The following is a 144,179-nucleotide window of genomic DNA, read 5'->3' as shown; positions in this document are numbered from 1 at the left end:
TTTATAATGTTTACCCCGACTGGCCAAAACGGTTCAGTTTAGGGCTGAGGGTAAGGTGTAGGTATAGAAAGCTTCCGTTTTGCCAATGAACGCTCATAACCGTGAGCACTGGTCACAAAATTCCGACGGTGACAGAAAACGGTGTAACACCGCAGCGCCGACGGCGCTAGCTAAAATAACTTAAGGCAGCTAGCTTAGCTAAACACCTGAACTTATGAATAATGCTACTGTTTCTGGAAACTGTGAAATGCCATGCACAAATATAAACCAAAAATTTATAATTTCTGCCTGTGGCAGGTTTAAAACCTTTGGTAGACAGCCTTAAGTCTTTTTAAAGACACCCGCGGAGACCCTGATGTAAACGGTAACTTACTGTGTGACCCTGTTGACATAGTGCTCCTGGATGTTTGCGCTTCAAGTGCTCCTTTTGCACATATGGCAGAGGACCACATTGTTGCCCTTTTGCGTGAAATGCTCCCAAACTTTAGATGCCCGCTGGCGTTTTTTTGTAGCTGTTTTCACTACCGCAGTTCTACAGCGGGGGTGTTGTGCCGATTCTGTCCGCGAAGCGGGAGTCAGATTCAGCAGAGAGTCGGATTCGGCACAAGCGCGGCAGCACCTCGCGGTCCGCGGTGTTAGTTGTAAGCGCTCGCGCTAGCCGCAAAATACGACAGAAAACACTGAGGGAGCTGCAGAATTATGTATGGGACTAGAATATGAGCTCTCACCAGAACAAGCGAATCAATCAATCTCTCTCTCTCTCTCTCTCTCTCTCTCTCTCTCTCTCTCTCTCTCTCTCTCTCTCTCTCTCTCTCTCTCTCTCTCTCTCTCTGTGTGTGTGTCTCTCTCTCTCTCTCTCTCGCACGTGAACTCCTCCGCGTTTGACTTGCAGAACTGTGTTTAGCTGTTCTTAAAAATCATTTTAATTAAATAATAGTTCTATGGTTCTATGTTACCGTGTTAATTAACATATTTACGACGCGCCGACGCACGTTATGCAAATCGATGTATTTTCGTAATCGATGACGTCGATTATGTCGACGCGTCGCCCCAGCCCTAGTGGTATGATTAGCTGCTGTTGTTTGATTATCTGCTGCTGTATGATTAGCTACTGCTGTATAATTAGCTGCTGTATGATTAGCTACTGCTGTATGATTAGCTGATGCTGTATGACAGCTGCTGTGGTATGATTAGCTGCTGCTGTATGATTAGCTGCTGCTGCATGATTAGCTGATGCTGTATGATTAGCTGATGCTGTATGATTAGCTGCTGCTGTATGATTATCTGCTGCTGTATGATTAGCTACTGCTGTATAATTAGCTGCTGTATGATTAGCTACTGCTGTATGATTAGCTGATGCTGTATGACAGCTGCTGTGGTATGATTATCTGCTGCTGTATGATTATCTGCTGCTGTATGATTATCTGCTGCTGTATGATTAGCTACTGCTGTATAATTAGCTGCTGTATGATTAGCTACTGCTGTATGATTAGCTGATGCTGTATGACAGCTGCTGTGGTATGATTAGCTGCTGCTGTATGATTAGCTGCTGCTGTATGATTAGCTGCGGTGGTATGATTAGCTGCTGCTGTATGATTAGCTGCTGCTGTATGATTAGGTGATGCTGTATGACAGCTGCTGTGGTATGATTAGCTGCTGCTGTATGATTAGCTGCTGCTGTATGATTAGCTACTGCTGTATCATTAGCTGCTGTATGATTAGCTACTGCTGTATGATTAGCTGATGCTGTATGACAGCTTCTGTGGTATGATTAGCTGCTGCTGTATGATTAGCTGATGCTGTATGATTAGCTGCGGTGGTATGATTAGCTGCTGCTGTATGATTAGCTGATGCTGTATGATTAGCTGCGGTGGTATGATTAGCTGCTGCTGTATGATTAGCTGCTGCTGTATGATTAGCTGCTGCTGCTGTATGATTAGCTGATGCTGTATGATTAGCTGCGGTGGTATGATTAGCTGCTGCTGTATGATTAGCTGCTGCTGTATGATTAGCTGCTGCTGTATGATTAGCTGATGCTGTATGATTAGCTGCGGTGGTATGATTAGCTGCTGCTGTATGATTAGCTGCTGCTGTATGATTAGCTGCTGCTGCTGTATGATTAGCTGATGCTGTATGATTAGCTGCTGCTGTATGATTAGCTGCTGCTGTATGATTAGCTGATGCTGTATGATTTGATGCTGCTATATTAGGTGCTGTATAATTAGCTGCTGTGAACAGTGACTAAATTAAGTTTAAAGCAGCCTTAGGTTATTAGAAAATATCCCAAGCTTTGAGCATACATTGGAGCACTGTTCAATCCATCATCCAAAAATGGAAAAAGTATTCTATAACTGCAAACCTCCCAAGACATGGCCGTCCATCCAAACTGACAGATCAAGCAAGGAGAGCACTGATCATAGAAGCAGCCATCTGTCCACAGGACAAATATAAGTCATGGGTGCTACAAATCTTTATGGCCTTGTGGAAGAAGTGTGGAAGAAGAAAACCATTGCTGAAAGAAAGTGCTGTTTGCAGTTTACCTCAAGCCATGTAGGAACACAGCAAACATGTGTATGATGGTTTTGTTGTCAGATAAGACCAAAGTTGAACTTTTTGGCTTAAATGCTGAGTGCTATGTGTGGCAGAGAGTGATGGGAATAACGGCATTAAAATAAACAAGTAATCAAACGAATTACTCCCCCTTACTGCACGTTACTTTAGCCGCTCAATTAAGTTGTTTTTTTTTTACTTTGCGTATACAGACAAAGGTGCAAGTGTGTGTGTGTGTGTGTGCATTGTGTGTGTGAGTCACAAGGGAGGGGAGGATGAGATATCTGCACACACTCTATTAATCTGGCTTTTGAAACACGCTCTGAGAAGGTGGTGGTGGGGGTTACGGGGGCGAGTGACACAAAAGTAACGCAATAGTTATTTTTACTGGTAACTAGTTACTTTTATAATGGAGTAACTAAGTAACTTTTGAAGAAGTAACTAGTAACTATAACTAATTAGTTAGTTACATGCCCAACACTGGTGGCAGAAAAGTAGCACTGCTCAGAACCCTGACTGCACCATCCCCACTGTGAAACATGGTGGTGGCAGCATCATGCTGTGAGAATGATTTTCTTCAGCAGGGACAGAGAAGCTGTTTAGAGTTAATGTGAGGATGGGTGAAGCTAAATACAGGACACTTCTGGAAGAAAACCTGTTAAAGACTTGAGACTGGGAAGGAGATTCACCTTCCAGCAAGACACTGACCCTAAACATAAAGCCATAGCTACAGTGGAATGGTTACCAGCTGCTCTTCATCCAACCTGATCTTAAGCTGTTTTGCACAGGAGAATGGGCCAAAATTGCACTTGATGCACAAAGATGGTAGAGACAAACCCCAAATGACTTGCTTTATGCTAACCATACACTTCTAAAAGACTCTGAAAAGACTTTTAATTGACTAAAGTCTGACACCCTCTCACATCTTTTTCATCCATGTCCAGTTATGCAAACTTGCAGCTTCCCGTAGCTCTCCTGCTGGTTGTTGACATTGTCCACATCACTATTTGCGTGAGCCCAGTCTGAAGACTTAACATTAAACACGGTTGATTTTATCTGAACTCCAGGACGAGAAAAAGACTGACCTTCAATCCTAACCACCTTACATTGAACCACTGAACTGTCATGATTTTATCCTAAAACTGGAAATTTGTCTGCGACAGTGAAATCACTTAAAAATGGCCTGGTCAGCATTATTTTATTGGTGTCTAGTAAATCTGACATTTTGAAAAGAAAATTCTCTTTGTATACTGAAAGCATTAAAAATGTTTAATACAACCAATGTTTTCACTTGACTTGGCTGTAAATAGCCTGTGGACATATTTTCATGTACGTGATCTCATGCTTGTGTTTATGAAATTCTAACTCTTTTCCAGCTGCTTTGTGTGATTATTTGAAAGTTGGATGATGGCGAGGCTGACCACAAGCTTTCCCCTGAGAGGTGCTGCATGTGTCCTGCAGGAGAGCATGAAGCAGGGTCTTGTTCTGGACTCTAATGATGAAAGTAAGTTTATGTGGGAAAGATAAGAGTGATGTGAACTGGCAATATTTTAATGGAGGATATAAAAGCATGAAAGTGATCAAGGAGGACGGCGGGCCTGTGATCACGCCGGCACGGCTTTGAAGTGACTGAGCTCAGAGCAGAGAGAAGGACAATGCACTCTTTCATTCAGCAACAGAATGACAGATGCTCCCTCTCTCTCTCTCTCTCTCTCTGTTGCTCTCCCTCCCTCCCTGAATCAAAACTCTTTCTTGTTGTGGCAAGTTGCTCTCGATTCGCTGTCACTGTCTTAATGAATTCAGCTGTTTGTGTATTGGCTACGACAGACCCCCCGGCCCCCTGCCCCCGCAGAGACTGTATATATCTCCTACCCCAATTCATACTTCCCCCCCATTGTTCCTCCACACACTCACACTCGCAGACAGATGTCCAGAGAGAGCGGCAGTGTGGGAGAGTGCTGAAACTGACAGAAAACAGGCACCCCCTGCCCTCCCACCCCACCCTTAAGACAAAAACAGCTCTGTGTGGGTGTGTGTGTGTCTGTGAGAACAAGGTGTTCCTTAAAGAGGCTTTTTCCAGTTTTTTTTGTATTTTGCTCTTTTCTTGGGTCAGTCAGAAGGACTCACCTGTGGTCAGGTGAAGCGGAGTCATGCTGCCGGTGTTGCTGTTTGCTCTGATGCTGATTGAGTGGTGTGCCGGGGCACCTGCAGTAAGAGAGGTGTACAGGATGCCGCAGAGCGCGCTGAAAGGTAAGCCTCAGTGGACTGGGTTTAAATGCCACTGTTATTGTTTTTATAGTGTTACGATGATTCAACATTACTTCCAGCACAAGAGCAACAAAGCAACACAATTTAACAAAACAACTGAATAAACACAATAGTACCAAAGTATTGAGTGACTTGTTTTCTTAGAACATACTGTTACCCAAATACTCAGGGATTTATAAGGTGAAGAACTGTAGGAATTGTAGTGTTAGTGTTTCTTTGTCATGATTAAAGTATGGGTTAAAATAAATGGGATGCTCAGTCAATACTGCAAAACTTAATTGTTACAATTAATCAAGATGAATTCATGTCCATATAACATTCAGCGTTTGGCAAAACAAATACAGTTGGATTAAATATCAAATAAATAAAAAATACAAAACAAAAATACAAATAAACCAATTGATATTTAAGCCAGGAACAGTTTTTATTATTTTCAAGCAATTATAAAACTGTAAGAAAATATTTTAAACAATATTAATTGTTGTAAAAATATAGTTTGAACTGATGTTTATTCCATTCAAATAAACTCAAATAAATCAATCATAACATCATAACTTAATTAATTTCATGAATATTATTTTTTTATTAATTTCTCTAATGCTCATATTTAACACACATTTAAAGCAGAATTCTTTTAATTACCACCTGTTTTAGAGCAGCACTCCTGTCTTCAGTGTATGGGTTCAGCTGACCCTGACTGGCCTTTTACACAGTAAAAAGAAACTGTTCAATAAACACTGCTCACTGAAGATCTCATTCATCACTTCTAATCAGCTCAGTACTGTTCTGAGCTGCACTTACAGCAGGTTAGATCATACAGGCTGTGTAATAAAGCGAGTCTGTAGTGCTGGAGGGTTCGTGTTGTGGGCCCGACTGTGCTGGAGCTGCCAGTGTGTTCCACAAGCTCATCACAGAAACAGAGACAGTGGCTCAGTTCACTAATTAAAACCTCGACAGGCTTTGAAGTCCTCTCCCTCGTGCAGTAGAAAGCTAGTGAATGGGGGGTTAGGAGTGGGCATGGGGGCACAGTGTAACAGTGTATGAAGTGTGTGTTTGGAGTTCTCAGAATCAGTGTGTCACAAAAACTCTCAAAACACTCTCAAAGCGGCATAGTAAATATAAATATTAGAGAATGTGAAAATACGCCAAGACAAAGCCACTCAGTGATCCTGCAGTGAAGCAGGTTTAGACAGTTGGGTTTTTACAGTTTTCTCAGTTAAGTTGCAGGTTGTTGAGTTTGGTGTTGGTGTCTTTAGATCTAACATTGTTGTTCCTTTCTTAAAAAACTAAACCTGTTCATTAACTAATTAGTTAAATGACCAAGGTAGTCACTAAGCTGTGCTAGATAAGGCGTTTCACGGTTGGATCAAGGACTAAAATGTGGTATTTAGAGGACGCTATAAATAATTTATGTATACTCCTACAGCAACTGACTAAATAATGTGTGTATACACTCAAAAACAGGGCTGGTTCCCTGGACATGAACCTTGATCTACTTGGCAGTGTTTTTTAACTATTAAAGCCTGCAATCATTTCTATCCAGTCTACAGTTATACTATATAGTTATACCAATAGTATAGTAATGATCAGATATATGTTTGGTAAAGTCTTGTGGAAACATAAGTTGGGAGCTTGGTGGGAGGTGAATCTGGGACACCAGATTTCACGGCTGAAAATTGCTCATACACAATTTTGTAGACTAGGGTGGTTTTCTCAAAATACATAACACAATTCACAAAACCACAAAGCCAAACAGCAAAATACCAAATTTAGACTGCAAAATGAAGCACTGCAACCAAAACTACATATAGCATTATCACAATTAACATTTTATTGTTCACCAAGCAACACAGCTGCAGAAAAAATAGATAAAAGAGACAAGAAAATAATGAATTAATAAAGAAAAAAGGTACTTTTATAAAGTTGTTTTATTCTGATGTGGTTTTGTTTGAGAATGCGAGCTAATATGGAAAGACTGACTTGTTGAATGTTGATGAATATAATGTTTTCTTGGATCTTGTGGCTTTGAATTTCTCGTAATCTTCTTTCATACTTTCATTTTCTCAATGGCAGCTTCCTGTGCCGTAGAGAACATTTGGCCCCTTCCTTCAACATGGCTGCATCTCTCAGTCCTAGAAAAACTAAAATATAAGGCTTGAACAACGCTGCCTATAGTTATTTCCCACACAATACAGGACAATAAACAGAAAGTAAACATGTGTCACCCAACTGATACACTATGACATGTGGTATACTGCATGTAAAAGAAATTTTGGTTCTTCAGTCTAAATGTTCGGATGACAGAGGCGACAGTAAAGCAGCTCAAGGGTGCTGACCAGCCTCTATCTGTCCAGTGCTATCAATTAACCAATTAGGTATTTGAGCAGGTGGTTCATATATTGACCAATAAGCTCATGTTGTATCATTCAGTGTTTTGATATGGAAATGTGTTTTTATATCAGATTGGTGTGTGTTATGCAGAGAATCAGTGCAGTTAAGAATTGCTGTTTTGAATTGCTATTTTTTTTTAAAGCAAAAACTGAGGTAGAGTTTTAGAGACTTGAGAAGAGGTTATATCATCTGTGTGTCAGTTTAAATAATTGTGCTCCACATGTCATTTTAGTGTGTTAGCAACTGGAAAAAATGTAATATTGGGGTTAAATGCTGTTAATCAGATGATAAATCCTAGGTGTTAGCTGTTGGATTTTGATGTGATGTAGTTAAAGGTGAGTGAGTGGGAGTGTAAATTAGGTATAACCCCAGTTCTCAGGTGTTTCCTATGTTAAACATTACATCCACATGTGCTCAATAGGTATATATTTCCAAACTATTAGCAACCACATGGAGCCACAAATCATCTCCAGGCAGTGGCAGTGTAGGGAGTTATCTTTGTAGGTTTGCTCTGAACCATCTCTCTTCCCCTGTGTCTCTTCAGCTCTGTCTGACAGGGGTACGGTGGTGATGGAGGCGGCGCTGACGCGTGCTCTCTCTGCGGTGGATGGGGCGATAGCACACAGGAGTAAAGCTGAGGCGGGCTGCAGGGGCTGCATGCCTTGCCTGTTTCAGAACTGTGGACAGCGTTCAGGAGCATGTGGTGAGAATACGCCCACTCCATATTAAATTACACTCATTTATACAGAGCTTTTTACAACTAGTGTTATTACAAAATAGCTTTATAGAATATAAAAAATCATTTGAGGACAAAAGGTGAAACATAAAATATAGTAACATAAAATGGAAGAGTACAGAGTGGAGATGAGTTGCACAGAGTGGAGATGAGGTTTACAGAGTGAAGTTGAGTTGCACAGAGTGGAGATGAGTTGTACAGAGTGGAGATGAGTTGCACAGAGTGGAGATGAGTTGCACAGAGTGGAGATGAGTTGCACAGAGTGGAGATGAGTTGCACAGAGTGGAGATGAGTTGCACAGAGTGGAGATGAGTTGCACAGAGTGGAGATGAGTTGCACAGAGTGGAGTTGAGTTGTACAGAGTGGAGATGAGTTGCACAGAGTGGAGTTGAGTTGCACAGAGTGGAGATGAGTTGTACAGAGTGGAGATGAGTTGTACAGAGTGGAGATGAGTTGTACAGAGTGGAGATGAGTTGCACAGAGTGGAGATGAGTTGCACAGAGTGGAGATGAGTTGCACAGAGTGGAGATGAGTTGCACAGAGTGGAGATGAGTTGCACAGAGTGGAGATGAGTTGCACAGAGTGGAGATGAGTTGCACAGAGTGGAGTTGAGTTGTACAGAGTGGAGATGGGTTGCACAGAGTGGAGATGAGTTGTACAGAGTGATGAGTTGTACAGAGTGGAGATAAGTTGCACAGAGTGGAGATGAGGTTTACAGAGTGGAAATGAGTTGTACAGAGTGGAGATGAGTTGTACAGAGTGGAGATGAGGTTTAAAAAGTGGAGATGGGTTGTACCGAGTGGAGATGAGTTGTACAGAGTGGAGATGAGTTGCACAGAGTGGAGATGAGTTGCACAGAGTGATGAGTTGCAAAGAGTGGAGATGAGGTTTACAGAGTGGAGATGAGTTGTACAGAGTGGAGATGAGGTTTACAGAGTGGAGTTGAGTTGCACAGAGTGGAGATGAGGTTTACAGAGTGGAGATGAGTTGCACAGAGTGGAGATGAGTTGCACAGAGTGGAGATGAGGTTTACAGAGTGGAGATGAGTTGCACAAAGTGGAGATGAGTTCTACAGTGTGGAGATGTGGTTTACAGAGTGGAGATGAGTTGCACAGGGTGGAGATGAGTTGTACAGAGTGGAGATGAGTTGTACAGAGTGGAGTTGAGTTGCACAGAGTGGAGATGAGTTGTACAGGGTGGGGATAAGTTGCACAGAGTGGAGATGAGTTGTACAGAGTGGAGATGGGTTGCACAGAGTGGAGATGAGTTGTACAGGGTGGGGATAAGTTGCACAGAGTGGAGATGAGTTGTACAGAGTGGAGATGAGTTGTACAGAGTGGAGATAAGTTGCACAGAGTGGAGATGAGATTTACAGAGTGGAGATGAGTTGCACAGAGTGGAGATGAGGTTTACAGAGTGGAGATGAGTTACACAGAGTTGAGATGAGGTTTACAGAGTGGAGATGGGTTGTACAGAGTGAAGATGAGTTGTACAGAGTGGAGATAAGTTGCACAGAGTGGAGATGAGATTTACAGAGTGGAGATGAGTTGCACAGAGTGGAGATCAGTTGTACAGGGTGGAGATGAGTTTCACAGAGTGGAGATGAGGTTTACAGAGTGGAGATGAGTTGCACAGGGTGGAGATGAGTTGTACAGATGGAGATCAGTTGTACAGAGTGGAGATGAGTTGTACAGAGTGGAGATGAGTTGTACAGATGGAGATGAGTTGTACAGAGTGGAGATGAGTTGTACAGATGGAGATGAGTTGTACAGATGGAGATGAGTTGTACAGAGTGGAGATGAGTTGTACAGAGTGGAGATCAGTTGTACAGAGTGGAGATGAGTTGTACAGAGTGGAGATGAGCTGTACAGATGGAGATCAGTTGTACAGAGTGGAGATGAGTTGTACAGATGGAGATGAGTTGTACAGATGGAGATCAGTTGTACAGAGTGGAGATGAGTTGTACAGATGGAGATGAGTTGTACAGATGGAGATGAGTTGTACAGAGTGGAGATCAGTTGTACAGAGTGGAGATGAGTTGTACAGAGTGGAGATCAGTTGTACAGAGTGGAGATCAGTTGTACAGAGTGGAGATGAGTTGTACAGAGTGGAGATGAGTTGCACAGAGTGATGAGTTGCAAAGAGTGGAGATGAGGTTTACAGAGTGGAGATGAGTTGTACAGAGTGGAGATCAGTTGTACAGAGTGGAGATCAGTTGTACAGAGTGGAGATGAGTTGCACAGAGTGGAGATGCGTTGCACAGAGTGGAGATGAGTTGCACAGAGTAGAGATGAGTTGTACAGAGTGGAGATGAGTTGTACAGAGTGATGAGTTGTACAGAGTGGAGATAAGTTGCACAGAGTGGAGATGAGGTTTACAGAGTGGAAATGAGTTGTACAGAGTGGAGATGAGTTGTACAGAGTGGAGATGAGGTTTAAAAAGTGGAGATGGGTTGTACCGAGTGGAGATGAGTTGTACAGAGTGGAGATGAGTTGCACAGAGTGGAGATGAGTTGCACAGAGTGATGAGTTGCAAAGAGTGGAGATGAGGTTTACAGAGTGGAGATGAGTTGTACAGAGTGGAGATGAGGTTTACAGAGTGGAGTTGAGTTGCACAGAGTGGAGATGAGGTTTACAGAGTGGAGATGAGTTGCACAGAGTGGAGATGAGTTGCACAGAGTGGAGATGAGGTTTACAGAGTGGAGATGAGTTGCACAGAGTGGAGTTGAGTTGTACAAAGTGGAGATGAGTTCTACAGTGTGGAGATGTGGTTTACAGAGTGGAGATGAGTTGCACAGGGTGGAGATGAGTTGTACAGAGTGGAGATGAGTTGTACAGAGTGGAGTTGAGTTGCACAGAGTGGAGATGAGTTGTACAGGGTGGGGATAAGTTGCACAGAGTGGAGATGAGTTGTACAGAGTGGAGATGGGTTGCACAGAGTGGAGATGAGTTGTACAGGGTGGGGATAAGTTGCACAGAGTGGAGATGAGTTGTACAGAGTGGAGATGAGTTGTACAGAGTGGAGATAAGTTGCACAGAGTGGAGATGAGATTTACAGAGTGGAGATGAGTTGCACAGAGTGGAGATGAGGTTTACAGAGTGGAGATGAGTTGCACAGAGTGGAGATGAGATTTACAGAGTGGAGATGAGTTGCACAGAGTGGAGATGAGGTTTACAGAGTGGAGATGAGTTACACAGAGTTGAGATGAGGTTTACAGAGTGGAGATGGGTTGTACAGAGTGAAGATGAGTTGTACAGAGTGGAGATAAGTTGCACAGAGTGGAGATGAGATTTACAGAGTGGAGATGAGTTGCACAGAGTGGAGATGAGTTGCACAGAGTGGAGATGAGTTGTACAGGGTGGAGATGAGTTTCACAGAGTGGAGATGAGGTTTACAGAGTGGAGATGAGTTGCACAGGGTGGAGATGAGTTGTACAGATGGAGATCAGTTGTACAGAGTGGAGATGAGTTGTACAGAGTGGAGATGAGTTGTACAGATGGAGATGAGTTGTACAGAGTGGAGATGAGTTGTACAGATGGAGATGAGTTGTACAGAGTGGAGATCAGTTGTACAGAGTGGAGATGAGTTGTACAGAGTGGAGATGAGCTGTACAGATGGAGATCAGTTGTACAGAGTGGAGATGAGTTGTACAGATGGAGATGAGTTGTACAGATGGAGATGAGTTGTACAGAGTGGAGATGAGTTGTACAGATGGAGATGAGTTGTACAGATGGAGATGAGTTGTACAGAGTGGAGATCAGTTGTACAGAGTGGAGATCAGTTGTACAGAGTGGAGATCAGTTGTACAGAGTGGAGATGAGTTGTACAGAGTGGAGATGAGTTGTACAGAGTGGAGATGAGTTGCACAGGGTGGAGATGAGTTGTACAGAGTGGGGAGGAGTTGTACAGAGTGGAGATGAGTTGCACAGGGTGGAGATGAGTTGTACAGAGTGGGGAGGAGTTGTACAGAGTGAAGATGAGTTGTACAGAGTGGAGATGAGTTCTACAGTGTGGAGATGTGGTTTACAGAGTGGAGATGAGTTGCACAGGGTGGAGATGAGTTGTACAGATGGAGATCAGTTGTACAGAGTGAAGATGAGTTGTACAGAGTGGAGATAAGTTGCACAGAGTGGAGATGAGATTTACAGAGTGGAGATGAGTTGCACAGAGTGGAGATGAGTTGTACAGGGTGGAGATGAGTTTCACAGAGTGGAGATGAGGTTTACAGAGTGGAGATGAGTTGCACAGGGTGGAGATGAGTTGTACAGATGGAGATCAGTTGTACAGAGTGGAGATGAGTTGTACAGAGTGGAGATGAGTTGTACAGAGTGGAGATGAGTTGTACAGAGTGGAGATGAGTTGTACAGAGTGGAGATGAGTTGTACAGATGGAGATGAGTTGTACAGAGTGGAGATGAGTTGTACAGATGGAGATGAGTTGTACAGAGTGGAGATCAGTTGTACAGAGTGGAGATGAGTTGTACAGAGTGGAGATGAGCTGTACAGATGGAGATCAGTTGTACAGAGTGGAGATGAGTTGTACAGATGGAGATGAGTTGTACAGATGGAGATCAGTTGTACAGAGTGGAGATGAGTTGTACAGATGGAGATGAGTTGTACAGATGGAGATGAGTTGTACAGAGTGGAGATCAGTTGTACAGAGTGGAGATCAGTTGTACAGAGTGGAGATGAGTTGTACAGAGTGGAGATGAGTTGTACAGAGTGGAGATGAGTTGCACAGGGTGGAGATGAGTTGTACAGAGTGGGGAGGAGTTGTACAGAGTGAAGATGAGTTGTACAGATGGAGATGAGTTGTACAGAGTGGAGATCAGTTGTACAGAGTGAAGATGAGTTGTACAAAGTGGAGATGAGTTCTACAGTGTGGAGATGTGGTTTACAGAGTGGAGATGAGTTGCACAGGGTGGAGATGAGTTGTACAGATGGAGATCAGTTGTACAGAGTGGAGATGAGTTGTACAGAGTGGAGATGAGTTGTACAGATGGAGATGAGTTGTACAGAGTGGAGATGAGTTGTACAGATGGAGATGAGTTGTACAGAGTGGAGATGAGTTGTACAGATGGAGATGAGTTGTACAGAGTGGAGATGAGTTGTACAGAGTGGAGATGAGCTGTACAGATGGAGATCAGTTGTACAGAGTGGAGATGAGTTGTACAGATGGAGATGAGTTGTACAGATGGAGATCAGTTGTACAGAGTGGAGATGAGTTGTACAGATGGAGATGAGTTGTACAGAGTGGAGATCAGTTGTACAGAGTGGAGATCAGTTGTACAGAGTGGAGATGAGTTGTACAGAGTGGAGATGAGTTGCACAGGGTGGAGATGAGTTGTACAGAGTGGGGAGGAGTTGTACAGAGTGGAGATGAGTTGTACAGATGGAGATCAGTTGTACAGAGTGGAGATGAGTTGTACAGATGGAGATGAGTTGTACAGAGTGGAGATGAGTTGTACAGATGGAGATGAGTTGTACAGATGGAGATGAGTTGTACAGAGTGGAGATGAGTTGTACAGATGGAGATGAGTTGTACAGAGTGGAGATCAGTTGTACAGAGTGGAGATGAGTTGTACAGAGTGGAGATGAGCTGTACAGATGGAGATCAGTTGTACAGATGGAGATGAGTTGTACAGATGGAGATGAGTTGTACAGAGTGGAGATGAGTTGTACAGATGGAGATGAGTTGTACAGAGTGGAGATGAGTTGTACAGATGGAGATGAGTTGTACAGAGTGGAGATCAGTTGTACAGAGTGGAGATGAGTTGTACAGAGTGGAGATGAGCTGTACAGATGGAGATCAGTTGTACAGATGGAGATGAGTTGTACAGATGGAGATGAGTTGTACAGAGTGGAGATGAGTTGTACAGATGGAGATGAGTTGTACAGATGGAGATCAGTTGTACAGAGTGGAGATGAGTTGTACAGATGGAGATGAGTTGTACAGATGGAGATGAGTTGCACAGAGTGGAGATGAGTTGTACAGAGTGGAGATCAGTTGTACAGAGTGGAGATCAGTTGTACAGAGTGGAGATGAGTTGTACAGAGTGGAGATGAGTTGTACAGAGTGGAGATGAGTTGTACAGAGTGGAGATGAGTTGTACAGAGTGGAGATGAGCTGTACAGAGTGTTTTCCTCCCAGTTTGCTGTGTCAGAGTAGTACCTAATTCTCCGCCACATTTTCCCAAAAGACATTTACTATAGTGAATATATATGTATGAGATGTATGTATATTTAAGATCATCCCCAGTTTTTTCAGTTTTTCAGAACTGATACAAAATCCAGTGAACCCAAACGTACAGCCGCGAGCTTTTAAGAGTAAAATGTATATATAGTGTATATTGTAAATACAACCGAAAGTATATTATGAAAAAGGGTATGGGTGTTTTGTTTGGAAACAAAAGGTTTTGGAAATGGATACAAAAAAAGGAATTGGCAAAGCCTTGGTTTATAGTGAAGCAGAGCACATTCACACTTTCATCATAATAACTAAAAACGACAGATAAATCTGTAACTATTAAAAGTAGAAGTCTTTTCTTTAGAGAAATTACAAATGAAGCCAGAGAGCGGTGAGTACTGTTTCCTACACCTTCAAAAGTCTGCTACAGGAAGAGTCACGTCTGGCTGACCCACATGGAAACAGCTTTACTTTGGACTAAGTCTCAGTTTCATCAGTAAAGAGAAGAATAGTCTGAAAGTCATTGATAAGATAAAGAGAAAATTAAAAAGCAGCTTGTCATACAGCACTGCCACTGTAACTGTGATCGATTTGTCCCCTGTAGCTCCTCCAGAGTCGTTGCTGATGGAGCCAAGCTGTGATGTGATTGGACGTGCTCAGAGTGTGTCTGATGAAGGTGAGAGGAGCTGGGCACTGAGTCAGGCGTGCGGTTTCTACAGAACTCGCTGTGCCACCGCAGAGCTGCACTCCGACTCCTGCATCAGAACAATGGGAGAAAGCTGCAGTTCCAGGGTGCTACAGTGTAGTCTACTCAACACAATGCAGAATCTAGAGCCAGTCACACAGACCAGAACGCAAGGTAAACATTCCAACAGCCTATTAACCTTATTTACAGCATAGCTTACAACACAAAAATATATATATATATATATAACTTATTAAATCCACCACCTTCCGAAGAAAAGCAGACGCATCTGTAGTTGAAGAAGCTCATTTAAAACACCCACCTGAACTCCTGCTATTACCATTATGTGAAGGTAAACTCAGTTGCAAGACTTTTGTGAAACAGATGCATCAAGTGGTGTAAAGCTGTTGGAAAAAAACTCTAGCACAGACACTAAACGCGCACAAGAGGACAGAAGTGTTTAAAGGGTAAACTTTACAACCACATCTGACACACCCTCTTCACTGAATCTTCAGAACTGAGCCGTTTATGGTTTCTCCTCTACAGAATGGTAAGAGCGGATGTATGGACATTTGGGTGGATGTTTTAACATTTCTTCAACCTCAGACGCAGCTTTTCTTTGAAGGGTAGTGGATGTAACATAAATGGAGATCCACAACAATGAGATCTTTTGGGTTCAAATTCAAAACTCTAAACTGTCACATTATATGACTCATTCTGTACGTTTATTATCACTGTGGGTGTAATCCATTGGACCGCTGTCGCCTTAGCTCACACAAAGTGAACAAATGTGGCCCCCTCTTGCTGTGATGAAGAATAAGGTGGATAGGGTCCTCTGTGTGTTTCATGTATATAACCTACTTACTTGTCTATACTTGTTCTATACTTGTTCTATATATTTATTAAAAAATAAATCATGAGTATCTTTCTTGCAAACAACATTTTGTTTGTTACAAGAATGTTTGAAAACAAACACATATACATTATATAAAAAGATGCTGGAAGACCCATTCCTGTTTATAATGGTGTTGAACTTCTCTGTTCTGTGTGTTGTAGCTGTGTGTGGTCAGCGAGTGTCAGTGGGAAGGAACCTGACCCAGCCACGCTCAAGGATTGTGGGTGGTTCTCCGGCTCCCCCTGGCAGCTGGCCGTGGCTGGTAAACCTACAGCTGGATGGGGCTCTGATGTGTGGAGGAGTGCTAGTGGACAGCTCCTGGGTCCTTACTGCTGCACACTGCTTCGCTGGGTAAGAGTCTACAACACCTCCACCCTCGATTACACACTACACACAACAACTATACAGCCCCAGCTCCACATCCCTGAACATCACCTGCATAGTTTCCATAATTCCATTCAAAATTGAACTCTATCAAAATTTCAATTTAAGTGTACATAAAGAATAAACTTCATTTGAGTAGCTAATGTGTTGTTCTAAGCATTCCAAATATTCCAGTTACTGCTGTTAATACCAGATTATTCACCTCTTCTCTTTATCTCTGTGTTTAGAAGCCGCAGTGACAGTTACTGGACGGCTGTAGTTGGGGAGTTCGACATCACTAAGACTGATCCTGAAGAACAGGTCTTGAAAGTCAACCGTGTCATCACACACCCCAAGGTAAACACTTCAGTGCCTTGGCTGGTGACCTGTTTACATTAAATTAGAGGTGCAGCGACTTATTGATTTTGTCATGGTTGAACAGTTTTCAGACATATATACTTTATTGTTAACGCTTTATAATACAGCCCATGTTTCAGAGCATAAGTTCCCTTTACTTACTGTGTCACTTCTCTGGATGAACCAGTACATTCAAAACACTTACCAAGTCCTACAGGTACTTTAACTGTACATATAAATAAAAAGTACAACCAAGAACAAGAGTATAACAACTAGGTAACTTTCTGAAACTTACCATGTACTTTCCCAACACGGTGTAACTGTTCTCTATGAATCAGTAAATACAAAATACGTATGGGTCCTACTCGGACTTAAATATAGGTACAATAAAGAACAGCAATTTCCCTAAATTTGTGGTGCAATTTTCATATAAAATAATATATAATCATTTTGCCCTTTGTTCATGGCAGTTATGAAGACTTCATCCCAGTCACACTCCAGGGAATTATTATTCTAATAATTTTATGAGTTTGAAAAAGAAAATGAGAATTTAACTTATGCTTGTAAAACTGTCAAGAGTGAAGCAGCTAAAACAGTCAGGGTGGAGCAGGAAGAAAATGTGTCAAGACTAAAATACAATAATATTGATATATCTTCAATAACCAGAAATGCTGAGATTTAAAGAAAATTATAAAACCACAAGGTTTTATATTAATGATTAATAAACTCACACCTCACCTGATTTTTACTGCTCTTACTCTGTAAGTAAGAGCACTTACTCAGTAAGTACTCAGTGTTTTACCGTTCACACAGTACTTACCCTCTAAAATGCGGGCTGTATTATAAAGTATTACCACTTTATTAAATGAGGTATTGGGCACAGAGTAGTCAAAACAGGCAAGGTCAAAACCAGGTAATACAACAGCTAGAGAGAGAACGTACCACACACAAACAGTCTAGGGGTCATACATGGGCAACGCAATATCAAAAATCAAGGTCAGTAAATACAAAAAATGGGTCAGCAACAAGAGAGTAAACACAGGCAAGGAGAAACGTGTTGTACGTGCATAATTCATCAGTGTTCAGCAAGAAGTGAGGTGTGCCTTAGGTAGGCCTCAAGTCACGTGCAGTCAATATTCAGGTGACTGGCTTCTGGGTAGTGCAGAGTGCAGTTTCATGTGTTTAGGAACGGAAGTGGTGCATTTTGGGCATTGTAGTCTGGAAACTGGAGAGCGCAGGCAGAGCATCCTTGCTTATAAATTTTGAATTTTTACATATTTTCTATTAGCAGCAGCATTTATGAATTCGTCCTGATGGTCTTCATTGTTATCAATTACATATATTTGAGTTTTTGATTATTAAGTAATTCATAACCCCAGTAATAGTTTATAGTAGTATGTTAAACACATTTAAATTACATTACAAATAAATTCTTATTCTTCTTGATTTATTACCCCACACCTCTCTGTTGCAGTTCAACCCAAAGACATTTAATAATGACATTGCCCTGGTGGAGCTGACCTCTCCTGTGGTTCTGTCAGACCAAGTAACTCCAGTCTGTTTGCCCTCTGGGATTGAGCCTCCCACTGGTACGCCCTGTCTGGTGGCTGGTTGGGGGTCACTGTATGAAGGTAAGAGCAAAACAGAAACCCTGTTTAGACTATAAATGCTCTGACTGTGGTCGGATGGGTCCTAGAATATCTGATTCTGTTTAATGATGCTTTACTTCCTACAATCTGTAAGCATTTTGTGTGTGTGTGTGTGTGTGTGTATAGATGGTCCAGCAGCTGATGTGGTAATGGAGGCTAAGGTTCCTCTGCTCTCTCAGGGCACGTGTAAAAGTGCTCTTGGTAAAGAACTGCTTACCAACACCATGTTCTGTGCTGGCTACTTGTCTGGGGGCATTGACTCCTGCCAGGTATAAAACATACACACACACACACACTCACCACACTCACACACAGAGCAGACACTAACTAGCTCATGTAATTGACTCCCAATAGCTAAATAAAGAAGCTATGTGTTCTCTCTCCATCTGCAGGGGGATTCTGGTGGGCCACTAATCTTCCAGGATCGTATTACTGGCCGGTTCCAGTTATACGGGATCACCTCGTGGGGTGATGGGTGTGGTGAGAAGGGAAAGCCAGGTGTATACACTCGAGTCACAGCCTTCACTGACTGGATCCTCAGTGAAATCCAGAGTAAGTAGCATGTGCTAAAAACACGCACAGACACTGATACACAAATACAGTGTTGGGAAAAGTAAAACATCTGTACTGTGCTTTTTGTCATGATGTTTTTGCCGAATACAATCAATCACAGAGTCCGTGGGGAGCAGGGAGCCCACATGTCCGGAGCTTCTGAAGACATCCGAGCTGTCGGAGGAGCAGCGGGAGTCAGAGTTTACCTCACTCTGCCGCTTCTACACCCTCAGCTGCCCTTCAAACCTCGACGCCACTGCGTGCCAGCATCTAGCCCAGGACAAGTGCCGGAGCCGCTTCAAGAAGTGTCGTGAGTTCCTTTACACTACTTTACAGTTATTATATACGTTAGTCTTAAAGGGTTTAGTCATTTTCCTGCGTATCAAACCTTCTGAACCTGGTGATTAAATTACTGTATTAAAGGTCTATATTAATCTCAACACGTGATGTTAAAACAAGAACATGAACATGAGACCAGATCATTATTTTCAAGACAATGGAAAACAATTAAAATGACAAAGTTGCAATAAATTTACATAATTCCATTTCATCGTAGGTACATTATGTTCTATATCCACCATGTTATGGTACTTGATGCTGAAGTGTATTGTGCAGTGCATGTGAGAACTCCATTAGGGAGAATAGCCGTTGTTCATTAATGATAAAAATAACATTTAATTTCTAATAAATGTTAACTTGAACAGACTCTTTGGGCTGGATTTGACAACTGTTTTCAAGGTCACTTTACCTCAAAAACAAATGATTAATTAGTGAAAAACATATATGGGTAAAAAAATAAAAGAAAACCTTTCCTCAAACATTAATATTCAAATTTCACATTTCCTCTCTTTTCTCTCTCTTTCTCTCTCTCTCTTATTTTATTTCTTTCTTTCCAGAGTTGCACTCATTCTTGCAGAGTCTATTGGATCTGTTGCAAAGGGCAGATGACTACATCAGAGACAAAGTGGACCTGACCTTCTTCACGCAGAGTCTTCCTCAGCTGCTGGAACAGGTCTACAGTTCTGCAGTCACCACACGGACACGCAGACACACCCATGAAGCAGGTACAGCCAATCACCTGCCTCCTGTTATTTCTCAGAAAAGTATGGCACAACCCTACAGTCTAGCCTGTGTTTAGTATATAATGTGATTTTTAGATCTTTTTAGAGATACATTTTTAGCGTTTAGTAAATTAAGCAAGTATAAGTAAGATAAGTGTCTGTATTTGTGAGAAGTTTTTTTCTGTTTTTTGCAATATGTGGTTTAACTCTCATAGTATATATAACAGAGGTATTGTTTTAAAAGAACAGGTAGGCCCCTCCTCCACACCTGCTGCTTCAGCCTGGACACCACCCTCTGTATTTGAGCAGGTGGGCCCTCTAGTGGACGACTGGAAGATGTACCTCAACAGCATTGCTGAGAATATGGACCATGATGACCTGGAGAAAACACAGCATCACTCTACAGAGGAGCAGATCTTCCAGCAGGTAAACAGCACCTGTCATTTCTGAGGATCTTAATGCAAAATACACAAATACTGCCTATTTAACTACAGTGACACAAAAACACACCTTTACATATACCACCCATTTAGTACAGAACACCCTGTAGATGTGCCTTGTCTTGTTAAGTAGTTAGAGACTGACCAGGTGATGTGATTTTTAGGGAGGGGAGTCGACTCTTCATCAGCTGGAGGGGGATCTGCACTCCGCGATCACCTTCCTTCACTCCAGTCTGGGGTCTCATGCGTATACAGAACCAGACATACACTTCTACTGGACAAACACTCTGGATTATAATACAGAGACTAAAATTCCTCCCAGTGGATCAGCCCAGCCCGTGTCAGATCCACACTCTGAGGACAGCACACTCACACTGCATAACTGGAGAATTCTACTGCAGACGCTTAGTGGAGAAGATACCAGAAATGAAGAGGTTAAAGTGAGTAAGGCAGGAAGTGTATCAAGCACTGTCACTCCTGGACATGGTCTATCTTCTGAGACCCCAGAACCCAAAGCTGAGGAGCTTTCTGCACTATCCCAGGAGAACATGCAGACACCTGTGGAGGAAGAAACTCAGAAAATAACATCATCTAATTCTGTGACAGAAGAAACAGTGGCAAGCTCAACCCCTTCCCTGTTTCCTCAGACGTCCTCCCAAAGAAGGAAGAATGGTGATTTTTTTACCCTTCATTTTACTTAATGACTTGTTTCTGACTTGCTAAAGTTACTGCTTCATTACTCCTTGTGGTGGATTGGGTAAACCTGCGGTAAGGAATTTTGGTTGTCAAATTTTGTGAATGTGACGCCAATAAATCCATAATTCATACACAGTACCCCCAACTGAGGAAGTACCTGTTTATTAACTGATTAGTTAATTATTTAGGATCAGACTACAAGGCTTGGCTGGGGGTTCCTTTTGGAGAAGGGATGGCTGGGCATCTGTCCCGGCACCCTTTTGTCCAATTTAAGGGTATACCAAAAAGCCTGTATTACATTTACTATTAACACTACAATAAGAATACATTAATTAACTGTACGTACAACAGAATGTCTCTAAATGTCTCTTAGAATAAAACTAGTTATTTATTGACTAGATAAGAATGTCTTAATTCCTTATTAGCTGACAGGATTTACTAAATTCTTAAGCATCACTTTAAAATTTAGAGTTAAATAATTAAAACGAGTTTCAGTTAAATATTTAGTTAAGACATTATTTTCCTGTTTTTACTGTCCTAGGTATTTAATTTTATTTGTGACCCTTATTTTAAAGTGTTACCCATTTATTTGGTTAAAATGTAAGCATAACTTGCACATAAATAAGTATAGTATATATGTCCAAAGGTTTGTGAACACCCCTTTAATTTGTATTTTTCCTCCAGAACATCTGCAAAAGAGGCGGAGGAGAGATCTGCGTGAGAGACAGACACGTGGAATTGGCAATAAAGGTATTTTACCATTCAGAGAATTCCCAGATAGCATTTCAGAAAGAGCTGAACTCTCTGAACTATGTAAAGCTACGTAAGGGCCAATCCCATTCCTCTTCTGTACCCCTACCACATGACTGTAACCCTTCTTGTTGGATTAGAGTTAGAGGTGAAATCTTCCCCCTAAGAATTGGACAACCCTTCAAGCACCCGATACAGATATAGCATTATAGCAGTGGAGCGCTAAAGTTTAGTGAACTAGCTGCTGCTGCTGGTTAACTAGTTAACTTTAGGGAGTGGGCAGATTTAATGTTTCTCATTTAAAAAGGAGACATTATTTATTAAAACGTTCTGTTTACTGAAACTCCAGTCTTAACTGATAGGGCTAACTACACACTTCTTCTAGGTTGGGTTTAGGCTTTTCCTTGGTTGAACCTCTGTAACACACTACTGCCATCTAGTGTATTACCAAAGACAATTACTGCATATCACTACAGCCGGTGGTTCAGCAAGTAATTATTATTGTCCATTTCCTAATTCCTTTGTGAGGAACTGAAATTAGCTTTTCTTTTTTTTATTTTTCTGTCTCACCTTAAATCCTGCAGCATCTGCTGTCACCGTTTAAGGTGGAATGGGAAAGTTAGTAAACTAACTAGCTACTGAGATGTAGTACTAGCAATTTCTGTAATGCTTGTTATGAAGAAATTGACCATAAATCATTAAAACTACATATTAGCCCAAACCTGGATATTGTACGGCCTGCGGGCCACAACCAGTCCTCTGACTATCTGAGGATATCTGAGGAGCAGAGACTCACGCTTCTCATGCAGAGACTGAAAATAGAACAGAAACGAGTTTTACAGCAAAGTAAACATAATTTACCAGGTTTAATCAACTAATGACAGAAAGACAAATTCCTGAAAAATCTGTAAAACAGTAACATTTTAGAAATGTGCAAATTGTAATCAAATGATACCACAAAAACTTGAAGAGTATTGCTAACTGTGTTCATTACGTATGTTTCCAGTAATAGTACTGAAAAATAAAACAAGAGTTTGAAGCCCTATAAATCATGAAAATCAAAGGCTTATCATACATATCACACATTAATTCACTTGTTTAAGCCAAAAACATGCTAGATTTCTCCCACTGAATACAAAAAAAGAACTGAGGTAGAACAAATGCATTTATCACATTTTTCCTATAAAGTAAATGATGCTGCTATTTTTTTTGTGTTAGGTTGTGTAGCTGAAAGTGCTGCTAGTAATCTCTGTTAATGTTGCACATATTCCAAACTTTTTTTTATAAATGTTCTTCTGTTTATATAATTATGTGCTCAACATTAATTGCATCACTGTAATGTTTCATTTACTGGTAAAGTAATGCTTGCATTCCTCTGACAAATCTCAGTCATGTAGCTCCAACACTTCCTCTAACCTACCCCCCCCCCCCACCCTAACATGAATAGGACCCCCTAACCCTAGGTGTGCATGTGCCAAACATGGGCTAAGTAGTGAAATGGGATTAAGGAACTGGGTTGGGTTTAAGGAATTGGGTTTAAGGAACACCTCTTGCTAACCCAGCTACCGGATGAACGACTGCCATATTGTGTCATAGATTTTATATAAATTTTAGGCCTAAGAAGAAAATTGTAATTAGTCCAAAGTTCCCAACAACAATCTTATACTTTCTTTTCTATGCGTAAATGGAGTGTATATAAATACTGAAGTATTGATTTATTTAACTGAATTTGTATAGAGATTAAGGCTCTGAATGTGGACTGAAAGGGTGTGTATTGTGTTGCAGTGTGTCCTGGGGTCACTGACTCAGCACAACAGGTCATCTTTACCAAGCAGACTTACAGCTGGATCCTGGATATCACCCCCAGCAACCTCAACATGAACTTCCAAGAGGTGAGTGAGTGAGACAGAGCGTTGAGGCTTGAGTGAGTAAGTTGAGTGACTTAGTGGGTGAGTTGAGTGACTTAGTGAGTGAGTGAGTGAGTGTGTGAGTTAAATAAGTGAGTTTAGAGTTGAGTGAGTTGTGAATGAGATGAATGAAGTAAATGAGTGAGTTGTAAGTTGTATGAGTTGTGAGTCGAGTGAGTGAGTGTGTGAGTTGAATGAGTAAGTTTTAAGTTGAGTGAGTTTTGAGTGATGTTGGATGATGATGTTGGAGGAGGTGTTGGTGTGACAGTTAGGCGTATGTTGTAAAGGAGTGGGTGAGTGAGAGGAATAAATGAGTTTTGAGTTGAGTGAGTGAGTTGTGATGATGATGAAGTGGGAGGAGGTGTTGGTGTGATAGTAAATGTTGTAAGGGAGTGAGAGAGAGTTAGTGAGAATGACATTTTGGATGATGATGGATGGAGATGTTGGAGGAGGTGTTGGATGAGGTGTTTGTGTAACAGTAAAGACATGCATGTTGTGAGGGATTGAGTGAGTTAGTGAGAGAGTCATGTTGGATGGAGATGTTGGATGGAGATGTTGGATGGAGATGTTGGATGGAGATGTTGGATGAGGTGTTGGATGGAGATGTTGGATGAGGTGTTGGATGAGGTGTTTGTGTAACAGTAAAGACATGCATGTTGATTCTCTCTACATAATGCTCACTCTGCATTTATATGCTTGTGTTGTTTCAGGTGCTGGTTGATCTCACCACAAAAAATGAAAGAGGCCTATACGAGGCCCGGGTCAAGGCCAGCGTAGGAGGACGACCCTTGACCTTTTACAGTTTCGTGGGCTTGGAGAACGAGTCATTCTACCGCAGCATGCCTCGCATCATTGCTCTCGCGCTTGATGCTCTTAAAACTTAAAGCTCTCCTCAAACTATAACTTGTCACTGCGTGATGACTACGCTACAGTCATTCCCTCACTGTGGGAAGAGGTTGATGGCAGCAGACGTCAGGAACTCCTCTTCAGTGAGGATTCTGAGGTTGTGTGATTTTCTGATGAGCAGGAGGAGTAATGCAGCGTGTTCTCATGAGGCCTGAAAGCCGTTCTGCAGTTCTGCATATCGTGGCGTCATGTGCTAAGAAGCATGGGTTGTTTATTGTTGTTTAAAATGTTTATTTAAAGAACCATTGAAAGGTTCTTCAAGGAACCAGTTGGATTAAAAGGATTCTTTAAAATGAGGGACAAAGTGGAATATCAGACTTGAAGAAGGACAAATGGACTATGCTTAAACCTGGACTGATGTCACAATCGGCATGTGGTCATTGTAAGGACTTCCTCCTCCTGTGTTTTTACTTTACTTGAACAGTAACACCAGCCACAATGGAATTCTGGGAACCAAACTAGTTCCAATAACTGAGAACAGCTGTTCCAGGATCCTGTGGTTGCAGATACAGACCCTATGGAAGCATGTTTTTTCTGAATGTACTGAAAGACCTCACTAAGCAGTTTGGGTCATGTGACCCTCGCTAATTTATTCTTTGAAAACTTCTGTCGAGCAGGAGCAAAATGTAGTGTTTTATTTGTTATTATATATTTATTTGTATAGAGAAGATTTGTATTTTTGTAAAAATAAAAAAGTTTAAGCAGTATGCAAATTAAATATATGTGAATAAAGGCAATCATTTTGTTTACACAGGGTTGCATTTCAACACAGATTCAGGTTCTTGAAATTGATTTTTATTATTTGTATGACCCTGTATTGCAACATGAATTAGGAGTGGGCTCTTTTTTTTCAGAACTTCTGCCAGACCAAACACCATTTACTTGTGTATGTGAACGAGAGTGGATTTAGTGTTCATCAGTGAAGGAAATTAAATTAATAGGAGAGTATAGAACAAAATAACAATGTTACTAAAAATAAAACTAAAAGACACAAAATGTCCTTCCAACACTTTACAATAGGGACACATTAACAGTACTTACAACAGTAATAAACATTGTTAAATAGTTAATGTCTCAACTACTGATTAATTTACTAGTGAAGACATTATTAAACATCATTAATAACCTTTTGTAATAAAGAATGTTGTAAATAATAAGGAATTGGGACAAGAGTTACAAAATGTGTAATGATTATTAATGTAAAGTACTGTGTTTAATGTACCATTTTAAAAACTAAATACTCTACCTTTATAATAAATTATTTATGAAAAAATATTTCAAAGCTAAAATGCTAACAGAACTGAAGTGTAGTGTGATGGATGGCTGTTCTTTCAGGTTCTCCAAGGTGAGAAGTAAATCTAAAGAGAGACAAATTAGACAGACACAGCATTGGTAGTTTCAGCATTATATATATATATATATATATTTATATATTTATACAGTGTTCTGCTTTCTGGTCTAGTCTCAACGCGATTTCCAAGTGATTTTCATTTTAAATGGTTTTTGTACACAGAGTACAAAAGTTTAGATTCCAGTTATTGTGAATATCAAATGGTGTGTTAGGCTTAAGCTTACATGAGGAAAAACTGAATTATTTGTTACAGTATACCATTTTTGTACACCATGAGCCTCTGTAAGTTCTGATTATTTAGCATCATAGTAGAAATGATGTACTATATGAATGTGGAATGGAAGTGTAACAGTGAAAAGTAAAATGTAGTAGTAATAATAAAACTATATAGCTCTTAGCATAATGTTAGAATTTGGGACCCATCTTTACTGGAAGGGCAGAAGGGAATCCATAGATGGGCAAAATTGCTTCCTCTTGAGGTGCATTATTTATTGCAAGAAAGGAATGTGCCCTGGAAGGAAGGAAAAAATACTAAAATAGAGGAAAACAGTCTTTGGAGCAGAGTTCATTAAAATGTTTTTTTGTAATTATATTATTCCTGTGACCAAAAAAAAGAAAGAATTCCAAGAAAATTTGACCACAAAAATGAACATTGTAATTTCAAATGGTGTGGCCTTTCTGGTCATGTCACCATGAACAGTATAAATATCCACAGGTAGAAGATGTAAAATACTGTGTGTGAAACTGGTTTAATGAGACAGTAATAGATAGAAGTGATAATAAACTGTACAGTATTACAGCTGTTGAGTAGAGGAGCAGGGATATTGAGGCTTTTCCAACTTTCCAAGTAGAAAATCTAATCTGTAGGAACTAGAAAATCCAGACATCATAGTTCAAATAAAACACAGTATATGTATGTGACTTGGAAGCTTACTGTTTCTTATGTGAGACCAATAAGGTAGGAAGAAAGAGTCAAATAATAAAAAAAAATTATATAGCCATTTTTACAACTGATGTCGCAAAGCAGCTTTACAGCTTTACAGGCCGCAAAAACTCCCTCAGAGCTGTGGAAGGAAGAAACACTGGGAGGAATCAGGGCTCACAAGTACCTTCTACTATCACACCAGTGGCGATTGCTCTAAGACTGCAAGGGAAGCTCAGCTTCCCCTAAAATGTAAAAAAATAAGTGATTAAATATATACTGTTGTGTGTACATATCACTGATTAAATATGCGCTACAACGCGCTGAACTTAGTTCAGAATCAGCTTCTTATCACTGGTAACGCCGCGGCTTTCCTCTCACTCATTCCCGCAGCTTCACAGCGCTGCTTTAAACAGTGCACAGACTTCAATAGCGGAGCAAAGCGCGCAGCAAAACAAGACGAGTCATTGGATAAATGTCCCGCCCATCGGACGCTCAGCGTCTCTGGGGGTGTATGGAGCAGTGGGCTTAAACAGCAGGACAAGAGTTAAACAGCAGGACAGATCAACTGCTCAGATTAATTTGGTGGGGAAAAGTAACAGGTATTTTCAGCTGTCCTGGTATGATAAAGTGAGCTCGTTGACTGGAAGTGCTGTATCTCAGGACATAAATGAACAGGGGCAAGTAGTACGTATTGTGTTATCATTAAAAATAATTTAAATGATTTACACTCATAATTTACGCACGCTCAGCTTCTGCATGATGATTGGATGATCTGTCTGAGGCGGAGTCCCTTTTTGATTGACAGCGAAATGAGCGAATCAGCGATCTTTTAGTGTAAAAATCTGTGATGGGAGCATTTTCATTCTGTTCTGAGTTGAACCGGAGACTTTCCTAATCCTTATAGCGGCATTTTCTTTATTAAAAACAACGAGCGACAAATCCAGCTTCTATTTCTGGTGCTTTTCTGTAGCTGCTTGTGTTTGGAGACTGACATCTATCACTCTTTCTGACTTCTATCACTCTTTTCTATCGCAGTTTCTGTCCAGCGGGTGCTGCTGAACCCGTCACACAGCACTCACAGAAGGACACACTAGCCTCGCACCAGTGCAAGCTGCACATAATGTCAGACAGTTTTAATGTTGTGGACGGATTTTGGAGAAGCCATTTGATAGTCTTCCTTACGAAGAAAAACGTAAGAGTTAAACAGCAGGGCAGATCAACTGCTCAGATTAATTTGGTGGGGAAAAGTAACAGGTCTTTTCAGCTGTTCTGGTATGATAAAGTGAGCTGGCTGACTGGAAGTGCTGTAACAAATAAAATGTACTGATGGCCATTCCTCTTGATGAAACCATCTCAGGACATAAATGAACAGGGGCAAGTAGTACGTATTGTGTTATCATTAAAAATAATTAAAATAATTTAAATTAATAAAGGGATTTTTCAAGGAAATAAAAACTGTCCAAAAAGGAAATAAATTTACCTGCATTTTTTCCTTTACCAACTTTAAAGATTTTGCGTAATGTTTTTTTAAATGATCATTTTATGTTTATTCATGTCATAGCGTATTTTTTATGTAATTGTTCACTGTAAAGAATGGGTACCTTTTTGTGGTGTAGTGAAAACTTGAAAATAATGCCTTTTGTTTACAATAAAAAAAAATCTCAGGGAGAGTAGAATTTACGTATAAATAAAACTACATATGTTAAGATGTAGGCCGAAATTGAGCTTCCCCTCCTTGAAAGACCAGCATCCGCCACTGTATCACACGAACTGAGCAGTTGATCTTATATATATATTAAGCATGGGGTATGTGTGTGAGGAGCAGAAGAGTGGATGATCGCTGTGTGTCTGTGTGAGTGTGCGTGTTTGTGTTTGTGAGGTGGCAAACAGCACAGACAAAAGGTTCGGGACACCTACACATGACACCTACAGGAGCTTTTGTGATGTCTCATTTTAAACCAATAGGCATTAATAAGCAGCTTTATCAGCTTCCACTCTTCAGGGAAGACTTTTTTTACAGAATGTATCTGTGGAATGTTTTGAATATTCCTCCAGAGGAGCAATTGTCTGAAACTGATGTTGGAATAAACTGGCCTGGCTCACAAGTTCTACTCTATTTCATACCAAGAGTTTGGGTCTGATGGGGTTGAGGTGAGGGCTCTGTGAATCCACCCATTCAGCCATGTCTTTACGGAGCTTGCTTTGAGCACTGGGGCATGCTGGGTCATCCTGGAACTTGGAACTGGTTCTTCCCTAAACTACCCCCAAATTTCCCAAACACTTCTTCAAAGTGTCAGTTTCACCTCTTACTGTTTAACAAAAATGTCAAATAAGCTGGTGTAAGTGTGATATATAGTGACAGCATTTAAAGTGGAACTGAGAAAGAATTCCAGTAACTTTCTCTTTCTCTAGTCTGTGATTATAGAACTACAAAACAACACCACATCAAGAAAAACTCATTTTACAGCAAATTATCAATAAAGTATGGTTAGTGTGTCATGTCAAAGAATTAGAACAATTTAAATTCAGTTCAGATTCAAACTAGTAATCAGAGTTGTCAGATAATAAGGAATAAAATGATTTGATGCACAAACATACATTTTCAAATATTTTTTTTCCAGAAAGTAAAAGCAGAAAGCTACTCAAAATTCTGTTCTGGATTTTTAGGGTGTCAGGCTGCCCTACTCTGGGCATTGAAGGCTTATCATTATCACTTTTTCTCTCACGTGAACCTGGATTTGTTCTCTAGTAATACAATACAATATTCATAACTGACTGACTGGCTAAGCACACAGCAGGGGCGGAGCCAGCAGAGAATTAACCAAAATGTGATAATATTTATTGTCCCATTTACAGCTATAGTAGCTATTTTAGTATCTTATTATGAATAGCCTAATCATTCTGTGCAGCTCACTTCTTATTGTATATCTAACTCTTCTCCAGCTGTCATTCCAAAACCCTCACACAGCAAACATTACGGACCTTCATGTTGATTTTTCTGGCTCCTAAAAGAAAACTGTCTGAGGATCAATTTAAATAGAATTGACTGACTAAGCAGCACTGACTCCACATTCAGACTCTGTCTGTCTTTAATGATGTTAGAACATCCTCTACAGTGTTCAGTGAGTTTTATATTCTCACAATGCTACACGGAGAACATTAGATCTTCAGTGATACATAAAGCATTACTGAGAGATGTTCAGTAAACCTGAAGCTGTATTAATGTTTTATTATTAGCTCGTTTACCGGATTAATGAGCCCCAGCTGTTCTCTCGCTTCACTCACCAGCTGTTTAGGAGTCCCACCCTTTGAGAAGGCCTGTTGCTTTCTCACAAACTGAACAGCTCACACAGTATTTAACATAGCATAGAAGGCCTGCAAGACTCTTCATAATGGCACTATTTTGTATTTAAAGTCAACTCAACTGAACTCTACCACGACTATTGTCCCCCTCCCCAAGAAAAAAACCCTAACCTGCCTGAATGATTACAGACCAGTAGCACTCACTCCGATCATAATGAAGTGCTTTGAGAGTGGTCCAGTGCAGCATACCAGACCCCCTGGAGTACGCCTATGAACAGATCCACCTCGGACGCTATCGCTTCTGCCCTCCACTACTCCCTCTCCCACCTGGAAAACAAAGGCTCCTACATCAGGATGCTCTTTGTGGTCTACAGTTCTGCCTTTAACACGGTCATTTCCCACAAACTCACAAACAAACTGTATGTACTCGGCCTGCACCCGACCCTTTGCAGCTGGCTGTTGGATTTCCTGACTGGCAGGCCTCAGTCTGTCAGGATTGAAGACAGTCAGCCAGTGTCACTCAGGGATGTGTCCTCTACACACAGGCACCCCACAGGGATTGTGTCCTCAGCCCTGTCCTCTACACCCTGCTCACCCACAACTGTGTCAACATCCTCTGTGACAACATCGTCCTGAAGTTTGCAGAAGACACCGCATTGATAGGACGTATCAGTGGTGGAGAAGCGACAGGGGGGAGGTGACACGACTGGTGTCATGGTGTGAAGACCACAACCTCGCCCTCAACACAGACAAGACAAAGGAGCTGATAGTGGACATAAGGAGGGAGAGGAGACCTCATCAGCCACTGTTCATCCGGGAGCTTAAAGTGGAGAGGGAGAACAGTTTTAAATACCTCGGCATCCACATCAGTGAGGACTTCACGTGGACACTGAACACCACACAGCTGGTTAAAAAGGCTCAACAGCGGCTGTACTTCCTGAGGAGGCTGAAGAAGTTCGGGTTGTCTCCAAAGATACTCTGCAACTTCTACAGCTGTGTGACTGAGAGCCTCTTGACCAACTGTATCACCGTGTGGTACGGCAACACTGCTGTGACGGACCGTACACGCCTGCAGAGAGTGGTAAAGACTGCGGAGAAGATCATCAGGACTCCACTGCCCTCTCTGCAGAACATCTACCACCAGAGAGTCCTCAGGAGAGCTGCCTCCATCCTCAAAGACTCTACCCACCCCCAGCATGGACTGTTCACACTTCTGCCTTCAGACTGGAGGTATAGAAGTGTGAAATGCAAAAGCACCAGGCTAAACAACTCCTGATCTACCTCAGAAATGAAAGCGCAGCGAAAGTTCTACTAAAGACTCCAATGCTACGTCACCTAATTACCTATCCAATCAGCTGTTCCTTCTGCATTTAAATAAGATCACTCATTCAGTACCTTTGCTGCCTTTCAGACGCTGATGGCCGTTCTTACCCTCCTCCTTCCCCACCGCCTCCAGGTTGGTCCCGTTTGGTTGCCCGGGGGTTGGCTCCGCCCCTGTCTCCAATGTACGACAGGATCTGCAGAGCCCAGATGTATCAAGTCCTGGGCCGATGACGGGGCCTACGCTAAAGACTCTACTAGAAGACTGTTTCATTATAACCTCTTCATATATGTATCTTTGTTTTTGCTAAATATGTTAAAACATTAAATCGTGCAACTGACAACATTTCTTCCGGAGTCGTAATAGTAGAAATAACCTTCCATCTTACTCTCTAAATTTTTACATGTCAAGGACCTTGCTCAGAGGCACATTATCACTTTACTGTAAAAACGTTTTTGCACTTTTTTATATTTCACTGCTGCAGATAATCATGTACTTGTAAATAATATCCATAACACATTACTGTTATCATGTACATATTTCCTTCCTGGATGTAAATTTAACACAGATTTAATGTTTATTACTAAATACTTATCCTTACCCATCTATTCCCCTCCCTTATCTTTACCCAACTATTCCTCTCCTTTATCTTTACCCAACTACTCCTCTTCCTCATCTTTACCCATATATTCCTCTCCCTTATCTTTACCCATCTATTCCTCTCCCTTATCTTTACCCAACTACTCCTCTCCCTTATCTTTACCCATCTATTCCTCTCCCTTATATTTACCCATCTATTCCTCTCTCTTATCTTTACCCAACTACTCCTTTCCCTTATCTTTACCCATCTATTCCTCTCCCATATCTTTACCCAACTACTCCTCTCCCTTATCCTTACCCATCTACTCCTCTTCCTTATCTTTACCCAACTACTCCTCTCCCTTATCTTTACCCATATATTCCTCTCCCTTATCTTTACCCAACTATTCCTCTCCATTATCTTTACCCAACTATTCCTCTCCCTTATCTTTACCCAACTACTCCTCTCCCTTATCTTTACCCATCTATTCCCCTCCCTTATCTTTACCCATCTACTCCTCTTCCTTATCTTTACCCATCTACTCCTCTTCCTTATCTTTACCCAACTACTCCTCTCCCTTATCTTTACCCATCTATTCCTCTCTCCTTATATTTACCCATCTATTCCTCTCTCTTATCTTTACCCAACTACTCCTTTCCCTTATCTTTACCCATCTATTCCTCTCCCATATCTTTACCCAACTACTCCTCTCCCTTATCTTTACCCATCTACTCCTCTTCCTTATCTTTACCCAACTACTCCTCTCCCTTATCTTTACCCATCTATTCCCCTCCCTTAACTTTACCCAACTATTCCCCTCCATTATCTTTACCCGTCTATTCCTCTCCCTTATCTTTACCCATCTATTCCTCTCCCTTAACTTTACCCAACTATTCCTCTCCCTTATCTTTACCCATCTATTCCTCTCCCTTATCTCCACCCATCTATTCCTTTCCCTTATCTTTACCCAACTATTCCTCTCCCTTATCTTTACCCATCTATTCCTCTCCCTTATCGTTACCCAACTATTCCTCTCCCTTATCTTTACCCAACTATTCCTCTCCCTTATCTTTACCCATCTATCCCTCTCCCTTATCTTTACCCATCTATTCCTCTAATTTATCTTTACCCATCTATTCCTCTCCCTTATCTTTACCCATCTATTCCTCTCCCTTATCTTTACCCAACTATTCCTCTCCCTTATCTTTACCCAACTACTCCTCTCCCTTATCTTTACCCAACTATTCCTCTCCCTTATCTTTACCCATCTATTCCTCTCCCTTATCTTTACCCATCTATTCCTCTATCTTATCTTTACCCATCTATTCCTCTCCCTTATCTTTACCCAACTATTCCTCTCCCTTATCTTTACCCAACTATTCCTCTCCCTTATCTTTACCCATCTATTCCTCTCCCTTATCTTTACCCATCTATTCCTCTCCCTTATCTTTACCCATCTATTCCTCTCCCTTATCTTTACCCAACTATTCCTCTCCCTTATCTTTACCCATCTATTCCTCTCCCTTATCTTTACCCAACTATTCCTCTCCCTTATCTTTACCCATCTATTCCTCTACCTTATCTTTACCCATCTATTCCTCTCCCTTATCTTTACCCATCTATTCCTCTCCCTTATCTTTACCCATCTATTCCTCTCCCTTATATTTACCCAATTATTCCTCTCCCTTATTTTTACCCGACTATTCCTCTCCCTTATCTTTACCCATCTATTCCTCTCCCTTATCTTTACCCATCTATTCCTCTCCCTTATCTTTACCCATCTATTCCTCTCCCTTATCTTTACCCATCTATTCCTCTCCCTTATCTCTACCCAACTATTCCTCTCCCTTATCTTTACCCATCTATTCCTCTCCCTTATCTTTACCCATCTATTCCTCTCCCTTGTCTCTACCCAACTATTCCTCTCCCTTATCTTTACCCATCTATTCCTCTCCCTTATGTTTACCCATCTATTCCTCTCCCTTAACTTTACCCATCTATTCCTCTCCCTTATCTTTACCCATCTATTCCTCTCCCTTATCCTTACCCATCTATTCCTCTCCCTTATGTTTACCCATCTATTGCTCTCCCTTATGTTTACCCATCTATTCCTCTCCCTTAAATTTACCCATCTATTCCTCTCCCTTATCTTTACCCATCTATTCCTCTCCCTTATCCTTACCCATCTATTCCTCTCCCTTATCTCTACCCAACTATTCCTCTCCCTTATCTTTACCCGACTATTCCTCTCCCTTATCCTTACCCATCTATTGCTCTCCCTTATCTTTACCCGACTATTCCTCTCCCTTATCTCTACCCAACTATTCCTCTCCCTTATCTTTACCCATCTATTCCTCTCCCTTATCTTTAACCATCTATTCCTCTCGCTTATCCTTACCCATCTATTCCTCTCCCTTATCTTTACCCGACTATTCCTCTCCCTTATCTTTACCCATCTATTCCTCTCCCTTATCTTTAACCATCTATTCCTCTCCCTTATCCTTACCCATCTATTCCTCTCCCTTATCTTTACACATCTATTCCTCTCCCTTATCCTTACCCATCTATTCCTCTCCCTTATCTTTACCCGAATATTCCTCTCCCTTATCTCTACCCAACTATTCCTCTCTCTTATCTTTACCCATCTATTCCTCTCCCTTATCTTTACCCAACTATGCCTCTCCCTTATCTTTACCCAACTGTTCCCCTCCCTTATTTTACCCAACTATTCCTCTACCTTATCTTTACCCATCTATTCCTCTCCCTTATCTTTACCCATCTATTACTCTCCCTTAGCTTTACCCATCTATTCCTCTCCCTTATCTTTACCCAATTATTCCTCTCCCTTATCTTTACCCGTCTATTCCTCTCCCTTATCTCTACCCAACTATTCCTCTCCCTTATCTTTACCCATCTATTCCTCTCCCTTATCTTTACCCAACTATTCCCCTCCCTTATTTTACCCAACTATTCCTCTACCTTATCTTTACCCATCTATTCCTCTCCCTTATCTTTACCCATCTATTCCTCTCCCTTATCTTTACCCAATTATTCCTCTCCCTTATCTTTACCCATCTATTCCTCTCCCTTATCTTTACCCAACTATTCCTCCCCCTTATCTTTACCCATCTATTCCTCTCCCTTATCTTTACCCATCTATTCCTCTCCCTTATCTTTATCCATCTATTCCTCTCCCTTATCTTTACCCATCTATTCCTCTCCCTTATCTTTACCCATCTATTGTCATGCCTGACTTTAGGTGGGTCCTTTTTAGTGTTACATGATGCAACCCTTTACCAGCAAGTGAAGATTTCTTTAGTAGATCTTTAGTGCTCACCCGCGGCATAAAGAATGAATGGAGGACAGCTGCCTACACTCATCCCTCCACACTCCTGCTTTCAGCACACCATTTGCAGCCAGACCTGCAGCAATCACTGTAATCCAATCTGACAGAGCGAGGAATGAGGAGAATGAAGAGAGCGAGAGAGAGAAAGAGGTTGAGAGATAAACAAAAGTGGAAGAAATAAAAGTATTCAAAGAGAAATATAAAATGTGCTACAAACTGACAAAGTTGTGATTTTTGGAATAATGGAAGTAATAAAGTGTGAAACCGATTGACATACATATCATTCAGAACATTCTGAATAAAGACAAGAAATCATATAAAGGGAATTAACCTTTTGACCTGGATGACAGCTCTAGTTGATCTGTTATTCCAGGTGGTTGCTGGGGTGTTGCCATATGTTGTTGGATGGATGGAGATTGCTATGGTATCTCTGAAGATAACTAGGGTTACTTAACTCAGAGGAATATAGTGTATTGTTCAGCTCTTCTTATGTTAAACCACAGCAAGGTGTCTGACCTTAAGAGCACCTCAGGAGGCTTCAGCTTTCAGTGACTAAGGAACAACTCATAACAAGAAGGAATCTAACAGGGTGTGCTTTATCACCACAGTTAAAAATAAATGTTCCACACTTCATCTGCACCAAAATATGACACTTTATTCATCAGAACACTAAGTATAAAAAGATTGCAACCTTGTGTGCTTGCAATGATTCCAGATTCACCTCAGATATGTAAGTTGTATAAGAGATCAGTGGTATTAAATACAGAAAGTTACACCAATGTACAAAAAAGCATTTAATTATTCATTTAGATATATTCGTAAAAATATTAAACTATTTGACACCATTGACTACACAACATTTATACTGTTTTATTTTTAAGGGACTGAAGAGACTTACTGCATGTTCAACAATTAATTATATTATTTTCATTTAATTATTCTCATATTGTCTTTATACTTAGCTGTCCAGCCTATTATGGTAAAATATCAGATTTTAGATTTTTTAAAACATTAACATAGACAACCATGTCACTATCCACCCTGTCACTGTCCACCCTGTCACTGTCCACCCTGTCACTGTTCATCCTGTTTCTGTCCACCCTGCCACTGTCCACCCTGTCACTGTCCACCCTGTCACTGTTCATCCTGTCTCTGTCCACCCTGCCACTGTCCACCCTGTCACTGTCCACCCTGTCACTGTCCACCCTGTCACTGTCCACCCTGTCTCTGTCCACCCTGCCACTGTCCACCCTGTCACTTTTCACCCTGCCACTGTCCACCCTGTCACTGTTCACCCTGTCACTGTTCACCCTGTCACTGTTCATCCTGTCACTGTCCACCCTGTCTCTGTCCACCCTGCCACATTCCACCCTGCCACTGTCCACCCTGTCACTTTTCACCCTGCCACTGTCCACCCTGTCACTGTTCACCCTGTCACTGTTCACCCTGTCACTGTTCATCCTGTCACTGTCCACCCTGTCTCTGTCCACCCTGCCACATTCCACCCTGTCACTGTTCACCCTGCCACTGTCCACCCTGTCACTGTCCACCCTGTCACTGTTCACCCTGCCACTGTTCATCCTGTCTCTGTCCACCCTGCCACTGTCCACCCTGTCACTGTCCACCCTGTCACTGTTCACCCTGCCACTGTCCACCATGTCACTATCTACCCTATCACTGTCCACCCTGTCACTGTCCACCATGCAAATATCCACCCTGTCACTGTCCATCCTGTCACTGTCCACCCTGTCACTGTCCTCCCTGCCACTGTCCACCCTGTCACTGTCCTCCCTGCCACTGTCCACCCTGTCACTGTCCACCCTGCCACTGTCCACCCTGTCACTGTCCTCCCTGCCACTGTCCACCCGGTCACTGTCCACCCTGCCACTGTCCACCCTGTCACTGTCCACCATGTCTGTACCCTTCACCATGTCCAGAAGCTCCGCCCTCTTCTCTAAAATACAGAGTTACTATATTCACTAATACCACTTACAACTTTACTACTGTACACAACACAAGCCTTATGTTCACCATGTCTTTATCACCAACAAAATCTTAAGGCTTGTGTTGTGTACAGTAAAGTTGTAAGTGGTATTAGTGAATATAGTAACTCTGTATTGTAGTAGAGAAGTGGGTGGAGCTTCTGGACATGGTGGACATAAGGCTTGTGTTGTGTACAGTAGTAAAGTTGTAAGTGGTATTAGTGAATATAGTAACTCTGTATTGTAGAGAAGAGGGTGGTGCGTCTGGACATGTAGAGTAAAGAGAGACAGATAGAAAGAGATAATGAGAGAGAGAAACAGATAAAGAGAAAAGAAACAGGTAACACTTTATAATACTGTTCCATAGTTAATAGGTAACTAAGCAGGAACTAAGCAGTAACTAATTAATAGTGCTGCATTAACACCTAAATATTTTCTATTAACTACCAGGGAGTACTGAATAATTACTCAGTAGATAGTACTGAACTAATGATTATAGTAGTTCACTATTAACTCCACAATAATTACTGAGACTTACATATCTCTCAGAGAACTACTTACTAATGATATCTTCTTTATAATAACTACTTATTAATTACTGCTCAAATCAACATTAACTACTGAAAACCCTTACATGCCACCTGGGGAACTATAGATCTAAATCAGTCTACACAAACAATTATTTGATCAGTGGTGATATTAAAGGCATATTTGAAGCCAGTGACACCATTTGTAGTAGTAGTGACATTAATTACCTTATTATCATCATTATCTTCCAAATATTAGCAACATATAGTAAAATACTACAGTGTGTTGTAATCTGCTTAAACTTTATAACGTAATATTATTACATAGTAGACATTATTTATGTTCTCCAGAAGGCATCTAAGACTCTAAGACTGACTTTACTCAATTTTGTTTTAATAGTCACTGCTTTAATTTTAAGCACCAACCTTATAAACGTTCATCTTCAGCCTTGCAGTCTCACAGTTTTTTAGTGCGCATTATTAGGGTAATTACGGTAATTCCACAGCGCTGGACCGCTAGCCTCTATCAGTGTGTTTATCTGCTGCAGGTTATTCTATCAGTGGTGATATTAAAGTCAGTGACACCACTTATCATATATTAACCTTACTTACCTTAGTATGCTCAATATCTTCCAAATGTTAGACACACTGAAATGTGCAGTAGTCTGCTTAACCCCCATTTTTGTAATATTCTGTCAGTGTGTTACAGGTGTTTATTCTAAACCTGTGCTCTTCTTCAGTCCTCCTGGAGATGTGCTCAGTAGAAGTGATGGCTCACATACAGCTGTACTCTAGGCTGTGTCCTACATCCTTATTCTGGAGGAAATCATGTTTAAATGAATAAATATTTGTGTTAGATAACGGACTATGTGTCCCTGTGTTCTTCATAGATAATTAATAAGGGGTCCCTGTCTTCTTTTTTCGGGAGTTAACAGCAGCACATGGTAACCCATTACTAATTACTGAGGGGTTACTGTGTTCTTCTTTAGGAGTTACTGCAAATCATACCACAGTATTATAAAGTGAGAAACATGGTAACTAATTACTAATTACTGAGGAGTTACTGTGTTCTTCTTTAGGAGTTACTGCAGATCATGTCACAGTATTATAAAGGGAAATAATAATAATAATAATAATAATAATAAAAATAATAATAATAATAACACACATTTAACCTAGCTTACTAACACACACACATTTAACCTAGTTAACTAACACACACACATTTCCCCTAGCTAACTTAGCTTGCTAACTAACACACATATAACCTAGCTAACTAACCCACACATAAAAGTTAACTTAGCTAGCAAACGAACACACATAATAGGGGTGGGAATCGTTTACTATCTCACGATTCGATTCGATTCCGATTTTGGGGGCCACGATTCGATTCAAAATCGATTTTTGATTCAAAACGATTTGAATTATAAAAATTTCTGCTTCTGGCTTATGAATCTTATTGAAAAAAAACCCTCCATAATATACACTGGTCCTGGAGCAGGTAATGTGTTACAAAAACAATAAAATGTGCAGAAATTTGGGTCCTCAGTGACAGAGGAATCACTGGGATATCACAATGACGTTAATGAACAATAAATAAATAATAAATAACACTGCTTTATTACCAGGCTACTAGCGGTGGTGTGTAGGTGACGCTGCTGGGCTGATGTGATGATAGCAGTGGAGCGCTAAAGTTCAGGAGCAGCTGCTGATTAACTAGTTAATTTAAGGTCGTTGTATTTCTTCAGAAAGGGGGCAGGAGGTGGAGAAATTAATTCATATGGTCCATTCCTTAATTCCTCTGTGATGAGGAGCTGAAATTAGCTCTGATTAGCTTATTGTATTTTTCCGTTCCGCCTTAAATGCTGCAGCCCGCTGCCACCTGTAGCGTTATTTAAGGTGGAACTGGAAAGTTAGCTAGTTAGCTAGCTAACAGTTACTGAAACTAACTACTAGCGATCTTTTTTATGCTTGTTATGAAGCATTCTGCCATAAAACATTGAAACTACACGTTAATCTAATGTAATATAGTGCTTGTTCTGCCATCTTACCGGTGATTCTCAAACACCTACGCTCTGTGTGTGTCTGGAAGATCTCCGTTTGAAAGGACAAGCGCTATCCCCAGGGTTGCCAGGTCCAACAAAAATACCCAGCCCAAAATCAGTCTAAAACCCGCCCCTCAGAATCGATTTTGGGACATTTTAAATCGATTCTGAATCGTAGTAAATGAGAATCAAGATTCTTATGTGAATCGATTTTTTGGCACACCTCTAACACATAACCTAGCTAACTAACACACATTTAAACTAGCTAACTAACACACACATAACCTAGTTAACTTAGCCAGTTAACTAACACACACATAACCTAGCTAACTTAGCCAGTTAACTAACACACACACATAACCATGCTAACTTAGCTGGCTAACGCTAACTACACACACAACTTAGCTAACTTAGCTAGCTAACACACATCCTAAAACTGTTTAACAACCCACAAAGAGTCCTCCTCTGATCCGGGGGTAAAATCAGCTGGAAAAGATCTCAATATCTTGATTACTAGTTTATTTTCAATCAAATACAGAAATATGAAAGCAGCAGAGTCTCTCTTAATCCTCCTCCTCCAGCAGCATCAGCACAGCAGAGAATTTACACGAAGGACCAGGAGAGCTGCGTCCGCTGCGAAATTACCGTAATTACCCTAATAATGCGCAGTAAAATAAATCTCTGTGAGACTGCAAAGGCTGAAGATGCACTTTTATAAGGCTGATACCTAGTATTAAAGCAATGATTGTTACATTATTACAGTCTTACAGTCATTCTTAGAGTCTTAGATGCCTTCTGGAGAACTTTCATCAATGTCTTCTATGCAATAATATTACGTTATAATGTTGTTTTTTTCTTCCAAAAATGATGGTTAAGCAGAGTAATACACACTGTAGTATTTTACTATATGTTGCTAATATTTGGAAGGAACTGAGGATAATAAGGTAATTAAGGTTACCACTACTACAAATGGTGTCACTTGCTTAATACAAAAATGCTTTCAATTATTATGCATTTAACTCAAATATGCCTGATTTAGATCTATAGTTCCCCAGGTGGCATGTAAGGGTTTTCAGTAGTTAATGTTGATTTGAGCAGTAATTAATAAGTAGTTATTATAAAGAAGACATCATTAGTAAGTAGTTCTCCGAGAGATATGTAAGTCTCAGTAATTATTGTGAAGTTAATAGTGAACTACTATAATCATTAGTTCAGTACTATCTACTGAGTAATTATTCAGTACTCCCTGGTAGTTAATAGAAAATATTTAGGTGTTAATGCAGCACTATTAATTAGTTACTGCTTAGTTCCTGCTTAGTTACCTATTAACTATGGAACAGTATTATAAAGTGTTACCAAGAAACATATAAGAGAGATGAAAAGGGGGGGGGGGGGGGGCAGATACAAGAATGGGGTACTAAAATACACCAGATTCTTGTGTGTTTCTGACCTGCGCTGACCCGACCCCCCGCTGTGTGTGTGTGTAACAGCTGGTAATGTGGGGAGCGTCAATTGTGTAGTAGGATTTCTAAAAATAACATGTATGGTAGACCCCATGCCTATTATACTACACACACACACACACACACACACACACACACAGACACAGCATTTTATCCTTCTCCGGGAAACAATCACTCATTCCTGCCCAGCCTTCTTTTTCTTTTTCTCTCACTCTCTCTCTCTCTCTCTCTCTCTCTCTCTCTCTCTCTCTCTCTCTCTCTCACACACACACAGGTGGTGTATTGTGGGAGCTGTGGGGAGATGTTAGTGTGAGGGTAAAGGCGAGCTGTAGAATGATGACGGTGTGTTTGTGGACGCTGCTGAGCCTCCTGCTCTCAGGTAAGACTCTCCTTCTTCATTCATTCTTAAGCTTAATATTTTAGATTAAGTGAGAGAAAATAATGTATATTCAGCCATACAGTCATAAATCACTTAAACACGTCTGAAAACAAAAAAACAGCAGCTCTTATAAACACAGCTCAACAATAGTGGAATAAACTCTGTTCGGGAAAGGTCAGGACTGCAGTCAGGCCAGTCCCGCACCCGTACCCTCTTTAAAAATGCTTTTGTTTGCAGCATGGGATTTTGCATTGACTGTGTCAATCAAGCCTGCAGCTTTATCTTTCTAAAATAAAAAGAATCAGACATTAACAGCATAAAGAGCATAAACTTTTTGTGGAATGTGTAGCAGGTCTGAAATGCAGGTATGAATTTACAACAGCATGAAAATGTATTTTTTATGTCCAAACCAATCTAGCCCTGTGTGAAAAGTGTTTGGTAAATCTAATAACTTTTTTGTGCACCCTCAGCGGCAAGAACTGAAATCAAGCTTTACTGATAACTGATAACGAGTCTTTCCCATCACTCTGAAGGAATTTAGTTCCACTCTTCTTTACAGAATTGTTTTAATTCAGACACATTCGAGGATTTTCAGCATGAACCTCCTGTTTAAGGTCATCCACAGCATCTCAATCAGACTTGCGGTCACAAACAGACTTTCTTCTTCAGGATTGTCTGGTAAACAGCAGAATTCCTGTTTCCTGTTTTCAAGTTGTTCAGACCCAGAAGCAGCAAAGCAGTCTCAGACCATCACACTGCCACCAGCATGTTTTACGTTCAGTATGATGTTCTTTTCCTGAAATTATGTGCTAGTTTTATGGCAGATGTAACGGGACACACACCTTCCTAATGTTACACTTTTATCACGTCAGTCCAAAGAATATTTACCCAAAGTTCTGGGGATCATCAGGATGTTTGTTGGTAAATGTGAGACGGGTCGTTGTGTTCTTTTTGGTCAGCAGTGTTTTTTTGGCTTGGAACTCTTCCATGGAGACCATTTCCGTCTAATCCTAAGAAATTACTTTGTAACCTTTTCCAGACTAATAGATGATCAATGACAGATGTTTTCTAATTTGGTTTTGAAATCTGTAAGGGAATAAATATTTTTTCACGCCACTGTATATCTGCTACACATAGAAACAGATCCTATTTCTGTGAACAACTCAGCAGTGCAAATGTTTTAGCTTATCCAATAATTTATTGCATTTTATTTTTGTCTAAATCAAACAAGACTTAGTGTAAGACTTCCAATTAAAACATGTAAAAATAACTGTATAAAATTACACTGTATAGACAATAGTATTGTGGCACTCTCTGTGAAAAGAGGTTGTATGAAATATGGCAAATGTCTAGCTAATATCTGCACAGTGTAACTGCAATGTATTTTAATAATGACATCTATAAATTGTTTTAGTGTGTGTGTGCATACAACATGCACTGATTATAAACAATCATACACAGTGATTTGAAGTTCACCCACACTCATTATTGACATGACTACTGGCAGATTTATTATAATGTCTATTAATGTCTATTAAAAGGCCAGTGTAACTTCCTGTTAGTCTTCATGATTGGCTACAGCTAGTCTCTTCTCTGAGCCCACATTAAAAGTGCTTATTGGAGCAGAGAAGATCTGAGATTACAGATCACAAGGTCATCAGATCAGTGCATGTGTATGTGAGTAAAAACTAAATTGTGACCATCAGATGAAAAAATGACCAAAGGAAGGCAGAGGTTTGCCATGATCATCTTTATTTCATTTATTAATATACATCAGTTAATCTAAAAGATATTTAGGCACTGAGTATACCTAACGATGAGTGTTTCAGGTGTTATTTTGTCCCATACTTCCTGGAAATTCTTCACTCATTCTCTACTGGGGACAGTTCAGAATTCCAGGCAGGGTCAGGTATTCAGTCCAGTCCAGTACCTGCACCTGAGTACCTGAGATTTCACACCTTCAAGCTCTACTAAAATGTGTACAGTTGAGCCACATGAACAAAGAAAAGCCTTCTAGAGGAAACAAAGCCTAGGTTTTTGGCCACAATAACCAGAAGTAAGGGTAAAAGAGTCCAGAGAGTCAGGTAGGGTCAGGTATTCAGTTGTACCAGCTGTTACCAACTGTTAAGCATGGTAGTGGTAACATCATGCTCAGGGCTGTTTTTTGTACTGGCAAAAAGTAGATTGTCAGATAATTCTCCAGTTTAACATCAAATCAATAGTTAGACAGTTATAACAGTGCCTAAAATTGTGTATATATTTGTGTTTTATCTCTGTTTATGTGTGTGTGTATTCTCTAGGAGTGGTGTGTAATCTGGAGGGAGATTTGCACATGGACCTGATGGCAGGATACAGCAAAAACATCAGACCAATGGAGAACAATGGTGACATCACAGAGGTTAAACTAAAGATGACCCTCACCAACCTCATCTCTCTGGTAAATCTGTGTGTGTGTGTGTGTGTGTCCTGGCAAAATGAAATGATATTTATATTAGTATTTCCTCCTCTGTGTTTGTGTAGAATGAGAAGGAGGAGACGCTGACCACATGCGTGTGGGTAGAGATGGTAAGAACCCAACACTGTCTGACACTGTCTGCAGAGTTACACAGTTACAAAAAGAGTATATAATGTGAACCAGTCCAATTATCAACCTAATTATCTAATGCAAATAAATGAATAATAAGATTACACATAACATGTGTGTATAACATAAGACCTGAGGTTTGCCACAGACCTAAATGACTGAACCCATGAATGACTTAAATAATAATAAGTTTGAGCACCTCTGTACTTAAGGAAAAAACCTTTTGCACATGTTATAAAGTAATATCTACCCATGTATAGATTTTCACAGAGTTGCACTGGAAGCTTCACTGACACAGGGCTAAAAGTGCAAAATAACAGAACATTATTCAGAGCCAGCTGAACACTAACAGTATCAGATTATTTTAACACAGAAACTGCTCAGATAAAAACCCTGTAACACAAGAGCCAGAAGCAGAACTTGCTTTTATAGCCTACAACAACTACATAATCATCATATGCTGTAAAAGCAAGTAACCTTCTCAGCATACCTAACACTACAAGTTTACCTAAGGTATCACGGGGAAAAGGCTAGACCTTAGGTAAAGTTTGTAGTTTATACTGTTTTTTATGATTAACTGCTTGGTCTTTATGTTGTAGGCTGTAAGAACAAGCATTGCTTTTTGAGCTGCTAACTCTAAGAACTGTGTTGGCTTTATGCTCTATACTGCATAAAGCCAACACTCTATAGTATCTAATTTTCTAAAATACTTTTTTGTATGTATATGCAAAATGTTCTAATAAAATCTAAGAGAAGACTAAATACAAGTCTGTTTTATTCATCTGGCCATAACAAAGTTAAACTATTATGCAAAGCAACCGATATAACAAAAAAATAAAAAATGACAGAATGTACTTACAATTTAGGCATAATAACTAAAAGTAATACATTTATGCTTATAAATAAAAATCTTGAGTCCAGTATCCTCAAATAATTTAAGTAAATAATTTTTTTCCAGGCTTACAGTGCACAGATGTTTACCAAAGTAGTTGTGTAGTGTTTATACTGTTTTTCAAGTTATGTTTACTTAATGTCTGCACAGTTTTATTTACTCAGTTTAGTTAAGTGGTACTGACTAAACAGCATAGTAAACATAGTAAGTGTTGGAAATTATATATTACCTTTATAACATAACCAAAGTTAAAATGACAACTGGTTCCTGGCATCATATATTTGTAAATGGGTTTGGGTAGCACTGAGAAAAATCCAACTGGAGACGTGCTGGTCATCTCAAAGTTATTATAATGTCATTATGATAATAAGCCCTTAAATATGACTAATGCTTATTCATGCAAAATGTTTCCTATTAAGCCTTACAACACTATGACCAGGCTATAAACCATTATATAAAATAACTGAATAACTAAGGGCCGGTAGCCCTGGTGAACATGACTGTACAATATTGGTGAGTTAGTGGTGGGGAGCACTTAATATACAAATAAATGATGCCAGGAACCAATAGGTAAGCTTATGGGTTAATATCAAGCTACTTTATTTAAGGACAATAGATAGATATTCATTTCTCTCTCTCTGCAGCAGTGGTATGACTACAGGCTCAGGTGGGCTAACAGGCCTGGGTTTGAGGGTTATGAGAACATCACACGCACTCGTATTCCCTCCACATCCATCTGGCTTCCTGATATCATACTGGAGAACAAGTGAGTCCTACAACAACCACACCCAAAACATCATAAAAAAAAAATAATAATAATATGAACTATTCTCTTCTGTACGTGAACGAGTGCAGTGTCGATGGGCATTTTGAGATCACGCTCTACACCAATGCCCTGGTGGACCCAGATGGACTGGTTTACTGGCTGCCCCCGGCTATCTACCGCAGCGCCTGCGCCATCAAAGTTAACTACTTCCCGTTTGACTGGCAGAACTGCAGCATGGTCTTCAGGTGAAGCTCATCCACACACAATGCTGAACCTGACCCTTACTGCCAGTACAGTGAACACCAACCCAGTTCCCCAACACACAGTAACTCCAACTGTAGCTATTTCCTTTAAAAAACAGAATCAGAAAACCTGTCAGTCTGTCCACATCAGCTGACCAGCATAACTAACCAGTTTGAGAAAGGTGGTTGACCAGCAAACCCAGCAATACCATTGTGATCATGCTGGTTGAATAATGTGACAAGCCTGATGAAGCTAATGAAGCCGAATGACCAAGTTTACCATACCTCCTTATCACACCAAAAACAACCTGACTTTAAACAGCCTAACCAGCTAGACTCATCTATAGGGTATATTCACCATCTAATGAATGACCGTGACCATTACAGACTGGATTAGATCCTATAAAAAATTGACTTGAGCACTGTAACCTGCAGTTCAGGTTTGTTGGCACTGGAGAACATTGGTATTGTTGTGCTACACTGTAAAAAAACACAGTAATTATAACTTAACACAGAATGAGCCAAAAATGGCTCTGCTTCCAATTGGCCAGTATATTGTGCTTTTACATTAGAAACATAATCCATCACATTATCATTAATATTATTAATGTAAAAAGTAAGAAGCTCTTCACACTACTAGTGCCCCTGACTAAGCAGCTGATCTCCCAGCATGCACGGTGGAGTTAGTTACTATAATTAGGAAACGCTCACATGGGGTGCACTGTATTCACAGCAATGTTCTGTTTTTGATTGTAACTTCACTGTCAGGAATTGTTGGAGTGTATTTATCTAATACTGAATGTGTTGCAGGTCTCAGACTTACAGTGCCAATGAGATCGAGCTGAAGCTGACGGACGAGGAGAACAGTGTAGTGGAGTGGATAGAGATTGACCCAGAGGCCTTTACAGGTATGTGGCACAAATTATTCTCTACCACCCAAGACCACATTCACTCAAGTGTCTAAATACCAATAACAGTAGCATGATGACACTATTATTTACAATATAACACACACTGCCTGGCCAAAAAAAAGTCGGCACCAAAAAAACACTATTATTAATATTAGGTTGAACTGTCTTTAGCTTTGATTGCAGCACACATTCACTGTGGCATTGTTTCAATAAGTTACAACGTTACGTTACAAGATTTATTTTAATCCAGTGCTGCATTAATTTTTCACCAAGATCTTGCAGCAGCGTTGATGATGGTAGAGTCTGACCACTGCACAAAGCCTTCCCCAGCACATCCCAAAGATTCTCAATGAGATTAAGATCTGGACTCACTCTTTCACAATTCCAGCCCCCTGAATCCTGGCATTGTTTCTTGGAATATGGCCGTGATCATCAGGGAAGAAAAAAACATTGATGAAATAACCTGGTTTATATTCAGTATATTCAGGTAGCAGTGGCGGATGCTGGTCTTTCAAGAAGGGGAAGCTCAATTTTGGCATACATACTTAAAATGTGTCGGTTTATTTATATGTAAATTCTACCCTTCCTGAGATGGTTTCATCAAGAGGCCATCAGTACATTTTATTTGTTACAACACTTCCAGTCAGCCAGCTCACTTTATCATACCAGAACAGCTGAAAATACCTGTTACTTTTCCCCACCTTTTACACCAAATTAATCGGAGGATCTGCTGTGCTGTTTAACTCTCAGTTATTCTTCATAAGGAAGACTATCAAATGGCTTCTCCAAAATCCGGTCCACAACATTAAAACTGTCTGACATTATGTGCAGCTTGCACTGGCGCGAGGCTAGTGTGAAGTGTGACCGTCTGTGAGTGCTTTGTGACGGTGGAGGGGCTGAGCAGCACCCGCTGAACAGAAACTGCGATAGAAAAGAGTGATAGAAGTCAGAAAGAGTGATAGAAGTCAGAAAGAGTGATAAATGTCTCCAAACACAAACAGCTACAAAAAAAAACAGAATTGATATTAAATTGTTCACACCAAAAGATCGCTGATTCGCTCATTTCGCTGTCAGTCAAAAAGTGATCATCCAATCATCATGCAGAAGCTGAGCGTCTGGGCCGGCCAAAGCCAGCCCACTGCCCCATAGACCCCCAGAGACGCTGAGCATCCAATGGGCGGGACAAAGCCCCGCATTTATCCAATGACTCGTGTCGTTTCGCCGCGCGCTTCGCTGACCTCATTCTTTCAGCACATACTGTTGCTGAACCTAGACCTGCAGACCAACTGCACCATCAACCCCACATCATTTACTTACTTCAATACAGGTAGAGAATTTTATTTGTGCAAACAATGTGAAAACCTCTTCTAATGAAAGCATTCAACTACTTTAAGATGCATCCGTTACTGACAGAAGGCACTAGTGTGTAGAGAAGTGCTACCAATATAATGTCAGTATTGAGCTTTGTTCTCTTCATTCTTAGTTCCATTCATCCTTCTTGGATGAGTTGGAGTTGAGATAGGGTGGTCTTGTCACTGAATGCAAATCAAATCCTCACAGCAATGCTCCAAAATTTAGTAGACAGCGTGTCTGGGCAAGCAGTTACTGTTAATATGCTTGTCTTTTCTATTTTAATGATCAAATATAGTAAAATGTGTAAAAGGATGAATCACATGCCTTTACTGGAGATGCTGGTTACATTGCAGTGCTGGGCCTTTATACGTCACTGGGTATGGTGATCTTGTATGTGTTAAGCATTTGTATACTCCATGGTTCTGAGCTGGTTACATTCTGTGTGCTCTGATTGGCTAGAGAATGGTGAATGGATGATAAAGCACCGACCGGCTAAGAAGATGATAAACGAGCAGTTTAGCCGAGACGAGCTGGACTATCAGGAGATCATCTTCTTCCTAATCATCCAGAGGAAGCCACTCTTTTACGTCATCAACATCATCGTGCCCTGTGTGCTCTTCTCCTCGCTCGGACTGCTCGTCTACTTCCTGCCTGCTAAAGGTCAGACTGCATGAGCGGCTGTGTGTAACACAGGGCCTCAATCACTCATTACAGTCAATAATCACCTTCCACAGCCTCTCTGCACAATTCTTTACAAACTAAATCTCACAGTTTAATACTGATCCTGCACGAGCATCACACCAATCACTATCTTTACACAGTTAAAAACACAACTTAGAGTTGCTCTGCTTTATGTGATTTTCAGGTTAGCTAAGCCAAAAATACCAACTTGCATCATAAACTACATTAAAGTATTTGCCTCAACTAACTTCCTCATCCAATTTAATATTCTTGTTAAAAGGTGACCTGACTATATTACCCATGTTGGAAATTTACAAATTTATCATTGTAACAAATTAAACCCTAAACCATGTAACCTTGTAAACAAATGAACTTAAACCTAAACCATGTTTTTCCATTAATAACTGAAATGTGTTCCTTGTAATGACCATACCAGTCCTGCTTAAAATTTTTATAAACATTTCCTAACCTTTATAAAACACTTTTATTGTGGTAATTTCCACCTCTGCAGTGCCCTTTCAGGTTTAACTGTGCTATAGGTGAGGATGATGTTTCTGTGTACTTTGGTAAGCAGACAATATCATCACAATATGCTGATCAGTAATACCACCCCTATGCTGACATCCAACCATCTGTGTATCACCCATTGCCCCTTCCAAACTAACCCTCCCATTTTTTGCCTTCATCAAATAAATTTGAGCTGAGGTTGGCGTTAGCAAAATCAGGGGGTTTAGTTACCCTTTAGCTTCTTACTTTTTACATGTTGTGTTAAATTTGTTCAAAAGCAGTTCATCACTTGTTCATAAAGACTTTCCATTGTTCACAGAACTCTATTGTTCCTATTGGCTTCTGCCATGTGTCACATGGGCCAAACCAGGGACAGACAAATGCAGATACAAATCAAACAGTTTATTAAGGGGGTAGTCAGACACAGGCAGGGTAAGTATCAAAATGGCAGCAACATTAAACAATATGCATGGTAAATCCAAAGGGCAGAGGGCGAGGCAAAAAGGAAGTCTAAGTACAAAACTGGGTCAGCAACGGAAAACAAACAATAGGAATGGCGAGACAAAAGAGTAGTAAAAAATACAAAAACACAGAAAAAACGATAAACACAAATGCTTAGTAGAAGAGCTAGATTCAATACCTGGCAAGGGAACAAAGCAAACAAATAAAAAAGTAGTCCAGGTGTGAGCAATTAGAAGCTCGGTGAGCGTGAATGCTGAATCACGTGATCAGGACAGTCAGGGAAGGCTAAGAAGGGTAATGCTGCAGACCGGACACTTAAATGGACAAGGAATCGAGACTTGAACCTGTTAATCTTTTCTTGCATCAACCAATTAAATTCTTGCTCTTAGCGGTCTATAATATTTTGCATTTGCAATAGTAGAGCGATATATATATTTCTATCTGGTAATCATAGTATGGTTTTATAAAAGTATAAATCCCTAACTGCAACTGCTACGACATTTAAGGCACTTTTGCGTACATGAGAAATATTCAACGCCTTTTCCCAAATTCCTTTGTTATTAGATAACTCTTTATTTACAGCAATTTGTTCTGACCAGGGAAACACCAAATGTGTAGGGCAGGGGTATGCCAGGGTCAGGTTTACTGGACTTTAAGGATCGCAGTAGTCCTGTCTTGTCATGCTTTTCCTGCACATTGGCCCATTGGCCAATATGTAATATAGACAGTGGACTGAACCAGTCAGGATATAGGAAGAAAGCGGCCCCACCCTCTCTCTGCGTGGTTTAGCTCTGAACACATGGGCAACTGAAAACTGCGCACCAGAGAGTGCACGCAGGGTCCGGCGCTCACGCTGTCTCTCTCTCTCTGTCTCCCTCGCTCGTTCGTTAAATCGCGTGCGCTCTCTCTCTCTCTCTCTCTCTCTCTCTCTCTCTCTCTCTCTCCCTCGCTCGTTTAATCGCGCATCTCCAAAAACAAAACATGATTATAATGAAGTTAAATTTTGATTATAAAGTTGATAATGGTGAGGCTATACAGAATGCCCCGTTTGTAGACTGAGACAAATACATGTTATAGCTGTTTAAAGGAGGAAGCACCTTTAACCTGAAAAATTAGAATTGTTATATTTGTTATATTAAAGAAATTCCAAAAATACATATTAGAGATGATTTAAATAAAAAGATAAAAAATCAATTGAACTACACAGAGCAGACAAAAATGGTGGAGTTAATAATTGACAATAAACTTCTTATATTTAATATGCTGATGATACATTATGCTTCCCTGTAACCCCACATACATAAATTACAAGTTGGTTGTGCTCTGCTAATTATGAGGGGCCGGTCTAAACCAAAAATGCCAGGGCCGATTTTTTGTCCCAGTCCAGCCCTGATGTTATGTAACACCCTTCAGGGTAGAATAACTCCTTAGTGTTTACATTTTCAACTCTAGACAGTGCTAACTTTAATTTACTTATGATTTAGTTTTCTAACCTAGAAATTAATCTGACCTGACGTTCACCCCCTGCTACTCTCCCAAAACTGTATAACGACCAGGGGTTTACTCATAATACACCATATTTCCGGTGGAGAGTTTACAAATACATATAACACACCCAAAAATACAAACACTCTGGAAAGTATCCTATTTGATCTGTGGAGATGAAAAATGGATAATGGTGTAGTTATAAGGAGGTGTTCATAGTACTGTGATGTGACTGTGCATATGAACCCTTTTTCAGGAGTGTATATCATGTGTTTGGGTCAGGTAGCTGCAAACCAGCGGAAACGTTACAGTTGTGTGGATGTTTTTTTAGCTCTGGAATGAATGGAAAAATGCTCCATAAATACCAGCAGTGAACAATAACTGTATACTATCCACAGCCTGATGTTAATCATAATCTTTAAAGTCACTGACCCTGAGGTTAAATTTGGCCTACATAACTTCCATTACACTCTCCTGATCTGTTGACTCAGACTGCCTCACAACACCATCTATTCATGGAGATCCTACAGAGAGGAGAAACAGCCTATACACAGAGGACTGTGTAAAAAAAAACTTATTGATCCATATGGAGGTCTCAGTAGCTTGTAGAAATATATTCACACACTGTATATACATTTTTTTTTATAATTTGAAAATATACCTACAGGGGTTTTTATATTGTTTCTCTCTAAACTTGTAGGCGTTCTGCAGATATTTATCAGCAGAGCACTGATTGGACATTTTGTTTGCACTATGCTCTTCAGAACCCGGACACTCTGCTAACTTTACATGGTTATAAGTTATAAGATAGGTTAATGAGTGGCTGATGGGCTGTATGCATCCCAACGCATGTTCAAAACTTGAGCAAACAATATGATCTGTACCGATAAAGCTCAAGAACATTGACTTATATGTTCCTGGTAACATTTATTTGAATAATGGAACAACTCTTTTCTTTGCTTCTCTTTGGGTAGTCTGTGTTCCCATTACAAAGGAAAATTATTTAATGACAGATTTATTTCACTGTGGTTCTCAGCCAGCATGAAGCAATGGTAATTTGCTCTTATGGCCTAAAACACTGTGGTCTTATAGAAAAGCATTACACAATTATACATTATACAGCTCTGTCAGTGTATGCTGATGATTTAAGATATACTGATTTGTTAGTAGTTAATCTGTGTGTTTTTGTGTGTGTGAGATCAGCTGGAGGTCAGAAATGTACCATGTCCATCATCATCCTGTTGGCGCAGACTGTCTTCCTCTTCCTCATCGCCAAGAAAGTTCCAGAAACCTCTCAGGCCGTGCCCCTGATTGGAAAGTAAGCTGATTAATTTCTCTGGAAAGTTAAACCTCTCTCTTCTTCTTACCCAGCTGTGTGAGAGTGTATAAAGACAGTGACAGTGAATCTTCTTCTGCTGGGTTTACGCAGGTATCTGATGTTTGTGATGTCAGTGACTACGATCACAGTGATGAACTGTGTGGTGGTTTTAAATGTGTCTCTGAGAACCCCCAATACACACCCTATGAATGATAAAGTCAGGAAGGTAATCACACACACACACACACACACACACACCAGGGAACACTCACACATCATTTGAAATTTGATATAAAGAAATGTCTGCTGCAGTTTAGCATGTTCATGTTCCTCCTCAGGTGCTGTTGAACATTCTTCCTCGGCTGCTGAGGATGAGGATGCAGCGCTGGAGTCCTCAGGGTGGAGTTAACGGATCTACACTTCCTCTGAGGAGACGCAGCTCTCTGGGGTTAATCGTGAAGGCGGATGAATACGTGATGAAGACGGCGCGCTCTGAGCTGATGTTCAGCAAGCTGAAGGAGAGAGATGGGCTGATGAGGAGTGCTCTGGAGAAGATTAGTGAGCTACACACACACAAACACACACAATAAAACTACCCAAAATCCACTCAATTCATTAAAAGGCCTAAACTGCTCGAACACACTAAAATATATGGTAAAATCTATCTAAGATTTGTATTACTTTATTACGCATGTCTTTTCCTATTGGCTGCTGGTCATTTGCATAATGTTGTGCCCCCAAACCCGCACTCACAATCAGTGTGCAGTCTTGTGGACAAGAGCTACTTTGCCTCTGGGTTTTGTTTTAGTGCTTATATAAGGTATTAACATTTTCTAGAAGTTAATTTGTTGTCTGGGCCAGTCAGAGTCAATTACTAAAGTCACTAAACATTGCTTATTCAGAGGGTGTTTATACAGCTTTTTTATCAATCTGTTTATTGTGTTTTTACAAAACAGACCAGAACAAACATGTTTAAAAGAATAACAGCTATAACAATACTATGTGACCATAATCAGAATAAACCTTAAAAAAATCATTACATGAAGGTCAGGTTCTGTTACAGTCAGTTCAAATATTAAAATAGTATTGTGGAATTATGAAAATATAGAGACCTTAAGAATCATTACCAATCATATTGGAATGCAAGGGAAGAGACTTTATAGACATAGTCAAAAAAGGAGTCCCAAACCTTATGGAATTTCCATATAGAGCCAGCTCTAATGTATCTAATCTTCTCCAGTGTTGCTACATTACACAGTTCTTGGATCCACATGGTGTGGAAAGGAGGGATGGGAGATTCATTTCAGTAGTATTAACCGTCTAGAAGAGTGACAGGGGATAGAAAGTCAGCTTGCCCTGTTGAAAAGAAAACCGGAGGAGGCAAACAAGGCAATAATGGCATTAAGTTCAAATGATTTACCTTTAATGTCAGTTAGTAAATTGAAATTTTCAGTACAATATTTTCTCAAAGAGGGGCAGGACCAGAAGGTGTGCACAAGATAAATGTGTCTTAATGGAGGGTAAAATGGCCCTGCTTCCCTTTTCCAGCATAAAGTCACACTTTACAGTAAAACAATTTAATTGCCCTTAAGATTCAGAGGGCAGTTCAGGGGAACTGTGGAGGTCAGGATGACCAAGGTGCTCAACATAACTTTTTGAAGATTGTGTTTCTGTGTAAACTCACAAACACAGTATTCACATAGCATTACAAGACGTATCAGAAGTATCAGAATTCATTGTTTAACTGACTGTGGGTTTCTGTACATCTTTAGACTTATTGTGTGTATCTTTGTCCCCCAGAGACCACCCTAGAGGGAGACACAGTGCAGGATCTGAGCTCCAGTCTGGCCATGGCTTCACCAGAGGTGCAGCAGTGTGTAGAATCCTGCAAACACATTGCTGAAAGCACCAAACGACAGAACGACTTCCAGAGCGTGAGTGCAAACGCAGCAGCTCACAATACTTCAATAAAACAAAACCGCAACACACAATATTCAGTCCAGTACTCTCTGCAAACAGCCGGCGTTTTCAGTGAAGGGTGTTGATAATTGACCTTATGATTGTGGTTGCATGCTGAGACATGGTATATCTGATAGAATATCTGAAATATTTTGTTTAGTATAATTGTAACAATTGATAGGTCAAGCTTTAAATTATGACTATAAATGTTATGTAAACATGAACAGATACGCACAATTAAATAGTCATAGAGGTCAGCTGACTACCTGAATATACTGAATATAGACCAGGTTATTCCATCAATGGATTTTTTTCCTGCCTGATGATCACGGCCATATTCCAAGATGACAATGCCAGGATTCAGGGGGCTGGAATTGTGAAAGAGTGAGTCCAGATCTTAATCTCATTGAGAATCTTTGGGATGTGCTGGGGAAGGCTTTGTGCAGTGGTCAGACTCTACCATCATCAACGCTGCTGCAAGATCTTGGTGAAACATTAATGCAACACTGGATTAAAATAAATCTTGTAACATTGCAGAAGATTATTAAAACAATGCCGCAGTGAATGTGTGCTGCAATCAAAGCTAAAGACGGTTCAACCAAATATTAGAATGTGACATTTTTTTTGGTGATTTTTTTGGGCCAGGCAGTGTATATCTGATGGTATATCTGATGAATATATGGTATCTATACAGTTTTACAGTGTACATAGTATAAATTAAATAGATAATTTAGTCTAGGTAAAATTTGATAGATCAAGCATGTTCATGAACAGATATAAATGTAAACATGAACAGATGTGCACAATTAAAAATACATTGCACAATTAACCTAATTCTTATTGTTGCAAATGATTTGTCATTAATAACCTGATGGGAACCTGATGCAGAAAATATGCTTACCAGAGGTGAAGACGTTTCTTAAAGAAAGAAAGAAAGAAAGAAAGAATGGTAAGAATGGCAGAAAGAAAGCAACAAAAAACACTTAATTTTTAATGATCCTCAGGTTTTCAGTACAGGAGAGAGAATGTGGAGAATGGTGTGGTTGTGTTGAGCAGATATGTGGAGAGTGTGGAGGGTGTGGGTTGGGATGATGTTTGGACTGTGGATCAGGGTGTGCTGGGGCGGGTTTAGGATGTTTACACTGGGACTGATCCGGCTGTGCTCTCTCTGCAGGAGAATGAGGAGTGGGTCCTGGTTGCCCGGGTGATTGACAGGCTCTGCTTTATCGCCATGGCGATGCTGTTTATTCTGGGGACCGTTGGAATCTTCCTGATGGGCCATTTTAACCAGGCGCCGTCTCTGCCCTTCCCTGGAGATCCCAAAAAATACCTGCCGGATATGCCCCCAGCGAACGCCACGGGCTGACCTTCAGCAGACCACAGAGAGACGTGATCAGAGGAACATCTGAGTTAGATCTGAGCACAGCCAATCAGACAGCAGCGGAGGAGTTAACTCCATCACCAGGGCTGTTTCTGAACAGTCAGCTCACTCTTACCTGAGGGTCCATTCATTCCTCTCACATACAGGAGAAACACACTGTATAAACTTTAGACTGAATGTATAAACTTTACAGTAATGCCAACTAACTGCACACAACATGCTCGTGGGGCCCCCTGGTGGATTGGAGGGCCAAGGGTGGCTTACTGTATGGAGTGAGCAGAAAATGAAACAGGACTGGACTGACACACCCTTTTGTTGTTTATTCTTCTGAGATTATTTTACAGTATCTACCAAGCAAAGGTTTGAACACACTACTTCTCATTACTTGTGTTTTTTGATTTCCTATACATCAAAGCAGATTCTGCCTTTAGCATAAACCCCCTGTGAGTTCAGGCTGTTCATCTTGAGTGTGTGTGCCTATCTAATAGACACTGGGGCGGAGTTACAGTAACAAACATCTGGGAGTTAATATATTAACTCTTTCCAGTTAAAGTTAAAACTGAGCACCACCCTGGCATCATTTATTTGCATGTTCCCACAGCCCTCACTCACCATCAGTGTGTAGTCTTCCCAACCACAGATACCTTCCTTTGGATTTTTTTTAGAGTTGCCAGTACTTAGTAGCATCATATTTAGAAAAGGTTATATATTTTTATTTCCTAATTGCTCAATTTGCTTAATTCATGGGGAACTTAATTGAATTAAGTAAATTGCATGAGTTACTGCATTGCATTCCTTAGACAACCACACACTGTAGAAAAGAAAACTTGCTTTTACAGCCTAGAACGCTGTAGCTTGGCATTAAAAAAATCATTGCATAAAATGAAACATAGTCAAGGTAAGGTGGTCCTGGTTGGCGTGAGTACACACTGATGGTGAGTGGTCTCAGCTGTACAGTTTAGATAATATTTACTCACAATATGGGGTGCACTCTACCCAGACAGTGTAAGTGCAACAAAACAGTAATGTGAATTAACAGCAGGAGAGTTGAATCACAAATCTCAACAGCCTGCGAAAAAACTCTGAAATACTACACCACCGAAACCCATGAATGGTAATGTATATCTTTATTTTAGTCCGTATGAAGCAGTCAGTGTGTGTGCTTTTTATAATTTTAATAAAATGATCTATCTGTTTCAGAGTTCTGTTTCATGTTTAATGAAATAATTTTAATCTCATTTAAGTGTGAATTGTCTGTATTGTTGGTTCAGTCATAAACTGGTTACTCTAGTAAGTATGAGTGTATGTACCGTGTCTGTGAATGGATATGGATTAAATCTCCAACAGGTATGAGGTGTGTGTTAGTGTGTGTTGAGCTGCTGGTACAGTGAGTGGATCAGATACAGCAGTGATTAGCAGTGATTAGCATGGTGGTGTCCACAAACAATTGGTCATAGTATAGCACAGTATAGTAGCGTATAGCACAGTATAGTAGCGTATAGCACAGTATAGTAGCGTATACCACAGTATAGTAGCGTATACCACAGTATAGTAGCGTATAGCACAGTATAGTAGGGTATACCACAGTATAGTAGCGTATACCACAGTATAGTAGCGTATAGCACAGTATAGTAGCGTATAGCACAGTATAGTAGCGTATAGCACAGTATAGTAGCGTATAGCACAGTATAGTAGCGTATAGCACAGTATAGTAGCGTATACCACTGTATAGTAGCATATAGCACAGTATAGTAGCGTATACCACAGTATAGTAGCGTATAGCACAGTATAGTAGCGTATAGCTCAGTATAGTAGCATATAGCACAGTATAGTAGCGTATACCACAGTATAGTAGCGTATACCACAGTATAGTAGCGTATAGCACAGTATAGTAGCGTATAGCTCAGTATAGTAGCGTATAGCACAGTATAGTAGCGTATAGCACAGTATAGTAGCGTATAGCTCAGTATAGTAGCGTATAGCACAGTATAGTAGCGTATAGCACAGTATAGTAGCGTATACCACAGTATAGTAGCGTATACCACAGTATAGTAGCATATAGCACAGTATAGTAGCGTATACCACTGTATAGTAGCATATAGCACAGTATAGTAGCGTATAGCACAGTATAGTAGCGTATAGCACAGTATAGTAGCGTATAGCACAGTATAGTAGCATATAGCACAGTATAGTAGCGCATACCACAGTATAGTAGCGTATAGCACAGTATAGTAGCGTATAGCACAGTATAGTAGCGCATACCACAGTATAGTAGCGTATAGCACAGTATAGTAGCGTATAGCACAGTATAGTAGCGTATACCACTGTATAGTAGCTTATAGCACAGTATAGTAGCATATAGCACAGTATAGTAGCGTATAGCACAGTACAGTATAGTAGAGTACAGTACAGTATAGCACAGTATAGCACAGTATAGTAGCGTATAGCACAGTATAGTAGCGTATACCACTGTATAGTAGCATATAGCACAGTATAGTAGCATATAGCACAGTATAGTAGCGTATAGCACAGTACAGTATAGTAGAGTACAGTACAGTATAGCACAGTATAGCACAGTATAGTATAGCACTGTGTATAGTATAAGTGTACAGTTGCAAGAAGAAGTATGTGAACGCTTTGGGATTATACTTGGATTTCTGCATAAGTAGGTAATTAAATGTGTTCTGATCTTCATCTAAGTCACAATAATGCCAGACAAAAATATATATTTGCATGTTTTATTGAACACAACATGTTTGAAGTTTGCAAAATAGCACCTGAATATTCTACAGCAGTACTGGCTAAATATACAGTGGAGAGATGGTAGCAAAATTTAGGTTTTTGAAAGGAACACACAACGCTATGTGTGGAGAGTCCTGACCTCAACCCAATAGAGACGCTGTGGCATGACCTCAAGAGAGCGATTCACACCAGATATCCCAAGAATGTTGCTGAACTGAAACATTTTAGTAAAGAGGAATGATCCAAAATTCCTGTTGTGCAGGTCTGATCTGCAACTACAGGAAACGTTTGGTTGAGGTTTTTGCAGCTACCAGTTATTAAATCGAAAGCTTCACATCCCCCCTCACTGTGAATGTTTTCATTTTAATTTGTGTGGTATTAGTTTAAGCACAGTATAGTACAGTATAGTATACTATAGTAAAATACAGTACCCTATAGGATAGTATATATTTATCCTGAACATATGAATAAAAGTCACTATAAGAAATTTTGTTTTGTTATCTGTGTAAGTCTCTGTATGTGTGTGTGTGTGTGTGTGTGTGTGTGTGTGTGTGTGAGAACGTGAAGCAGGATGTAAATTACGTGCCTGAGTGGGATCCCACAAAGAGCAGATCCTGGTCTGAAGGGGGACGGGGAGGATAGAGGTACACAAACACTCCCTCACTGTGTTACCCTGCAGTCCTCAGGGATTGCCTGGATACCCCACCTTCACCACAGAGCACTCCCAGATCAGCATGATGACCCTCACCCCAACCCACTTCCACTAATTCACTCTTCAGAAACTAACGATTATACACCAGCCAGAGGAGCAGCCCAGGAGAACCCAACAACAACCTAAACACATAGACGAGGAGTAGCTGAGGAGCAGTAGAAGACAAGCTGAGCAGAAACCCAGCAGAAGGTGAGGAGTGGGAGTTGTTGGTATTATTATATTGTGGGTAGTACTAGACTGTATTTTCCTTTTAATAGAAAATCTTTATTTAAAATACTGACTTAATCCCTGCATGAGAAAATACCCACTCAGCAAATGTCTGGATTTTATTCTGTAAATTAGACTAAAGATTACAGAGTTCAGGGGGTTTTTTTTCACGTTGTTTAAGTAAATTTCACCTCATATGTTGAGTAAATGTTCCCTAAATTAAACAGCAGAGACTCACATTAAAATAAAGAAAAGTTTACCTACAATTACATCTTTCCTGTTGGTTCCTGGTATCAATTTTTTGCATAATTGGTGTGTGTGTGTTCAGCCCTCAATCACCATCAGGGCTACCTTCCTGTGGGTATTTAGCCCATTTTGCAAATAGTTAGTCCACTAATCCATAAAGAAAGATGTATTCATTGTGTAATGTTAGCTAAACTTCATAATTGCTTCTAGAAGTGTTACTGTAACTTTGATCATAAGGATTTTCTGTGGTCCCACATATAGACTCAAAATCAGCTGATTAAACTCACACAAAGTTAAATCAGGACAGCAGAATGTGCTGTGCACTAAGGCAGGGATTTCAGGCCTAGTCCTACACTATAATTTCCTCTAGTCTAGTCCAAACTAGACTTAATCCCTGCCTGAGAAATGCCTAGAAATGTTTCTTCATGATGGAGTTTCCACAGTCTGGAGGATATTTCTCTTCCATGTCTCCACTTTATAATGTCACTTTACTGTCCCAGTTCTTTTTTTGGAAAGTACAGAATTGAAAGAATTGAATGTCCATTCAAAATGTAATTATTTTGAGCAGATAAAACATGACATATCTTGAGTATGCCTTTGCTCTGTTGCAGTCAAATACAAGAAACACATTAATTAGCCTTACTGTTGCAGTGTTTCTTATATGGGGTTGTTTATATACAGTAGTTTTTATTATATTTCAGAGCATGTCCACTGTATCAGCTCAGCCTCTGCCATTTGGCTTAGAGAGAGAGAAGCATATTGAGATGCTGTTCAGAGCTTTCAGCAGGAGATGGAGACCCTCCACAAGCCCACAGGAGCTCACAACCCCACCTACCTACAGATACGGCCCCTTCCCGGACCCCCCTGCACCCACCTCCCTGAGCCCAGGGTCCAGTGAGGGTGGGCGGGTCCGGGTATCGGGCGCAGAGCTGAACAGTGTGGAGAAAGCTGAGCAGTGGGTCACCGCAGGGTTACCGGCTGGTCTGGCTGTTCTGAGATCCGTCAGTCAGCTGCACATCACGGCCATACCTGAGCTCCAAGGTAAGACATTTCATTGTAGTAATTTCCGCCTCTGCAGCGCCCTATCAGTTTTAACTGTGCTATAGGGGTGGACAGACACATCACAATATGCAAATCAGTCAATCAATAATACCACACCTTGATGTCCATTCATCTGCGTCTCACCACTATCAGAGCTCTCCCTCCTGCCCCGTCTCTAAACCCATACATCACCCAGTGTGACATGGGGCCTGTACACTGTAGAGGTTGTGTGACTGAACCTAAAAAACATGAATTGATGGAATAGATGCAGGTTTTTAAACAGGAATGAGTTTTTGAAACGTTATGCATTACTGACAACAATTAATTCAGTCATGTATCATCAAATAGAGTTTAGCCCATTGTGAGAGTATTTCCAAGGCACCACATTACATTCAATACAATGGTGTCACTTTTTCATTAGAGGAGCTGATATCTAACCGAGCACTTCATTGTGTAAAAGAATAACAACCATATACAGCACTGGATCACATTTACTCTACTGGAAAGGAAAAAAGCACTCTCTAGTAGGGTTGGCATAGATAGTGGCACCATAGATAGGCACTATAGACACAATATTTAATAATAAATATTTAATATCTTACTTTATTGCCAAAAGGAGCACCATAACAGGCACTCAATCACTTTATTCCCATGAGAAGTCTCATTTTTGCAATTCTACAGGTCACTTTAGTGATGCTTTTCAACCAAGACGACCCCCCCCCCCTTACATGTGCTTTAAGAGGCCATGGCCTCAAATTCCTCAAATTCAATTTTTCTATTTTGCAACAATAACAATGAAACAATGTCAATCAATGAAGTGACCAACACATTTGTTTCCATCATATCAGGTCCCCGGTGTGTAGCCCGCAGGACATACAACATCACAACAGAAACCAGAGAACAGCTGTTTGTAGCAGTGGAAGGTGATATCCAAAGCCTGTTCAGATCCAACACTGTACAAAATTGCCCTGAAAAAGTTACAGTAATTAACTGGTCGCAGTTTTGTCAGCATTTACAGTGCGTCTACAGTATTCTACTCAATAATGAATTCCAGCATGGTGATGGTATTTTACAGTGTGTCACTGTATAATATACTGCATTTTGAACAAATCTGTGCAAATTGAACAGCTGTGTTACTTACCCTACAATCGTTATATAAAATGTAACTGAAGAGAAAAAATCTTTCTTGGCGGGTAAAATATACACTGCTGTGGTGAATGAGGGTTTGGGGGACACACCCTTTTAACAAATACCTGACACCAGGAGCCAATAAGAAACATAGAAATGTTGAAATGTAATAATAAAAAAACTTCAGAAACTCTAGAGTATGCATTCAGTTTTAAAACTAGCTCTCACATGGGGGTGTGTTTGCAGCAATGTTTTGTGTTTGACAGCACATTGATTTGGTAGAGTGAACAAGGTGTGAATTTACAGTACTATATCAATAATAGCTTTACAGCACTTCATTGGCAACTACAGTACAGGCCAAAAGTTTGGACACACCTTCTCATTCTATGCGTTTTCTTTATTTTCATGACTATTTACATTGTAGATTCTCACTGAAGGCATCAAAACTATGAATGAACACATGTGGAGTTTTATGTACTTATGTACAAAAAAAGGTAAAATAACTTAAAAAAAATTATATTCTAGTTTCTTCAAAATAGCCTCCCTTTGCTCTGATTACTGCTTTGCACACTCTTGGCATCATTCTCTCAATGAGCTTCAAGAGGTGGCCACCTGAAATGGTTTTCCTACAGTGGTTTTCCAACTCCCACAGGTGTTTATTAGAACTTGTTGCTCCTAAGTCTTCACTCTGTGCTCCAGCTCACCCCAAACCATCTGGATTTGGTTCAGGACCGGACAGCCGGACAGCTCATTTTTTGTTCATTTATAGTTTTGATGCCTTCAGTGAGAATCTACAATGTAAAAAGTCATGAAAAAAAGGAAACGCATTGAATGAAAAGGTATGTCCAAACTGGGGTTCTGTACATACCCCATATATTTTACATGGTTATTGTAAAGAATAACTACAGTATTATAACAGTTTTTTTTATGTATTTCCTTGCTCTAAAAAGCTGTAATACTCTGTAATTTACTTTTGTACATTTTGTACATTTACAGTAATATGCTGTAATCTCCAGAGTGATTTATTAAAATTTTTTAATAAACAAATTTCTTGCAGTTAAATTACTGAAAGAATTGAAATAATATTTTTACAGTGTGTGTAATGTTATGTTAGGCACTGGTTAAGGCCTGTTAAAGTGGAAACACTGCCACTAATTACTCTCTCTCTCTCTCTCTGTTAGAGACTTGCTGTGTGTGTGTTCAGTGCTGCGGTCCTGCTCGCTCCTGCTCACTGCAGGGTTTTGATCAGGACCGCCAGCACATCTTCCAGTTTGAAAGACCCCTGAGGGCTGAGTCGTGCTGCTTGGGATGCTGCCTGATGGAAATGAGAGCGTACACAGCTCAGAGGGAGCTCATTGGCACCGTTCATCAGAGGTACCCCCCAAAACACCCCCTCGCCCACTTACACAGCCTCATCAGACTACTGGTTTACTGGTCTTCCACACTGAACCACACTGCTCTCAGCTACAGAGGATTCTGCAGAGCAGACCCAGCTGTGCTATGGATCTGTTTCATAAAGCACAACGGTTACCCAAATCCACCGTTTGGTCTTAAGTACAGTTGTTTCTTGTTTGCATAGTATAAAAAGTTAATTCTGCTTTTGATGAAGTTACTGTCTCTTCTGTCCAGAGAAGACTTTCTACTAAATTTAGGGGCATTACTGTGAGGATTGTATTGCATTTGGTGACGTGTTCGACATTCCTGACCTTATTAACTCTCTTATTGCCAAATGTAATAAAATGTCTCGATCGGCTGATTTATGGCTGGCTACATTGGTCATCGGCCTGGATGTGAGCCAAGCATTTGGACCAGAATCGAGTTCAGGGCCAGGCTGAGGCAACTCAGTCTTGTGATGTTTTAATGACCTGAGTGTTTTTGCTTGATCAATACCCCATCTCATTCCCAACTCATCCCATCCAAAGTGTTGTATGGAGCTCCATCATTCCAGAGAACACAGTTCCACTGCTCCACAGCTCAGTGCAGGGGCTTAATACCCCTAAAATGAAATGATGGTGACCCCTGTAGAGCAGTGTGAGAGGAAGAAGCTGTTAATATATGAGACTCTTTGATCCTCCCTGAATGTGTTACATCATTCGCACTCTCTAGCCGTGTTAACTATCACAGACAAAACCCTCCTTTCTTCACTCACTCCTCTCTTTCATCTCTCTCCCTCTTTCTCCTCTTTCTTCCAGTGCCAGCTATTCTGTGAGAGCAGATGAGATCTTCTTTGTGAACTTGGTGATTTTTGTCCCTCTCTCTCCTCCTGCCCCTGAAAAACTCTGGGGGCACAATTAAACACAGACTAGTCTTCATAACTTTGTGACATAACATAATTTTAGAAATGAAATTAGGCAGATTGATGTGTGACTGAAGTTGTAGACTTTTAGATTTAATTGAAAAGGATAAACAGAACTATTCAATTAATGGTTTCGAAAAGGGACGTCCTAATCAGGACATTTTGCATTGCCCCATATGCCTCTTTTTAGTAGCAATTTATATTATGAGATACTATATGTATATGTGTGTGTGTGTTAAGCGGTAATGATAATTTATTCACCAAAAAATGACATGGTTCTCTTTCCGGTAAAACAGAGCATTTGGGTGATAGTTTTATATAGATTTAGATATTATACGATTTTTTACGCTTCACTATAAAATAGTTTCACTCTGCAGATTCTAACAAAACTCTCCTCAGTGTTGCTGACTGAGGTATAGTAATTGCACATTGTGTGCATCAAACACCCAGTTCCACTGCAGTATAAGCCTAACAGTGCTAACAGTGTGGCAGGAATACATGCCCATGCCTTAACACTGCCTCCACCATGTTTGAAAGATGATATGGTGTTGTGTGGGATCTTGAATTTCTTCTTGCCCACTCCATATGCTGTACACAGCTAGAACATGTGTTTCTGTGTGTGTCAGGTGGAGTATGTTTACACCATACTTTGAGGTGTGTGACGCTTCAGGCTCCTCCTCCATACGGATACAAGGCTCCTGCTGTCCAGTTCGTTGCTTTGCTGACCAGGAGTTTCAGGTGACCATCACCATCACGTGTATGTGTGCGTTTTCATAGGGACATTGTCTTAGACCTACGGGGCTAAAATACAGTTCAGTGCATGTGCACATATGAGATGAATTAATGGCACTTGAATATGTACAGATAACTAAACAACTGTGTTAAAGTGATCCATCCTTATACATACTGTCTGGACTATCTCACAATATATATTGCAGGACAATAAAATATCAGTATGCCCCCTTCAAAAGAAATCAGGTTAAATTCAAATGTGTTCACCGCTCCTACCTGACTGTCGGTCTGTTTCTCCACAGGTGGTCTCTACGATTGGGGAGCGCGTCGGAACAGTATGGAAAAAGTGGCCAGGCTATAATGAGGAGTGTAACATGGATCATGAACATTTTGGCTTGGACAGTAAGTCCAGACAACTTTCTCATACACTATATAAACTACACAGTATACCAACAAAGAGCTGTTTTGACATCCCATTCTAAACCTACAGGCATTAATGTGTAGTTGGTCAGGGAAGCTCTAACAGCTTCTATACTTATTGTGCACTGGGGCAATGTTTTGGTATTCTGAAGCATTAAGATATCATTCTTATATAACCTAGGCAAATCTCTGAAAAACAACCCCACAGCATCATCCCTTGTCCAAACTGTACCGTTGGCACAGTGCAGTCAGGCTAATAACGTTTTTCTGGCATCCACCAAACCCAGACTATCAGATTGTCAGATCAGAATGTATTTCCACTGCTTCCACTTGCAATTGATTTGGTCCACTCACCCATAGAAACCAATGCATCCAGAGGAGGTGTGGAACTCTTCAATTGATGATTGAGTTTTGGAAACTTCTCTGCTCCCCAGCACTCAGACACCCTGCTTGATTACTTTATGTGTAACTTTACCAGTTGCTCAGGTTCTTAAACGTTTCTGTTTTTCAGTAATAAGCTGATGGTATAATTACCAGCTGACTTGTTGCAGCCGTGCCATCCTATTACAGTGCCACACTGGAGATCAGTTAGCTCTTTAGCTCCACCCACTCTATCACTGCATGGCATGCAGACTGCATGGCTTAATGCCTAATTTCATGAATGAAACACTTAAAAGGTGTGTCACATTACTAGTGTATCAGAAATGGAAATTTACAGCCCAATTGAAAACTTTCAGGTGCTAATTTAAATACTTATCAGACTCTTGTTTGTTGTCACCCTTGGTGTGATTGAAAGCATAATCTGATTTAATCTCAATCTTTATCAGGTGCACTCAGAAGTTTTGATCTTAATTTTATTTTTCAGGTGTAGTTTAATCTGGCATATTACCAAGATTACCAGCTAATGCCATCTCTGCAGTCGCTTCATACTCAACTGCAAGTCTAGAAAGCAGAAGCTTTTTCCTGTATTAGGTTGACTGCTCCACCCCAGAAAGTTCTGATCAATCAGCTTGCATTTTTTCTTGTGTGAAAACAAACCAAACCAAACCAAACCAAGGGTAAAACGCTCAGAGTTAACAAACTCATTAACCAACTATAGATGTGAAACATTTTAAATAATTCTAGAGCCGAAGCCAAAGTGCTCTCAGCAATGTTCAAACTTCAGGACAACCTCTTCTCATTAAAATGAATACAGCTTTAACATATTTAAAAAGTATACCACAGCCAATATGCTAATATGGGGTAGGATGGTTACAGGAGGGAAAAAACATATTTTCACATGTAGGTTTGTGTACTTGTGTTTTGTTTGGCTAATATTTCAATTTGTTTGATGATCTAAAACATTTGAGAGCGACAACCATGCAAAAAAAAAAAAGAAATCATTAAGGGGCAAACAGCTTTTTCACACCACTGTATATGGGGCCAACATGAAACCCATGGACAAACCGTTCTGGTTCCCAGTTAGGTTACCAATACAGACCCCACACGGGCCATTTATGTAGGACTAAACTGTGTTGTTGATCTTAGAAGTGTTGTTTTCTTCCTCTCTTAGTTCCTCAGAACTTGTGTGTGAACACTAAAGTGCTGCTGCTCGCTGCCACATTTCTTCTGGTAGGTCTCTGCTCTTACAGATTTAAAAGCAGAATGAAACTGATTCAATTAAGCTGTGAACATTAAATTCCACTATGTTCCGTCTGCTTTTCAGAATCATATGTTTTTTGAAATGAGCTGAAAGAAAGGAAGAAAACAAGGCCTGTTAAAGAAGATGAAGCCCTGTGTCTTTGGATTAACCATGAACATCATCCTAGAAATAATATTGCCCCAAGATGCCTTTTCAATACTATCAAGAACTTGTAACAGTTGTATAATACACAGAATAAAATCTGTTTACTCAAACACTCAAAAAACTTAACAAAAGGTGTCCCAATTCTTGTTGAGATAGAGGGGTAGTGTGTTCTGATTCTTGTTGGGATAGAGGGGTAGGGTGTGCTGATTCTTGTTGGGATAGAGGGGTAGGGTGTGCTGATTCTTGTTGGGATAGAGGGGTAGGGTGTTCTGATTCTTGTTGGGATAGAGGGGTAGGGTGTGCTGATTCTTGTTGGGATAGAGGGGTAGGGTGTGCTGATTCTTGTTGGGATAGAGGGGTAGGGTGTGCTGATTCTTGTTGGGATAGAGGGGTAGGGTGTGCTGATTCTTGTTGGGATAGAGGGGTAGGGTGTGCTGATTCTTGTTGGGATAGAGGAGTAGGGTGTGCTGATTCTTGTTGGGATAGAGGGGTAGGGTGTTCTGATTCTTGTTGGGATAGAGGGGTTAGGTGTGCAATTCTTGTTGGGATAGAGGGATAGGGTGTGCTGATTCTTGTTGGGATAGAGGAGTAGGGTGTGCTGATTCTTGTTGGGATAGAGGAGTAGGGTGTGCTGATTCTTGTTGGGATAGAGGGATAGGGTGTTCTGATTCTTGTTGGGATAGAGGGGTAGGGTGTGCTGATTCTTGTTGGGATAGAGGGGTTAGGTGTGCGATTCTTGTTGGGATAGAGGGGTAGTGTGTTCTGATTCTTGTTAGGATAGAGGGATAGGGTGTGCTGATTCTTGTTGGGATAGAGGAGTAGGGTGTGCTGATTCTTGTTGGGATAGAGGGATAGGGTGTTCTGATTCTTGTTGGGATAGAGGGGTAGGGTGTTCTGATTCTTGTTGGGATAGAGGGGTAGGGTGTGCTGATTCTTGTTGGGATAGAGGGGTTAGGTGTGCGATTCTTGTTGGGATAGAGGGATAGGGTGTGCTGATTCTTGTTGGGATAGAGGAGTAGGGTGTGCTGATTCTTGTTGGGATAGAGGGATAGGGTGTGCTGATTCTTGTTGGGATAGAGGGGTAGGGTGTGCTGATTCTTGTTGGGATAGAGGAGTAGGGTGTGCTGGGCAGGGTGATACTTGAAAACCAGGTTACAAAAAAGAAATGGAATTGGGACTAAGAGTCTACTGTAGTCTGTACATGTTTAAGGAAAACTGTGGTTGCATTAATATTCTCTTAGGAAATTTGTGATCTATAGCTCTCATTAAAGAATAGAAGAAATGACTGTAATATATCAGCAGTACAGCCCAGACTAGGAGTGTTACCATCCTAAACTCTAACAGAATACATCACTCCACAGTCCAGAGTTAGCAGCAGCTGCATATTCAACATTTATTGCTATCAGTCAATCGTAATCAAAACATTACCTCAAACACTAGTAATTCCAGCACCATCACTGAATTCCAGGCAGTATGTTAAGAGAGATGTAGACACACAAGAGCTTAAGAACCCCTCCCACTGTACTGTAGCTCGACTTAGCGGTGAAGGAGATACAGGCTGGTTCAGCTGATTTCCGGGTTGGGGGTAAAAAAAACTACCAGAGCACAGAAACAGCACCTGGCGACAGAATGATGACACCAGATTCTCCTTCCATGGCGGAGTAACAGAAAGTCCAGCGGAGGCCTCTCCTGGCCAGGCACAGTGCGATAGGCAGCAACGCCTCTTAGGCTTCAATACCCTCAGCTCCAAACAGAACATGATCCAGAGCAGATCTTGTCCTCTTCAAATAACTTTACAAATATATTTTTTCTTTTGTACAACAGTTTTAAATTCAAAGTCATTTCTTTCTTAACACTGTAGTTAAAATACTGCACTATAGTAAAATGTAACCCTGTTTGTTACAATGTAAAATAAAATTACTCTCTTTCTAAGGGTGGTTACATGTGTTGCTGAAGAATCTATGAATAACAAGCTAATTCAGTTAAATGTGACTTTTCTGTACAATGATACATGTTGTCATTGAGGCAGCGCCGAGCCGTGGCTGCTGCAGTTTTTGCAGCACGTTTCTGCAGGCTATCCTTTCTAATGAAAAGAAGGGGCTTGCAGTCGTCTGGAATGGCCGCTGCAAATCCACTGCCCGCGTGACCCTTATTCTGAGGACCTTTCAGGGGTATTTCAGCTCCTCCTCTTTTCTTAAAACAGACTCCACAAGCTTTCCACGCAATAACGTCTCGTCAGAAGACAGTGTCCATTTTTAGTTTTTCTACAAGTTTGTCTTGTAGAAACGTCCTCTTCATCCACATGAAACAAAACCTAGAGTCAGTGAAAACAAAAGTAGCAATTAATGTCTTTGATAAAGTGATTTACGTCTGAAAAATAAACAGGTAACACTACAACAAGAGTAAATTGTTTTACAGTACGTCTGACAGAATGTTATTAATTATTCATTGACACTAGTTAAAACATTATTGATCATTACAATGGTACAATGGTATTTTATTTATATTGATGTGAACACTCTGGTGTTGGGTATGTGTACACTATATGAACATTTTCAATATGTTTTTGCATTTGCAAATATGTACAAAAATGTTACAGAAATTTCACAAATAAATCCTATATTAGTGGAGTTTTGGTGTGCTATGCTGTTCCTACCCCTTGCAGTGTTGGCTCATGATGAAGAGCTAACGGCCTCCACTAGCGTTTACCAGACCATGGAAATCTTCCCAGGCTCTGAGAAATTACACACACACACACACACACACGTAGACATAACATAACAGAGGCAAACTAAACAATTTTGCTCTGCCTCCTAAATTTAGCGCTAATTTATGCATCTGCTATGAATCTACACTGCATCCTACACATGCTGTACACGTAGCTGTGTATTCTGCAACCCTTAACCTGGACTGAGGGCGTGTCGGTGTGTATCTGGTATCGTGAAGGCACAAAAAATATCACTACCTCATGCCTTGTGCAGGATGTACTACAGGGCCCTGAGACTGTGCATGGCCGTGTGTGTGTGTGTGCAGTAGCTTACTTGATGCTGTCAGTGTGCGTTTTGTACTCCATGATGGTGTTTGGAGGCAGGTTGAGGACTCGGCGTAGTGTGTCTCTGATGCGAGCAGTCGTGGCCTGGTCACTGGCTGTTTTGTTCCAGATAGAAATGATGTCCTCCTGCACACATCAACACAACTCAATCACAATAACACACTCAGTCTTTTTTTCCAAATATTATATTCAAATGTAACACTGTCAGACACCAGTCCTTACATGAAAACCAATAATTAAAAATCTATACCATGTTTCAGAATATATATACTTTTTGTGTCGCAAATAAACATGATACACATGTATCTGTTCTCTGTTCAGGTTTCCGTTCATACTTATAACATATATCACCAATTTCCATTTCCGCAAATCACTGCACACCCAGTTGACCCAGTTATGAGTTATTTATCTATCACACAACTCAAAGCAAGATTATGTTCAGTTCATAAGGGCTGGCTGAACGATAGGGTATTGTAACATAATGAAGTGGTACGATACCTGGAAGCGAACAGAGACAACAGCTCCACAAATCTCCTCGCCCACCATGAACTGTTCCCCCAACATAGCCAAGATTAAATTCTCCCAGCACCGAGAGGCTAGACCCTTCCTCAGCCGAATGATCCACTTCCCTCCACTCTTATTAGCATCATCCTACAGAGAAGAGAGAGAGAGAGTCTGTCCTCTTTCATTAAAAGTTTAACATAATTAACATAATTGTTACAGCTTTTAAATAATCAAGGTAAGTCAGCAACAATAGTTGCTCCTACGTTCTAAACTTATTATACATGTACACTAATAAATCAATCAATCAATCAATCAATAAACCTTAATTTCCACTCAGTAATACATTGAGGGTAACCCTCATTTTTAATGCAGCTGATCCTTTACAAAATGAATTAGAATAATAAAATATAAACACAATCAAAGATACAGAGGACTAAAATAACACCAAAATGATAAAACAAAAGGTAATTGATGGAACTAAAATAAATAATGATAAGTTAAGAAAGAATAAAAAATAAGTGAAATAAAAAGGCTAAAAGTAAAACCAGTAATAAAACAAATAAAAGGATGAAATGAATAACATAAATAAAAAGAATAAAAAATAAACTCAACTAAAATAGTTACAGGGTGTCTGGAGGCGGCTAGAGACTAATAGTTTAAAATGATAATGATACAAAACATTATGACCACCTGTCTAATATCTACCTAATGCAGGCAGAGACACAACAAAACACTTTTGTTCCAGCATGTACCAAAAAGGCATCTCGGCGCCTCTGTGGATTTTTCCCCTGGATTCCCAGTTTGTTCAGAAGTGTAATGTCCCAACAGTAAAAGTGCAGTTTGTGTATTTTATTACCAAATTATTTACATTTACATCAGATAACAGAACCGGAGTTCAGCTCTGTTTGTCTACTCCATGTAATGCAGACGTTCGGTGTGTCTCAGCTAAGGCTACCTATCACTTCATTTGTAAATAAAAACATTTTACAATATAGTAGAATAGGGTTCAAAAATTTTTTCTTGGAAAATTAAAATGTATCAACACTAGCACAAGGAAAACTAACTTGTTGGAACTGTTGGGACACTGGAGAGATGAAACATATAGGGATAGGCAGAGCTACACATCATACTGCGACCAGTCAGAAGAGCCACTAGTAGGGTGACCAGATTTGGGCTTCTAAAAAGGAGGACACATTTTTTTTTATATATATTTCTGAATTTCTCTGATAAAACAGCTCAATTCTAATTCTTCAGGATAAAGGTGCTTCCTCCTTTAAACAGCTATAACATGTATTTGTATCAGGCTACAAACAGGGCTGCTTTATGAATTAATGCAACGCAACTCTGTCTTAAAAGCATTTGACACTGTTTTACTCTTATTCAGTGTGGGTGTACCTTTTGCTAATATTACTTTTATACTTTATACACTTACACTTAAAGTTAACTGATCATTTATCAGTTTTAAAATTTGTTATTTCACTTGTTTTAGTGCTTTTTAAAACATGTTGATCCACAGCATAGAGGCTACAAAACTCAAACTATGCAGCCTTTCAACACACCTTTAACCTAAATATCTAAAATAAAATGATGTAGCCTAAAATATACACTTGCTGCTCATCTAAAACTTCTCATTCCTGACCGTTTGCTATCAGCCATTGCTCATCAGTCTCATGTAATAGAGCTAAAGTTACCTCCATCACCTCAAAATCACTGTATAATCCTAACTTTACTAATGTTACTACCTGCTTATGTGCTACACATTCCTGCTCAGTCTGTCTCTCGGTTTCTCCATCACAAGCCTGCTCTCCCATCTGCTGCTGCTGTCTTCACCTATGGCTGCCTCTCCTTTAACATACGCGCTCAACACTGAACGTACCACACGGAGAAAGGGTGTAGAACCGGCAGACATACATGTGCTTTCTCTTGTAAACACTCGGGGGTACACTGGCAAGCCCACACTTTCTTCTTCACACACACAATGCAAAGTAGATAGATTTGAGGAGAAGGGTGTGACTAATTTGCGATACAGAGAAACCTGGAATGGAGTGGAAATGGAATGGAGTGGCAATTCTTTTTTTTTTTTTTTATTGTGGAAATGTATAGCAACACAAAGTCACAAAGCAATCACAACTAGATATTTTCATTTATCTTTTTTTTTTTTTTCTCCTTTCCTTCCCTCCTTCCTTCCTTTTTTTTTTTTTTTTTCCCCCCTCCCTTTTTCAACTTCTATGAACGAATCCCCATTATTACACTCCACCCATCCCACCATCTCCCCCAATCCCACACAGCATCCCTCAACCCCCCATCCCCCCCCAAAAAAAAAAAAAAAAAAAAAAAAAAAAGACAAATAATAATAATAAACAAACAAAACTATTAAGCAACAACAATGGAACAAAACAAATAGACAAAACAAAGTCAAATGAGATCAGCAAGTAAATAATAAACAAATATATAACTAAGAGGGAAGGAAGTGATTTACTGAAGAAGGATTAATCAATGTCTGTTATAGATTTAATGTTGCTTATATTGCTTAGAATTGGTGCCCAAATATTTAGAAATTTTTTCCTAGAGCCCCTAAGGGAATATTTAATTTTTTCCAGCTGAATAAACTGCATCAAGTCTCTAAGCCACACAGAAGCTTTTGGTGGGTATTTTGATTTCCAGTGTAATAGAATTCTCCTGCGAGCAAGAAGGGTTGTAAAGGCTATGATTGTTCTGTGACTTTTATCAGATATACCAAATATGGCAGTAAGTGGATTAGGTTGAAGATCTATATTAAGAGATTCTGATAAAAATGTAAAAATTGAAAGCCAATAGGCGGTTAAAGCGGGGCAAGACCAGAACATATGGGTTAGATTGGCCGGGGTGTTGTGACACTTATCGCAATAGATATCACTATTGGAGTACATTTTGGCCAGTCTTGCTTTAGAGAAATGAACACGATGTAATACTTTAAACTGTATCAGGCCTAACCTTGCACAAGAGATGCTGTTATTAACCCTTTGCAGAGCACAGTTCCATGGTCCTTCTTCAATTACTATACCCAATTCCTTCTCCCAATCAGCCTTAATTTTAGTCAGAGTCAGATTTTTAAGGGAAGATATAACGTCTGTTAGTTTTGAAATCAACCCTTTTATGTTGGGGAGGGTTTCTAATATGTCATCCAAGACTGAAGTTTGAGGCAAGTTAGGAAAGTTCGGGTCCAAATTTCTCAAAAAGTGCCGGATTTGAAAGTAACGGAACATGTCAGATCGGCGAAGGTTAAATTTTACTGATAGCTCATCAAAGCTTGGAAATGTGGAGTCTATATATGCGTCCTTAAAGCTAGAGATACCTTTTCTACACCAAGTAGAAAATGCAGAATCCAGTTTTGCAGGTAGAAATAAGTGATTATTGCATATAGGGCTCATATGAAGGAAGTGTTTAAATCCAAAGTGCTCTCTAAATTGATTCCATATTTTAAGTGTATTGATAACAATTAGGTTATTAGTAAAGGTTGAGGCAGACAGGGGGAGATTGGAGGTGACCAACGCCTTAAAGGAGGTCGAGATACAAGAGAAGGCCTCAAGTTGACACCACCCAGAATCTGGGGCATGAAGCCAGTGGATTATTTTTTGAATATTTGCAGCCCAGTAATAGTAACAAAGGTTTGGAAGGGCTAACCCACCCTGTTGCTTGGGTTTCTGCAGTAGCTCTATACGTATTCTGGGATTTTTGCCATTCCAAATAAACTCAGTAAAAGATTTTTCAACAGATTTAAAGAAAGATTTACTAAGATACAGTGGTATACTTTGAAATAAGTACAGGAATTTGGGAAGGACGTTCATTTTTATGCAGTTTACCCTCCCTGTCAGAGATAGATGGAGTGGCAATTCTAATCACAATGCACTTTACATGTACTATGTTTGAGGCAGTCCAACAAAATCCCGGACGATTTTGAACCAACCAATCTACCAATCTATATTTAATGTAAATAACACTCAGGTTTGTCCATTCATGGTTTGTCCCCCTGCAGACCAGTCTGAAGGTTTGTATCAGTGCCGGCAGTGAGAGACTCATAAGCCATGCGGTTTTGGAAATGCTGGTGATAGATGCAACGTTTGCCCCACATCATCTTTGAGAACCAACTGTTAATTTACCAACTAAAATCTCAGAATCTCAGACCTTATATCTTGACATGCTTTGCTATATAGGGCTTAAACGATTAGTCGGCTTAATCATCAATGTTGATTGTAAACATCTCTGACTATTTGTTTATTTGTAAACTGCAGTGCACTACACAGCTCCAGCCCTACATCGTTACTTGGTTCATCTGTGGGTGGTCATATAGTTTTGGCTTTTCAGTGTAGTCTAAATTATTTTTTTCTTTAAAATAAAGTGTAAATATCTGTATCGAGCTAAAGTAACAGTCACTTTGAGTGTAAGGGTTCTCACCTCCCACATGGGTTTGATTCCTTCTTTAAAGAGGTGAAAATCGCTGTGTCCAGTGAGATCGCCTGGTCTGATCATGTGACTGTAAAATCTCCAGAACTGCTCCACCTGTGGTACAGAATGTGTGTTATACTGAGCAAAGACTACAGGATGTATTGACTGATTCTACTCCAGTGAATCTCTTAAAGCAGAGAAAGAGAGAGAGAGACAGAGAGGAGGGTGGTTTACCGAAGCAAAGCTGCCAATCTGTTTAATGTTCTGTTCGTAGCTTTGTGTGCTGGCTGGTCTGCCTGGAGTTCGCCTAGAGTACCAGAATGTGTAGTTATACTGCAGAGGGTGTTCCCCTGCCCCAGGAACCACAGGCTGGAACACACACAAAGAGGAACTCATCTCAGACTCTCAGCTGTTGTCAGATTTACGCTTAGTCAATGGAAGTACAGAAATACCACGCAGCCTACAATCCACACACTACAATTAGTACAACTGGTCAGGTGGTCATGACATGTAGAAAGTAACACAAAAGCCTGAAAACAACATTTTCAGTAAAATAATCTTTCTTTTCTGATTACTTTCATTGAGCAAAATTGACCTCAGTGTTACTGCTGGACTGAGAAAAGTCCACCAATCAGAAATATCCAGCCTACAGTATCGTGTGGGCAGCGTCCTTAATGTGATAGCATTTTAAGCCATTAATATAATGATATAAGTGACATCTAACACATTCTAATACACTGTAAAAATGCTGTGAAATACACAGTAGTATACTGTGTTCCTGCACAATTAACTACTGTAAATACTTTTACAGTATTATACACTGAATGTGGCAAAAACCTCAGTAATTAACTTAAAAATGACAAAATCACAGTAATAATCCCACTACTGTAGAAAATCACAGTAATACACTGTAATAATCCACTAATGGACAATCACAGTGGGGCAGTAGTCATTTGGATTCATTTTGGATTCAACAGACCTACAACCTGAGGAAGAAGAAGAAGAAGAAGTTTTTGAAAAGCACTAAATGCACCATTCCATGTAAGTATCCTTTAGCACAATGCTGTTTCTTGACTAACTAAAATCTAAATCTAATTATATTTTTTATGTCACAGTAGTCAAAGTAATGAAATAGGACTGCTAGATAAAAAAGCAAGCTGCAAAAACTAAAAATAAAAATAAGCTAAGCTAAATTAGTCTAAATTTTAATTTGATTTAAACGTTTGCCAGCCTGGCCTGTTTAACTTTGAGAACTTGCTCTTAAATATTCTGTTTGTTCTATATTTTTCCATTAACTTGCCCTGAGAGACTCTTATTAACATGAGTTAATAAGAAACCATTTATTTATTTCTGTTTGCTTCCTTGTCAGAATGAATCCTGACTCCAGCTAGTGCAGTGCAACGTTCAATAACTTCAAAAACTGGAAGAACTGTACAGCGGAAAACATCAAATATGAACCCATGCGTCATTTCTTTTTTATTTTGACTGGCAAAATATTTAGATTAAACTGTTGTTCTTTACATACTGAAGGAAAAAAATAGTTAAAGAGTATGTTTTGCTGTGTCTCTGCAGTTTTTGTTAAACAATAAATAATGTCATGCAGTAAATGGGATTAAAAAAGGGTTATGTTTAACAGTGATTTACTACTGACTGCAAAATAAAGCAGTAAGGTATTATTCTGTTGTGAAAACACTTCTGTAAATAAAAACACAATACACATAATTATTTTTCATAAAGTCTGATTAATACAACTATACACAAAATTACAGTATGCGTGAAATATTTTTATAGATGATTTACTATTCAGCTGTTGCCAGTTTTTTTTTTTAAACAGTGATTTTTGTTTTTACAGTAACTTACTGTTAAGTTTTTGCCAGTTAGTTACTGTGATTTGCTTTTGGTTCACAAATTTAACCATTTTGGTTCATAAATTACCATTTAACTACTACCAGTTAGTTACTGTAATTTTATTTCACAGTGAATTACTTGTCAATTACTAACAGTTGATTACTGTGATTTTGTTTCACAGTAAGTTACTTTTCAATTACTGCCAGTTACTTACTGTAAATTTCACAGCACATTTTTTACAGTGTATTTATAGCATCATATAGCATAATAATGTAATTACACACTTTTAACACTAAAATACAATTTTCATTATTAAGCTCATTCAGACTAAATAAATGAAGCACAAACAAAATAAAAACACGGTGTTTAAACAAAGTCAGCAAAACTGAGGCCATGTCCATCTACTGTACGATAATTATCATGACAGTCGGCAAATGAAAATATAATGATAATATTGTGTGTTGTGCACATTGTTTTACATATGTTTACACATGTGATACAATATTTTTCCCATATCATATATATATACACAGACCTTCCTCTTGATAGTGTTTTGGTCCTTCTCCTCATCTTCAGCTTTTTCCTTCTCACTGTCTTTCGGTGAGCCGTTGTCCTGATCATGATCTCCACTATCGTCATCTTTCAAACTGTGTTTCAGACAGAGAAAAACTCACACTGTGACTGTAAATAAAGCACATTTACAGCTTATTTACAGCATCTTAACTTTTACCATCACTGAACACTTGAATGTGCATTTCACAGACAAACACAGGTCTTACACTTCCTAATCATCATAAGGAGAGATCAGCTGATGTAAATTTTAAACCTTGTAAACACATTATAAATATTCATGGTATGTTTTACTCCACAAATTTTGCCCTAATAAAGAGTAACAATGGGCTGGAAATTTGAAGAAGAAATATGAAGATTAAGAAATTGCAGTTAACAGGAACAACAGATTGAAAGACCACGAAACCTGCTTATAACAGAACAATGGTATTAAGCCAAAGTGATTAAGCAGATTGGTAGGGCACTATTATACTGACCAGCAATACCTACACTTTTTCGCTGCAATCAACAAAGCTCTCCAACTGTTGTTATAAAGTTTAATGTGGTAAAAGTGCAGGCTACAGTCAGATATACTCAGCTCTGAACAGTGAAAGAGCTAGCACCTATCTCGGTTAGCGGTTAATGCTAATACTGCTCCAGCCTGGTGCTGAAGAAACTTCACTGAATCTCCTGTATAACACTGCACTTCAGTGAAGTGGCTTTACTGATCCTTAATACCTGACTGGTAAAATTCATACACAAGGCTTTGTTGATTTTTGGGAAAATTAAAGGATTTTAAGTGCACCATAAAATGCGAAAAATACGTTAATGAGCATTATTAATGTTTATTACTAATGTAATTTTAGCCAAAATACTTGAAATAAAATACTTGAAATTTTACTTTTTACTATCCTTTTATATACTATTAATTTAAAACCAAACAGAACAGGTAATTATTACTCTGATAGTTTATGTAGTTGTTTTAGTGTTCAGCAGAAGAACAGGCAGTCCTGTATTACAGCATGGGCGTTCCTGCTCAACTTCAGTTCTGTATTTTTTTTATTAGAGGAGTCTGCTGGGGTCATTCTGCTACAGTGAAGTTCTGTAGCCGCGGGTTCCGCGGAGAGCTGCTGCTCCTCGGACACACCGGTTAATAAACAGCCCGTCTGTCACATTAAGGAGCAGAGGCTGTGTGGAGCTCAGCGCGGGGAGAAGAGGTGGCCGACGCCGCGTCCCGGAGCCCCTGCCCCCGCCGCGCACACACTCCCAGCCCGGGGATTCGGCTCCGGCCTGCGAGGCCACGCAGCCGCCCGGGTTTACCCAGCGGACCGATCAAGCCCCGGCTCCGGCCCCGCGGTGCAGGCTCTGTTTACGGGCGGCTGCGGCTCCACTGAGCGACTGCCGGCAGCGCAGATAAAGCTGCTGTCACGCGCTCAGCACGGCTCACAGCACACGCAGGCGAGCAGGCGCGCGCACGCTCGCTCCCGTCAGACACACCTCTTCTCCGCGCAGGCTGAGGAGTGCTGACCCGCGCGCGGCGGGCTCAGCGCGGGACCGCGCGATGCGGGGCGGCGGGACAGCGGTGCGGGGCTTCAGTTTTACTCACGCGTCAAATTTGTTGTTCATTCTCCTCCGGGCTGGACTCGCTCCGCTCGCGCTCCCGTCGAATCCGCAGGAACAGCGGCGGCGCGCGCGCGCGACCTCGCGGCGGGCACGAGCATCGCGCGCACAGCGAGGTTTACTTTACTGTACATTATTATTACTGCGTTAAGACTACTATTAATAATAAATTCTAAAGATCTCCTTCTCCTGATCACACATTTATCACAAACACAATTAAAACAAACATTACAATAAACTTTATCTTATTAAAACTCATTTTAATGAAAAAGGTCTGCACTGTAAACACTGTAACACATTAATGTAAATTTAAACTATAGGGAAGCTCTTCATAACAGTAGCAGCTGAGCACTGCACCATGTTTTCTTATCTGTAGGAGAACATTTACTTTAATGGAAAAGGCACTTCATAACAGCCCCGTCTCTATTGGATGAGCACGTATTAGGATACATTCTAATCATTTCCTAAACTACAGGGCTCATCATCATTTTTACTGCAGGAGCTGTATTCTAGCAGACACTTCATCACTTGTCCAAAGTTTTCCTCCAGCAATGCCTTTTTTTAAACCTTGCGGGCACTAGGAGAGGAGCAGTTGCACTCCCTGTACCCAACTGAGTCTGCCAGTGATAAATAACATTAAATAACACTGGGTTGCAAAATTATAATGTTTTAAGTATGTATGTATATAATGTATAAATACATTTACTGTTAGCCTGTAACAAAAAAGTCATAGTGTAATACACTGACCCCAGCACTTTTTTAAGATCTACCACTTAATATTTAAAATCAATAAGCTGAAATCAGTTGCTTTCTCTAACAATAAATTAGTTTCTTACAGCTCCCTACTGTAATTGGGGACCACAGTTCTGTTTACCAGCTGTAACAGGTTTTTTTAGATTGGATGGGTGTCTTCTTCCAACAGCTGGTTTGAGATCTGTCCACAGGTGTTCTATTCTAGGGTTTCAGTCACATGATTTTTATGTTGTGCCTGCCCTATATGGAACAACCAGTGGTGAAAGATGGCTAAAATCTTCACAAAGTAGATGAAATAGGTGTTTATATAAAAGTTTGTAGATATCTTTAATGATTATTCTGACAAGTAAAAAATATCAGATTTACGCAACACAAACCACACCATAGAAAATGTTTTTAAAAAAATTAAGCAGAGGTATGTTTCACTACTTCAAAGGAACATGTTTCAGCTATTAATTGAAAAAAAATATGGTTAGAGGGTCTTTAATGTGTTTGAGAGCATTAGTGGGTTTATAAAGAGGTAGAGTTCAGTGAATAATAGCCCTATTTGACAAGATATTTGACAAATACTCAATGAGGTAATGAAAAAATTCTACGGCATACGAAATCTGAGGTAAATGGAAAGCAGCATTAAATCTGGACTCACTGCTGACCACCTACTGACAGCCATCTTTTAGGCAAATAAATTATGGCAGGAAAAAATCAGAAAAATAAACACATATAGAAAAAATGTTACTTAAATTGTCCATTACATTTTGTGCATCTGAGCTGTTCAGTGTAGATTTTTCCTCAAAAATGTGGCAAACTCTACCCAAATATTTCTTTGTAGAGCATAAGGTGCACAATGATTAGTGATTAATGATTAGATTACCACTTATGCTTTCTGGCATCTGGTGCTGCATTTGTGTTAAATGTGGTCTGCAGTGCTTGGTGTTGTGTGTGGTTAGTGGTGTTTGTTAGCTCTGCTGTTCACTGGCTGTAGAGAGCTGTATTATCAGGTTAGTGGTGTTAAAACCTTTATTCTCTTTCCTCCATAAGGCACATAAGTCCTACACATAGAAACTGCAGAAATGAAAACACAAACTGCAGATTGACCGAGCTGAGCTGTGAGTGCTGTGAGGAGCTGCAGCCTGCAGGAAGGCAGGGTTCCTCAGCATCTTTGCTCTAGTTCTGTAGCTCCATCTAGTGGATGAACGAGGAAATGCAGCTTAATTAAAGAAACATCAGCACATTAAGGCTGAAAATACTGATACAAAGCTCATGTTAATCCACAGCTGAATTTTAATAAAATGTCATATAAAGGGAACATGTAGCTTTGCATTAATACACAATTCAAAAACAGAACATCCCAAACATCTGCACTTACTATCCTTACTCAGATCCTGATGGTTCATGTCAACTTGCTTTGAGCACACTGGTCAATGTTCAGCCTTACTTTCAAGATAACACCTCACAACTAACACAGATGGAGCATTTTCAAGCTTTCCCCTGATGTTAACCTGTTATTGGCATGTACCAAGTAGAGAAAACATCTAGGGAGATGCTGAAACGACTAAAATCAGGATAAGAACTTTATAAGCATTATTAAATAGTGGAAGGATAGTGGAGGAACATCATCTTGCAGGAAGGAATGTGGTCAGGACAACATCCTGAATGACTGTGATCGGCAAACACTTAATGTGAAATGAAATGATAGAAAAACATCAGTAGAACTCAGGGCTATGTTTAATACTGAAAGTATGAGCCTTTCCACATGCACAATGTGAAGGGAACCTAAAGGATTGGAAATAAACCAAGAAAACCACTTGTTAGTAGAGCTAACCAGCAAAAACGGCTAGTAATTAGCTTGAAAGCATAAAGATCGGACTCTGGAGCAAAGAAAAAAGGTCATGTGAAGGTCTGATGAGTCCAGATTTACCCTGTTCGAGAGTGATGGAGCATCAGGGTAAGAAGAGAGGTGGCCGCAGTATTTGTGCAGTGCTCCAAATCTATTATTATCAACACAAGATCTTGGTGAAAAATGAATTCAACTATGGATGGAAATACACTGGACAGTGAATGTGTGCCATAGTTAAAGCTGAAAGCGGTCCTACAAAATATGTGTCTGTGCATACAAACTTTAAAACCCCATAAAGCTTCACAGGAAAGAACTGACTGCTTTTAAGACAGAGTTCCTGTATAATCACTATATGGATTGATAATATTGTTAAGATGTAATTGTGTACGATATGATATGGCACACACTATGTAGAGTATTATGGCTAAAATAAAATAAGTGAAGCCCATTCCAATTTTTATCCACTGGTTTATTCAGGTTTACATACACAAACAGTGCCGCACACACACATTCTGTAAACATGTCTCTTTACACACTCCTGACCCCTCAGTGACCTCAGGAGGCAGAAGGAAGTGTTAGTAAATAAGGATGTATGTCTCTAGTGGAGACATGTGTGTGATCTGTCAGAATCTTTCATCATTTCCATCGTCCTGGTCACATTCGTCCCTCAAGAAGAGCCAAACCCACGGGCCACACGCACACAGAGCGCAGAGAAGGTCACAGCAGCAAGTTCTCTGCTCTCACAATGGCTCTTTGTATGTCGGCAGTGCGCCGGCTTCGTCACTAGCTCAGCGCTGAGCGCGCTAACGGCCGCTCCAGCCACGCACTGGAGCACGCGCTCCAACGGGCCGGCCGGCAGCTACTGAGGGCCGAGCCAAAACACAGCCGCCGTCGGCCACTTCAGAGGGGACCGAGCGCCCCCCTCCCCCGAAAGTTGGCTTAGCTGTGCCGCGGCTTGGCTGGCACACCGGGTCCGGATGGGTCGAGCGCTAGGCGGGCCCCTCTCTCTCTGAGTGATGTCTTTGTTCGCTCTGGTGGGACAGGCCGCGGCTGGGGCGGCAGCTTCAATAGCTCCCGTCAGGCAGCGGGGCTGAGCGCCATCGGCTTCCATTAGAGTCAGGCCACTGGACGAGACTGTGATGTGCTAAAGGCTACACCAGTGCGCCAGCCAGGGCCCTCTGCTCCTCCAGCTCTCAGAGAAGAGCGGCTCGCTTTCATCTCCGGCCAGGGTCACAGCGACCCACGTCAGCCTGGGACACGGAGAGACACCCCCCCCTCCCTAAAGTCCCATCACAGACACATGGGAGATCTAGAGAGAGAGAAAGAAAGAGAGTTATGGTTAATCTGATTTATATTTACGCACAATAAATCTCCACAAAAAATGTGTGAAATCTTGAAGAACACCATGGCTATGATTTGCTCACTGAACTGTAGGCAGGTGAATATTACAGCTGTAATACCAAGCCATGACACGTGTTATTTTAGCATAACAATTTTGGACAAGAAAAAACAAACAAACAAAAAAAAAAACAATAAAAGCATGAACTTTTCTTTAAGTATAATTAATATTTTCAAAATTGCAAAAAGATCACATTTAAGTAAAGCAACTACTGTTATTACATCACAACTAGTGCCCATCGGCAAAGTTACAAATATTTCCTGTATGCTGTTATCATTAAAATTCTGTATACATATATACAGAAATATCTTATAGCTCATCACATTTAATTTAACATTTACTCATAAAAACTGGTGTAGTTACTCAAGTATCTCTACAGTTCTCTATATAAATGAACCATGGACTGACGGCGAAGTTTTGTTTTTAAAATAATGGAAGCCCTACATTTTTATATTTTCAGTAACTTATTACTCCAACCAAGGGTACACTAAACTACACACAAAAACAGTGTATTAACATTAAATGTGCATTTCTTACTATAGTGAATGAAGATGTCTATTATCAAGAACCTGGGTTATGATTTAATATACTACAATACTGTAAACGCAAGTTCTATAACTGTAATCAATCTTACATGAAATAATGTTTTGGTGACAATTACCCATGATAAGTCACAATAGTTCTAAATAACTAATTACATACCTTTGAAAAAAGGCTTTGTTTGTTACAAGCAGCATGTATTATACAAACATATATTAGAATTCATAATATAAACACATTAAACTAGTAATTTCCATCACATTTACATGTTCATTACACTGATTAGCCCAGTTGGGTGCAAGGTTTAGGTTTGTATGCTCCAAAAATTATGTAATATATTTTGTGTATTGTGATTTTAACTGTGAATGAAGCGTAATGTAACAGTAGAGTTAAGCAGAAAATGCAGTTTGGAGCAGACACTGATATCACACACTGCGGCCACACAGCGCCACCTGCAGGCTAAAACTCCTCATTACATGCTTATAAATCTAGGGCTGTGTCCCAGGTGTGTGCAGCACACTAATAATACAATAAGTACAGTTCTGTGCAAAGGTTTTAGGCACCAAAGCAAATTACACTAATCCATTTATCTCAGCAATATGAGTGTTTTACCTAAAAAAAAGCACCACATATGATTTGAACACATGCAAATAAACATAAATACAGTAAAACGCAACAAGGAATTCTCATTTTTAACTAAGTTAAAACTTAGTTTAACTAATAACCTTTGAGAACAAAAATTAGTTCCAGATTTCTCCTGGATGCTCCTCAGTCAGCATGTGTATATGTTCAGTTCCATCAGCAGCTCAAAAAAACATTTTCTTTTAAAGTCAAACGAGCACTGGATATTAATCTTCACAGATTTCTCTCCTGAAAATTGTTTATTTGGGTGAGTAAATTGCTTACATTTATTGACAGTAAGCTCAGATTCTAGCGCCCAGAGCTACGTGATTACTTTTTTTCATTTTTATTATAGTTTAATTTTATTTTTTGTTTTTTCTCCTACAGTTCAGTAAGTTTTAATTTGTTGTTAGAGTGGGCTTGCTAGTTTTTATTTGTTTTCACACATCTCATCAGAGAGATCAATCTAAAAAACGAGAGAGAGAGAGAAAGAGAGAGAGATTTGCGTGTTCCTGAGTATGAGCTACTCACAGGTAAATGTTCTCACACACTGTTTCTCTTTTATCTCCTCGCGCTCATATTCTAATCCCATACATAATTCTGCAGTTTCTCAGTGTTTTCTGTCGTATTTCGCGGCTAGCCCGAGCGCTTTAAACGAGAACAAACGCCACGGACCACGAGGTGCCGCCGCGCTGCCGCTGCTGTGCCAAATCAGACTCCCTGCTGAATCCGACTCCGCACAACACCGCCCGCTGTACAACAGCGCTTATGAATAAATTAAACACGAAAATGAGGGTATTCTATCAGTAATTTCATTTCATTTTAGTTAGTTTTATAAAGACACAATACAGCTCGAGTTAGTTCTGTTTTTTCATTTTAATTACCGTTTTTATTAGATTCAGTTAACACAAATGTTTTTTCACTTTCAGTTTTCGTTATTTCGTTCGCTTTCATGAACAATAATAATTGGTTACTTAGCAACATTGTGATTATCACACCAGAGCTTTATATAAAATAAAAATATAATTAAAAAACAGACGCCTACATCTCGGACTATTTTCTGGAGCATGACCCGACCCGGCCCGAGGAATGTGGTGGTGAATCTCGGCCTGACCCAACGGGTTCGGGCAGAGAATCTAAGCTCTAATCTACGGACTATTTTTTTACAATGTCTTTGTGACTGCTCTACTCTCACCTCTTTCATATATAATCTAAAAATAATCACACTCCTTTTACACATTAGTGTCCTTGAGTTTATGAAAGGCGCTATATAAATGAAACCTATTATTATTATTATTATTATTATTATTATTATGTATCTTAATAAGGAGAATTTGATGTGAGATACAGAGCACAGCTTACCTCCTGAACCACTTGGCCCAAACACTCCTGACTGCTCATTACTTTCCTGCACAAACAAAAGCAACAAACAGAAAACTTTAGCACAGTGGATTCACAGAGAACGTTACTACATTTACAGCAATTATAACTAATGAACCTGCAGCAACAGTCAGCTTTAGGACCAACAACCGTGACCAGAGACAGATCCATTCATTCAGATCAAACCCCTCACATTCAGCCGCCGCAACTGGATCTGTCTGGAGCGCAGTTCCTCTGGCTCAGAGTGTATTCAGAATTATTATACGAGTGATATTTTTCTCAGATTTTCTTAAATGGTCAATGCCAATTACAGTCAGTGAGTCATGACCTGTTAAATATAAATTAAAATTTACTGAACAAACCTTACAATAATTTTTTTATAAAAAAATAAAAATAAAAATGCACTGTTCCACATTATTAAGCAGGTCACAGGTTTTAAGCAATATGGGAAGGAAAAATGATCTCTCTGCTGCTAAAAAGTTTGAAATAGTGCAGTGTCTTGGATAAGGTTTGAAAACATTTCACGATATTTCACGAAAACAGAAGCATGATCGGGTTCGTGCAGATAAAGGAAAAATGAGGAAGGCAAGTTTCTGTAAGGCAAGTTCATCGGATTAAGAGAGCAGCTGCTAAAATGCCATTATAAACCAGCAAACAGGTATTTAAAGCTGCTGGTACCTCTGGAGTCCTGCGAACCTCAAGGTGTAGGATCCTTCAGAGGCTTGCTGTGGTGCATAAACCTACTATTCAGCCGCCCCTAACCAGAGCTCACAAGCAGAAACGGCTGCAGTGGATCCAGACATACATGAAGACTAATTTCCAACCAGTCTTGTTTACTGATGAGTGTCCTGCAACCCTGGAGGGTCCAGATGGATGGAGTAGTGGATGATTGGTGGATGGCCACCATGTCCCAACAAGGCTGTGACGTCTGCAATGAGGAGGCGGAGTCATATTTTGGGCCGGAATCATGGGGAAAGAGTTGGTAGCCCTTTAGGGTCCCTGAATGTGAAAATTACCATATACACTACTTTACAACCTATAAAAAGATTTTGAGTCACTGTGCACTGTATGTAAACCGTGAAGGCAGGAATGTGGAAGACTCAGCGGACCAATCACAACTGCTGTTACACTTCTGCAGAGGTGTGATTCAGACTAAGGCATAGGATACACTTAGGATACGCTATAGGTTTAATGCAGATTAATAAATTGGCCTCAAGTCTTTTTATTTCAAATAATGTATTCATACCCAGTTCAATTCTGTGTGTGTGTGTGTGTGTGTGTGTGTACCTGTGTATCCTGCGTGCGATGGTGAGTGTGTATTCTGCGCTGTGCTCAGGCTCGTAAGTGGAGGGCAGGATGGTGTAATCAGCAGGGGGCAGTCTACACTGCACACTGACCTCCTGAGAGTGAGAGTGAGGAACACAGCTCACCACTGGACACACCGCACTGGAGATTACCATATCCACCTCACCATCAGGAACCTGTATACATGAACACACATGCACAACAAAAAGTGTGTACAAATCCATTTATGTTAAGCACTATTAATGAAGATATTAGCAGTAAATATTGTTTTAATTATATGTAACACTTACATTTTTTTATTTGATTAGTGCTGCAAATAGTAATTATTTTAGTAGTAGACTAATCAGAAGATCACTTTTTCGATTAGTCTTGATTGTTTTTTCATGCCCTCTAATCCTACTTTCTACTGGTGAGGCTCTAACCCACTAACCCATACTTCCCAATACTACTCTATAGCACTCTATACTACAATCCAAACTATCAAACTGTGAATTTTATGTAGTGTTGAAACCTCTGTGCGCTCACCTAATATATAGACTATAATAAACTGGCACTGTATTTAGACATAGGTTAATGGATTCAATTTTACTACTTAGTTATTTAAAAATCAAATCAAATCAAACTACTCAACAAAACAAAGAGCATAATAATATAATAGTAAAATATCACATCTGTTTGTCCAGACCGTATAAATATGGAAGCCAATGGCGTGCAGGTTGTTCTCCGGGCTGTGCTGTCGTAGTGTGACGATAATATTAGTGCCTCCAGGGTCGTAGGTCACTGTGAGGGGAACGCGTGGGTTCTGTCCATGTGAGGAAAAGTTCCGACCTCCTCCTGCTGTAGAACCGGCAGCCCAGCGACCACAAACACTGACGCTCTCCCACTCTCCACCCACACAATCCTGCTGTACGCTCACCTTCACTTCACTGCACACACACACACACACACACACACAGGAGAAGTTAAGAAAAAATATCCCTTTATATTACTTTGATTTATTCTTTTAAAACTGTAAATCGATGCTACATTGTGTTGGTGTTTGTATGCAGTAAATTATTAATAATTAACGGAATCTGACTATTTGTTCAGTCCAAAGCCACAATAAGCATTTACACTTTTAGTGACCGTGAGAAATGGCAGTAAACAAGTCTAAAAAAGACTGGAAGACCAGCAATATAAAGATTTTAATTTAGAAACAGGTAAATAACCATTAAATACATAGTAAACATAATTATACCAATAATTACTGAGCTACACATAAACTGAGGTAATGAAACTGGAATAGTTAGTGTGTGAAACTGCATTTAGCCGAGATATTAAACAATGTTGCCAATCTTTTCACTACATTTACAGACTTTTCAGACACTGTGATAAAGTGAAAAATAACAAGCTTCTTCTCTAATCTTCCAAACTACAGTTTAGTTTATACTTGGTTTTGTGGCACTAATGTCTGATAAATTATTAACCCTTTCAAGGGTCTCTGTGGGTAGCTTCAGTTACTGCGTTCACACCAGGATAGTGTGAACCTGAGAACCTCAGATTTAATAAGACTTGAAGGTGCAGGTGGGAAAACAAACTAAAAGGATAGTTTGAGCTCTTGTGACTGTTTGTGTGTGTGTGTGTGTGTGTGTGAACCTGAGTTTGGTCGGGCAGGCTGAGTGAACTCGAAGCAGGAACTTCCCCTCTGCTCCCTGTAGGAAAGTGCTGGGCACCAGTAGGTAGAACCCAGCGGTTAACTGGGTGTTCATTACCACCTCCCGCTCATATGCGTGTGTGCGTGATGAAGCACAGGGGGTGGAGTTTAGCGTCCGCATCAGGTTAAAGCGCTTTTTGTCCACCTGTAATAAAACAAACCACTTTAATTGCTTTAATAAAAATCTCAACTTTAATTTCTTATTTTGAAAGCTGTGACTGTCAAACTGTCAACACAACAGCCTCAGAAACAACATGAAACTGACAAAATGAATAAATAAAGGAATGAATGTTTTTGTCACATTTTCACGAGTACCAACAACATTAGCCTTTAATCTGGCCGTACAGTAAAAACAAAAGGGGGGGGGTCAGGGCAGGAAGACAGGGATGAGGAAATTAGGATACACAGGAAGAGGAAAGAAGAAAGGGGAAAGAGAACAAGCATCTAATCAGAAAAAAAGAAAATAAATAAATAAAACTGACCACACTGAGTAAGAAGTGATGGAAAGTGTATAAATAAAAGTAAATGATGAATATTTAAGTTTATCTGTAATAAGTAATCGGTAAGTGCAGAGAGAAGAGAAAGCATGCGGGACATGCGCTTCCTCATGAGGTTCCTTATGGGTTAAAATGCTGCTGAGCGAGGGAGCTGCCTTTAAAGGAAATGACTCCCTAGACTGGACCGCAGCTGCAGTGTCATCATTCAGCCACTCACCCTCCATAAGTGCAGTGCTATGGCCTGGTACTGCGGGTGCTGCTGAGTGCTGCCGCCCCCCGGAGGCTGCGGTGTGCAGCTGCGCTGGACGCTCCACGGTCCACACTGCAGCAGAGACAGCAGAACCTCCCCGCCTTCCTCCACCCGCAGCCAGAACTTTGGGTTACTGCTGTAGCTGCTGTTGTTACGACAGCCGCCTGCAGAGCGACCTCTGACCCAGCGGCCCCCGATCTGCAGGCTGTGCTTTAGAAAGGATCCTGTAACAGCAGGAGATACACAGCGAGAGAAGGATTTTTAACATTATAGCAATGAGGGTACAATCTGTTAATAAAGGGTTCTACATATCCTATCCTATTATTATTACCGTTATACTCTTTTACACGCTTGGAGGAGAACACTACACTGTCAATTCTCTTAATTCTGCTTATAAAAGCCTGTGCAGATGTTTTGTAAGTACCTGTGTAGATGCTTTGAAGGTGGCCATCCTCACTCAATGGATAACCTACAGTCAGCTCATCAAATTCCTGCAGGAATTCCTTCTCATCCACCCAGAACTCCCCCTCTTTGGTGCGTCCCAACAGCTCCATAGAGCAAGAGGGATCCAGAGAGCTCCACCCAGTTCCACTACAGAGAGAAAACCAAAAAAAAAAGTCAAGGCCGACAGAACAAAGCATGCTTACACCTGTTGTACATCAGACATTTCATTTCTCCTTCAAATATCACAATAAAGTACTTTAAACAGGCTTAATTCTAAGGTTAAAGAGAGGCATATATAGTATGAAATATAGTAAGGGAGAAAACATCATTTTAATTGTATTAGTATAGCAAGTATAGCAAATGTCATATATTAACCTCAGTTAAAAAGTTAAATGCAATAAAAAAAAGAAATTCAGTCCTTTAAAGTATTCAATTATGAGTGCAATTAAAAATAATAATCAGAATAATCCCAACAGAACTGTCTGTGTGTGTGAGAGAGAAACAGAGGGTGAGAGAGAGAACCTAAGTTTTAGCATAAATAAAAAAAATCTACCTTCTAAACTTGACAAATAACATTATTATTATTTCTCAAACTATTATTATTTCTGTCACAATAACAATATTTTGTGAATGATACATTGCTACAGAAAGAAATATCTACTTGTTTCTTCACCTACTACAGTCCACACTGTGTGTATGGAGTTGCAGTTACTAAAGAATTGGTCTGGTATTGCAAAAATACTGTTTATTGTTATATATGCAAACAAGCATACAAATAAACACAATAGATGATATCATGATTATCAAATATAATCGAGGTACATTTACTGTACAATAAGTTGATAATATAATTATCGTGAATGGCCTATACATTTTGAATCTGTGTCTAGCCTTTTTGATGAAGAACACACAGTAAACCAAAAACTCTATAAGCACTACAATAATTATATTATTTAAATAAATAGTATGTATAATTTGTACATTAAAATAGCTACTTTAATAGGGAGAATAGTGTCCTAAGCATTACACTGATACTGCTCTACGTAACCATGTAACATATCATAGATTATAAATAAACTATTCTTATTCCTATTTGGTGTCATACGAGTATAAAATCCTGTAATATTAATCCAAATGTTTAGTGTTAGTTCTGTATTTGCATGTTGGTGTAAAACATGTCCTTTAGTTTTGGCTCAAAGTGCAATTTAATCTTCCTGACTGTAGGGGGAGCTCAGGAGTACGAAACACCAATTTGTGCGCAGTGCTGCTTCAATTTAAGAAATGAAACACTGGATCAATCAAACATACAATCATCAGTAAAGCAGCAGTTAGCATTTACAGTAATCCAGCCTCTGACCTTATTAACACCACTGTGCATTCAGACCCACCTCTTAGTCCAGGCCCCTCCCCAGCTCATCCTTCCCCAGGGGTTCCATATCCGCAGCAGCTGCACCTCTTCTCCATCACTCGTTTTTACATCTGTCCATTCCATCACACTCAGAGCATGAAACTCTCCCAGCTCAGGTGTAGCTGTGGGATAAGAGAGAGGCTATCACTTATCAATCACTTACTTATCTAACAGATATGTTATAAATCTGAGTATTGATATAAACATTACTCCCCACTGTGGCTGGTAATGCCTTCTATAAGGTATTTCTGGTACACACTTCAGAAATCTCCAGTCACTATCAGTACTCACTCCTATATAGTAAATGAATAGTGAAGTGATCCAGACTATGAAGGAACATAAAGGAATCATGTAATAACTTAAAACTGTTAAACAAACCAGAATAGTATTTAGGTTCTCTTATCTGGGGTGCTGTTAACTTGTGGTGTAACTTATCATGAGGAAACTCTTGGTCTTCCTTCAATAGGGTGATCCTGATGAGAGCCAGTTTCATCATAATATTTTTTTAAGGGCCTTGAGGATATAATCAAAGATCTCAACACTTTTTAGATTGACTGACCTTCATTTCTTACTCAATATTATCCAATGAGATATTCACTGTATACCTGTAACTCTACATCTTCACTACTTTACTTTAACTGATGCTCTCAAACACTTTAAGAGGAAGAAATTCAAGTAACTAACTCTTGATGAGTTCAGCACAGCTGTTAACTGAAAGCCTGAATTCCAGGTGAATCTACCTCATAAAACTGACTGATTTTAAGGTGTGTCCAAATTTCGACTGGTACTGTACATGATAAGGAATTCTCACAGTGTTTCTCTTCATTCTAACTCTGTATTAAATCTAACCCCACCAATCTCACTGTGAGAAATTTACATATTCAAATATGATGTTCTATTCCAGTCTTCAGCGCAACAAAGTCAACAAAAACACTTTTCTTCACATTTCTCCACACACGCACACACAGTGTATACAGTATGTACAATTGATGATGATGATAATGATGAGTACAGGAGATGAATAAAACCATGTTCTATAAAAAACTAATCTTTGACCAAATAATAATACAAGTAAAATACAATAAAATACAAGTAAAACTCTACCAACCAGAAAGATACACAACAGTACTGGCGTTTTAGTCAGCTTCTTAATATTACAAGCATATAGATTGTAGAATCTCTGTTTTTTAATGCTGTTTTTACTATATATAAATCTATGGCACGATAATCACAATATAGTAAAGTAACAAATCAAACTGTGTTTAAAAAAGAAGTTGCTATATACGCTTAAAATCAAAGTAGACGACGCTTATTGTAAATTATGTTATTGTTTTGCTCTTATTGGGTTTAATGTTTTTGCAGTGTATAGCCTTACTGCTGTTTTGTTCTGCGTTTCTGCACTTAGGCTATAAGCTTAATATAAAAAGGTTTGTTTGTTTAAAAAGTATTTTATATTCCTAAACCATGTTAAATTTTATTAGATTAGAGGAAAGGTTTGTGGATCATTGTTTGCACAAGCTCTGGCTCTTTATTTAAGCTCTACAAGCATAGCATTACACAAATTAATATTGCTAATATTTAAAGGACAAATAAAGTGTTTTTAATATTTTTATTTGAGCTGTTTGGTACATCACAGTAATATGTGTGGGGTTTAGCTTCAGAACCTGGCTGCCACAATTCCCCCAGTCCAATTTCCACACCCTGGGTTACCAGGTATTAAACACAACAGCAGGCAAACAGTGTGCTGCAACCATGGAGGGCTTGCATTTTTACTCTGTGGTCCGCACACAGCTGGGGTATAAAGACAGGTAGTGTTTAAGACCAAACTAGACAGCTAGATCGCTAAATTGATCTGGATTATGTTGGTTAATGCAGTCAAGCTACAACATGCTGACATGAACAGATCTAGGTCAAAAAGGAGGAGCAGACCGACCACAGCTGTTTACTACCTCAACAGCAACCAGCATTACAGAAATACACAATAGAAACAGAAAGTTATTAACTGAGTGTGTATTTCTAGATCAGTGGGTTTTTTGTGATAAAGGACTTTAACGCAGCACAAGGAGTTCTACATAAGTTTGTTTATAATGTGCAAACAATGAAACCACATTTACATTTACTGATCAGCTCAGTATGTGTCACTTGAGCTTGTAAATAGGACTGCTGTAGCCATTTCACACATGTTTCTTTAATGCGCACTGTGATGAACGTATTCACGTCAACCAATTCAAAGCTTATGTAGGTTTCATAGCACGTGATGTACATACTATAAATGTGTAGCATTGTTATGTACAGAGTGTGATTTCCACAGCTGAAAACCCATCATTTAAAAACTAGAAGTGAAAATTCTTCTGTTAAGCTAAACAAACAACTGCCGGCTTTGTGTTTTCATAAACCCGCATTTTAGCGCGCAACAACTTCCACGGGGAAGTGAGAGAGCACTTCCTCAGCCTGTTCCTTACAGAACAGACACTCAGGTGAGCGGCCCCGTCAGACCGGTTAAACCAAGGAATTTCTGACAGGTTAAACCTCAGATCTAATCGAGGATTATCAGGAGTCAATCCGTCACACAACAGCGGCCTTCTAAACAAACACTACAGACAAGGTGTCAGTCATCCCTGGGTCAGCTCAGAGTTCAGTGGCACATAAACTCACTACTCTATAACACACTTAAACAGTGGGATGAAAAAGTTTGGACACCCCTGACAATTTTCATGATTTTCCTTTATAAATCATTGGTTGTTTGGATCAGTGATTTTAGACAAATATATCATATAACAGATGAACACAGTGATATTTGAGAAGTGAAATGAAGTTTATAGAATTTACAGAATGTGTGCAATAATTCTTTAAACTAAATTAGGCAGGTGTATAAATTTGGGCAGCCTTGTGGTTTTATTGATTTCAATACATTAAGCACTAATTACACAAAATGTTTGAAAAACATTTGAACACAAAATTTGTTTGGTAAGCTTATTGACCCTTGACCTACATACAGAGGTGAATCCAACTATGAGAAAGGGTCTAGGTGGTCAACTGCAAGTTTTTCTCCTCTTTGCATCTTCTCTGAAGAGAGGAAACATGTGAGCCTCCAAACACAACTCTCAAATAACCTGAAAACAAATATTATTCATCATCATAGTTTAGAGGAAGAATAGAAAAAGCTCAAATCTCAAAGATTTTGGCTGCAGTTTACACTGTGAGGAACAGAGTGAGGAAATGGAAGAACCACAGACACAGTTCTTAATAAAACTTGAAGTAGCAGAACAAGAAAAAGTTAGTTATTTGGAGGGTGGTTATTTATGCATGGAGGAAAAAGTGAAAAAAACTTCAACAAGAACAAGTACAACATTCTGGAATTATCATGAATATCAATAAAAATTTAAAAAAATTACATTGCTTTTTTATTTAATAAGTCTATAAATTATGCTAAATGCACCCTGTATAAAACACTTTGTACACACTGTTTACTATTTTATAAGTACTGTTTCAGCCTTAAACTACAATGTTTTATTTCTCAATCACTTGTTTTTAAAGCTATAGAGTGACGAGGGAAATGTAATTTCGCTACTCTATTTAAATAGTATTTTCGTGTATCTTTACTGAAGTGTTTCTATTTCTGGTCACTTTAATTCAACTGCGTTTCAAGTTCAAATATCTTACTTTTTACTCCACTATGGCTTGCTCATTTGCTTAATAAAAAAATTAGTGGTATAAAAAAAACGATTTTGATTGGTTTCAGTTAAAAATAATTTACATATCCTTCACCCTTTGCTTATGTCCACTGGTTCTCCAACCTGCACTAGTCGGACTGCGACCTCAATGTAGAATCGTCAAAATTTCGAAATAGTCAATTTTTACGCTGAGATGCATAAGGTCTCAACGCTTCAGTACACCCCTTTCAAATACTATAGTACGTCAATCATGTGGTTATTAACAGACCTAATCGGAAACTGAAGAAATAATATAATCTTCATCTTCTTCAGACTGCTTCTACAAACATTAGTGAAAGAATGTGTCTCTCTTTTAGGAGCTAAGTGAACTCCAGCACTGTGGTACCAAGATGCAGCACCTGTCCAGTCGTGGAATTTCACTACTTACTACTGAATATTCCACAGCCAACTGTCAGTGATATTATAACACAGTGGAGAGACTGGAAATGACTGTGACAGTGCTCTGTCAGTGTAGAATAACAGAGCGGGGTCAGCGGATGCTGAGGAGCATAGCTTTCTGCAGAGTCACTACACCAATCACTACACACCTCCAAACTTCCTGTAGCTTCAGAGTTCATCACTACACACCTCCAAACTTCATGTAGCTTCAGAGTTCATCACTACACACCTCCAAACTTCATGTAGCTTCAGAGTTCATCATCACTACACACCTCCAAACTTCATGTAGCTACAGAGTTCATCACTACACACCTCCAAACTTCATGTAGCTTCAGAGTTCATCATCACTACACACCTCCAAACTTCATGTAGCTTCAGAGTTCATCATCACTACACACCTCCAAACTTCATGTAGCTTCAGAGTTCATCACTACACACCTCCAAACTTCATGTAGCTTCAGAGTTCATCATCACTACACACCTCCAAACTTCATGTAGCTTCAGAGTTCATCACTACACACCTCCAAACTTCATGTAGCTTCAGAGTTCATCACTACACACCTCCAAACTTCATGTAGCTTCAGAGTTCATCACTACACAGTCAACAACAGTAGAGTGTAGAGTTACTAATGGAATGGGTTATCATGGCTGAGCAGCTTTATCTAACCCTCACATCACCAAACTCAACAATGCAGACCAGCAGATACTTTTGGCAGCATAGTGTAAACATGGTGATCAGATTACTGGATTTTAAAGTTTATGTAAATACACTTTGGATCTCCTCTAAAAAACAATTTATACTTCTGTGTCGAACCTACGATGTAGCCTATGTGTCGCTGTGTACCCTATGCTGTAGCTCAATGCGCACCTGCCTGGAAATGCAGCTATGATTGGGCCGCCCGGCTCTGCACCTCCGCCCACACATTCCCGCCTTCACAGTTTAAACTGCAAAGCGACACAGAGCTGCTGATACACGCACGCAGAAGTATAAACGTGCTCTGCTGTGTAGCACACTCATGCTGCATATGCATAGGCTACGGCATACGTTGGCCTCAGATGTATAAATTGGCCTTAAGTTAAAGGGATCATTGTGTGGTGCAGTTCCTTCTCTTACCTGCAGGGGCGCTGTGCACACAACAGCTGATATAACTGCGTTTCCTCATCGCCTCGGAAAGTTTGGGAAACAAGATCTTTCCAGCCAGTGTATCTGCAGTCCTCTTCAAACTCCAGCGCTCAGCCACGCCCCCACTCAAATCCACCACTGCCTCACACACCTGCCCCGCCCACAGGCTCTCATACGATCCATGCAGCCTTCCAGAAAAAAACACACATCAACAGGGTCAGTTTAATACATGTTCTATCAGATTAGGATACAGAATATCCTTAATCACAGCAAACCTGCATGTGTGGGAAAATTACATTCAAAGACATTTTTCATAACTTTTTAAAACCACTCAGATTAAATGAAGAAATACCACTTTTCACAATAACTAAATGGCCCATTTTAAATTTACAGACTTGAGTTTTTAGAGCTGTTGATTTTTGTATTGTCCGATATTTTAACCAATATTGTTCCTAATATTTTAAACAATATTTTAAACAAACATAGCATAACACAGCTAGGTAAAAGTAATAAATCTAATTCAAAATAGCACCCTCCTCCAATGCTGTTGGTTCTGCGTAGTTGAGACAGTGATTATGGGCCCTATTTTAGCAAACTATAGCGTACCGGTCAATTGTGGATTGTGCAGTTGGATCATAAGACCACCACACCCATCAGTGCAGATTAATTCCTAAACTATGACGCTACTTTAATGGCGTGGAAACAATGCATTAAAAAATAGACTGTTAGCGGGGTGTAAGTTAGAAAAGAGCATCATGATGCGCCTTGAGCAGGGTGTACAATAGGCCCTAGCTCTTTAAGCTAACTTAAATTTTTAATTTTAGAATATGAATAGAATATGAAGATAAGACATTTTAAAACACATTTGGGCATTTTCTTTACTATAAAATGATCAGATGAATCAAGCTAACCAGAATTAGTATTTGAAGCTTGCTGGTGTCAAACAAAAGAGCATCAACACTGTTATTTTAAATTACTGACGAGTGAAACAAATGAGCCAACAAAGTCAGTTTAGGCTCTCTTAGCAAGTTCAACACAACAGCACACCATAAGAGGTGTAAAGAAGCTATGATTAATCTGAAAACATTAATGGGTTATTTACACAAATTAATAATTTTGCCCCAGTTTCTTCCTATAACTCTTGTACAGAACCCAGTGATGTATTAGCAGTTTCATTTACCCATTTAAAAGCAGCGTTCCTACTGTTGAGTTTAACAGATGGTTACATATAAAAAAAAATCTTCTGCTTCTGTCCTTCTCTCTCACACACACACCCTCCCTAAAACCTGTCATAAAAGGAAATTATTAACAATAAGATTTATTAAGTTTACTCAGTGTGCCACACTACACATTTTTCAAATTCGGAAGAACAAGCATTTTAACTTGTGATTAATAATAATAATAAATTACACAATATTGAAATATAGCTCCACTCACAGCTGATGGTCAGGTAAGGGATCTGATAGCAAACAAATTTGATGCCATATTTTGGCTTCTTTTCCTGTGAGAAGTAAATAGATAGGAGCTCCAGGTTTATCAGATGCTTTGATGGTTAAAACTCACTTAGCATATGCTTTCTCCAGCAGTGATACCCAGAATGCAGCAGGGCTGTGGCAGCGGGAGAAGCACAGTGTGTTGTTGACACAAGGCAGTCGATCGTCCACCCGAACCTCCACCCAGCGTCCATTCCTCCAGAACCGGAACTGAAATTCCCCACAGTATCCCCTCTCCCCCCACACACTCGGTCCTGGAGGCATCACCTGAAAACACCACACAGCTTTTACCCACATCAGCAGCTGACTCTAGAGCCTTAAAATAGGAGTTCACTACTACTGCAGCAAAAAAAATGTGTTATAAGTTTTTTTTCATGTAAGTAGAACAAATGTGTAAACTTCCTGTGTTGTGTAAAAAACAGTATATTTATTAAGATGTAAAATTTAACATAAAAATAAGCATCTACCACAGTACTAAAGTGCAGAATACTTACTGCTGCCTATTATACTGCTAATATATACATTTATACACAAATACCCGTAAAGCCTCACAGTAATTAATACATGCTTCCAATAGAGGGTAGTGCTATTATCCCCATATACAATTTAAATTCATTTTATCCACAATTATAACATTTAGATTTAGTGTATAATACTAATACTAGTAACATTTTGTCCACAATCAGTATAATTTGTATAATAAAAATGTGAACTGGTTATACAGAAGTGAAGCTTTTGATCTTTGACATTTTGTACTTTTTGTTTACATGCGATTATCTAACATTAAATGTTCTATTTGGGAAAACACATAAATGTATCTCCTAATTTTCCTCTGCCACCCACATTCAGATTAGCAAAACCACAAAACTCTCCAGGACAGGAACCTTGGAAAGACAGAGATTCCAGAAGAAGTGAAAGTTTGACATGTAATATTCTTTGTTTTTCCATTTCATTACTGTTATCTCCAATCTTCCACTTATTATAAACATAGCAACACAACTCCTGTTCTTCCAGTTCCAGCTGGTTTATCAGATTATTAGATCAGCAAACCACAGAATCATGTCTCTCTCCAGGCAGCGGCTCATATCATCTCTATCTGTGCACAACATCAGGAAATCCTGCATTTTTCCTTCCTGCATCTCTGTATCTTTCTGATTTTGAGGAAAAGTGTAGGATATTTTCTTCCAAAATAAATGACTATTTAAATAGTTTCAGTCTATTTGATGTGAATGTATTTTACTAAAATATAGGCCCACCTTTTCTACAGTTATAGTGTTTCCAAATTGCCAGTATTGCTATTAAATGCTTTAAATTGTAATATATACATTTAAATACAGTCCAATAATTTGTAGATACAAGCTTTTCCAACATTTCTTCGGAAACAGAGGTATAAACAGAGTCATCCCCTCAGTTCTGCCTCTATTCTTCCAGAAATGTTTTGCACTAGATCTTGAAACACTACTGTGAGAATTTCACTGCGTTTAGGCACATTAGCTTTACTTAGATACTGATAATAAACGCCAGGACTGTTCAGTGATATTTATTCCAATATTAAAAAAATACAGGAACCTAAACCCGATTTTTCCAGAAGCAAATTATTAAATATATATAATAATGCCCTGTCTGAATCCAGCACATAAAATAAATGATACTGGAAAGATATATCCTGTCTCTGGTAGATGGGTCACAGGAAATAAGAACAGTGCAAATTTTATTCTTTTATAAAGCACCAAGTAAAGAAGTACATAAAACATTTACACTGAATGTCCGGCCATGTGACTATTGTGCACAAAGGATGCTGTCACTTTTACTTGACCCAAAAATACTAGATTGTCCTTCATGTAAGTCAGAGAACCCCACTTCTGCACAGCCTCAGACAGTTTTATTCTTATTGTAAAGCTTTTTTGAAGAGATGATCCAATTTACATGTGTTGTACTAACAATGAGTAACTCAACACGATTTGACAAATAATGTGTATTAAAAAACTAGTTTAAATACATTTCTGAAATGTTTAGGTCCACACATAGCTGTCACAGATGAAAGACTTAGCACTTCTCTGATTTTACCAGATAAATATGTATTTATGTTACCTTTTCCAACAGGTGCCGGCTCTTCAGCAGCATGGTACACGCACACAGCAGCCAGCAGTCTCCCAGAATGCCTTGCTTTGGGTAGGCATCAGTAAGCTTATCAGGGAAGAGTCGGGGATGTTTACAGATGTGCTGTATAAACACAGAGACACCTTAAACCTTTACAGTGGAAATCATTAACTACAATATATAATTCAAAATGCTGTAAGAAACTAATAAAACTAATAAAATAAAATAAAATGTGTATCACATGCTGAGAGCTCCATTGTGTAGGGCTAAATTACTGAATTAACTCTGAGCTGATGTATTTTCTTAGCTCAAAATAGATTTTCTCCTTCAAGAAACTGAAACACAAAAGGTTTGTAGACCAGATTTCCATGGCTTTGCCAAAACTTTCTGGATATTTTTCCAAACCTTATTCAGGCAGGCATATTGTTATTTTCAAATTCCATGACTTTTCCAGTTTTTCATGACCGTACAAACCCTGTAACACTGTGACTGATTACTTAGTAAATATCAGAAGTTTACACTAAATAAAATACACTGCTGTGCTTCTACACTGTGGTCAAAAATCTATCCACCCATTTTCACACCACCTTCTTCCTCTTTAGAGTTCAATGAGTCTTACACTTCTTGTTTGACTCTTCTATGCAGAATTCTGGTGGGATGAAATCCATTTCTTTAAGCCGATGCTCCCAACGGACTCACACCGCTTTGCTTGCTATTTGCCCATATAAAGAAAACCCTATTGGTACACCATCAACAAAGTTCTCAGTGCCTCATTTTAAAAATCATACTATTTCTTTGCATGGGCATCGCTATGCCCCTATCATTAGCACTGTAATCCTGTTGAAAGCATTGGCTAATGGCGCTGTTCTATAAAAAAATAGAATATCATTGAAAAGTTATGTTTTTTCAGTAATTCAGTTTAAAATGTGAAACTCATATATTATATAGATGTGTTACACACAGAGTGATCTTTTTAAGATTTTAAGAGTTTATTTCTTTTATTGTTAAAAACCCAAAAATCGGTATCTCAGAAAATGATAATATTATATAAGACCAATTAGTATTTTTGGCAGTGAGGGCAGTGTGCCAAGTCCTGCTGGAAAATGAAATCAGCATCTCCATAAAAGTTGTCAGTAGCAGAGGGAAGCTGTAAGATTTTGTGAGAAAACAAAACTGCACTGACTTTAGACTTGATAATAAAACACAGTGGATCAACACCAGCAGATGACATGACTCTCCAAACCATCAATGATCATCAGTAAATTTTACATTTCATTTGTAAACCAAGGGATCAGAGTCTGGAGGAAGAGTGGAGAGACACACAGTCCAAACTGCTTGAGGTCTAGTGTGAAGTTTCCACCAATCAGTGATGGTTTGGAGAGACATGTCTGTCATCTGCTGGTTTTGATCCACTGTTCCGGTGTTCCATGTTTTCTTAAGTTGTGAATAATAGCTCTTACTGTGGTTTGCTGGAGCCCCAAAGCCTAAGAAAACACTTTGTATTATTTTATATAATTAATATATAATTTATAGTTTAAAATAGTAAAATAGTGTTTTTTGTGGATGTGTAGTATGTAAATCAATATCATACCTGTGGGCGGAGCCAGGTAACCGGGCCAACAAGCCTGGACAAGGGCGTAGTGTGTTCAGCAAAGAGGGCAGAGTCATCAGCTGCAAAGTCTGGATCCTCAAACAGTGCATCATCATCAGTCTCCGCCTCCATGGCATCCAGACCTGTCAATCAATGACCAAAAACCCTGGCTTAAAATCTTTCTTAGCATGGTCAGGGTGGGTCCTACTGGTTAATTAGCATGGTCAAGCTTCACAATACTGATTATCTAGCATGGTCTAGCTTCATAATACTGGTTATTTAGCATGGTCTAGCTTGGTCCTGCTGGTTATTTAGCATGGTCTAGCTTGGTCCTGCTGGTTATTTAGCATGGTCTAGCTTGAATATACTGGTTATCTGTTTGTGTAGAGTAAAGGCTCGGAGAGCGTAAGGGTAAATGGGTGAGTAATCAGTGTGAGTGTGTTGATGGTGAGTCTATGGAGTGTTGTGATGGTACACAGACTAGACAAAAAAGTAGCCACCTTTAAATAAGCAAATAGGTACGAGTCTTCTATTGGATAATTACGGCATGGCCGATTATCTTTCAGCTGGAAACATTATTATTATTATTATTATTTAACCTCAACTGGTGCAACGAGTTGTTTCTCATTTGTTAAACATTTATGTTGAAAGACATATCCAGTGGTCGTGGAAAAGATGTCTCTCTGTTTGAGAAGTGTCAAATAATTGGCATGCATCCAGCAAAGAAAACATTTAAAAAGATTGCAGGATGAGAACTGTCCAACACATTATTAAAAACAGGAAGGACAGTGAGGACCCATCATCTTCGAGGAAGAAATGTGGCTGGAAAAAAATTACCTGATTGATGGAGATCGGCAATCAATTAATTAATGACCATATTCCAAGATAACAATATCAGGATTCATGGGGCTGGAATTGTAAAAGAGTGATTCAGGGAGCATGAGATCATCATTTTCACACATGGATTGTTCACCACAGAGTCCAGATCTTAACCTCATTGAGAATCTTTGGGATGTGCTGGATGGAGAAGAGCTGCTTTGTGCAGCGGTTGGTCAGACTCTACCATCATCAACGCTGCTGCAAGATTTTGGTGAAAAATTAATGTAGCACTGGATTATAATAAATCTTATAACACTGCAGAAGATTATTGAAACAATGTGTGCTGCAATCAAAACTAAAGACGGTTTAACAAAATATTAGAGTGTGACTTTTTTGATCAGGCAGTGTAACAGAGATCTGGAGCAGAGCAGTGTGAGAGCAGGAGAGCTGTTCACAGCTGAGCGGACCCACCTCGCCTCTCCGCGCTGCCGGGCGGGGAGCGGAGCCGGGCGGTGCGGGGCTGCAGGCGGTGCGGGGCTGCAGGCGGTGCGGGGCTGCAGGCGGTGCGGGGCTGCAGGCGGTGCGGGGCTGCAGGCGGTGCGGGGCTGCTGTATTATTACTGGTATTAAAGGTTGTAAACAGTGAACAGTGCAGCGCTGCTGCTGCTGCAGAGCTACTTCCGGAGAGATGACACACACCGCTGTCACTCACACACACTCAGCCTGGGTTGCCAGATACACAAACTACAACTCCCCCAGCCCAGCCTGCCTGAGCAGCACTAGCAGGTCGATTCAACTCCAAATCATTCTGTAGAAGAATAGCAACCTGTGAAATGTTTAACTTTAATAGGATAATATATTTACAGTTGCATAAAAATATACAGTATATATAAAAATATGTTATAAAACAATGAATATGTTTCAGAGGGTAAAGCAGCATTTTTAATAGATAGATACTTTATTGATCCCCGAGGGATCTTAATTTTGGAAAATTTTATTTTAGTTTTAGGAATAACAAAAAACAGGCAGAGCTTTCAGACCTCAAATAATGCAAAAAAAACAACAACAAAAAAACAAGTTCATATTCATAAAGAGTTCAGAATAACTTATGTTCTCCTCCACCAGTCTTGCACACTGCTTTTGGATAACTTTATGCCTTTACTCCTGGTGCAAAAATTCAAGCAGTTCAGTTTGGTTTGATAGCTTGTGATCATCCATCTTCCTCTTGATTATATTCCAGAGGTTTTAATTTGGTAAAATCAAGGAAACTTATACTTATTAAGTGGACTTTTATTTATTTATTTTTTTTATCAGCACATATTTCTATATGGCAATCAAACAGTCTAGCCTATAACTTGACACTACACACTGCACTTCTAGGAAGCCAATTACCTGAATACTGAACACCTGTCCACAGCCCTATTAAAACCCCTCACTTTTCTCACTCTCTTTCCAAGTATTGCAGGTTCTCCTGTCTACAAAGCGTTATTCCATTGTTCCGTGTTTGCCTACCCGTTGTGATATAGTCTTTAAATAATTAAAATTATGTAATTGCATTTTATTCTATTATATTGTAACTGTAGCAGTGTCATAAAATGATCTCAAAATTACAATAATATTGTCTATTGAAATTATTTCAAGGACATTGTATCATCCACACAAAACCAGTAATTGTGACAGGCCTAGCTGAAGCTAAAATGTAGTGTTACTTTAATAAGTGGCCGGATAAACATTATGGAGAGCATCACTTGGAGAGCTGATTTAAAAAGCTGGTAGCTTCAATATCATTTTCATTTTTTTCTCTAACCTTACAAAATTCTGCCAAACATAACATATACACTTAATCATTAGTTCAGCTTTAGCTTTCAAAGAAAGGGCATGTTCTTCACTCTTGATAATCTGACCTTTATTTTTAAAGGTCTGTATATCATAACAGACAGTGTATTACCAGTGTGTTTTCCCCATAGGCTCCACCCTACTACAGGCTCAGTATGATGGTATCATGTGTCTTAGTGTGGCTCCAAAAACAATTACTGTTGCTAAACCATGGGAAATCCCACACTGACAAAAGAGCTGAATGCAGTCCCATATAACGTACACAGATCACGTGGAGTCTGTATGGGAAGCCCAACTGGGAACCAGAAAGTTTTGTCCACAGTTGGCCCATATACAATCAGTGATGAGCTCCATCAGGGGTTAAACATGGGCCCCAGCTCGGTTATACACTGCATGTTGGATTTACACAGCAAGAAGTAAAGTAAAGGTTTATTTAAATCTCTACACTGTTTGGAAAATAATTAAACATTTAAGACATTGATAGGGTTACTTTTTTAACTGACAGTAGTGTTTATTTAACTCCCTAAATTATTAAACTAACACTGTTTTTGGATCTTAATACTGGATAAAAGATCTCTGTTTACCCTCTACCAGTCTATTTTTCCATTGCATGTTAAATTTAATACAGCACAGTTATACTGCAATGCAGTCCCATTTTACAGAGCAACACTGTGAACAGGCCAACGAGTATTATATAAGCTATAGATAAGGGAAAGTAGCCCTGGTGGGCAAGACTGCAAACTGATGGTGAGTTAGGGTTGTAGAGATGTGCCCATTATGCAAATAAATGATGAGAGTGGGCAATATGGACTGATTGTTTTGATGACTTTTAAAATAACTAATTTTATACACTTAGTCTAATGTTGCTTTACTGTAATAACGTTTTAGGGAATAAATTGCAAATGTCCTATACAGCAACACTGGACTTCCAGTTTTGATTTATTTTTAAAAGCTATACATCTGTATTCAGATATAGTTTTAACTTAAGTCATTTTCTGAGTAAAAACATGGTTTGCATATATGTAACCATTTCTGGCTATTTCTTTATAGGTGCATATAAAACAGTGTTTTAGTGGAATTAGAGGTGATGAACAGAGGATAACGGTTTAAAATATATGATTTGTATGTATCAACACTTCTATACATTAAAGGTTCACTGTGACCACTTTCACAAAATGTGTGGCACTGGCAACCTAATGACGTCACAAAGTGTCTCCCCCTGGAGGATGGTGGCGGTATTGCAGCCCCAGTGTAGCGCAATATTGACTGTAACCACAGAGAAAGACTACAGACTCTGAGAATAAGATCACACTCAGAGATTCTCCGAGATTCTGGGGTAAAAAATAGCTTTATTATAATCATGTTTCTGATAATATACATTTAGTTTCTTTTAAATAATTTTACATTCCATATGGTGATTTGGTTGAACTGTAAGGCAGAAGCTCAGCTGACTCTCTTCAGACTCCAGATTTAGACTTCAGGCTCCAGACTGTGTCTCAGTTTGGTTTGGCTTTAGTTTCTGTAAGAAACATTTAATTAGATTATTAGATTCAAAGCAGAGTTCAGGTATTTTACCAGTACATTTAAACACAGCCCTCTTTGCTAAATTTACAAACTCTTTATGATTCAGTTATTAATCAGTTATAGTCTTATTAATAAATCACCAATAGCCTAATTCTGCCTTTAAGTCCATTTTTGAAGTTTGTATATGGGTCAACATCAACATAATGTGACTTTTGTGTTAAAAGAAAACATTTATCATAAATCACAATAATTTCTTATGAGGGTAAAAGCTACAGTACTGTGGCTTAGTGGTTTTGTTTGGAAACAACATAAACACCCAACAGAGAGCAAATGTACAATTACTGCAAAGAAAGTGAACAAAATTAAAGTATGAGGTTTAGGTAAGTAAATTATTCATTTTATTTAATGTGTGCCTAAGAGAAAACCTTTATATACTGCATTTTCTGGTAAATCAGCTTTTTTATTGACACACGCCAAATCAGAGAATCTGCACTAAACATCCCAGTTTCTCACTGGTTAATATGAGTTTGTTGTGGTGCTCATGATCTAATCCAATGAGGCCCACTGTCCTGCACATTTTAGTGCTTTTTCTGCTTTAACACACCCAGATTAACTCAGTAATCAGCTGTTAATGAGCTGATTAGCTGGATCAGCTGTGCTGAAAGCAGGAAAGACAGTAAAAAGTGCAGGACAGGAAACTGAACTAGTTTAGATAAACACACTAAAATACTGATGTCATTAAATTAACAAATCATAAACAAAGCTACGTGTAGCTTAGTACAGAGGTGTACAGTACTTACTGATGTGACTGACTGCATCTTTAACCCAGGCTGCTTCAGGATCTGCGCAGATCTTTTTATTTTTCAATGTAGTAAATCTACAATCAGAGAGAAACAGAAGAAAAAATATATTAGATTAACCATTACTAAAACTTTTCCTGGCAACCTAACCACGAGCCAATCTGGTCAAATCTGATTTAATCAATCTGATGAAAAAAGACGATGTAGTCCGCTAACGCAGGTAACCCATTATTTCTGAAACATAACTGTATATTTACTGTTTATTGACATAATGACAAAAAGCATGTATCAGGTTTAAAAGTAAGACATATTTAAAGCACAATAATATTTGATTATGTTAAATTTTTTATGTAAAATTGTCTGATTTGGGTAAATTTCAGTCAGTCATTATTTACATGAGAATAAATACATAACTAATTAAAAATTAAATTTTCATTTGACCCATTTCAGTGCTCACAGCACCTAACCTGATTTACTGATTTGTGTTTATTCTAATGTTCTTTGTTTTTTTGATAAGCATTTGTAGATTATATGAACAGTTACAGTAACAGTATTTACATATTTATACTCACATCACAGCGCTGAGCCGGCAGACCCCGGTGGCATCCTGTACGCTGAAATGCTTCAGTCGATTGAGAGGAAAAGGCTTTGGGGAATAGTTCGTACAGCACTTCAGCGGACCTGCAGACAGGAAACCAGTATAATAAATCACTAAATATGACTTCTGACAGCACATAAAAATCGCTTCATGCCTTTATCTTAACTGTTATGCTTCTCCAGTCAGTAAAATGAAGCTGCTTTATTTAGACTTCTGCAATAATTGTTTTAATTGACTATCATTTAGAATTTAATAAGCATTATTACTACAGTTGACTCCTAATATGTTTCATCTGAGTAAGACAAATAAGTTAAGTGTCATCAACATTATTTTAAACTTAATTAATGAAATGAAATAATTTTGTGTAACTTTTATTTTTATTAAACATTTTGGTTCACCATCAACAATTCAATTTATATTTTTAACTTCTCACTCTCAAAGCAGGATTTTTACCCATGTCCAAATGGTCTTTGGTTTGAATGGAATATTTCATCCAGAGTGCAAAAATTCATCAAGTGAACAGAGCAGCTACAGGGTTCAAATGATGGAGAACAGTACAAATAGACCAAAATGTTTAGGTTTTATACATGTTGGACAGCAGTGATATATTGAAACTATCATTTGAAAGCAGCATGTTTATATGAGAAATCTACAGGTTCAGTAGACATTTCAGTCACTTCATGCTCATATGGGTAAAAGGGTCATATTGTAATTTCGAGAACGCTGCAGCAGATCAGCAGAGTTCACAGGAATAACTTCACTCAGTTTAGTGACTGTAATCTAGGCCGTTCCCTTTCAGTCACAGGTTTGGGTACAGTAGTGACTGAAGCTGAAAGTCACGGTTTACTTACTGGCTTCTTCCAGAGACACCCAAACACTCAGCAGCAGCAGCAGCACTGCAGGACCCAGGAGCAGTCTGGACATGGTGTAGATCTGAGGCGGTGGATGATGAAGATCTGAGGCGGTGGATGATGAAGATCTGATGGTGTGGAGAGCGTAGAGAGCTGGTGAAGATCTGATGGTGTGGAGAGCGTAGAGAGCTGGTGAAGATCTGATGGTGTAGAGAGCTGGTGAAAGCTGGTAAAGATGATGGCAGTAGTTGTAGTGAAGGCCTCAGTGAATACAGTGAAGATCTGTCCACTTCTAAACCTGCAGAACTCCGTACCCTCAGCACTGCAGAACTGGCTTTTATACATTACCTGGGGAAATTCTGTAGGTCGAGGATGTTCGGGGGGATTCCTCGGATGGAGGGGAAGCTGTATTTGGGTCAGTAAACATTCCGTTCCTAGAATACCATTACCCACAGAAAATCTGAATTCTTTAATCTACATCCACAGTGATGGGATTATAGACTTTACCGTAATTTATGATACGAAAATCAAGTTCACTATTACCTCTGAATTCCTCACTAATACACTTTACAAAAACAAAATCTTAAATAATGTATAGAAATACTTTCACTTGTACTACTCTTGCACTTCAGTTTAGTCCAACATTAAAAACAAACAAAACAATTAAGATTTCAGGATAATAAAACCAAATACAGGTAAAAATGATGAAAAAATAAACAATAATAATAATACTAATAATACTACTAATAATAATAATACTCAGAAGAAGAAGAAGAAGAAGAAGATAAAAATAGAAGAATAATATAAAAGAAAAATTAAATTAACAAAAAAGAAAAAACACTGTAAAATAGTAATTAATTAATGTGATAACAAACAATGAAACTGGTTTTATTAAACTCAGTTATATATTTTGGATGAAACAACACTCTCTTACCTAACATCATTTTACTACAGTGTCATTATTGATGAGAACATTTAATCCTCATAGCAAAAAAATAGATTTTTGTTTTTTTTATTATTGTATTTTTAAGACTTCAGACTAAACAGAAATGATATTTTCCAGCTTTATCACTTTATATTTTTTGTTTTATTTCCTGCGTATTTAGACTCTCTAAAATAAGACAGTGTAAAGCTTGTGAGATCACTGGTGTTAAAGGTCACTCATAAAGAGGATTTTTTTCCTCAGAGGACAGTGAATTCTCCAACACATATAAAAAGCTTTACATTTTTGTGAAAATAGCTAAAGAAATAACTGAAATGCATAAATTATTAAAAACATCTTCAAAACATGGAACAAATATGTGCTATTAAATAACTTCACCAGATAACACGTTAAAAATGGCGAACTTAACCCAATATGTTAAAGAGAACTGTATAAAAGTTATTTTCTCTAGATTTGTAATAACTGTAGTTAAGTTAAAGAAAAATTACCCTAAAATTATTTTTCATCTGCCTGATTTTTTATTTTTTACTAGTTTTACTATTTTTGTTTAAAGTATTAAAAGTAAAACAATTCCTAAATAAAGTTCCTAATAAACTACTGTACATACAACTAGCTAAATATTATTTTTGATGTCTTTACAGTGAGGTTCATCAGTTCAGCCTAAGACTATATTTGATGTGGTTGCAATAAATTCATCTGATTTTACAACAGCAAGTATATTAAACAGTTCAGATGAGCTAAAGCAGTACAGCTTTAAAATCACTTAACTCACAGTGTTATGAAAGTTTGGGCATCTCTGATGATTTTTATGATTTTTCTTTATAAATAATTGGCTGTTCGGATCAGAAATTTCAGATACATGTATCATATATCAGATAAACACATTTATATTTGAGAAGTGAAATTAAGTTTATAAGACAAAAAACACAAATGAGTTTGGTATAAGCTCATTGACCCTTGACCTACATACAGAGGTGAATCTAATTATGAGAGAGAGTTAAGGAGCCAACTGTTAGTTTTTCTCCTCTTTGCATTTTCTCTGAAGAGCAGCAACATGAGAGCCTCAAAACAAAACTCTCAAATAACCTGAAAACAAAGATTATTTAACATCATGGTTTAGAGGAAGAATACAAAAAGCTTAAAATCTCAGAGATTTCAGCTGCAGTTTCCACTGTGAGGATCATAGTGCAGCTACTGGGAATCTTGTTAAAATTAAGGGTCAGATGGATTTTAGTCAATATCAGCAGATTGAGAAAGTTAAAGTTGCTTTGGGGCTGGATACTTTAACAAGACAACGACCCTAAACACTAAACTCTGCTCAAAATCTACTAAAGCTTTCATGCACTGTAATTATTTTTTTTATTATGTCACTCCAATTTAAATTCATTAAGCAACTCATTTCCTGGCCTTTTTAAAATTAGTACAACTTTACGGCTCATTTGTTCTCTGCACTTACAAAATTAAGTTTATACGGTGGCCGAGAAAGCCCAGCGCAGTGCAAATTGAAAAGCGCTGCAAAAGCACAAAACACATCCATCAAAATTACAACACAGGCGCAGCAAATAGAAAAACGCGCTGCAAAAAGAAAAACGCGCTGCAAATAGAACCACAACACAACGGAAGTGAGTCACAACACAACGGAATTTTCCCGGGGGACCTTAAAAGATGCTGTACCAGCTGTATACAAAGGACAATAAGTGGCAAACAAGCTTCTGAAAAGTAAGTTATGTTTATTACCTGTGATTACCACGGTTGTGTGCATATTATTAAAAGTTCTGCTTCACAAAACGCCTTGTTTGCCACTTATTGTCCTTTGTACACATAGTGAAGTCCGAGACGTTACTGAAGACGCAGCTTAGCTGTTACAGTATCTTTTAAGGTCCCCCGGGAAAATTCCGTTGTGTTGTGACTCACTTCCGTTGTGTTGTGGTTCTATTTGCAGCGCGTTTTTCTATTTGCAGCGCGTTTTTCTTTTTGCAGCGCGTTTTTCTATTTGCTGCGCCTGTGTTGTAATTTTGATGGATGTGTTTTGTGCTTTTGCAGCGCTTTTCAATTTGCACTGCGCTGGGCTTTCTCGGCCACCGTAAGTTTACCTTACAAGTCTTTAATTTTAGCTAAACTTAAATTATTGAATCACTTCAACAAAGAATTTATCATAGTTCTTTTATCATTATCCAATATTTTAAGTTCATGTAATTGAAAAATGTTTGCTAGACTTGCCAACTAAAATGTGTTGAAATTAGTTGCTAAAACATTTTTAGTTAGATTACAAACTCAGAAGTGTTTGTTGTGCATTTCAACAGAAAAACACTACTAAACTAAACATTTATTTTAGAGTAAAATCACTTTTCTGGACTTTTGCAGTTCACACAGGGCAGCTGCATACAAAACAAAGAAATAAAAAATTAAAAACACAATAATTTTGAAATTCTTCAGAAATGCTTACCTAAATATTTTATTTATTGTAGTATTCATTTCTGTACACTGAAAAAAGGAATAATAAGTTGTAAATATATAACACTTTAATGTTTTTCAACTTAACTGAGTTTGTTCACACAACAATGAGCTTAACCGTTTCTTTCAAGTTCTGAGGGCTTAAATAATTTAAATAATTTAATAAATAGATATTCTTAACATATTTAGCATATTTTTATAGAACTGTCAATACTGAGAGTATAATACTGCAGCTGCAGCACATGAGTAAACTCTGCAGCTCCAAGCCAACATACTGTGAGCACAAGGAACACAGAATAAAAGTGACTTGCTCTTACAGCTCTCTACACTGAGGCCTGATAATCAACACATATATTACATTAATGCACGCTTTGGGTAAATATATGGTGCTAGGAGCCCATGGGAAAGATGTATAAACCTTTCCATGGAAAGAGCATTGACGTGTAGTATAAGTTAAAATCCCATTTCATTGGCTCAGTAAGCATTTTTAAGTTTAAGTAAAGAAGAATAATCCAAAATACCTTCAACCAGAATCCAGACTCTCATTGGAAGATATAGGAAAAGTTTAGATGCTGTTATTTCTGCAAAAGGAGGATCTACTAAATACTGATGTATTTTTCTGTTGGGATGCACATATTTATGCACCTGCCTAATTTAGTTTAAATAATTTTTGCACACGTTCTGTAAATCCTATAAACTTCATTTCACTTCTTAAATATCACTGTGTTTATCTGATATATGATATATTTCACTGAAATTACTGATCCCAACAACCAGTGATTTATAAAGGGAAATCATGAACATGTTCAGGGATGCCCAGACCTTTCATATCACTGTATGTGTTATATAAATATTGTGTTGTGTCTGAATGAACTGTATTTCCACTCTGTTTGATGAAACTCAAATCTGAACTCCACTTTATCAATATCTGCCATCTACTATCTGATCACAGCATATCAAACCTCTCATAATGCCTCAGAGATACAGCCAAATATCAGCTGTCTTTGAATTAATGCCTGCTAACAACAGTAATACGTTAATAAACAAGTAAAGGAGTGGCTCTCAGTGTTTATAGTAGTTATGATTTTATTAATTTGGATGAATTTGCTAATCTGATTTACTGCTTCTTCTGGTAAAGTGTGAGAACACTTTCTTATTTAAATACTATAAATACTGAATACTAAATTATTAATACAGGATTGTCTGCAGTTTCTTTGTTATGGGTATCTGTATTGATTATGAATTAGCTTTTCAAATTGTATGTAAATGTTAAAGGACAAAGTCAGTTTATTAAAATGTTGGAAAAATTTAATTGTGATGAACACTGATGAATAATTATAATTAGATTTTGTTCTATATAATCATAACACTTACATACTAACACACTTACATACTCACATACATACAGTTTTTCACTGTAATTTTCACGGACATTTTTTACAGTACTGTTAACGAATGGACCCTTATTGTGAAGTGTTATTTTTTTTATATTTTATTGAATGGTATATTGTGTTTAAAGTTGTGGGAAATTCTGTGGGTTTAGGGAGGAAGTGTGATGTATTAACAGAAGAATGATAAATCCGCTCTGACCTACTTTATGGGTTAGAAGACGCATTTTCCTCTTTGATTTTAAAGATCAATTGCATAATGTCTCCCTTTGACCTAGAAAATAAAGCAAAATCCTCTGCAGTGACCCACATCTCCGCCTACAGCTCCCACCACTGTAACACCATCTGTGTCTGATTACATTTCACCACTAACTTATATATGTATATTTAAAATTTTGTTGACTCATTGAATATAAATAATGTGATATAAAATAAAATATAAAATATTTGATTTTTTTATATTTTCTTTAGATCCTATAATCAATTTGTCCGTGTCCTCCCCATTACCCAAAGACGGCATCAGTGTGTAGAGTATCTGTGCACATGAATTAATAAGCAGTTTTTATAGTTTAGTCTAAGACTACATTTAATACTTCTGTATAAAGTATTTAAATATTTTATTTATCTCCTATAATTAATTATTTGTATATTGGGAATGTCCTCCCAACTCCCTAAAGTCAGCATCAGTGTGTAGTCGCTCCCTCAGACTAACTTCTTAAAGATATTTAGCTATATTATATATAAAGCTTGACTGGCTGGTCTCAGTGATGTAAGCTGTGAGAGAAATTTAACTGTTTTTTTCTGTTTTTTAATTTGTTCATGTAATGTAGATTAACAGTCAGAAAGAGAGCAGTGCTGTATAAGTGCTGCCTGTCTCAGTAAAACGTTCCTAATGTGTAACAGTTTGTTCCTAAAATTATTTTAATAGTAGTAACTTTTAAAACTTAAAAGTAAAGACAAAAAAGAAAACTTAGATATTTTTTGGAATGTCAGTTTTTAAGATTGAAAAATAAAAAAATTGAATAGGTAAAACAAAATGTTTCACTATATTTTTACATAAAATCACATTATTTTATGAGTCTCTGTGAATGAATAAATATAAATATAAATTAATATACAGTTTTATAGTTTGTGTCCAAGACTACATTTAATACTTTTTAATTTAGTACTAAAATGGCATTTAAAAATAAACTTCAACACAACAGAAAGATCTTCAAAGTAATTTGTAAAATAGTTTCCTCCAGGGAAACGCAGCGTAGCGGCTGTACAGTACACTGTATTACTGTCTGCAGGGTTTTCCCCTCAGCGCTGTAGATTTAGACTGCTGATAGTGATAAAGGTTTGTCAGCATTTCTTCATATGTGAATGGTTTTTTTACTGAAATGGAAACTATGTATGGTGTACAATTATGTTGGTCTTATTTACCAGTAAACATGGATTAATTTAAAGTTTAGTATTATTTGATCCAAGACTATAGACTTAAAACATCTGCAAAACTTTAAGCTACACTTTAGAAACACAATAGAAATGAGTAGCAGTAAGGCAGAAATATAAAAGCTATTTGTTAATGTACAGTTACATTAACAAAGGAGAAGCGTCAGTGCAGAGGCTGTTCTCTATTACTGTATAACTTTCTGCAGGGTTTCCCCTGAGCACTGCTCATAGTGATAAAGCATTAAAGTGTCACCGTTTCTTCAGCACATTTAAAAGCTCATTTATTTGATCTGGCGTTTTGAATCCTTTATGAAACGTTATTTCAGATGGTTTGTTGTCTTTCTTGCTTTGTTTTTTTATTGTTTTCTTATTATTGGGTTTTCATTTAGAATTTTCTTGATTTCCATTTCGTTTTTACAGTACAGAACTTTTAATTACTTGAGATGTCATTTATATGTGCTTTATAAATAGTGCTGAATTAATTTTGTTATTTTGAGGATTTTTACTGAAGTGTAAACTGTGACAGGTTATAGCTGTTGCAAGAGGTTTATGTCTGTGACCTTATGTTGTTTATGATTCAGTAGTTTAGTAATATGGGATGACTGATATAGATTATTTTAGTACCATATTTTACAGATTATAAAGCGCACTTTAAATGAACATCTATTTTCTGGTCTATTTTTATATATAAGGTGCACCAGATTATAAGGTGCATTTAGCAAAAATAGTAAGGGTGTTGTTTTTTTTTTTCCAAATAAGTGCTGGATGTTAGTCTACACAGATTTCTTTCTGAAAACTGTTTATTAGGGTGAGTAAAGTGCTTCTGTTTATTTACAGTAAGCTCAGATTTCCAGTATTTTAGCACAGTTAGCAGCAACGCTAGACGCGGTTAGCAGCAGCGTTTAATGCTAGTAAACACCGCCTGACAGCACTTTACTAAGGATCTCTAAATGTGTTCCAGTAACTCAGGGGACTGTCAGCTATCGGTTCATCCCATTTTGCTGGTTTTAACACTGTAAACATGCAGACTACAGTCACATATATACTCCCCTCTGAACAGTGAAAGAGCTAGCGCTATGGTTAGCGGCTAACGCTAATACTACTCCAGTCTTGGTGCTTGAGAACTAAACTGATAGAACTAAACTTTACTGTTCCTTAATACCTGAGTGGATAAATTTATACATAAGGAGCACCGGATTATAAGGCACATTGACAACATTTTTTTGGAAAAGTAAAGAATTTTAGGCGCACCTTATAGTGCGAAAAATGCGGTAATAGTCATTATAAAATCTATATATTTTATCTGTAATAAAAATGCCAATACCATCTTGTTTGATGTAGGATTATGATGTACAATAAATAATGTTTTTCTTCCTATAAATAGAAAGATAGTATTAAATTACAACCCACAAACTAAACAAACTGAGGTTGAAGCTGATGAGAATTTTACTGCATTGCCTTTTCCAACTCATTTCAGTTCAGAGGGTTTAGCAGATCCTTCTGTTCAGAGCAAACCTCTCAAATGTCACATCTAGTAAAAAAAAAACTAAAAACTAAAAACTTTCAACAGTAACAAATACAAATATTCTAGATTATTTTAGAGAATTGTTTCTGGGTCAATCATAATGAAATACAGACACAATGTAAAGAACAACTACTAACTTTACTTCAACTAAATGTTGGAGCACCAGTTCTAAATCACACTGTGTTCATTCCTGGGATCTACCAGACACACGGTATTGGTCTTTACAGAAATAATGATTTTTATTTTGTGTTCCTTACAGCACATGAAAGTCTAAAATACCTGCTTACAAGCGCAGTTTAAACTGATTTTATATCAGTCATTTTATGGAGTCATAAAATCTAAAGGTACATCAAATCACTTTTAAACTGATGAAGCTTGTTTTACCCCTGTGTGTTAGAAAATTAATTCTAATTCTGTTAAAATATAAAATAGACTTAAAATCAATTTAGGTTCACCTAATACTTTTACTACATTTTTAAGTTTTAAATGATCTAAATTAAAATAAATAATTAATTTAATGTTATATTATAAAATATTAAATAAAATATTAATTAATTAATTAATTGTGATGTATTTTTTTTGTGTGTGTGTTTTATGTGGTAACAATCAGTTTATCTGACAAATATTTTTTTTCTTTTAACTTAAAACAATACAAAGCATATTTATTAGGTCAGATGAGTGACACACTTTAAAATCACTTCAGTTTCAGCTGTATCTCTTGTTTTATTGTTGTGGACTGCTCCCAGGCTCAAAAGCAGCTAATAAGATAAGATAAGATAAGATAAGATAAGATAAGATAAGATAAGACAAAAGCAGGAAATATACAACAATATATACAATATCTATAGACGCAAAAGTAAGTACAGGAAAACTAAGATTACACAGCACAAATGTTAAAGTTGAATTAACTCTAAACTCTTTCAACTCTTTCCCAGGGTTTATATAGCGTTAAATCAGCACTTTCAAAATATTTAAACGTTTAACACTTTGCCAGAGTTTCTTTTTAACTCTTTTGTTTTTTCTTTTTAACTCTTTCTTTTTAACTTTTCTTTAGAATTGTTATGCTATCACTGAAAAGAGTTAATAAATAAATAAATTAAAAGAAGATTAGTCAATATGACTATTTATTATTGAATTATTATTCAGCAGAGGTTAGTTTGTGTTTTTGGTTTCTAATACAGAATAAAACATCCACGCTTACATCAATCATGCCAATGACATTTTTGCAGGTGGAAAATGACAGACTTTTTAACTACTAACTGCGGTGTAGAGAGTGGAGAGAAAGGGAGCAAGTACTGTTCTGTGTGGAGCCTCTGTGCTGCAGAGGAGCAGTATCTCCAGGGTCTGCACCCTCAGAGAAATCACGCACGGGTTCTGAAAAAAGGCTAGTGTGAACACAGCCTTATTGGTGAACCACAGTGTCCTTGGCCAGGCCTGGAATTGAACCTGATCACCAGTCTGCCTGGTGACAGCAGTGGTATCAGTGGACAGTGATGATGGACATGTCACAAAAGCCTGTTTGACAGGGCAGCCCTGTGAGAGTTTCATTTAGCCCACCATAAATTTAAACAGAAGTAAAAGTCAGGTTCACAACTTTACAGAGATCCTCAACTGAGCAAAACAGTGAAAACAGTGACAAAAAACTCCCCAGAGAGAGAGAGAGGAAGAAGCCCAGAGAGGAACCAATACTCAAACTCAAATTCAATCTGCCTTCTCATCCACACACTGCATTAAACAGAAAAAGTATTAAAATAATGTAATGTAACTAATGAATTAATTCAAGTGAAACAAATATATTAAAAAAGTACTTACTGACTATAAGGTGGGCCCGATTATAAAGCACATTATGCAACACTAGTAAGGAACAGGGGTGTTGATATGTTTTTTTTCTAATTCAGCAGAAAAGTCAAACGAGTGCTGGATATTAATCTACACCGATTTCTCTCCTGAAAATAGCTTATTTTGCAGAGTAAAGTGCTTCAGTTTATTTACAGTAAGCTTAGATTTCCAGATTTAAGGCTGGGGGCAGCAGCATTAGCCTAGCATGACTAGCACTAGCGGTTAGCTACTAATGCTAATACTGCTGCACCCAGCCTTAGTGATAATTTCTGGAAATCTAAGCTTACTGTAAAAAAACGGAAGCTGTAAATAAACAGCGCTATACTGAGGAAGACTGAGGAGTGTTCCAGTAAGCACGGCAATATCAGCTAGCGGTTCATCCCATGTAGCTTGTTATAACATATTAAACACACAGGCTACAGTCCGATATACTCACCTCTGAATGGCGAAAGAGCTAGCAATTCGGTTAGCGACTAATGCTAATACTGCTCCAGCCTCTGTGTTGCAGAACTAACCTGAAAGTCCTGTATAAAGCTGCACTTCAGCAGAGTGGCTTTACTGCTCCTTACAACCTGACTCGTAAAATTCATACAGGTGAACCAGATTATAAGGCACACTGACGATTTTTGGGAAAATAAAGAATTTTAAGTGTGCCTAATAGTGCAAAAAATACGGTAAATTTAACAGAGATTTAATCATTGGGGGAAAAAAATCATTATAATCAAATCAAATCAAATCAAATTTATTTGTATAGCGCTTTTTACAACTGGTGTTGGCACAAAGCAGCTTTACAGAAACATGATTACAGGACAAAGAATCAGGCAAAACATTAAACATACAAAATACAGAATACAGAACCCCCAGTGAGCGCAATCAGCTTATCAACATAGCACGCTAACCATGGAGAGGGAAAACCAACAGACTTACATGCCTAATTACAGTTTTGCCTGTGTAACCCCACGGCCATGATTCTGTATATTTAGCAAGTAGTGATGCCCTATATGAATCATCCTGTTAGTGCCAGCACCATTGGCAGATGGCTGCATAACACAAGACTGCAACACCCTTAACACCACGTCAATATCGCCAAAGACTGTGTAACGTGTCACATGTCCAGAAAGGGACAAAGTCTCTATCACCATTGGTCTTCATTACAGTCACTTTGCAGCCCAACTTTACGTTAATAACGTCCTGCAACCAATGTACATACCTTTTCTGAGCACACCGGCAAGCTTTTTTCAACAGGACAATGCTCGTCCACATACTGCTACCATCCTGACACAGATACAGCCACATCACCATACTATTCCTGATTAAAAATGTGTGGGAAGATATTAGATAATAGTAAAATAAATGACAAACAATCAGTGGCATGAGGAAGAAAATTCTTATAATAATAATAATAATAATAATAATAATAATAATAATAATAATAATAATAATAATAATAATAATAATAATGTAGACTAGCTAAATAACTTCATATGCAAATCTTGAGATAGACAAATTGATTGAAAATGATTGTTCGTTTTAGATAATTAGGTAATTAATAGATAATATTTTCTTATGATTTCTTAAACTGTTAATAAAAATACTTTTTGTTGTGTTTCTTATATTTCAGTCAATATTGTCTACATTATTATAGAATATTATGTTGATGGCCAGTTATTCCCATGGCCAGTAAATCCCAACAGTAGTGTACAAAATAAGTTATTAAAACTTTATAAACTCAGAAATTCCCCAGCAGCCCCTTCACACCTACTTTACTCCATTACTTCTATATAAAAAAACAACAAAAACAGACCCTCATGGAATGAGGCAGAATCCATGACCAGAATAGAACAGATTGAACTGAACAGCTAATTATAGAAGTTTTTCTCCCTGTTTACTGTTTGTGCTAAATATAGAACAACCTCTAAAAGAACTAAATCCCATTCATGTTCCTCTGAGTTCTTCCTCGTTGCAGAAGGTGTGTGTGGGTGTACGCAACTGGAAAATCCGCTGGTCAGATCAGATCAGGTAATTCCCCTGCCTGCACTGTATAAAATCACGCTGTGCTGTAACTGAGCTTCATTCACTCTGAACACCTCACTCTCTACACACCAACACCAAGACACCGAGACCATGACTCGTCTTACAGGACCTGCTCTCGCTCTCCTGCTGCTGCTGACTGTCAGCCTGTTCACTCAGGAAACCTCAGCTCTGGGTAAGAACTCTGTTTCACTCTCTGTCTCCTTTAATCTCCACCTGTCTCCTCCTGTCTCATTCAGTGTCCATCTCTGCACCTGTCTCTGTCTCTCTCCACCTGTCTCTATCGCTCTCCACCTGTCTCCGTCTCTCTCCACCTGTCCACCTGTCTCCTTCAGTCTCCACCTGTCTCCATCTCTCTCCACCTCTCCACCTGTCTCCTTTAGTCTCCACCTGTCTCATTTAGTCTCCACCTGTCCACCTGTCTCCTTCAGTCTCCACCTGTCTCCTTTAGTCTCCACCTGTCCACCTGTCTCCTTCAGTCTCCACCTGTCTCCTTTAGTCTCCACCTGTCCACCTGTCTCCTTCAGTCTCCACCTGTTTCCTTTAGTCTCCACCTGTCCACCTGTCTCCTTCAGTCTCCACCTGTCTTCTTTAGCCTTCATTTAACTTTTTCAGTCTCCATCAGTCAAAGAGCTGCTTGAATTCAGATGCATCTGCAGGTGGCTGCATGTAGCTGTTTCCTAAAGTGTACAGGATTAAATAATAGCAATCTTAAAAAAAGCATTTCTGTTGGTCTGTGATATTATCAGATAAATTATTAGGGTAAAGGTGTAAGAGGTATAAAAACTGAAAATTGAAGGAATTAAATGTCTAAATGATAATCATTTTTTGAACTTTTGTGAGTGTGAATGTTTTCTGAGTTTCTTCTACATCTGAATGCATTAAGCATGTATTTCTAGTAAAATGAAAGAGGATGCACGCAGCTGGAAGAAGAAAGAGCAGAGATAAAGTGATAGAACTGATCATGTTGAGTAAAGAAGTGTGTTTTTCTCAGCCTGCTGCAGGAAATACTCCAAAGGAGTGCTCGACTTCTCACACATCAGAGGATACTCCATCCAGACCGTCAAAACCGTCTGCAAGATCGACGCCATCATGTGAGTACACACACACACACACACACACACACAGACTCACTCAGTATATTAAACACTTCACTTACAAATTACACTGAAATAATTAGTTATAAATGATGTTTTTCTATCTTTCTTTCAGATTTCACACTAAAACAGGCCGGAACGTGTGCGCTAACCCTGCTCAGACCTGGGTGATGCAGAGCATCCAGATGCTGAGGTAAGCACTGGTACTAAACTCACTAATGTATATATATATATATAAATTACATAAACAAAAGCATTTTGTCCTGAAAACTTCAGTGCATTCTTGAACTGACAGTCCTTTTCTTTGTATCCTTCAGGGAGAAAGTAAAGACTATGATGAAGAAGAACACAAAGCAGTGAAGAAACTGATTAAAACTACACTATTCCAAGCTTTACCAAAATAAATATTTAACTAATTATTAATAATAATAATTATTATATTTTTTTAACTATTAATGTTCTGTTCTTTATGAAGAATACATACTCAATTTGCATATTTGTATATGCCTGTTTTAATGTTACATTACATGTAATAAATACTATATCACTTTCCTAAAAAGCTCATTTGTATATACATTTTTTTTGTGTGTGTGTGTGTGTGTGTGTGTGTGTTCTCTGAAGAATCTTTTTCCGTGTTGGGAAACCACAGCCAAAGAGGAAGAGCTTGATATCAGTAAAACAAACATGCCAGTGATATTGATAAAGGCTGTGCTTTCCACGAGCATTGCTGAAATACCAAAACACCTACACACACTTACCACACACACTCACACTCAACACACACACACCTACACACACTCACACACGCATACACCAGCACTTTAAAACCAGATAGTTGAGACTGCTCTTACCAGAACATTAACACACAAACACCATTAGAGCAATTAAAAAAACATTTTCTGAAAGCACGCCTCATACTCTCAGAATTCTCAGAACTCTACACATAATGTTCGGATCAGTAATTTCAGTTAAATATATTATATATCAGATGAACACAGTGATATTCAAGAAGTGAAATGAAGTTTATAGAATTTACCGAAAGTGTGAAATAATAATTTAAACCAAATTAGACAGGTAATAAATAAATTTGGGCCCCCCTGGTCTTTTTATTGATTTAAAAACCTTTACCACTAATTATTGTCGGTATAAGCTCATTGACCCCTGACCTACATACACAGGCGAATCAAATTATGAGAGAGAGTTAAGGAGCCAAATGCAGGTTTTACTCCTCTTTGCATCTTCTCTGAAGAGCAGCAACATGGAAGCTTTAAAACAAAACTCTCAAATACCCTGAAAACCAAGATTGTTTAACATTATGATTTAGAGAAAGATATGAAAAGAGTTGCATGGATTCCAGTCAATATCAGCTGATTCTTGTTCAGGAAGACTGGAGACTGTAACCAAAGCCATATATTACGAATATTTAGTTAAAGTTTTTGGAAATATAAATTGTGTAATTCAGAAATTTCTAATTGTGCATGAAGAGGAATTCTTTATATTTTCTGAAAAGATTAAATGTTTTCTGGCAAAAATAAAAAAAATTGCACATGGGAAGTGATGTAAAGATCACGGTTGTTCTGCAGAGACCAGCCACTGGTTAAAATATGACAGGGAGTTTTTGTAACAACCCAGCGTCCATTAAACATAAAGTCCTGACCTTCTACAAAAAGAGGAAATGAGCTTGCTGCTGATGCTGTAGAGTAGAAGAGGGTCAGCATGCTGGTGAAGAGCCCCGCCCCCAGGCCCTGAGGTGGAGATCTGCGCATGAGCAGTAGCCAGAACAAGCTGAAAAATCAATTTATGGCAATTAGACTTTTCTCTTAGAGTGTTTTGCGTCTCTCTATTCAAACAGACTGGAGGCTGGTGTTGAATGAGTGAATATAAACTGCTTTAAATGATAACGTTAACTGATGAATATGTTTTATTTTCTGTCCTTAATGAAAAATGATGCATATGTGTGATAAGTTATTTTAATCACTGGCATCCTAACAGCAGAGCTTCAGCCTGCTCTGTTTTTGGGCCCAAATATGAAAAAGTGAATATTGCTCATCGCACCCACTGTTCATCACCCAGTCAACCTGATTGGCCAGATTTAGAACACAACTGCAGGCAAACAAAGTGTGTTTCAGCACTGGAACAGAGCAAGTGAGCTGGATCAGAAACTGCAGCAGAAACAGCATTAAATACTACCCAACCTAAACATCCTCAGTACTATATTTTGGTTTGGTTTATCTTCTGATTGATATGGGACTCTAATTCCCCTTTAATTAATGAAAGAGGAGATGGGGGCCTTCATTAATATGCGGGGCCCTACACAGCGTGTGTAATGTAATGAGCGTGGTCTTCAGTATATCAGAGGTCGCTTTGCTGATGCTAGCTAGCAAACAGTTGGCATGTTTATAGAAGATCTACATGAGCTGGTTTATAATGTGGACACAAACAGAGTATGACTGCTTAATCTGGCAACCTTTGTGTCTTGGTATAAGGGCAAGGTCTCTGCAGTCTTTTAAAACAGAATTGTGGTATCAATTTTACTCATTTTGCTCTCAGTTAGCACTTATTTTTCCTTTAATTCCACTAAGTGCACAGTTATTACTCAGAAAAAACACCTGATTTACTGTACTAGACTGTAACTTTAGTCTGTATCAGTAAATCTTTACTTTACTTTATTGGAAATTCTCTGTGCCTGCCTGAAAGAGTTAAAGGCTCAACAGTGGCAGCTTAACCAACCCACGGTCCTGTAATCAATAACCACACACCCCAGGTGAATCATTGCGTAAGAATGCTGTGTTTATTTATATAGCGCTTTTTCAATTGATGTCACAAAGCAGCTTTACAGAAATGTGGTAGCAGCACAGAAAATCAGACAAAACACTAAAAATACAACACAGAACTTCCAATGAGGGACAGAGGCAAGAACACAGCAAAATTGACAGTATCAAATTAACTCTGTAAGAATTTAATTTAACACGGTCCTAGATAACACATGGTCCCACTTAGTATAGTGTTAAAATAACTCTACCACAAGTGTTAAAATTTTAGAGTTAATTCAACACCCTATGGAGTCAACAATTGACTCCATACGGTAGTCAATTACAGTGTTGAATTAACTCTAATATATTAACACTGATGAGAGTTACATAGGGTTGATATATTAGAGTTAATTCAACACTGTTGGGTTGTAAGTTGGTTTAAATTAGTTTTTGTGTATTTTCTGACTGTCACTCAAAATCTATATACCAGAGTATCTATAAAACATTATAAAATGTGAGCCATACCACAGAATAAACAACCTTTTTATACTATCTAAGCTTTATTTAGAACAAGAAATACCATCAAAAACTGCCAGTAAAACAGGTTCTCCTATAACACAATAACTGGAGAACCTTATCCACCATCCAACCCAACACCAAGAGGGTGAATAACAACACCACAACTAAGCTAAACCACACACACACACACACACACACACAAACACACACAGCAAAAGAGGCAGAGCCTGTTAGAGTTTAATTTTAACTTTGAATAAAACAAAAACACTAACTATGTGGATTGTTTATTACTGAGGGTTGTTAGAAAAACTCTCAAAGAGTTAAACCATGTTTACACTGTGATTTTAACACTGTGCATTTTACTGTGAAGAACCCTTGGGAGGAATCAGGGCTTACATGTACCTTCTACTATCACACGAACTGTCCAGGCTAATATACTGTACATATAACTGTTATGGTCTAAATTATTCAGGTGAATAGCCACACAAGCAATGAAAGCATTTAGAAAATACCTTGTTCATATAAACTTCTATATAAAGAGTAGAGGGGGTTAGCAGCTAGTCTGAGGCAGGTGAATAAACTGGATGTTGGGCAGCTGATCTGTAGTTGGGTGATGGGGAGGAGCTGACTTTCAGAAACTTCAGTCTGTCCGGACAGAGGACATGTGAATCTGAGGGTCCAACATCCATCAGTATCAGGCCGGACAGGTGGGCAGTCAGTAACTCAGAGGAAGCAGAAATAGATAGAAAGTATGAAATCTCTCCACCACAGGTCAGATCCTCTGCTGGCGGGTTGCAGTATGATGACAAAAAAAACATTCTCCTCTAAAACTTCTTTTTGTTTACACATAGGAATGAAGTGATTAACAGGCAGCCATGCTTTTATAATGCATGAATTGATGTATTACATGGAGTTTTCAGCATATTGCCTGTCCAAAAAAAATAAGCGAAGATCTATGCGGACCCTATGTAGACTCCACATAGTGTAGCCGTCAAAGTGTACGATGGAAACAGTGGTTTTTAATAAGCTTCTTCTGCACTCTTTAAGTTATTAATGCCTCGTTTTAAATGTCAGGGCTCTCCGGATTCTAGCAAGGAGGTTTGGAGCTACTTTGAGCCTGAATAACAGTGGAAAAAGCGATTTTACCAGGGGTAAATTATGCCCCGTGTCACCCAGTCCGAAGGGTGTTTGGACAAACTGGTAAAATGTCTGGATCTCAGAACGCTGTGGGAGAACGGAGGTGTGCTATTAATTAAAGGTAAGAACTTTTTATCATTTTTAACTACAACAAAAGTCAATTTTACACCAGAGTTCTCCTTTAATAACTGTTGTTTTGCACAGATTTAATTAATGTTGTTAGGAACAGTTTATTTTTATTGCATCTTATTTACCACACTTCTCACCCTAGGTACTAGAGTTTTCATTACTTGGGCTGAAGGTGTGTGTGTGTGTGTGTGTGTGTGTGTATGTGTGTGAGACGGTGGTGAAGTCTATTGCTGAAATAAGCTTCACCTTCAGCTTAGCAGATCTGATCCTGATATTCTTACAGTTTTACCTTTAGTGGAAAGGCCTTAAAAATCCTGACCTCAGTCACAGCGGCCTTAACGCAGCCTAGCTGACATTCCCCCTGCTGGCATGTGTCCAAAAACGTCATTCACTTTCTTTGTAGGATCTTCAAGGAGATAAGATAGTGGAAGCATCAGAAGAATTTTAGTTTAAGATACAGTGTTGTAAAAAAGATCCTCCTTTTGCAGAAATAACAGCCTCTAAACACTAAAACCTACAGCTTCCAATGAGAGTCTGGTTGAAGATATTTTGGATGATTCTTCTTTACAAATCATCTCCAGTTCAGTCAGGTTTGATGGTTTCTGATCATGAACAGCTGCTTTAAATCACACCACAGATTTTTAATAATATTCAGGTCTGAGGACTGAGATGATCATTCCAGAATGTTGTACTTGTTCCTCAGCTTTTTCATACCCATATAAAAAGTGAATCTTTCCAGACCTGGAGAATGGTTTTCCATAGATGATTTTGTTTATTTAAATGTACTGCAGTTTGGTCAGTTAAGTGGTTTATATTTGCTGTGTGGTTCAGCAGGTGTGGGAAGAGGCAGCTGACTATTTATAGAAGCAGAATTTCCAGTAGCTGTAAATTTCCCTCTCAGTAGCTCTCACCTGAGCAGCAGGTTACAGTCAGGGTGATGCAACAGCAGAGTTAACTCTCTGAACCGGTTTAACAGGTAACTTCAGATAGATAAACTATCAGACAGTAAACAAAAGAACTGAGCACACACACACACACACACACACACACACACACTGTTTACACTGCATGCATTCTCAACAGGGGAAAGACATGAGGAAATATAATGCAGAAATATTTAGATTTGAAAAGATAAAAATGCTTTTTACAAAAAAAAAATACAAATATTTTTATGCTGTCAGGAATTTCAGCGCTACTGTAAAATTGGGTGAAAATTATTGAGTAATGGATGTATTTTTTTTATTTATTGATTTATTTGTTTATATTTAAAATAATTTAAGATCATTTAGTTCCAGAAAATGTAATATTAACCAGTGTTTATTTTATCAAACCATTTAATACATTTTCATACAGTATTCTGCTTATTCATGACAGTAGCTGGTGTTCCAACAGATCACAGGTGTGACATAACCAGTCAATGTCATTAGATCTGAGTACAGGTACACAGTGTAACGAAATTATGTTCCACCAGAACCATGATGCAACATGGGACAACAAGCAATAGACAAACAAAAAAGTGCAAGAGTGACGATAGTGCAACATAGGATTATAACACCACAATAAATACAACAGATGAGACAGTCTAACGAACAGAACAGTGCAGTACCGATACGGTATAATAAAATGTGCATAGTGAGGATAAGGTGCAGAAGGTAGAGAATATACAGTACTTAATGGAATATAGATTTAACAGCAAATATTGCTGATAGGGATAGAGACATTTCAGTCTCTGTGTGCTGAGTGTGTGTGTGTGTGTGGTGGGTGGGGTGGGGTTCAGCTCTGTCTCTGTGTGTTGAGAAGTCTGACGATCTGGTGGAAGAAGCTGTTGCAGAGTCTAGTGGAGGCTCGGATGCTCCTGTATCTTCTGCCGGACGGCATCAGATTGAAGAGTCCATGTGAGGGATGAGTGGGGTCCACAATGCTGGTGGCTTTGTGTGGTGTAGATGTCAGTGATGGAGGGGAGAGAGACTCCAGTGATCTTCTCAGCTCTCCGCACTATCCGCTGTAGGGTGCTCAGGATGCTTTCTACAGTCCCTCTGTAGAACATGGTGAGGATGGGAGGTGGGAAATGTGCTTTTCTCAGTCTCCACAGGAAGTAGAATCGCTGCTGGGCTTTCTTTGTAATGGAGCTGGTGTTGAGGAACCAGGTGAGGTTCTCTGCAATGTAAGAACCACAATTTCCACTGCAGAGCCGTTGATGTTCAGCGGGTGGTGGACAACCATCTCTTTGGTTTTATCCACGTTTAGGTTGTTGGTTCAGTCCGTCAGCCACTGCACCTCCTCTCTGTACTGTGACATCAGTGATATTCTGGGTAAAATTGAGGGTTTTGTAAAAAGGCTGTCCTGCTCACAGTCTGACACCTTCTGCAATCTGACAACATTTAAGTTATTTAACGGTTTAATCACTCAACACCAGTGACACCTAAGAATGATGTAGCGCTTAATACACAGAAGTAGAAATTAATTGATGATATAAAGTGCTCTGGTATAGAATCACCTTCTCATGCCTTGAGATTAGAGCCAGTCTGGATTTTCCTGGAGCTCTAACTCTGTATTCTATTGCCTCAATAGGAAAAGGGTTCCTTATACCTGAACCTGAATGTGGTCATTTTGGACAGTGACACCTGAACCTCCACTACTATCCTCTCTTTCCTCTGTTGGATTAAGAATAATCAGACATATAAAGAACGTTTCACAAAATAGGTGAATATTTATACTACTATCTGAATGCTTTATTTTAATAATTGATAAAGGTATGTGCTATAAGTCTAAGCAAATGATCTTTAATATCAATTTCTATCTATATTAAGTCCAGATGTAACTAAACTAGACTAAAACTGAAGATTAAGAGTCCGGTTAAGCTTTATCTGATTATAAAATTATACATGTTATAAATACATATACCATCTCTACACTGATCCTCACAGAGTTAACCTTTAACCTGCCAGAGTTTCATTACCTGTTCCAGGTTCATATAAATTTAAACACATTTAATAATGTAGATTTAAGGTGGAACATCTATAGAACGGTAAAAAAACACCTTGCCCCGCCCCGTGCGCCTCACCTAGTTTCATGCTTCAGTCAGAGAGCTGATTAATGATGAGAATGATGAGTTTGTTTGTGTGAGTGTGCTCGCACTGTCGCGCTGTTAACAATAACACTAATCCAGTAAGCGACCTATGGACCAACGTCACTGTGCTGAAGACCCTCAGAAGCTCTCTCTCTCTAGCCAAGGGCCCCGAATCACCTTAATCCACCACTGGCTTCTGTTAAGAAGGAAAAATAAAATCCAACAAGCAGCAGGTAACCGCTATTTCTAAAACAGCTACAGAATTTAAGGTGGAATAGAAGAAAAAAGAAGACAGTGTAGCTGTTCATTCTCCATATTGCAGCTTTATGTCACTTTAAACGGTTCATCAGTTTTGATCAGGCACCTGTAACTGCTTTACTGTTTAAGATGGAACATAAATAAGCCTGTGTTGCTGTGACTGTGTGAATATAGAAGCAGCATATAAGGTGGAACTGAAACTGAGGCAGTATAAAACTCAGTATGTGTATATCTGAATGGTTTCACTTTTTATTTTTATGTAGCAGAGTTTGGTAGATGTATGTTTAAGCTTGTGGAGATCTGCTGTGCACTTCTTCTATTTTATACACGTGGTTATATATGATTCCTACACTATTATTTATCAACAGCCCAACCTGGAGAAGGATGATCACATGTTCACCTGACTGCTGTTCCATGTTTCTGCTTCTCATGTTCTGAGAGAGAGTTTGGCTCCATCTTTTGATTGATATGAGACACTGACTCTTATTACTTTCATTAATGTTCAGTGTGTGTAGTGAGCATAAAAAGCTCGGCTTGCTCCTCTTTAATGAACCGTGACCCAAACTAGCAGTTTAACAGAGCTAAATAAACAGTGATTAAATTATTTTATACTATAAATAATAAAAAGTGATCATTGTTATTTGCTGCTTTCAGCAACAGTAGCAGTACAGCAGTGCACGTGTGCTGATATGTTAGGTACAGATATTTTTTACAGTAATGTGAAGCACTAAAAAACATCTTTTTAAAAATAACATTTAAAAATTTTGGACATCTGGTATTTATTTGAACAATATTGAGAGATAAATGAATATAAATACAGGGATCAAATGAATGATGGTTTGATTTGTTGCGTTTAGTTATATAACCATAATCTCTTATAGTCAGATCACGTTTTTAAAATTTTTAAAGAATGTTTTATATGTATGTTTGTTTTTATGGTGACATACCACAGTATGTTACATACTAACACACACAAAAAATGAAATGTCATCAGTATTTTCAGAACAAAATAAAGTACTTTAGGAAAAAAAACATTTTTATCAGGATATTGACCCTTTACAAATACCCACATTAGGATTGTTTTGTAATGCCATGAGGATACACTAGATGTCCTCCAAACACCACTTTGTGTGCTAGGCTTGAAGGCTTGAAGGACATGCCCTCAAAGCACCTGAGCACACATTCTTAAATCAAAATGAATTACTTATACATTCATTCCGTTTTTTTGTGCATAAATAATACAACTTACATGACTATAGAACATACAAAATGTTCTATAAAAGCCATCAAGCCAAGCTGAACTGTTTGACTTTTTGCACCAGGAGTAAAGCAGCATAAAGTTATCCAAAAGCAGTGTGTAAGACTGGTGGAGGAGAACATGATGCCAAGATGCATGAAAACTGTGATTAAAAACCAGGGATATTCCACCAAATATTGATTTCTGAACTCTTAAAACTTTAAAAATTGGCAGAAATGTTGTTCGTAGTTTATAGAATAAAACAACCATGTTAATTTTTTCAAGAGCTGTATATCATCACGTATTATGAACAAACAAATTATCACTCCTACGATGATGTCTGCAGCACAGGGCGTCTGTGAGCTGATGTATCAGAACCGAGTCGCTGTGCTTTCCTCCGAGTGCACTGAAATGCTGCTCGGCAATGCTACATCAGCAACAGCTGGAAAAGAAGCGGTGGCTGACTTCACATGTATCGGAGGAAGCATGTGCTAGACTTCACCCTCTGTGTGTGTTGGGGCATTACTAGTGATAGTGGGAGATCTAGTGAGTGGGTTGGGCCGCGTAAATTGGGGGGAAAAATTTTGGACCCAAAACAATTTTGACCCAAAAAAAAAATTCGAAAAGTTTTAGGACCAAAAAAATTTTGACCCAAAAATACATAAAAAAAATGTTGGACCCAAAAATATTTTGACTCAAAAGAAACTTCAAAAATTTTGGACCCAAAAATGTTTTGACCCAAAAAAAACGTAAAAAAATTTTGGACCCAAAAAAAATTTGACGCAAAAAAAACTTTAAAAAATTTTGGGACCAAAAATATTTTGACCCAAAAAATCTTCAAAAAAAATTGGACCCCAAAAAAAAAACTTTGAAAAATTTTGAACCCAAAAAAATTTTGACCCAAAAAAAAATTCGAACAATTTTGGGACCAAAAAATATTGACCCAAAAAAATCTTCAAAAAAATTTGGACCCCAAAAAAAAAACTTCGAAAATATGGACCCAAAAAAAAACCTTTGAAAAATTTTGAACCCAAAAAAATTTTGACCCAAAAAAAATTCAAAAAATGTTGGACCCAAAAAAATTATGACCCAAATAAGACTTCAAAAAATTTTGGACCCAAAAAAATTTTTACCCAAAAAAAAACTTCGAAAAATTTTGGGACCATAAAAATTTTGACCCAAAAAAAACTTCAAAAAATTTTGGACCCAAAAATATTTTGACCCAAAAAAAACTTCGAAAAATTTTGACCCAAAAAAAAAAACTTCTAAAATTTGGACCCAAAAATATTTTGACCCAAAAAAAACTTCAAAAAATTTTGGACCCAAAAAAATTGTGACCCAAAAAAAAAACTTCTAAAATTTTGGGACCATAAAAATTTTGACCCAAAAAAAACTTCAAAAAATGTTGGACCCAAAAAAATGTTGACCCAAAAAAACGTAAAAAAATTTTGGACCCAAAAAAATATTGACCCAGAAAAAAAACTTTGGAAATTTGGACCCAAAAAAAAACTTTGGAAAATTTTGGACCAAAAAAAAAACTTTGAAAAATTTTGAACCCAAAAAAAACTTTGAAAAATTTTGTACCCAAAAATATTTTGACCCAAAAAAACATTCAAAAAATGTTGGACCCAAAAATATTTTGACCCAAAAAAAAATTCAAAAAATTTTGGGACCAAAAATATTTTGACCCAAAAAAAAATTCAAAAAATTTTGACCCAAAAAAAAATTCGAAAAATTTTGGACCCAAAAAATTTTTTGACCCAAAAAAAAAACGTAAAAAAATTTTGGGACCATAAAAATTTTGACCGAAAAAAAAAACTTCTAAAATTTTGACCCAAAAATATTTTGACCCAAAAAAAACGTAAAAAAAATTTGGACCCAAAAACATTTTGACCCAAAAAAATCTTAAAAAAAATTTGGACCCAAAAATATTTTGACCAAAAAAAACTTCAAAAATTTGGACCCAAAAAAAAAACGTTGAAAAAGTTTGGACCCAAAAATATTTTGACCCAAAAAAAACTTCAAAAAATTTTGGACCCAAAAAAATTTTGACCCAAAAAAAATTCGAAAAATTTTGGACCCCAAAAAATTTTGACCCAAAAAAAACGTAAAAAAAGTTTGGACCCAAAAAAAATTTGACCCAAAAAAAAACGTAAAAAAATTTGGACCCAAAAAAATGTTGGACCCAAAAAAAAAAATTCGAAATTTTGGACCCACAAAAATTTGGACCCAAAAAAAACTTGAAAAAACTTTGGACCAAAAAAACTTTTGACTAAAAAAAATGCGAAAATTTTGGACCCAAAAAAATTTTGACCCAAAAAAATCTTCGAAAAATTTTGATCCCAAAAAAAATTTGACCCAAAAAAAACTTCAAAAATTTGGACCCAAATAAAACTTCAAAAAATTTAGACTAAAAGAAAACTTCAAAAAAGTTTGGAGCCAAAAAAATTGACCCAAAAAAAAACTTCAAAAATTTTGACCCAAAAAAAGTTTCGAAAAATTTTGGACCCAAAAAAAAACTTCGAAAATTTGGACCCAAAAAAAACTTCAAAAAATTTTGGACCAAAAAAACTTTTGATCAAAAAAAAAAAGCAAAAATTTTGGACCCAAAAAAATCTTCGAAAAATTTTGATCCCAAAAAAAATTTGACCCAAAAAAAACTTCGAAAATTTGGACCCAAATAAAACTTCAAAAAATTTAGACTAAAAAAAACTTCAAAAAATTTTGGACCAAAAAAAATTTTGACCAAAAAAAATCCTTGAAATATTTTGGACCCCAAAAAATTTTGACCCCAAAAAAACATTCGAAAAATGTTGGACCCAAAAAAATTTTGACCCAAAAAAAACTTCAAAAAATTTTGGACCCAAAAAAATTGTGACCCAAAAAAAAAACTTCTAAAATTTTGGGACCATAAAAATTTTGACCCAAAAAAAACTTCAAAAAATGTTGGACCCAAAAAAATGTTGACCCAAAAAAACGTAAAAAAATTTTGGACCCAAAAAAATATTGACCCAAAAAAATCTTTAAAAAATGTTGGACCCAAAAATATTTTGACCCAAAAAAAACTTCAAAAATTTGGACCCAAAAAAAAAAACGTTGAAAAAGTTTGGACCCAAAAATGTTTTGACGCAAAAAAAAAACTTAAAAAAATTTTGGGACCAAAAATATTTTGACCCACAAAAATCTTCAAAAAAATTTCGACCCAAAAAAAAACTTCGAAAATATGGACCCAAAAAAAAAAAACTTTGAAAAATTTTGAACCCAAAAAAATTGTGACCAAAAAAAAATTCAAAAATTTGGACCCAAAAAAAAAAACGTTGAAAAAGTTTGGACCCAAAAATATTTTGACCCAAAAAAAACTTCAAAAAATTTTGGACCCAAAAAAATTTTGACCCAAAAAAAATCTTCGAAAAATTTTGGACCCAAAAAAATTTTGACCCAGAAAAAAAACTTTGGAAATTTGGACCCAAAAAAAAACTTTGGAAAATTTTGGACCCAAAAAAATTTTGACCCAAAAAAAACTTCGAAAATTTGGACCCAAATAAAACTTCAAAAAATTTTGGACCAAAAAAAAAATTTGACCAAAAAAAAAACTTTGAAAAATTTTGAACCCAAAAAAAACTTTGAAAAATTTTGTACCCAAAAATATTTTGACCCAAAAAAACATTCAAAAAATGTTGGACCCAAAAATATTTTGACCCCAAAAAAAATTCAAAAAATTTTGGGACCAAAAATATTTTGACCCAAAAAAAAATTCAAAAAATTTTGACCCAAAAAAAAATTCGAAAAATTTTGGACCCAAAATTTTTTTTGACCCAAAAAAAAACGTAAAAAAATTTTGGGACCATAAAAATTTTGACCGAAAAAAAAAACTTCTAAAATTTGGACCCAAAAATATTTTGACCCAAAAAAATCTTTAAAAAATTTTGGACCCAAAAATATTTTGACCAAAAAAAACTTCAAAAATTTGGACCCAAAAAAAAAACGTTGAAAAAATTTGGACCCAAAAATATTTTGACCCAAAAAAAACTTCAAAAAATTTTGGACCCAAAAAAATTTTGACCCAAAAAAAATTCGAAAAATTTTGGACCCCAAAAAATTTTGACCCAAAAAAAACGTAAAAAAAGTTTGGACCCAAAAAAATTTTGACCCAAAAAAAAACGTAAAAAAAATGTGGACCCAAAAAAATGTTGGACCCCAAAAAAAAAATTCGAAATTTTGGACCCACAAAAATTTGGACCCAAAAAAAACTTGAAAAAACTTTGGACCAAAAAAACTTTTGACTAAAGAAAATGCGAAAATTTTGGACCCAAAAAAATTTTGACCCAAAAAAATCTTCGAAAAATTTTGATCCCAAAAAAAATTTGACCCAAAAAAAACTTCAAAAATTTGGACCCAAATAAAACTTCAAAAAATTTAGACTAAAAGAAAACTTCAAAAAAGTTTGGAGCCAAAAAAATTGACCCAAAAAAAAACTTCGAAAATTTTGACCCAAAAAAAGTTTCGAAAAATTTTGGACCCAAAAAAAAACTTCGAAAATTTGGACCCAAAAAAAACTTCAAAAAATTTTGGACCAAAAAAACTTTTGATCAAAAAAAAAAAGCAAAAATTTTGGACCCAAAAAAATCTTCGAAAAATTTTGATCCCAAAAAAAATTTGACCCAAAAAAAACTTCGAAAATTTGGACCCAAATAAAACTTCAAAAAATTTAGACTAAAAAAAACTTCAAAAAATTTTGGACCAAAAAAAATTTTGACCAAAAAAAATCCTTGAAATATTTTGGACCCCAAAAAATTTTGACCCCAAAAAAACATTCGAAAAATGTTGGACCCAAAAAAAATTTGACCCAAAAAAAATGCGAAAAATTTTTGGGACCCAAAAAAAATTTGACCCAAAAAACAGCTTCGAAAATTTTTGGACCCAAAAAAATTTTGACCCAAAAAACAGCTTCGAAAATATGGACCCAAAAAAAAAATCTTCGAAAAATTTTGGAGCCAAAACATTTTGACAAAAAAACTTCGAAAATTTGGACCCAAAAAAACTTCGAAAAATTTTGGACCCAAAAAAATGTTGACCCCAAAAAAAATGCGAAAAATTTTGGTCCCAAAAAACATTTTGACCCAAAAAAAAACTTCAAAAAATTTTGGACCCAAAAATATTTTGACCCAATAAAAACTTCGAAAATATGGACCCAAAAAAAACCTTTGAAAAATTTTGAACCCAAAAAGAATTTTGACCCAAAAAAAAAAATTCGAAAAATTTTGGACCTAAAAAAATTTTGACCCAAAAAAAAAATCGAAAAAAATTTGGACCTAAAAAAATTTTGACCCAAAAAAAATTCCAAAAAGTTTGGGACCATAAAAATTTTGGACCCAAAAAAATTTCGACCCAAAAAAAAAATGTAGAAAAGTTTTGGACCATAAAACTTTTGACCCAAAAAATTTAGAAACATTTTGGGACAAAAAAAAAACTTCGAAAAATTTTGAACCCAAAAAAAACTTCGAAAAATTTTGGACCCAAAAAAATGTTGACCCCAAAAAAAATGCGAAAAATTTTGGTCCCAAAAAAAATTTTGACCCAAAAAAAACTTCAAAAAATTTTGGACCCAAAAAAATTTTGACCCAAAAAAATCTTCGAAAAATTTTGGACCCAAAAAAATTTTGACCCAAAACCAAATTTCGAAAATTTTTGGACCCAAAAAAATTTTGACCCAATAAAACCTTCGAAAATATGGACCCAAAAAAAACCTTTGAAAAATTTTGAACCCAAAAAAATTTTGACCCAAAAAAAAATTTAGAAAAATTTTGGACCTAAAAAAATTTTGACCCAAAAAAAAATTTGAAAAAAATTTGGACCTAAAAAAATTTTGACCCAAAAAAATCTTCGAAAAAGTTTGGGACCATAAAATTTTTGGACCCAAAAAAATTTCGACCAAAAAAAAAAATTTGAAAAATTTTGGACCATAAAACTTTTGACCCAAAAAAATTTAGAAACATTTTGGGACAAAAAAAAAACTTCGAAAAATTTTGAACCCAAAAAAAACTTTGAATAATTTTGGGCCCATAAAAAATTTGAACCAAAAAATAACTTAGAAAAATTTTGTGACCAAAAAATTTTTGACCCAAAAAAAAACTTCGAAAATTTTGACCCAAAAAAAACTTCAATAAATTTTGGACCCAAAAACATTTTGACCCAAAAAAAATTCAAAAAATTTTGGACCCAAAAATATTTTGACCCAAAAAAAACTTCAATAAATTTTGGACCCAAAAAAATTTTGACCAAAAAAATCTTCGAAATTTTTGGACCCAAAAAAATTTTGACCCAATAAAAACTTCGAAAATATGGACCCAAAAAAAACCTTTGAAAAATTTTGAACCCAAAAAAAATTTGACCCAAAAAAAAATTTCGAAAAATTTTGGACCTAAAAAAATTTTGACCCAAAAAAAAATTCGAAAAAAATTTTGGACCTAAAAAATTTTTGACCCAAAAAAAAATCGAAAAAAATTTGGACCTAAAAAAATTTTGACCCAAAAAAAAAATTCCAAAAAGTTTGGACCCCAAAAAATTTTGACCCAAAAAAATCTTCGAAAAAGTTTGGGACCATAAAAATTTTGGACCCAAAAAAATTTCATCCCAAAAAAAAAATGTAGAAAAATTTTGGACCATAAAACTTTTGACCCAAAAAAATTTAGAAACATTTTGGGACAAAAAAAAAACTTCGAAAAATTTTGAACCCAAAAAAAACTTTGAATAATTTTGGAACCAAAAAAATTTTGACCCAAAAAAATCTTCGAAAAATTTTGGACCCAAAAAAATTTTGACCCAAAAAAATCTTCGAAAAATTTTGGACCCAAAAAAATTTTGACCCAATAAAAACTTCGAAAATATGGACCCAAAAAAAAAACCTTTGAAAAATTTTGACCCAAAAAAATCTTCGAAAATTTTTGGACCCAAAAAAAATTTGACCCAATAAAAACTTCGAAAATATGGACCCAAAAAAAAAAACCTTTGAAAAATTTTGAACCCAAAAAAATTTTGACCCAACAAAAAATTCGAAATATTCGAAAGTTTTTTGGGTCAAAATATTTACCTTTTTTTTTTTGGGTCCAAATTTTTTTCAGTTTTTTTTTGTTCACGTTTTTTTTGGGTCCAAATTTTCGAAGTTTTTTTTGGGTCAAAATTTTTTTGGGTCCAAAAATTTTCGAAGATTTTTTTGGGTCAAAATTTTTTTGGGGTCCAAACTTTTTGGAAATGTTTTTTTGGGTCAAATTTTTTTTAGGTCCAAATTTTTTTCGCATTTTTTTGGGTCCATATTTTCAAATTTTTTTTTTGGGTCAAAATTTTTTTAGGTCCAAAATATTTCGAATTTTTTGTTGGGTCAATTTTTTTGGGTTCAAAATTTTTCAAAGGTTTTTTTTAGAAAAATTTTGGACCTAAAAAAATTTTGACCCAAAAAAAAAAGCTATGATACACACAAGATACACTGGAACTGTTTTGACCTCAGTTTGGCTTAATGCCATTTTTATAAGTGCAGTATTTGTATGGTTTTGATAAGCTATTGGTGATGGTACTAGATGTTACAATTTAGGCAATGAAAATGTGATGCTTGCACAGTGAAAACACTTAATATCAATATTCACATGATAAATTGTAAAAAAAAAAAAAAAAAAAGAAAAAAACATTGACTAGCATTAAATTCACAAGTAATGTAATTTGGTTTGTAGCCTAATTAAGTGTAAATCTAGCCTGTTTTGGGGCTTGAAATTAAGCAGCCTCATTCCATTTCTGAGAAAGGACAGAAATGGAAAGGCAAAGGAAAATACCCACGTGTAGTCTGTGTGATGGGCTGCTCCCCAACCACTCTGTAATGTGAAAATCAACAGCTGTACCTGCTCCATGGACAAAATCACATCTAGACGTTCTAAGGTAACCTCCTGTGTACGTTCCATTTGGACGGTAATAGGATCTGCTGCGGACGTTACCGAACCTCTTTAAAGGGGTGTTAGGGAACGTTCCATTTGGACGGTAATAGGACCTGCTGCGGACGTCAGTTTGGTCCTACAAACGTCCTATAGAGAACGTTACAAAAATGCCCGAACAGCATTTTTTTTGTGTGTAAATTTTTGTGTGTAAATTAACGTTAACTTCAGCACGAGTGATGGGTTAGTATATACCCAGCAAACAAGGAACGTCTCGGGGACGTTCGCGGACGTTAACGTTAATTTACACACAAAAAAAGTGGATTAACACGGCTAACGTTCGTTACCCATTAGTTTATTAGAGTGTAAAAAGCAGTGAAGACACCTTAGCTAATGATGACAGATTGCACAGATCCTTTTCACACCTAAACATCGCTAACTCTGAGAGATATCAGACAAGCTAACCTAACCTAGCAGCAAACAGAGCAGAGTTACCTGCCTTCAGAAATCTGAACAAGCTCACCTCTCTAAATATCTTGGTGAGGAGACTCCATGCCCCATATTTAGGAGTTGAGTTTTCCACTGTAGAGCAGCTAAACTTATCATATAAATGATGTTTATCCAGTAAATGGGAGAGGCGTCGCTGTGTAGATCAGCTGTGTGAGGTTCAGAGTGAGGGTCTGGGGGATGGGGGGAGGGGGCGTGTGGCTGAGCATTCAGTTCAGCGCTCTGCCTGATCGCGTGCTGCGCCTGTTCGCAGCGCTACTTAAACGGGAAATAGAAAATAAAGTTTATCGAATCCTATCGTCCGGCTTATTATAGTTATCGCGATATATACTTTCCTCGATAACTATCGTTATCGTTTTGTCGCCCAGCATTAATGAGGAGGAAATGGAAGAACCACAGACACAGTTCTAGTTAATGTCTGAAGTAGCAGAACAAGAAAAACTCAGATAATCAGAGGATAAGGATAGAGAGAACAGTTATAGTGAATCCACAGACCAGCTTCAAAGACCCACATCATCATCTGCTGCAGATGGAGTCACTGTGCATCATTCAGCTATTCAGCGCACTTTACACAAGGAGAGGCTGTATGTGAGAGAAATGCAGAAGAAGCCTTTTCTGATCACACACCACAAACAGTCGCTTGAGGTGCTAAAGCACATTTAAACAAGCAGCTTCATTTTGGAATAAGGTTCTGTGGACTGATGAATCTAAAATTGAGTTATTTGGAGGACGGTATGCATGGAGAAAAAGAACACAAAGGAAAATCATGAAAATGATCAGGCGTGCCCAAACTTTTTCATACCACTGTATTATAGACATCACTGCAGGATTGTGAGAACTGTAAGGATAATGGTTGGGAAAATGCAGTTTTGCACTGGAACCTTATATTCCAGAGTAGGTAAATGTGCTCTTAATAGTTTCTCTGAGTTGGATTACAAAGTTTTACATATCATTTCCTCATACTGTCACCTGAAGTTAGCAATAAATAAACACAAATAGATATAAAAACTAGATTGATTCATTTAGAAACTGAGAGTAGCATAAAATACAGATAAACAAACAAGGTGAAATAAATGTAGGTTTATTAAATACTGCCTGCACGTTTCAGAACAGGGGGTACCTCAGTCTGAAAGAAGTGTAAGTGCAGCCACTGTAGACGCAGGACTGCAGGACTGATCGCAGGGTGCATCACATCTCCTCTGGGCTGTATGATCCTCAGTGCTTCCTGTAGTCACACACACAGAGTCTGAGGCCTGATTACACCGACCCTTACATCATCTCCTCCCTGCTCTCTGCACCACTGAGCACATATCCTGCTGCATAACAGAGGAAAACACAACACACACACTTCCGCCCATGCTCTGGTTCTGGCAGACAGTGTTTGCTGGGATTGACTGGTTTTAAACTAAATGAACCTGGTAATTACTCATTTATAGTTACATCAGCCAAGCAAAAAACGATTTTTATTCTGATTTTACTAATTCTTCAGGGATTAAAGACTATTTGTTACATACATTTTAGCAGCCATTGAGAAACAAGTATCTTTGGGTAAACTCAGTGTATTGAAAGTCTGAAACCCTTTGACTGGGAGAAGGGGGCATGTTTTTATAGTGAAATTGTATTATAGTTGGGAAGCAGAGGTGCAGTAAAGTAAATGTAAAATGTGGAATTATATAGATGAAGAGAAGATAAGATGAAGATCTGATAAATCTGGGTCCTGGACTTCTTGTTCATCAGCACCAATTAACTAGAAACCAATTCTAACAGTTTACTGTTAACTGTGTTCTGATCCACTTCACCCCTGCGGTTTCCTACACCAGCGTCAGTAGGAGGTGGTGTTATCCAAGAATACTTTGATGATGATTACACAGTGACTTGCAAAAGTATTCATACCCTTAAACTTTTTAACATTTTTAAAGCAAGCATCCCAATGAGCACTGTTCAATTCATCATCCAAAAATGAGAAAAGTATTTTTACAACTGCAAACCTACCAAGACATAATCAAGAGGAAGATGATCACAAGCCATCAAACCAAACTGAACTGCTTAAAGGTATTAAGTTATGCAAAAGCAGTGTGTAAGACTGGTGGAGGAGAACATGACAAGATGCATGCAAACTAATTAAAAAACAGGGTTATTCCATCAAATTGATTTCTGAACTTATAAAACTTTATGAATATGAACTTGTTTTCTTTGCATTATTTGAGGTCTGAAAGCTCTGCATCTTTTTATTATTTTAGCCATTTCTATTTTTTGTAAATAAATACTCTAAATAATATTTTATTTAGAATTTGGGAGAAATGTTGTCTATAGTTTATAGACTAAAATAACAATGTTCGTTTCACTTAAACATAAACCTATAAATAGCAAAATCAGAAAAACTGATTCAGAAACTGAAGTGGTCTCATATTTTTTTCCAGAGCTGTATACTTTCTGTGTATTTAAATAAAATGTATTTTTAAGCAACATACTTTAATTTATAAAGTGCACTTTAGTGTATTTTTTTTCAGTAGCATTAAAGTGTACACAATATGCGCATCAATACACAAAGCAGTGCATTTACAATATAATTTAAGTGTATTAAAATATATAAAAAAAAAACACTGCGTGTGGTGTTTTTTTTTCCATTTAGTCCGACACTGATTCTACTGTCGGGACACTGCTGGTGATTAAGGTGTTCATATGAACAGGGATTGGGTAACTGGATTTATAAAAAAAAAAAAATATTTTAAAATAAATAAATTAAACAGAAATGCTTGAGCTACAATTTACTATGAGATTTCCTCTCTGTAAAGCATGTCCAACATTACACAGGTAAGCACTTTCTTAATGTGGGACACCTGAGCTTTATTAGGGTGGATCTTCAATCAGGATCCACCCACAACACACATCTGCCCCAGAATAGATTATAGTTTCAATTATTATTAACTGTCTGCTGTTTCCCAGATTATCAATCACTTCTGTCAGAGCACATGCAGACCACACTATATTATAGTATATAGCCATTAGTTCATACATCCTCACATTCAAATGAGTTCATCTTGCTATCAAAGCCTGTAAAGCAGATTTTACAAATTTCTATTAGATAGTTTGTGGTAAATATCTCACTGAAGTGCTCCTAAGTGCTCAGTGGAAATAAAAAAAAGAATAATGCATGTAGAAACAAGCAGGTGGTCATAATGTTATGCGTAATTGTAGAAACGATATGTATACATAATTGACTTTGTCCTGAATAATAATGAATGTAAATTTTGGAATGTGACACATAATGGAACTGGAATGAATTAAAACTATACACCTGGATGAGTCTGAGCTTTAACCTGATGAAACACGATGAACGGTTAGTCCTGTCTGTCTGTTCTGTGCTACAACAGCAGGATCTATCAATAAAATACTGCATAAACAGTAAAATCATAAAGGTGAATTCTGTCTGATTTCTTGTAGTCAGGCTCTCATATCGCATAATGCATCAAAGTGACTGAGAAAAACTGAAATACACCCAATGTGGCTGTGGAGATGTGTGATGATGACGATGGCTTTAATGCAGCAGGGTCTTCACCTCAGGGTGCGGAGTTCAACACACACACACACACACACACACACACACACAGCATTTAAGCCCATTCCGGCCTGCAGTGTATAATTTAAGCAACAAAACAGGCAAATGAGAAGAACATCCAGATGATTACACATTCATCTTCCGCTTCCTGCCATCCGTTAGAGACACACACTCTCACTCACAACCCCCAATTAAGCCCAGGAGGATGCAGCAGTGCGGCTGCATCTATTTGTGTCTCCCTTGAAAATCTGGAGATCCATGAGGAAGACAGATGAAGAAAGAGAAAGAGAGAGATACTACACTATACTGCCAGAAGTATCCTGCACTCGTCTGCACTGCTGCTGCTGAGGTTTGGATTTGAGCTGCTCGATCATGGAAAGTCTCCATTCCAAAACTCTCTCTATTCCTTACTGTTGTTGATCTAATCTGAAGCTACATGAAGTTTGGAGGTGTGTAGTCTATCACTTTGTGGCAGAGTCTCTTCCACTGTGTTATAATATCACTGACAGTTGGCTGTGGCATATTTAGTAGTGAGTAGTGAAATTTTACGAGGGGCTGAATCCTATCATTGTACCACAGTGTTGGAGATCACTGAGCTCCTGAGAGAGACCCATTCTTTCACTAATGTTTGTAGAAGCAGTCTGTGTGACTCTAGTTTGGGCCATATAGTGTAGATAGACAAAGATGTGCACAATCTTGCAGTATGATCAAATGATTACTCATTGTTTTTATTATTTTTTTATTTATAACCCAGAGTGGACATTCAGACACAAAAACTGTCATTCATCAAAGTTGCAGAGCCTCGAATTTGATCATAATATGAACACACCAATCCCACCATTAGTATGACTGTACAGTTTAATACAATAAAAAAGGCTTGATCTGCAGTTTAATATCAGAAACACTTAACAATACGGGTCCAAATTAACAGTAATAAACAGCGTTAAATGCAGTTAATCTTAAATCCACATAAATAATGAGCTATTCTGGCCTTTATTAGTCACATCAGACATGTCATATTGATTAAATATCATCTCCATTTGAAGATACCATAAAAATGTAATGCAGTATATCCCTTTCAAACCTGAATTTTCTCCACTGATGGAAAAAAGTAAGAATGCTGTTTTTTTGTCTGTAATGCACAGAAAAGGACATTGGCTGTTACTTATACATAGTACTACTGTTTTTCCAGTGCATTGGTAAAAAAAAAAGTATTATGAAGCTGTTTATTGGCTGCTTCATGATCTATTCTAATGAACAACAGCTCTCAAATAGTGTAATGTGCAAACCTAAAAAAAAAAAGAAAATACATGATATCCATTGTAATGGACGCTAAAAGGGTCTAAAAGAGATATTGTATTACCATTATTCGCTCAACCCTAACAAGAAGACAACGACCATGGTATTAATGATATAGATGACCAGCGTATATTCATAATTTGTGAACTATGTCATATTTGACACAGACAATTATGAAATTGGAATGATGGAGCTTTATTTAATATGTTTAGGATGAGTTGGAGTAGGAGATGAAGTGGGATGGTGTGGTGAGGGAGTGTAAATTTGATCAGATGTGGAGAGAAGGTTCGGCGTAAGAATACTGCACAGACACTTGCGGGTGAGTTCCAGTGATTTATACTATATTTTTATTTCTGCAAAAAAACTAAAAAGTGTACATTCATGAAGTTAAAATCAAATTAAAGATGTTGCAAAGCCACACAGTCAGTACACACATTTCTGCTTCCTGTACAAGCTGGAAGAGAAAAGACGCTAAAACAGCCCTTTTAAACCCCCTCTCCTTATAAACCTGCACCATACCCAGTGTTGGGCACTTTACTTTGAAAAAGTAATTAGTTATAGTTACTTGTTACTTCTCCAAAAAAGTAACTGAGTTACTAACGGAGTTACTTCACTATAAAAGTAACTAGTTACCAGTAAAAGTAA

General features: G+C 38.2%; 7 protein-coding genes and 1 long non-coding RNA gene across 10 annotated transcripts; 4 read left to right on the top strand and 4 right to left on the bottom strand.

Moving 5' to 3' along the window:
• The first annotated feature begins 3,748 nt into the window (after window positions 1-3,748).
• On the top strand, window positions 3,749-25,108 carry prss56 (serine protease 56). Of its 2 annotated transcripts, XM_049478979.1 has the most exons (16): window positions 3,749-4,054; window positions 4,664-4,800; window positions 7,754-7,912; window positions 14,736-14,990; window positions 15,873-16,062; window positions 16,323-16,431; window positions 17,906-18,062; window positions 18,207-18,349; window positions 18,473-18,632; window positions 18,754-18,942; window positions 19,529-19,696; window positions 19,938-20,119; window positions 20,298-20,805; window positions 21,514-21,579; window positions 23,365-23,471; window positions 24,197-25,108. In XM_049478979.1, the coding sequence occupies exons 2-16, from the start codon at window positions 4,701-4,703 to the stop codon at window positions 24,368-24,370; spliced, it is 2,667 nt and encodes an 888-aa protein (XP_049334936.1). In that variant the 5' UTR covers window positions 3,749-4,054; window positions 4,664-4,700; the 3' UTR covers window positions 24,371-25,108. The 2 variants fall into 2 exon arrangements, with proteins under 2 accessions (XP_049334936.1, XP_022519746.2); XM_022664025.2 differs by lacking the exon at window positions 7,754-7,912.
• Window positions 25,109-41,361: 16,253 nt separating this feature from the next.
• Window positions 41,362-57,356, top strand: chrng (cholinergic receptor, nicotinic, gamma). The gene is made up of 12 exons (XM_007241498.4): window positions 41,362-41,614; window positions 43,915-44,051; window positions 44,135-44,179; window positions 45,735-45,856; window positions 45,946-46,101; window positions 46,909-47,006; window positions 48,822-49,022; window positions 52,701-52,815; window positions 52,927-53,041; window positions 53,154-53,373; window positions 54,616-54,749; window positions 55,949-57,356. The coding sequence occupies exons 1-12, from the start codon at window positions 41,569-41,571 to the stop codon at window positions 56,138-56,140; spliced, it is 1,581 nt and encodes a 526-aa protein (XP_007241560.3). The 5' UTR covers window positions 41,362-41,568; the 3' UTR covers window positions 56,141-57,356.
• A 2,151-nt stretch (window positions 57,357-59,507) lies between these two features.
• LOC111190311 (phospholipid scramblase family member 5) lies at window positions 59,508-67,750 on the top strand. Its single transcript, XM_022664027.2, has 8 exons — window positions 59,508-59,798; window positions 60,764-61,103; window positions 61,952-62,026; window positions 63,413-63,605; window positions 65,154-65,265; window positions 65,562-65,661; window positions 67,232-67,290; window positions 67,385-67,750. Exons 2-8 carry the CDS (start codon window positions 60,767-60,769, stop codon window positions 67,409-67,411), a joined length of 903 nt encoding a protein of 300 aa, XP_022519748.2. The 5' UTR covers window positions 59,508-59,798; window positions 60,764-60,766; the 3' UTR covers window positions 67,412-67,750.
• A 1,083-nt stretch (window positions 67,751-68,833) lies between these two features.
• eif4e2 (eukaryotic translation initiation factor 4E family member 2) lies at window positions 68,834-79,554 on the bottom strand. 2 transcript variants are annotated; one of them, XM_022664016.2, is made up of 8 exons: window positions 79,450-79,554; window positions 77,830-77,941; window positions 75,681-75,815; window positions 75,456-75,560; window positions 71,016-71,168; window positions 70,507-70,643; window positions 70,122-70,199; window positions 68,834-69,779 (listed from the first exon to the last, which is right to left on the bottom strand). In XM_022664016.2, exons 1-7 carry the CDS (start codon window positions 79,467-79,469, stop codon window positions 70,151-70,153), a joined length of 711 nt encoding a protein of 236 aa, XP_022519737.1. In that variant the 5' UTR covers window positions 79,470-79,554; the 3' UTR covers window positions 68,834-69,779; window positions 70,122-70,150. The 2 variants fall into 2 exon arrangements, with proteins under 2 accessions (XP_022519737.1, XP_049334372.1); XM_049478415.1 differs by lacking the exon at window positions 70,122-70,199.
• Window positions 79,555-82,501: 2,947 nt separating this feature from the next.
• capn10 (calpain 10) lies at window positions 82,502-103,515 on the bottom strand. Its single transcript, XM_022664015.2, has 13 exons — window positions 103,300-103,515; window positions 102,010-102,152; window positions 100,410-100,541; window positions 98,389-98,585; window positions 96,817-97,013; window positions 91,571-91,712; window positions 90,163-90,329; window positions 89,706-89,962; window positions 88,934-89,136; window positions 87,984-88,224; window positions 87,281-87,474; window positions 85,976-86,021; window positions 82,502-83,362 (listed from the first exon to the last, which is right to left on the bottom strand). Exons 2-13 carry the CDS (start codon window positions 102,139-102,141, stop codon window positions 83,333-83,335), a joined length of 1,938 nt encoding a protein of 645 aa, XP_022519736.2. The 5' UTR covers window positions 102,142-102,152; window positions 103,300-103,515; the 3' UTR covers window positions 82,502-83,332.
• Window positions 103,516-105,973: 2,458 nt separating this feature from the next.
• On the bottom strand, window positions 105,974-108,984 carry ccl20a.4 (chemokine (C-C motif) ligand 20a, duplicate 4). The gene is made up of 4 exons (XM_022664024.2): window positions 108,437-108,984; window positions 107,560-107,668; window positions 106,988-107,064; window positions 105,974-106,182 (listed from the first exon to the last, which is right to left on the bottom strand). Exons 1-4 carry the CDS (start codon window positions 108,507-108,509, stop codon window positions 106,160-106,162), a joined length of 282 nt encoding a protein of 93 aa, XP_022519745.1. The 5' UTR covers window positions 108,510-108,984; the 3' UTR covers window positions 105,974-106,159.
• Window positions 108,985-119,765: 10,781 nt separating this feature from the next.
• On the top strand, window positions 119,766-121,710 carry ccl20a.3 (chemokine (C-C motif) ligand 20a, duplicate 3). Its single transcript, XM_007241461.4, has 4 exons — window positions 119,766-120,225; window positions 121,045-121,144; window positions 121,263-121,340; window positions 121,465-121,710. Exons 1-4 carry the CDS (start codon window positions 120,144-120,146, stop codon window positions 121,505-121,507), a joined length of 303 nt encoding a protein of 100 aa, XP_007241523.3. The 5' UTR covers window positions 119,766-120,143; the 3' UTR covers window positions 121,508-121,710.
• On the bottom strand, window positions 120,219-121,050 carry LOC125801757 (uncharacterized). Its single transcript, XR_007438919.1, has 3 exons — window positions 120,633-121,050; window positions 120,469-120,584; window positions 120,219-120,392 (listed from the first exon to the last, which is right to left on the bottom strand). It is a non-coding gene; the product is annotated as an uncharacterized LOC125801757 (long non-coding RNA).
• Window positions 121,711-144,179: the final 22,469 nt, after the last annotated feature.

This window comes from Astyanax mexicanus, chromosome 4 (genome assembly GCF_023375975.1).
Source record: "Astyanax mexicanus isolate ESR-SI-001 chromosome 4, AstMex3_surface, whole genome shotgun sequence".
Classification (NCBI taxonomy): Eukaryota; Metazoa; Chordata; class Actinopteri; order Characiformes; family Acestrorhamphidae; genus Astyanax; species Astyanax mexicanus.
The sequence above is the reverse complement of the archived record's forward strand: the minus strand, read 5'-3'. Positions and strand labels throughout refer to the sequence as shown.

Bases quoted from the DNA above. Each gene is read 5' to 3' on its own strand.
- prss56 (XM_049478979.1), top strand. From the start codon at position 4,701: ATGCTGCCGGTGTTGCTGTTTGCTCTGATGCTGATTGAGTGGTGTGCC. The intron at 18,633-18,753 runs GTAAGTAGCATG...AATCAATCACAG, and splicing joins GATCCTCAGTGAAATCCAGA to AGTCCGTGGGGAGCAGGGAG. The intron at 19,697-19,937 runs GTACAGCCAATC...TTGTTTTAAAAG, and splicing joins CAGACACACCCATGAAGCAG to AACAGGTAGGCCCCTCCTCC.
- chrng (XM_007241498.4), top strand. From the start codon at position 41,569: ATGATGACGGTGTGTTTGTGGACGCTGCTGAGCCTCCTGCTCTCAG. The intron at 45,857-45,945 runs GTGAGTCCTACA...GAACGAGTGCAG, and splicing joins GATATCATACTGGAGAACAA to TGTCGATGGGCATTTTGAGA. The intron at 49,023-52,700 runs GTCAGACTGCAT...GTGTGAGATCAG, and splicing joins CTACTTCCTGCCTGCTAAAG to CTGGAGGTCAGAAATGTACC.
- LOC111190311 (XM_022664027.2), top strand. From the start codon at position 60,767: ATGTCCACTGTATCAGCTCAGCCTCTGCCATTTGGCTTAGAGAGAGAG. The intron at 63,606-65,153 runs GTACCCCCCAAA...TGTGTGTGTCAG, and splicing joins ATTGGCACCGTTCATCAGAG to GTGGAGTATGTTTACACCAT. The intron at 65,266-65,561 runs GTGACCATCACC...GTTTCTCCACAG, and splicing joins TTGCTGACCAGGAGTTTCAG to GTGGTCTCTACGATTGGGGA.
- eif4e2 (XM_049478415.1), bottom strand. From the start codon at position 79,469: ATGAACAACAAATTTGACGC. The intron at 71,169-75,455 runs GTGAGAACCCTT...TCTTCTCTGTAG, and splicing joins GAATCAAACCCATGTGGGAG to GATGATGCTAATAAGAGTGG. The intron at 70,644-71,015 runs GTATCGTACCAC...TGATGTGTGCAG, and splicing joins TTGTCTCTGTTCGCTTCCAG to GAGGACATCATTTCTATCTG.
- capn10 (XM_022664015.2), bottom strand. From the start codon at position 102,141: ATGGAGGCGGAGACTGATGATGATGCACTGTTTGAGGATCCAGACTTT. The intron at 100,542-102,009 runs GTATGATATTGA...GTGTTTATACAG, and splicing joins TTACCTGGCTCCGCCCACAG to CACATCTGTAAACATCCCCG. The intron at 97,014-98,388 runs GTGAGTTTTAAC...TTTTTCTGGAAG, and splicing joins CTGGAGAAAGCATATGCTAA to GCTGCATGGATCGTATGAGA.
- ccl20a.4 (XM_022664024.2), bottom strand. From the start codon at position 108,509: ATGTCCAGACTGCTCCTGGGTCCTGCAGTGCTGCTGCTGCTGCTGAGT. The intron at 107,669-108,436 runs GTAAGTAAACCG...TCCTGTCTGCAG, and splicing joins GGTGTCTCTGGAAGAAGCCA to GTCCGCTGAAGTGCTGTACG. The intron at 106,183-106,987 runs GTAAGTACTGTA...TGTTTCTTACAG, and splicing joins AGATGCAGTCAGTCACATCA to AAACTAAAGCCAAACCAAAC.
- ccl20a.3 (XM_007241461.4), top strand. From the start codon at position 120,144: ATGACTCGTCTTACAGGACCTGCTCTCGCTCTCCTGCTGCTGCTGACT. The intron at 120,226-121,044 runs GTAAGAACTCTG...TGTTTTTCTCAG, and splicing joins TCAGGAAACCTCAGCTCTGG to CCTGCTGCAGGAAATACTCC. The intron at 121,145-121,262 runs GTGAGTACACAC...TCTTTCTTTCAG, and splicing joins TGCAAGATCGACGCCATCAT to ATTTCACACTAAAACAGGCC.